The sequence below is a fragment of the Ammodytes marinus genome, assembly GCF_949987685.1.
Source record: "Ammodytes marinus genome assembly, chromosome: 8".
NCBI lineage: Eukaryota > Metazoa > Chordata > Actinopteri > Uranoscopiformes > Ammodytidae > Ammodytes > Ammodytes marinus.
In genome coordinates this window covers 29,751,161-29,895,339 of record NC_137212.1, presented here as the reverse complement: position 1 = coordinate 29,895,339, position 144,179 = coordinate 29,751,161, and the positions used below count along the sequence as shown (strand labels likewise).

Genomic DNA, 144,179 nt, shown 5'->3' with positions numbered 1-144,179 from the left:
TTTTTCTGAGAGCCGTGCGTCTCTCTCGGGTCTCTCTGCTTTAACTGATAGAGAAATACTCTGCTGCGAGTCATATTGACTTCATACCAGCAGCTTTCGCTGTAGTTTCACCATTTCCTGGTGTGTCCCTTTCAAAATAAGACTTCCAACAAGCGAAAAAAAAAAAAAAAAGGCAATGGGGCGCACGGATTACTGTCCAGACTCAATATTAGACTCAATATAAATCATATGAATCATAAATGACAGGAACGACAGAACTTAATTTTTAATGGGAATTATCTATGAAAACTCTATGTAGAAAGATAGGGCTTTTAGAAGCAGCGCTGCAGCAGCAGCTGCTGAGACGTTCCATGTGTGTACGAGAAAAGTCAGAGAGACGCAGCAGTAAGGTAAGGCGACGCGCTCCAGAGGTAGACGCAGGATGTGTGCAGAGGCCGTTATGCAGTTTCAGGGGAGGGGGATTTTATATTTAATATTTGCATACTAGCCTGCAGTTAACTTACAGAACTTATTTTCTCTACATGTAATTCTTAGTATTGATTGAATAATCATCGTAAATCAAAAGTTACTTATAAGGGGACATCTGCAACCAAAGGTTGAATATGTTTGTAAGCACATCTGTGGGCCCTGCTTCTGTAAACAACAACAGGGAAACAGTAACTTTTAAGGTTAGCTTTCTAACTTAAAACTGTGTTCAAGGAATCCCATTTTCCTTTGAGGAAAGGTGTATTTATTGTTTATTCAGTTATGACCAGTGTTGGGAACGTTACTTTAAAAAAAGTAATTAGTTATAGTTACTCACTACTTGTTCCAAAAAGTAACTAAGTTAGTAACTGAATTACTTTATAATAGAAGTAACTAGTAACCAGGGAAAGTAACTATTTGCGTTAGCCTACTGTAAAAAAATAAAAAAGCTGCTAGGCCTATATGTCAACAAATTTGGATTTTTCTGAGCAGTTTTCACATGTCAGTTGAAATGAGTAGAACAGACAGGTACGCCTACTTGTAGGCTACATAACCTTCAATATGTATTGCACATCAACAGACAGCAAGAGGTTTATCCTGCACTTCAAGTATTTTATTCTCAACAAAAGTAGTAGAGAAAACTGCTGAATGTACCGTGCTGATCTGCAATATCACTGGATTCACTTCAGGGGTGTCGGCTAAAACACCACTTAAGGCCAAAAACGTCAGACTATGAAGCATGAGACGATGAGAGGAGGAGTAAGGATTTATCCTATGTTTATTTCCTTCTTTAACATGCACAGCAGCATACAGATCCCAGGAAAATAACAATAGCAATATTCGGCTCGTGATGACACGCTAAACAGCTGTTGCAACCGGCGAATCGCGGCCGTTTAATAATGTGCATAAATTATTATTTATAGAGATTGGGAAACTCCATGCACTTACTCACAAGGGTGATGCAAACAAACTCAGGGAAAGCACGTTTCAACCGTGGATTGATAGGTGGTTACTGCGGTGATGTGCACGCTCACACAACAGATAGAGAAAGAAAAATAAACTTCACTAAACAGGCGCTCCGGCTGACTGACGTGACGGTGCTAACTGACAGTTATAATGTCATCCACACTGAATAAAACACAACTTAAAACACACCGGTCTCCTCTCTAGCAGTTTGTGTAGTATGGAGCCAGGGGTGCGTTCGGATTACACAGTTTATTCAATCAATTCATAGTAACGCACCGCATTTAACGTTCAGTAACGATAACGGCGTTGTAACGACGGAAAAAGTAATTAGTTAGATTACCCCATTACTGAAAAAAGAACGGCTTTACCTAACGCCGTTATTTTAAACACTGGTTATGACCACCCATTTCAATGCCAAACTAATATTAATTCCTACATTTTCCAATCCTTTCAGGCCCTGCTCATCTACCTGTTTGTAGAACTTCTTCAGAAATGTCAGGTTGTACAGCTGGAATCTCTGAAGGTAAGCACCAACACACTCTCCATCTTGTCCCTGACTTGTTATAGCAGGAAAACCTTTAACGCTATCGTTGGGCTCAAGTGTTCCAGTAAGCCATATTACAGTAAATATTACAACTGCACTTTTCTCAGGCTTCGACAGGCCAAAAAGTCTGCTGTTAAAAATGTCAAATTTCATTTGCATAAAAATTCCCATATACTGTAAGCCTGGAAATCCAGACCCATATCTAGAACGATAGAGGGTCTGGCCACGATCAATATTAACTCCCAACTCAAGGGGCGGCTCGTACTTGTGCATTTCAAATGCCACTGCATGCAATTGGATAGCACTACAACCAATCAGAGCAATGAACAAGGTGACGTATTAAGCCCCGTTCGTTTAGCGAACAGCGGGTTAACTGTTAAATTAAACTTTTGCCGTGGTCGGTTGGCAAAACAGAACATTCCTCTTACTTGCTAATGAAAGATTTGAGTGCCGTCTTCCAAATCGGTAAGTGTCGAGGTCGACGCTGTCTCAAACTCAAACAACATATCCACATCCATCTTTGTTGTTTACTATCACGGCTTCGACGGCGCATGCACAGCACTGTCGTCATCCGGTTATGTCCGCCCCAGAGCACCATACATATGGCTATGGCCCGCCCATATCAGAAAGGATGGTTTGATTGGTAGCTCAGGATTCCTTGACATATTTAATGAGCTTCAATGGAGAGTGTCCAGACCAACAGGTGCAGCAAATGTAATTAGCCAGCGCCTAGTGGCAGGTCTGGATTTCCAGGCTAATATACTATGCCATTTACAGCAGAAATGATTACATGTAAAATAATTTTGCTCATCATAGTAATGTTTCAGGATAAAAACAATGGTTCTTAGTATTACATGTTGAGAGTTCACACGGAGAGCTTTGAGCTTTGTAAAGATAATCTTAACCTGGCTTGATGTATGTTGATGTCAGACAGGTGTGGCAGAGTGCATAGTGATGGATGAGGTGGGTGCAGAGGAAGAGGAGGATGAGGACAGTGAAACCGCTGAAGCTGGTAAGGAGGCTTTCTAATGAGCATGACTTCAAAATAAACCCTGCGTTCCAAATCACATACTCTTTCTTTTTACTACACTAAACACTAAAGTACAGAAGAGTTTGAAGGCCACAGGAGAGAGAGAAAAAAATCAGATAAGGAAGTTTTTTTTTTCATTATGTCGAGAAATGTCAAGAATAAAGACGAATACTCCAAAATGGTAGTGGAGTTAGTGGGGCATTTATGTATTTTCAGCATACTACAATTGACATGCCTCTATTGGCACATCCTAAATCTTTTTCTGGCATACTAAATATTAGGGAAGTATGGGTATTGGAACGTAGGGAAAGGCTCCTTCTCACTAGGGTTGGGCAGTATCCATTTTTTTTAATACCTTTCCCAAATTATAACCCGGGTATACGGTAATACCTTTTGGTATAAGCTTCCTGTTGCTACATGTTATAAGATTACATTGAACTTATGAACATGACGTTACCGCCGCCAAATACTCATTTTTACTGACAGCACTTGAACACATCACAATCTACGTTCCAAACGAGGGAAAAGAACGCATGTCATTTACTTGTAAGGTATTTTAAGCTGCTTTCTCAAAAAATAAAGATACTTTACAGGTATACTATCTTCAAACACAGGTATTGCTGCTGCTGCTGGACACACACACACACACACACACACACACACACACACACACCTACACACACACACACACACACACACACACACACACACACACACACACACACTCTTAAGGAATTTATTATAAACATGCGATGGCAAGTTGCAGCTTATTTCCTTATGTGCCCCTGTCTGTATATTATCATATTTAAGTGAGTGGCCTCTGTTTTTTTTTTTCAAACCACTTAGATGTCTTGAAGATGCTGTGACACAAACTCCATTTACCAATGTTCTTGTTTCCAATCTTGCCTTTTCAATGGATGTTGATCTGAGCATAAGCCCTTATCGTCCATCTTATTCATTCAAGATGTCTGCAGAAAGTGTTGAATTGTGTCAATGGTCGTTTGTTTCTGGTTGCTTTTACACCTAAAGTATTTCTGATGAAAAAAACATTTTGGAAAAGCACATTATGCAGATTGGTGAAGACTAGACTGATGGTGTGTTGATGGAATTGCTGTAGAAAAATACAGCTAGGCTAAATATAACATTAGTGTAATTCATGACCCTAAGTGTTTTTTTAAATTCTACCCTTTTCTAGCAGCTGGCCTTTGTTAGTGACATACATTAGATTCAAATACAATTCCACTGTCTGACTTTAAAGGTCCTATGTGTTGTTATACACTTAAAGCGTCCCATCCTATCATTATCATCTTATTCACAGAAACATAGTATGCATATTATGTGTGAAGAGAGACTTTGAATGTATGGTTGGGACTGCTCTTCTGTCCTATGGCTTACATAGTTACCTGTGTGTATGTGTGTGTGTGTGTGTGTGTGTGTGTGTGCGTGCGTGCGTGCGTGTTTGTATTTGTGTGTGTGTGTGCATGCATCAGCATCTCTAGTGTTTTCCATTGATTTCCACAAGTAAACCCAACGACAAAGCCATCTGTTTACTTACTACATAAAAAACAATGTGTTTTCTTTAAAGTGATAATTGTCAGTTTTAATCTCTCATGCACACACCTGTATATGTGTATCATCTCCATTACAATCATGCTGTGGCCAAACACTCCCCAGGCTTATTTACACTTTGAGCCGCCCCCTGGGATATCAGACACTATGCAGAAAACCTTTCAACCATGGTTATTGGCTGATTAGTGGTGAGGCTTATTTCAGACTGGTTCTGTTATTTGTTATAAATTGCCAAGCTCTCTCTCCCATTACATTTCTGAATGGGTAGCCACACACGCACACATGCATATCCGCCTATTTTCACAGCTGTGTGCATAGAGGAAACCCATTGCGTCTATCCACTCAGTGGCAATCATAGCTTGACCTTGTTTACCGTGAAAGGCTGTCAGCTAATCACAGTCCTTCCCCCCATGCTGCCAGGAATGAAAACCAATGTATGTAGATGTCAATTGAGGATAAGAAAATGGTAAAAAATTGCTTGAGCATCTAGCTGTTCGCTGCCTATCTTCTGCGATTTTTAATCGATTCATAATTTGCAAAAATCGATAAAAAAAAAACAATACATAAATATTTTCTATCTACTTGATGGCCGACAGCATTTCAAAGCCAAATAACTTGCCTTAAAATCACATGCATTACAAGCTTCACATTAAAATAGACTTAATTAAAAATGGATAAGAAGTTCATTTGCTTTCATGCCATAATTTGGCACACCGCCTCTTAGCACACAGTGGACTGGAGTAGGTCCTGAAATCCTCCTTTGAACTGAATCCAGAAATCCATTGAATTGACAATCGATTTGAACCAAGAATTGATTTTGAATCGAATTCGTGACCCCATGAATCGGAATCAAATCGTGGGTTTCTAAAAGATCCACAGCCCTAGCCGGTATGGAGAGGGTCAGTCACAAAGGAGATAATTGATCCACCCTTTAGTCAATCAGGACACGGGAAAGCAAGGCAGAACAACTGTACTCTACTTCAGTCACTTAAAGGCCTACTTCACCGGTTTGAATATGAAGGTGAATTGAATTCTGAGATCCTATGTAGTATAAATGTGCAAAAAAAATTAAAATCGGTTCATCCTAGCCTGAGAAAAGGCAGAAAGAGTGTTTTTTTTAACCCTATATTTCTCCTTCTCGTGACATCACAGAAAGAGAAATATAGGGTTAAAAAAAACTTACTTGTAAATATTACTGTGATGTCACAGTAAAAGACATCACAGTAATATTTACAAAGTAAGTTTTTTTTTTTTAACCCTATATTTCTCTTTCTGTGATGTCACGAGAAGGCCTTCTCGTGACATCACAGATGTCACGAGAAGGCCTTTTCTCAGGCTAGGATGAACCGATTTCAATTTTTTTCGCACATTTATACTACATAGGATCTCAGAATTCAATACACCTTCATATTCAAACCGGTGAAGTAGGCCTTTAATAAGGATGCAAGTGACGGACCTTGTTGAATCCTATGATGGAGTCAATGGTTTATTCACACATAAATGAATAAAGAGACACTGAAGAGAAATTCACATCATCTCCAAACACACCCTGCGTTCCAAATCACATACTTTTTCTTTTTACTATACTACATACTTTAGTACAAAAGAGTTTTAGGGCCACATGAGAGAAGAAAAAAATCAGATAAGGAAGATTTTTTTTCATTATGTCGGGAAATGTCAAGAATTAAAATGAATACTGCAAAATTCTTTTGGTTAGTGGGGCTGGCATTTATGTATTTTCAGTAACTACTATTGATGTGCATGTATTGGGACATCCTAAATCTTTTTCTGGCATAATAAATAGTAGGGAAGTATGGGGATTGGAACGCAGGGACAATGTTGCAGGGCTTTGTCTGAGGATACCTGCTGCTTATTGGAACCTTTCTTTGATCCTATTTTTCCTGTGACAGCATAATTGGCATGTGTTTTTCTTTGGTTGTTTTTTACTTTACTTTTCCAGTTTGCTGAAGTGTAGCCAACAAGGAAATTAAGCAATTTATACTGACAGCTTCACCATGGCCTTAAACTGTGATTTAAGAAACTTTACAGTTATCATGGAAATACACATCACGATAGATTGCTGTATATATATATATATATATATTTTTTAGCACAGCGCTTCAGGTCATCTCTAATTCATAATGGTGTGTGTGTGTGTGTGTGTGTGTGTGTGTGTGTGTGTGTGTGTGTGTGTGTGTGCGTGTGTGTGTGTGTCTTTCAGATACAGGTTTACTACAGCCAGAGGCAGTAGCTTTGCACAGTCAAGCTGAGAGCCTTGAGCCCAACCTTCATCTGCTGGGCCTCCTCTTCCTCTCCCGACCCATGAGCCACGCCTTCAACTGCATCCTGCTCTTCCAGTTGTAAGTTACCATGGTGACGAGCCCATACAGTACATTGGCAGGGTCTTAACATGGCACAATTAACCGTTGTACAATACATGTCACTGGAGTGTAGGAGAGAGGTGTGGGTGGATGTGTTTTTTCCCCATCAATTCAGTTCAGTATGTTAAGGTGCTGTGAACTGTTATCACAAAGAAGCAGCTCCCATTTCAGATGTGCATTTAGCCATTTTTTTTAAAGTGTTAAATTGTCTCCCAAGTCCTTGACAATACATTTCAACCTTTTTCTTCTATCGCGTTCAGTTAATCTCAGTCAAGAATCAATCAATATTCAAAAAATTATTTCTGGTCCTTTTGAAGGTGAGTGTTTAGAACTGAAGAGGTCATTCAGGGAACAGATCAGTTCCAATACAGAGGGCCAGCTGTCCTTATAAAGTGTATAATGCTTGGATGAAGATGAGATTAATCCTGTTCCTTTAAAAAAAAAAACCTGTCTAAAGTATGGTTCATATCAAACCTGGGCCTATTATATATAATATACATATATATTATATATTATGTGTATTGGAACCTATTTGTTATTTATGATTAGATGTCTGCCACCAAGCAACAAGCTCTTAATGACTTGTTTTGTTAGAACTATGAGTTTCTCATTGTTATGAGACAAGTCATTCTCATGAGCTTATGGCTGAGATGATAATAATAATAAGAGATGCTTCTTTTAATTATACGATACTCAGTCCTAATTATGAATCAATAAAATGTTTATGATATATTCTCATTTCTTACATATATTTTCGTATTTTCACATATGTCTTAATGATAAAGAAATACAATCAAGACAAAATAGCTTTTTATATTTCTTAAAAGTGACATTTAAAGAAAAAGGTTTCCAGGACTTGTTTTAGCAGCTGTTACGGCCGCCCTTTGGCTCGTTCAGCGGCCAGCAACAATTAAAGAAACAACACCAAAACCGTGATCAAAGCTTAAACAATAATGTGTATTTATTAAAGCAATCCCAAAACACACATTTACTGGAGGGCTGTAAAACAAAAGAAAGAGTGGAGGAAGCCTGGAGCAGCCACAATTGGACTGCTTGGTCCAGAACTTCCTCCTCCTAAACTATACCCCGACCCCTCTAACTATAACAAAACTACAGATAATCTAACTAACATTAAAACATCATTCTTTTGAATAGAAAAGCGGGAGTTGAAACCTTTATTTCTTTTTTTACTATATATTTATGTCCAAAGTTTTTCCAGAACAGATTCTGGAGACAGCCTTTTTTCATTTTATGAATCAAAAAATACTATGTGCACATCTTAAAAATGCATTCAGGCTATTTTCTAAGAACAAAATGTATTATAAATCAGACAATTAACAACATATGAACAAATCCCTCTGTAATAATCTTCAGAATAGTGCTAAGAATGATTATGGTAAGTTTAGTTGATGTAGGTGCTCTGGAAGTTGATAATTTTGTTTCAGAGTATAGAAAACGATTGTCGAGATAATGGCCGTTAAAGATGATCGTATAGTACAAATATTCAGACAAAGTTTAGTCAAATAAACACCTAAATGTACATTTTGGACCTTTTGATTTAAACTAGTATATAAAAAAATCTCTAAATTGACCAGTGCATGATAAAACAATGTTTATTTGCCTACAATGTCTCACCTCTAAGAAACTCAACCCATATTCCTTGCTAACAGATAATCATCAATTAAAATGATCCCTGCGTTCCAAATCACATACTCTTTCTTTTTACTTCACGACATACTAAAGTACAGAAGAGTTTTAGGGCCACAGGAGAGAAAAAAAAATCAGATAAGGAAGTTTTTTGTCCATTATGTCGAAAAATGTGAAGAATAAAGACGAATACTCAAAAATGCTATTGGAGTTAGTGGAGCATTTATGTATTTTCAGCGTACTACAATTGACGTGCATGCATTGGGACATCCTAAAACCTTTTCTGGCATACTAAATAATAGGGAAGTATGGGGATTGGAACGCAGGGTATGGCTTCAGTTAGGCTTAGGACCAACCCTCGACATGTACTTTTCTGCCATATACAGCATAAGTATTGGTGGTTTGTTTGTATGTTATACTTGCAGTGTGCATTGTGTGTGTCCTTACGAGCACAGAGGAGGGACATCTTCCCTGGTGGAGGTCTTGTTATCAGTGTGCAAGCAGCTCTGTAACACCTGGCCAATCGATAGCTCCCTCATTGTGTTCAAAGAGGCTTAGTGGTCGATCAATGCGCGCACACACACACACACACACACACACACACACACACACACACACACACACACACACACTACACAAAGCATGACCTGCATCTTTTACCCTTGGCGCCCCCTTGGTCTTTATGCACTGCCCTACATGGTGGGGCTGTTGTACAACACACAGAATGACACACTCTATAGGCAGTTCCACAGAGACATGCACACACACGTTGTATCCACCTTTACAAAAACTTAAAGATATTGTTTTTCCTGACAAAACAATACTATAACTGAATCCATGTATTTGTGCTGAAATGCTTTAAAATATACCCAATATATGTTTGTATAGTTTAGAAAATTGGGCTTTGGAGGATGAAAGCATAAAACTATTATGCCTGATCCTGCATGACTGAGCCAGAGCTACATACACACCCACACATGGAGATGAGTGGCAAATTAAATGAGTTATAGCCGAACATAGCAAAAGATACACTCCTAGAGGAACAAAGGCAAAATGTAAAACATTATTTATTATTTCCTGTAATGTTCATGTACAATTTGTTTTACAAGGGGACATTGTGTTCTCATCAGAATCGGCAAGCTGCTCACACTATTTTTCTTTGTAATTTAATTCAGAAAATGAAAGTTCCACATATTCTAGATTTATTAGAAATAAAGTGATATATTTCAGGCTTACAACTTTTCAGGATTCCGGCTTACAGCTCATGAAAATCAAAAATCCAGCATCTCAAAATATTAGAATATTAAGTACTGTATGTTTAATAAGTATTTTCATTCATCTACTATATACTTGGTCTGGGTTCTTATTTTGCATGAATTATTGCATTAATGCAGCATTGCATGGAGATGATCAGTCTGTGACACTGCTGAGGTGTTATGAAGCCCAGGTTGCTTTGATGTGGCCTTCAGCTCATCTGTATTGTTGAGTCTGGTGTGTCTCATCTTCCTCTTGACAATACACCATAGATTCTCTATGGGGTTCAGGTCAGGAGATTTGTATGGCCATTCAAGCACAGTGATACCATGGTCAGCTTATCAGTTACTTGTGGTTTTGGCACTGTGGACAGGTGTCAGGTCTTACTGGAAAAGGAAATTGTCATCATCATAAAGCCTGTCAACAGACAGAAGCATGAAGTGCTCTAAAATCTCTTGGTAGACTGCTACCAGAGCCTTGTGTTATCAAGGCCAAAGTCATCTCAGCCCTCTACCAGAGTATTTTTGAGATTTAAACATTGGAAGGAGTGTTTGTAAAATAACACTTAAACACTTGGAGAAACTGCAAATGGATTTTGCACTCTCAACAGCCAAGTGTTGAGAGATTACACAGGCTTAAAGTCAGAAGGATCACAACAGATGTGAAACTACACAAACCTGTCATTCACTTAGTTTTGAAGCCTACAATAAAAACACTGTTCAAGCAGCATCTTGATCCTCTATTAACACACACCAATTTGTAAAACAGATGTCTGGCTTGATGTGAGTGTGATGCTCAAAGTACTGAATGTATGAACTGTACAACCAAAACATTTGCTTTGAGTAGAACCCCCCCCCCCCCTCTCCCCACCCCAAATAAAACAATTGGTATGAGCAAATATCAAATAAAAACGTTGCTGAAGATCAAGGCACTGCACTGCAAAATATATATACAGCTCCGGAAAAAATTAAGAGACCACTCCAAATATTCAGTGTCTCTCGTTTTACTCTTTAGAGGCATATGTTTGAGTAAAATGACAACTACTGACAACATTTTTACCAAATTCACAATAAAATATTTTCATTTAGAGAAGTTTCAATAAGTAATGTAGAGTACAGATTTAAGAAAAAATCAAGACTGGTCTCTTAATTTTTTCCGGGGCTGTATTTGTAGGTGCTCAAAGCCTCAATATGACAAGGCATCATTCTAATGATACATACACTATACAGGAGTGCTTACCATGATAGTGTGACAGTGGATGGTGACCAATCAAGGACTAATATATTTTTTCTTTCTCCTCTCTGCAGTATTTCTATTGGCATTAGTTACGTCTTAGCTGGCAGTGAGGCATACGCTGCTCTTCTCAATGTCAGGTAAGTTGACCATACGCACAAAATCAATAAAAAATAAAAGAAATAAGCTTGCGCTTGCCCAAAAATGAGACATATATTGCTGCAATTTAACCATAATTTTTACTTTGACTTATTATCTTGAATAAGTAGCTGTTAAGTTACACGGGTCGGACTTCATTCATATTGACGCGATATGACACATTCATCAGACCAGGCAAAGGTTCCAATCTGGCCTTTTTTCCCAGTGAACAATGACATTAACATTAATGAGACCTTAAAATGAGAAGCCCGCGTTCACCTGAATAGAAGAGATGCATTAGCCTAGGAGCATAGAGTATCCTGCTATTGTATCAACCATGAAACCTGCTCTAAAACTAATTGGAATTCCTATGGGTTTTTTTAGAGAGGCTTTCTCTACCTGTTAAAGGAATACTTCACCCATACGGAACCAGCCTTCTATCACTATAAAGTCGCTATTATAATATAATGAATGAGCTTTTTCTTCTCTCAGTCTTCCCTCAGCCTTCCCTTGGCCCAGCTATCCTGTTAATCCTAACCCTACATGTTACCATGTGTGATGTCACACAAGTAAAATGTAGGGTTAGACAGTGAGACCATAAAACACTCTTTCTGCCTTTTTTCAGGCTGGGATGAACCGATTTCTAAAATGTTTGCACATTTATACTACATATGATCTCAGAGTTCAGGACACCGTCATATTTCCACAGGTGAAGTCGGTCTTTAACATTGTATATTAATGTTCCTAAAACTCAGACTGTACTGGATACTGATTACAACATTAGAGCCAAGGTTTTCATATGGACATGGATCTAAGATTATTTCATCATGCATATACATTTTCTTTAAATATATCAATTAAAGGAAATAAGATTAAGAAATTGCTCTATCACTAAAACATGAAACTCTCGTTGGATACAGTACATTACTAACAGGAACGCTTTTTTAAAGTTACATACTGTATGAATACAGGCTATAACCTTTTCTTTTTCTTTTTTTTTAACCTGCCTTGAGTTTGTGTGTGTGTGTGTGTGTGTGTGGGAGTGGGAGAAGGTGGTTTCCAGATTTTTTTCTTGTTATCATTAGTCATTACTTTTAGTTTGAGTCAAGGGTTGAAGTGTTTTTTTTTTTTTAAATTAACATTAGAATGTCCACTTAATATACAAATGCAATGTGGTGAGGGGGCTTAGATTGTCCCCTGTGTAAAGCATGAGTCACTTTCACTCTTGAGTTTTGTTTTTCCTCCTACATATAAATCATTGAAATTCTTCGTAGGGTCAGTGGCTTGACGCTGCCCACTAGAGAGGGAGGCTCTAAAAGCCTTGCATGAACTTACAACACTCTGTTTAATTAGAACACACACACACACACACACACACACACACACACACACACACACACACACACACACACATATACACAGCAAACATTATCGAATGTTGAGGATTTCTGTATCTATCAAAACTTTTCTGTGTTGGTTGACTAACCCTGCTCTGAAATTGAAATCTCTCCACTAATGAATGCAACACCAATAATTAGCTGTAAGACTTCTTATCTGTCACTCATATCCTTTGACACTGGCTGCTACTTTCAAGAGGGTTAAATGGCCTAATGTAATTTGAATGGGTGTTTCTATGAACATTCACTTGTTATTCAGGTCTAGCTGTATTGTTCTCATAACTTTTGTTCTGAACCGCAAGAGAGCTGCCATGGAAAGGCAGACTTTTGAGCATTTCCACTGAAAGGAGAGTACACGTGGTGATGATGTTGCTTCCAGGGTGAGCTCGGATATTTGAGTCTGGGTGGCCCTTGTTGCCTGTTGTAGGTTGGAGCTTCCTGTTTTTGGGTTATGCTTCATTTATATAATTGTGTTCACAAAGCAGCTCTGTTACCAGGAATAAGGTGGAGGTATCAGTTTGATTTCTGCTGGTACAGTGGTCTTATGTAGAGGGGAGGAGGTTATTAACTTCTACCAAAACATATCATGCGTTAATCGTGTCTTTTTTTGCCACTGGTAAGCCGACATTGTGTTTGCTTCATTGCACACAGCACTCAAGAGCAGTCCTCAGAGACACTGAGGCTAAGGGGCACACTCACACTAGGCCATCTGTACCGTGCCTAGGGTTGCAAAAAGTTGGAAACTTTCCATGGGAATTAACGGGAATTTATGGGAATTAACGGGAATTTTGGGAATTAACGGGAATAAACGGGAATTTACTCAATTTAAAGCAAACCAAATGCACTAAATCCTTCTAACTATGTTATTTCAGTCCAGGCAAACGTTCTAGACTGTAAAAAGCAGTTTTTTCAACTAAGTTTTTATATATTTATGAACATTTAATTTCAAATCAGATTTTTTTTTAAGTTTATTGAGACACCCAACTTGATTTCATATATTGATTTTTACTAGACCAGGTTTACAGAGGCTTAAACAGTGATTATAAATATAGTTGGGGAAAATATATTTGAGCAAAATCTTGACTAAAATAACCAGATTTTATGCAAGTAACCTTGGCAAGTTGCACATAGCACACATCCTACTGCATGGGTACTGAGGCCATGCCCTCTACATGCTCTGTGCTTCCTCCATCACATGGGGGGCATTTGACTTTATTTATTGAATAGGTTGGGTCAGACAGATGAGTAATATTTAACTCAACATTCATCTTTTTGTTGTTCAGTGAAATTATTGATTGTTCATAAAATAATCAAAACATGATAAAGTTCTTACAAATAAATCTGTTCAAATGTAATGATTTTTAATTGTATTATTTTGCATGGATGTCTGCCTATGACCAAACATAGTGTTTAGATGTTTAGATTTATGTTTGCATATGAAAAAAAAATAATTTAAATTACCGACATTTAGTTAATTCCTATAATTTCCAATTTTGAATATTCCCAAAATTCCCGAGCGAAAGTTCCCGTGGAAAGTTTCCGGTAATTTACCGGAAACTTTCCACCCCTTTGCAACCCTAACCGTGCCCAAGTACGTTTGCTCCCTAAAGTCTAGTTGGTTTGACCAGTGTGAGTGGTCCGTTCAGTACTCAAGCACGGTACACTTCCTCAGCCATAGCACCGTTGGGAGAGGTGGTCACAGTACAGATGCTAAGGAGCCGACACAGGCACGCTCATAGATGGCGATCCTGACGTCAATTTATATGAGACTGTTCCCCGCGACCCAATACATCCATGCGTGCAACGGAAGTTTAAATCGCGCTTGTAAGTATGGGGCAACTGGCCCTTAGTGTGACTGCACCCTAAGGGGGGCTTTACGTTGGAAACGATAACGGCACAAACACAAAGGTATTTTTACATTTGCGGCCTATCATTGACATGATAACAACGTTTGCAGTCTTGAAAATGTAAAGCTTTGAAACCAGGTTCCAGAGTGGAATCTTTTCAAAACGCAACTCCAGCGTCACCATGTGAATAGCAATGATTTTCCCTGTGATAACTATGACATCACGGCTCCACTCCACACATGCGTAGGCCGGTTATATTTGTTGTTCAATAGCCACACGCCAGTCAGAAGTTTAGAAGACAACATGCACGGATGGTGTCTTCACTGCACCATCACTGTGATCAGCGGAGAGAGTGTGGTGCACAGCTCAAATATAACACTCGCCAAATGCGGGTAAATTTAGTCTTAGCGAGTAATAAGTTATTGAGACCACCGTGCATTTTGACTGGTGAAAGATGTGTGCTCTGAAGGCTTTTCTAGCAACTAATAAACTTGTGTCACCACCGGTAATGCCAGGGACACTGCTTTCTACATTAAAAAACACTATCTATAGATCAGCGTGTAGCAGTTAAGTTACTGTTAATGCAAACATTATGGCTTATGGCTGGGGCTTCACATTAAAAGCATTTCAATGGAAAAATGTCAGTTGACTTTTATTTTGAAGTAACAGGAAGGTAGCCGCTGACACAGCCCCTTCACAGCCCAGCAGTGCTCCAATCACTAGCAGCATGTCTTTTGTTTCATGAGGTCTATGTGGTGAAAAAAGAGGACAAAGGCTTGCCATTTGCAATACTTGTAACCCTGCGCTCACAACAAATATAAAATTGTTTACATGCACCAAAATTGCACCGGAAGAGCTATCTAGTGTCACTGCCATCTACTGGCTTGGCATGCGTACTACAGCCATTTCTGCCCGTTTTTCTGCGGAGCCGTGTGCATGAAGAACGTTTTCGAAACAATTGCGTCTGAACGAGGAAACTTTTGAAAACCTTTCCGTTTTTCTGTTACTGTGTAAACATGGCCTAAGGTTCAGTAACTAGCCTACTCCTAAAGCCCCTATCTCACTGGGCTGCGACTGTTTGCGACCAGTTGGAGACACAAAATTGCGACAAAATGTGCCAATTTGCGACAATTTTCACTTGCAGTCTCACTGAGTTGGTTCCTCACGACACGTTTGCGAATGTCTTTGCCGGAAGGTCGCATTTATGTCTCACGAACGTCTGGCGAGTGTCGCACGAACGGAATGTCAGTCTCCTTTTTGTCTCAAATCAGTCGCAATTTAGTTTCATATGTCGCCAAACCCTCGCAAAGTTGTCTCACACTTCTCGCACTTTCTGACTCGCGGAGACTAAATTGAGAAGGGTTTGCGACGCGTGCGACACTTTGAGACTGATATGTCGCACACTTTTTTTGAACATGTTCAAAATTCATGCGACAAGACTGCGCGGCTCTGCGACTCATGCGAGGAAATTGAGACCTCCGCGAACGTTTGGAGACAGTTTAGAGACTCGTTTGCGAATGCAGTCTCCAACTTGTCGCAAACAGTCGCAGCCCAGTGAGATAGGGGCTTAAGCTGTCGTCTAAATGCTTTCTAAATCATGTCTGGTTTTATATATGAGGTTAATACGGAAATCTAACGTCCTTGCTATACAAAGGACTTGTTCTTGTGGCAAATACTGTATTCAAGCTATCATGGCCTGTCTCCTCCTAACAATAGTATGTATAGGCTAATAGAATAAAAGCTATTTGAAGTGGTTAACCGTGTTGTAAAATAAAGTAAACTAAATAGTGTGTTATCACCCGGGTTGTTGTTGACTTAAACTCCTACAGCGCTCCTCCTCGAGTAGCTGAAGCAAGAATCAATGGCGCGCTGTTAGCCGTCTCTTCAACTGATTGTTGTCCTCCTCCTCCCACACCTCCCCTCTCTCTCCCCCCAAGCCTGTAATTACCCTTATCAGTTAAACAGGACTAATTTATTTTGTCACGGCCCAGTAAATACTTAACCCAAATAATATGATTCAAAGCACTCTGGGTTTTCGGTGTGAGCGCTCCAACCGGCACGCATGGATGCTTGATTATCGGTTGTGTGCTCGGGCACCAGGGGAGATGCTGCGGTGCGTAGTGGGAGTGTGAAGGCAGGGTTACTGGAGTGAGAAAGCTTTGGGCAGGCAGCCCTCTCTGGGGATAAAAACCCACTGCATTCCCCCCTCCTCCTCCAGGGGCTTACAATCAATAGGTTACTGCAGGTCTGCTCCAGAAAAACTCTCGCTCTCAGTCCAAATGCTCTCGGATGGCGGGTGTCTAAGGAAACTTAAGATTTACAGAGATTTACAGCTTCTAACCAGGGACCAGATTAATTTCTCTTCATATTTTTTTATCAGCGTTAGGTTAAAAAGTTTTTTTCCAGGCGGCTTTAACATATTAAATAAATAAAACTCTCATCCTAAACCATTTAAGTATCAGTGAAATCCCCACGTGTTTAATTAAAATGAAAACACAGTTCACATACTTGTTTCAACAGTTGGGGGGACTTGATTCCTATAATCATACTCTTGACAATTAATACGCTTGGCCCCCCTAATGAGCTAACCATTGACCATATCTCTAAATGTTTGTTTTATTTCACTGAACGTATATACAAATACCAATTTGTTACACTAATTAGGCTGGAATATCAGTTTTAAAAACCATATTGGGGAGTTGTTCCTTGAAAAATAAAAACTGATAGACCTAGATTATCTGAAATTTATCCAAATGTTGTTGACCAGTGTGACAGATGCCACGCCTCCTCTTGTAACTCCTCTTGTCACATGTTTTTTTATTGTCCCAGACTAGATTCTGGACTGACTTTTTTTATGATCATGACAAAGGTGCTAGGAGACCAAATTAAGACAGACCCCTTCATTGCGATATTTGGAACCCCGCCTTACAATCAGAAATACTAGCCCTTCACTTCCCTTCTGGCAAGACGGTGTATTTTACTCATGTGGAAAATCCCCTTAACCCCCATCAATTTCAATCTGGCTCAAGTTCTTTCTAAAACAAGATAAGAACAATAAAAGGCTGTTCAAAAATGTTTTCTAAAAAATGGGATTCTTTCATAAATGACTTTAATTCATTAGCTACCCTGTCGCTCACGTTCCCCCTCCCTGACAAGAGCCAGTGAGGCGGGCCAGTGGTGAGCCCGGAATCCCACCTCACTTATATTGCACTGCGGAGTTTACTCCACCCACGGCTGGCTGGCATTGGACACATTGGTCCGTGGTTCAGGACGGGGTGGGTGGGTTGTCATCATCGCCGCTGATCCCTTCTGCCTTTGACGTGAGCCGGTCCCCGACCAGGAGACATGTTCCGGGCTGAGGACAGTCTGCCCCTGTGACAGACCCACCAGGAGCACTGGCGCTCTGTGGACTAAGTGCTCTCTATGTGTCTCCTGTGGGGAGGGACGGGGCTCTCCTGCTCCCGTATTTTATTTTTTATTTTATTTTTCAATTCACAATCAGAGAGAGAGGGAGAGAGAAAAGGCCTATTCATGCTTGGTGGCATTTCCCCCATATTGAGGTTGTGACGTGGGGAAAGGGGCATTAAAGAAAGAATGAAGTATGGGGCGGATTTTTTCTCTGTTTAGTCCAACATTGCAATAATACTTTCTGAGGGCACCCCTTGACAGGCGGCAACACGGTTGAGAAAGGCTGTACTAGAGCATGCACGGTCGGGGCGCTTTCCATACGGACAGCCGCGCAGTGACAAATGTTGAGCTACACACGCTTCAATCATTTATTTATCTTTACCATTTAACTGATTAATAGGTTATAACTATTCTTCAGTTAACAGTTAAGCGGTGAACCATGGACATCCCTAGGTGACTGCATTATGTTTTCTCTCCACAGCCACATCTATGTGATCCCAGTCTTCACCTGGATTCTGACGTTTGCCATCTTACTGGCCCACACAGTCATCCAGCCTGTCACCTCAGTGTTGACCCTGCTCAAAGGAATCCTGCTCATCGTCACGGTAACTATTTTTATTCTTCTGTAGTTTCCTTATACGTATCATATTTCTTTCAAATGTGAATGACCTGAGGACTTTAGACATGTATCACTCATTGTTTCAGTGTTTAGTCTGAATGTTTAACTATAACCAGAAGGCTTTGTGTTTTTTTTTGTAGAAAGCTGACTCCATGCTATTGTGTTTGTCACCATTATACATTAACCGTTGCTTATAAGTTCATGTTAATTTTCCCCTTTATTTCCACCTGTTCTATAGCACTTTCATGTGCAGAGTTGACTGTTCTGTCGTGTCCATTTGTTCAAATGTGTCCAAATCCTTTACTCCACTAATGATAGAGAGTAGATGGAGTGTGGTGTTCAGGCAGGGGAGCTTCAGGCAGAGAGGGTGAAGGTAATTGGCTCAAGCTAGCAAGAGGTTGAAAAGCTGGAAAGGGGCTAACGGGGCCAGGTGAATGTGCAGTGTACTGGAGCTCAACCTATGTATTTAAGGCAAAGGAGATTAGAGATGGTTCCATCCTGTGGCAGAGACTGATGGACCGCCAACCCTTCATAATTAAAGAGGAACACATCAGGGATTCCTGCTGTAAGAGCGCCTGACTTTTTGAGTTAGCACTGTGCTAGTCTTATGCCTCATTTCCACTGAGTAGCAGTTTGGTCCGGCACGGCACGGTTTTGTAGGGATTGGTAACCCTAGATCTGGTTTGGGTTTCCACTGCTGACAGAGTGACAGAGGTTGCAGTGGAGAGAGAAAGATAGGCAGATAGATAAAGAGAGAGGTAGACAGAGCTTTATTTTATCATTTAGTTGTTTGACTTCTGAGTGATCATCTGACTTTAAGACTGACTCCCGACTCCCAGCTTTGACACAAAGATGAAAGTGACGGAGACTAAACCAAAGTGAAAGTCGTTGTTGTGTTGTCCTGCTTGTTGTTTTTTGTATGAGACCGAAGACGAATCTCCACACCGTGGACAATAAAGATTTAACTAACTAACTAACTAACTTAAGCTGGAGCAGTTCAATTTAAATGAATAAATATTGTAACCAAACACAATGAATGTGTTCTGTGATTTCCCCCGTATTGCTCGGGTCCGCCAAATTGGCAAATATCTTTGCCTCCACAACCAGGATAAATACTATGTACAATGAAAAAGTGCTATTCTATAGTTTGTTGTTGTTGTCAAGCACTGCTTGTGGTTGTTCTATATGGCTTAAACATGGTGTAAGTAAGTGATGTGTTATCTAAATGTTCCTCGGTTCTTAGCTGATCTTGTTGCTCTTGCCACTAGCCTCTGTGATGGGAGACATCATCATTAAATCTAATAGGTCAGTTCTTCACTGTCTCTAGAATGATGATACAGATTATTTTTTACCATATGGCATCATCTTACTTTTACAGTACACTAGAAGGTCAATTAGAAAACATATTTAGTAAGAAACAATAATTGTACTCTATGATTTATACTTGAGTGTTTCTAATAAGCTTTTCCCAGCTTTGTCTCTATTCACTCCCCACACAAGTGTATATATCCCCTGGCCATTTTCTGTCATGTCGCCACGACCGCTGTGTCATACTGTCAAAATAGATGGAAGTAGCAGTGTACACGGGTCCCCTCCTGTCCAAGCTGCAGTGCTTACTGAAGTGCTCCCACTGTGTGTGTGGTGCTGTGGGCTGTTCCAGGTCAGTGCCGGCCAACATTATGGAGTGTCAGCAGCTCAGCAGGAGGTGTTAGAGGAAGTCTTTAGGCCTAACAGTACATTTAGCACAAACACACTCCACAAGGTTACACTGTCTGCCTTGTACAGCTAACTGCTCCATCTGTTATGGTTGACAACCCTCTTTCTGACAACACCTATACATATTACATAAAAGTACAATCATTTTTCATTTTCAAGTACATCCTAATATAATTTCTAGGGCTGTCAAATGAACGCATTCATTTCTATGAATTAATCACAGGAAAAATTATGCGTTAAAAAAATGAACGCAGATTAATTGCGCTTCTATAGTGCCCTTTGACCCGGTGCGTCAAAAGGGGTGTGATGATAGTGCAGCTGCACCTGTAGCTTGCGGACACGGCCCGCACGGGATTAAAGAGTGAAGAAAGAAGCGGGGGAAAGGGCGAGGGCTCTATGGATGTGTTATGGGATGCTTCGTAAAAATAAGCATGAAGGTAAGAAGACATCTTATGTTATTCTCCACTGTGTCTGTGCATTATTGATGTAGTGAGTGCCTATTCAGCAATGTAGCCATGCCTGCATTTTTTCCTCTTTTGTGTGTGTGTGTGTGTGTGTGTGTGTGTGTGTGTGTGTGTGTGTTTGAGTGTCAATATTTTCGGTTATGAGTAGGACTAGGCCTACTGTAGGCTAAGCCCTGCAATCAAGCTGGTGTTTTTTCTGTTTGTTGGTGAATGAGACGGCCTAGGCTATGCGCACCTGTGGCAGTGCAGCGCTGTCTGTAGTGGGAGATAGACAGACGTCATTTAGCCTGCTTGTTTTTTTGTGGTTTAAGTGGAAAATTCGGCCTTAGTTCCTTATTTTATTTCATGTAGAAACCTGGATGAGGGGAGGAGACATGTTACGAGAGAGAGCGAGAGAGAGAGAAAGAGAGAGAGAGAGAGAGAGAGAAACAAACTGTTGGCTATACAGCTGTTTATATTATAAATAGGTATAAAAGCGTCATATAAGTAGGGGAGAACGGGGTAATTTGTTACACGGGTTGGTTGTCACAATCGCTATATCTCGGAACCAGAAGGTACTGTCTGTGAAATTTTGGTATGTAAATATCCAGAATTGGGATCAGAGGTCACCTAGACTGCTGAATTTGAGGTGAGAGTTTTTCATGTCAAATTGAAAATATTTAGCTCCTCAGTATTTTTCTTCTAGGCTTTTACACAATGGGTTTATAACAAAACACTTGTTACCCATACAAAGTGTGAAGGGTAAACTATTGTTTAGATTGTGGTTAGCAAGCTAATTAGTTGTCAGATGGTTGTTGGCCTTGATGCTAGCAAGAAATTCAAGTTGGGGTTGGTCGTCACATTTTTTGGGGGGTTGGTTGTCACATGTTATCTCAAGGCTGCAGCCAGAAAAGGAACCCAATAACGAAATAAATTGTCAAGCTGTATCCTCACTGACACCCCAGAGAAGGAAAGAATAGAGCAGGAAAAGGCAGCTTGCATGCAAAAGAAAAAAGGGCAACAAAATCAAAACAACCCAGTGCATCCCAAACTAGACCAGCAGGCAAGGCTACAGTAAGTTATGTAGGCCTATTTGTCAACTTGACAATGCAATTAAACTTTCAAATTTAGTTCTACTTTCTTGCCTTCTTTTTAAGATTATTCCCATTAAGATAACATTGTGACAAACAACCCCATAGTGTTTGACAACCGACCCCTTGATGGGGTTGGTTGTCACAATGTATAAGGGTGTCTTTGATGATTAATTTCTTCTTTATTACAATAAAATAGAAAAAGTGAGGGGGACATATTTCAAGCCAACACCTTAAGCTTCAATTTAATGTAGGAATGACTATTGAAAGATGTTTAGGTGATAAGCAATTCTCACTAGAGTAAAAAGTGTGCCTACTTACCCCGGTCTCCCCTCTGCGATTAATTTAGATTAATTAATCACAGAGCCTGTAATTAATTCGATAACATTTTTTTTTTCGCTAGACAGCCCTCATAAATTCACATTCCAATCTTGTGTGTACATTGAGAGAGTTGCAACGGTGCATTTTGAACTCTGTGTGTTGTTTTCTCTGGTGGTGCCCAAAACATCACGTTTATCAGAACACACATTTTAATAATATATAAATTAAATATATTTTTCGAACACACATTGTGCCGTAGATGATGTCATTCCTTTTACTTCAACTTTCTTACTAGCGCAAAGTAGGAAATCTCCGGCTCTTCTTCTTAAACAAATACTTTGGATAACTTTTCAAAATGGCAGCCCCCTCAGTGATAGGACGTGGTACTATTTGTTATTGCTTGGTGTCCCATTCTGACAATTCTACTAGTTCCTCTTACTCTCTCTCTCCATCTTCCTAAATCATTACTTCCTAACTCACAGGAAGATTTGTCTCAATCACCAGAAGAAATGCTGACACAGCCTTTCCATTGTTTGCCTACCAGGCTTGTCTTTGACTTTGCAATTTTTTAAAGCTGAAGACAGTTTGTCACAATTCTTCATTAGATAAAAATCTCCCCCAAGGACAGAGCTTTCATTTATCTTGTATGCCTTTCTAACTGTGTTCCTATGCATTTATTAAACCATGTTAGTTCAGCTTAATCACTGACATATAGTGGGAGACAACCTGACACTTGATTAGTCCCAGTGCAGTTAAGTCATATTCCACTGGCAGCAAGGGTTACAGTTAAAGAAGTTTGTAGGTAACATCAGAGCTGCCCACATAAATAATCACAACATTCAACAAAAGGAATTCTGTGCATTCTCACGTTAAAAGACACTCACCACGGTACAAATGTGCATGTGTGGAACAAAACAACTGGAGGACATCAGTACATACATCATACATCAAAGTATGTAGCCTGAAGTCCTTAGACCCTCGATTCCAATAAAGAAAAACTTTACCAAAAAACTTTAAAGGTTCAGTAAGCGGAATGGTCAGTTTAGCTCCTCCCTCGTCACCACATTAATGCATTGCGGCCTTCAAGCAGCGAGTTATCTAGCATCATCTCAGATCCAGAAGTGTGATAAAACATGATAAAAACCATCAAAACAGACAATGGGAAGGATTTTTACCTGCTCCGCCATTGTAGGTGCATACACATTCACCCATCTGTCGCTCTGCACGTGCACCGGCAGTGAGACGGGTGCCGGTTTGTTACGTTCTCTCTTCTGATTGGTTATCAGTAGTGGGATCCCAGAAAAGTTTATTTGACGATTACATACAGAGCGAGTGAGTGAGAGATCGGCTGCATGGATAAAGAGCGATTTTAACACTTATATTAACATAAATAAATAGCTTACTTCACCTTTAACAGTGTTAAAGTGAGAAAGAAATGTCACAAATAGCAGTAGAAGAGGGACCTCTCTTCTCCCAGGACTGACAGGCATGCAGTGAATAGAATAGAGCTCATGGCACAGAATACAAGTTATGCTTCAGGAGGCTATTACTATTGTGTGTGCTTAAAGAAAAAAAAAAAAAAAATCCTGAGTATAATTTGATAATTGGTCATTCAAACAAATGAACGCACAGAGTTAAAGGGTCTATGTTAGTCTATCACAGTAAAATATACAGTATATGTACCGTACAATACATACAGGGCCCTGTTCCAAAAGGCTCTATTGGAGGATGAATCAAATAGATGTTGGGTTGCGTTAGGAATACAGCTACCTATACACCAACATCAGATCAATGAGCAGGAGGCAGCCACTGGAACCTTTATGACTCTCCCTTGTCCTTGAAGAGCCCTGGAAGAAAATTGGACGGATTGATTTTAGATTGCATTGATAGCACACACCCAACGTCGTTAAAATATCTATAAATGTTTTTTATGTACAAACGCAAGCACACTCACTAACTCAGTCGGCTGACCTCAATTGAGTCTGTGTCACGGGGAGCGTCGGTTCAATTCTGTAGTCATTTCCCAGGCCAAGTATTAGAAGGACTCAGCCGGGCATAATTCTAAACCCGTCAAAACGTACGCAGCCGCTGTTGTTGTTGTTTTTTGGAAGTTGCATCTATGCCTGTAGGTGGAGATATTCACACAGAAAGTATATCACACTATTCCGCAATGCACACACACACACGCACGCACGCACGCACACAGACACACACACACACACACACACACACACACACACACACACACACACACAATATATATATATATGAGGGAAATGTGTCCTAGAGCTAAGTCCCAAACAGGGGGAAGGAGGCGTTTAGATTTAGAGGTTGACTTGTGGAGCGGGGCACTGAGAGCCATTCCCTGTTCTCTGTATCAATATGAGAGAGAGAGAGAGAGAGAGAGAGAGAGAGAGAGAGAGAGAGAGAGAGAGAGAGAGAGAGAGAGAGAGAGAGAGAGAGAGAGAGAGAGAGCTGGGCAGGCAAGGCCGACTGCACAGCCAGAATAAAAGACACTATCGTCAAGCACCAGCCATTTATGGCCCCACCAAATGTGATTTTTCTCTTTATGGCTGAAATATTAATGTTTCTATTTTGGTATATAGCAAGAAAGAAAAACAGCAGTTTCCAGGCCCTTGAGCCGGCCACGATAGATAGATAGAGGGGGCCGGTGAGACAGAGACTTTAATAAGTGATGTCACGGCAAATAAAAGTGTGGCTGAAGTATGACCTTCAGTCGGCAACTTCTGTAAAAACCTCAAAGTCAAAGGAACAGACGTAAAAGGTTTCTTAAGATTATTTGAATCCCATTTTATTGCGGCGTTTACTGGAGGAGCATCCAGTGATGATGCACTTTGTATGTATGACTTGCATCATTTGGGGATTGAAATGGTCCATTATGTAAAAGCTAACAGGGACCCATGTATCCCATCTCCTCTTGGCTTATTCTCAGTCAGACGTTCTCCAAGTCTTTTTGGAGGGAGGTTATAGCTGATGTCATTGCCAGCAGTTTCTCCCTCTCCTCTCCTATCTGAATGTTTGAGTTCAAACAGTAGAGCTGCATTTCCAGTTGTCAGGGCTCTGAGCTAGTGTAAGTATTAGCTCTGTCAACTGCCAGAACTACAATCATATGAAAAAGTTTGGGAACCCCTCTCAGCCGGCATTATAATTGACTCTGCTTTCACAAAAAAAATATAAAAGTGGTATGTCTTTAATTTACCAGGAACAGCTAAGTACTGGGATGTTTTCCAAACAAAGATTTTTTGAAAAGCAGTATTTGGTTGTATGAAATAAAATAAAATGTGAAAAACTGGCTGTGCAAAAATATGGGTACCCTTGTGGTTTTGTTGATTTTAATGCCTGTAACAGCATGTAAAACTGATGAATTTAAACACAAAGTTGGTTGGATTATGTTGTTAAGCCTTGAACCTCATAGAAATGTCTGTTTAATCATGAGAAAATGTATTTTAGGTGCCTAAATGCAAGTTGCACTTCTCTTTGACTCTCTGCTGAAGTGAGACAGAATGGGATCATCAAAACGGCTCCCAAAAGATCTTAAAAACAAAGATTATTCATTATCATGGTTTAGGGGAAGGCTACAAGAAGCTTTCCCAAAGGTTTCAATTGTCAATTTCTACTGTAAGGAACGTTGTCAGGGAATGGAAGGACACAGGCACAGTTGCAGTTAAACCCAGGTCTAGCAGACCAAGAAAAGTACAAGAGCGGCATATGCGGCGGATTGTGAGAATGGTTGCACACAACCCAAAGATCACCTCCAAAGACCTGCAAGAACATCTGGCTGCAGATTGTGTATCTGTACATGGTTCAACAAATCAGTGCAATTTGCACCAAAACATCTGTATGGCCAGGTGATGAGAAGGAAGCCCTTTCTGCGCCCACGCCACAGATACAGTTGCAAGGAGTATGCAAAAGCTCATTTAGACAAGCCAGATTCATATTGGAAGAAAATGCTTTGGACTGATGAGACAAAAATGAAGTTATTTGGTCTTTATAAAAAGCAGATGTTTTGGTGCAAATTGCGCTGAATTGTTGAACGATGTACAGATACACAATCTGCAGCCAGATGTTCTTGCAGGTCTTTGGAGGTGATCTGTGGGTTGTGTGCAACCATTCTCACAATCCTCCACCTATGCCGCTCCTGTTTTTTTCTTGGTCTTCCACGCCTGGGTTTAACTGCCACTGTGCCTGTGTCCTTCCATTTCCTGACAACGTTCCCTACAGTCGAAATTGACAATTGAAACCTTTGGGAAAGCTTCTTGTAGCCTTCCCCTAAACCATGACAATGAACAATCTTTGTTTTTCAGATCTTTTGGGAGCTGTTTTGATGATCCCATTCTGTCTCACTTCAGCAGAGAGTCAAAGAGAAGTGCAACTTGCATTTAGGCACATAAAATACATTTTCTCATGATTAAACAGACATTTCTATGAGGTTCAAGGCTTAACAACATAATCCAACCAACTTTGTGTTTAAATTCATCAGTTTTACATGCTGTTACAGGCATTAAAATCAACAAAACCACAAGGGTTCCTATATTTTTGCACAGCCAGTTTTTCACATTTTATTTTATTTCATACAACCAAATACTGCTTTTCAAAAAATCTTTGTTTGGAAAACATCCCAGTACTTAGCTGTTCCTGGTAAATTAAAGACATACCACTTTTATATTTTTTTTGTGAAAGCAGAGTCAATTATAATGCCGGCTGAGAGGGGTTCCCAAACTTTTTCATATGACTGTATGTACAAGCTCACAGTACACTCTAATGGGCACCAGCCAGTCATAGCCAGTTCAGTAAAATGGTAAACAGGCTTGACTTATATAGCGCATTTTAGCTGATTTTCTCAGCCCCAAAGCGCTTTACATTTCTTACCACATCCACCGATGGCAGTAGCTGCCATGCAAGGCCCCCTCTGAACCATCAGGAGCAATTTAGGTTCAGTGTCTTGCCCAGGGACACTTGGACATGTGGCGGGGCGGGTAGGCGGGGGATCGAACCTCCGATCCTGCACTCCAGAGGCAACCTCCCTACCCACTGCGCCACTGCAGCCCATTAGCCAATCACCAACCGATATCAGCGGCACAATGCTTTGGGCCTGTTTTGAAAGAAATTGCTCGACGTTTACCATGCTGAGTACCATGAAGGACCTAACAATTGTTCCTGACAGAATCTGATTTCCCAAAACAGCCATTCAGGCAGATGGAGCACCTGTTGGAGAGAAAATGCATTTCTGTTAAGAGAAGAGGTTCTCGCCCTCTTCACAGACACACAGGCATTTCACAGCCACTCCAACTCTTAAAAAAGAGAGAAAGCTTTTATTTTTGTTCATTGTTTATTACAATAGTCAAATAATCCAAGCACTTTAAAAGTCTCGAACACAACAGAAAATATTATAAGTGGAGCTGGGCAAAGAGAACTTTATAACATATCTGTTATTTTCAGTAAATACAGAACAGGAGATGTGTGTGAGGTGGCGTCAAGCCGGGCAAAGCAAAAGAAAAGTAGTGATTTATGAATCTGATTTATCTCTCTACTACTGCTGAGTATGATTACATTTTCCATGATAAAAGAAAGATGAATGTAAATTCACATGTGACTTTTTTTTTAAATACTCTACTTGCTAGAGTATAACAGGCTTAAAGGAAGTACCAGTATTCTTATTTTCTTTTTCCACATGCAAAGTCAGAAAATATGGAAATTGTCTTCGCAGCGTTTACCAGGATTTTCTGAAAGCATTCTCTAAAGGAAATCCATGCCCTTTGATTGCCTGCTTTCACAGGAGTATAATCCTGAAGAAAGCCGTCCATAATTTATTCCAATTTGGAAAAGACTGGCCTCAGGGAGATGTTCTTCCACTGCAAGAACACTTTCATAAAGCCAAAGTTAGATTGGTGCATCAAGCCCCTTTTAAGTCAAATTTATGAAAAGTGAATGTGAAACCTTGGCAGTAAACAACATATGAAGTTGACTGATGCCTTGGGCAGCATTTATATTAAAGTGTGTAGAGTGTGGGGGGATATGTAAGCATCCCCCGAGGCTAGCTTCCCTGATTGGGATTGATTCTGTTGATACAAAGGCCAATGTAAGCTACCTGATTAGTTTCAGAAAAGACACATCAGTAGTTATTTTTCTTTAAGGACAATACGAGTGGAACTCAGTCATATTGCCGCATCCTTTGCATTCAGTTGTGACAGTCATGGTCACATTTGGGAATTACATTTTTTTTGGGAGTTTGAGGTCATGGGCAAAATCTCTCAAGTCCGTTGTGTGTGTGTGTGTGTGTGTGTGTGTGTGAGTTTATTATAGTGTGGGCATCTATTTCAGTTATCTTATCTCTGTCAGATTGGATAAGCCTGTGTATGTCAGATAGTTACACAGTGCGTTTACATGGAGAATCATAATCGGGTAAATAAACGAATAAGATTCCAACAGGACATGTAAAATGCATGTAAACACCTTTATCCGATCTACTTCGCACAACAATCTGCACATTAGCGGACAAGCAAAGTCGGATAAACACCTAGATAACTCGTTCATAGTCTGCATTCTACCTGCATTTATACAGGATCGCATATTGGGGTTCGCGTTCAGCGCTTGCTCAAGAATTCTCGCCGGGGATTTCACCCGGAAGTGGAAGGAGACAACTTAATAAATAGTAGTGTAGTCTACATCGCCACCTAGTGTAGCGGAGTGAGTCAGTCATGCTCCGGTCATTTATTTGATTCTCTGAAAGGCCACGTATACTCAGACAAGTGATTTCAAACACTGGGGGTTTTATCCATGCAACACATTACATGTCATTTAGCAGACATTTTTATCCAAAGCAACTTACAACTGGAGCACACATTCATACACCGATAGCAGCAGCAGCTACCACGCAGGGTGCAAGCTAGGGCTGCAACTAACGATTATTTTGATAATCGATTAATCTGTCGATTATTTTCTCGATTAATCGATTATTAATCGATTAGTGTTTTGGTCCTTAAAATGTCAGAAAATGGTGAAAATTGTTGATAAATTTTCCAAAGCCCATGTTGACTTCCTCAAATGTATTTGTATGTCCAAAACACACAGATATTTCAGTTTACTGTCATAATAGGATTAAAGAAACCAGAAAATATTCACATTTGAGAAGCTGAAATCAGAGAATTTGGATTTTTTTTTATTAAAAAATTACTTGAAACGATTAATCGATTATCAAAATAGTTGGCGATTATTTTAATAATCGATTTGTCGATTAATCGTTGCAGCTCTAGTGCAAGCTATATCGGAAGCAATTTAGGGTTCAGTGTCTCTTTGCCCACGGACAACTGGGGGATCGAACCACTTACTTTGCAGTTGTGGGTCGACCACCCTACCCACGGAGCTACATCCCCCAACACGTTGAGAGGCAACTTAGTTTGGGCTTTAGGAACGTTTTCATCCCTTTCAGGACAATACTACTACTAGCTGCAGCCAACAAACTACACATGCTGAATAAACCATTGAAGGCATATGTCATTCTGCAGAATGTTTGTTAACAAATCACTTTTTGTCAAAATCAGTGAATATCTCCTCACTATCTGCTACCTGGAATGTGCACTATCGATTTGTCAAAAACCTTCTCCAGAATGCCCTAGTATGCCTTTAATCTCCTTTTTCCTATGTGTGACCTCTCACTCTCTTCTCATCTCTTCTCTGTCATTTCATACAAATCAATGTGTTGCTTCAGCAGCTCGCAACATAACCTGCAGCCAAATCAAATGACAATGAATTGATACGCCTTGATAAACAGTCATATTCGTTGTTAAATAAGATTGAATAAAGCTATAGCCATTATACACAAGAACACACACACACACACACACACATACACACACTTTTATAAATTAATTTCACTGCACAGAGCTGTGGGATTGTGTTGAAAGGTAGATCATTCACAGAGAATCAACCACAATTTCACGGCTTTCTGGGAATAATTAACGTGACATGTATCTTTGCTTTGTAATTGCTTAAGATTCCGGACCCCTCACTTTCCAATAAAGTTGTCATTGAACCTTTAACGTGTGCCGGCTCCCATGACAACAGTGGGGAGATTGCAGCCCCGGTGTAGAGTGGTCAAATCTTCATCATTTGTAAAGAGGATAATGCAGTCAGGTTTATGGCGTGTGTGTGTGTGTGTGTGTGTGTGTGTGTGTGTGTGTGTGTGTGTGTGTGTGTGTGTGTGTGTGTGTGTGTGTGTGTGTGTGTGTGTGTGTGTGTGTGTGTGTGTGTGTGTGTGTGTGTGTGTGTGTGTGTGTGTGTGTGTGTGTGCGTGCGCGTGTTGAGTGCCTTAAGTAAAATGTGGTCCAAGGCCTAATGAAAGCTGCCCATTGTGAGATGATGAGACCGTTTGTCAATGATTTTGTTTTAAAGAGGCCTCTGTGTCTGTGATGTTTCAGTCCATCTAGGAAGCATTATTAGCATGCAGGGCTTTTACTTAGAGAAGTCATTAGAACCAATCATCCTGTCGTTTACCCCCGCTCTCTCCTTCTTCTCTCCTTGCTTCCATCTCTCTTCTGTCTCTTGCCCTTTATTTACTCTTATTTACTCCCTGCTCTCTCCTTCCTCTTCTCCTTCTTCAACTTCACTTTTCACCTGCTTTCTTTTCACATCTCTCTCTTTGTCCATTAGTAAATAGACCACACTTAGGCCTTTCACACCAAAAAGAACCATGCGTCAGTTCCGGGCTGGTGCTGGGGCCAGTTCAAAACTGGTTACAGCCTTATCCCAGTTATGAACCGGTTGGTTTCACAACGACCAGAGCCAGCCATGGAGCCGGCAACAGAGCAACGTCATGACGTCACTGTAAACGTGTGTGTGCGTCGCCCGACGCCGCTGCTCTCGTGGCTAACGCTAAAGCTAGCGCTAGCTTTAAGCACAACAACAGCGGCGAATACATCTTATTTTTACACGTGTTGGCTCTCACTTTATCTGTGTGTGTGTGTGTGTGTGTGTGCGTGTGTATGTCTCCGTTTGTCGCGCTGCTCGGCTCAGTGGGCTCTGTGTTTATATGTCCATGCTGTGAAGGTGCTGCCTGCTTCAGCGTTTGTCCAGTGAAATGCTAATGTGAAGCCAGTGAAATGCTTTTAATGTGAAGCCGCAGCCTTAATGCTCTATTTGTAACTTAACTGCTGCGCGCTGATCTAAAGATAGTGTTTTTCAATATAGAAAGCCGTGTCTCTGGCATTACCGGTGGTGACACAAGTTTATTTTGCTAAAACAGGACCCATACAGCGTATTTTCGCCGGTCAATTTGATCGCTACGTTCGGTAATTATGTTATGTTTACGTCTCGTAGTAGCGGTGTTTTTAAATATGGCGGGCATGAGGTTTGAGTTGGTCTGGTTGGTCAGGATAATCCCTCCCCCGGCTGCTGGCGCAAGCAGTTCTTACCTCAAACCCTGCTCAATCCTGGGGTTTGAGTTGAACCGGTTTTTACAGCCCGGAGACGACTCTCTGGCGTTGTGAAACCAAAACACTGGCTCAAGCTCCGAACTAGCCCGGAACTAGCTCCGATTTTGCGGCGGTGTGAAAGGCCTAACTGAGTTTTTTTTTTGTCGCACTAAAAGGGTTACTCTTCGTTCATCTGGGCACTGTGTTTTGTCCAGAGATGCACGCACACACACACACACACACACACACACACACACACACACACACACACACACACACACACACACACACTGCACCCATTTATCTCCCTAAATTTGGCCCAGATTTCTTTGAAGACCTCACTGTGGTAGTTGGAGTGGTTCACCAACAAAAGCTTCCATTGTGCCTTTTTTATTTTTCCTCAATACAAATCTTCACTACACTTTTTCCTGCCAATTGACACTTTTTGTTTATAGGAGAAGGTAGAATGATACTGTTAACAACAGTCCCCAGGGGCCTCATTTAGAAATGCCAATGTTTTGCCACCGCACACTTTACCGCACATTTCTGCCTGTCTACGCAATGTTTTTGTGCACAGCAAGCTTTATAAATGAGGCCCCAGATCTTTCTTGTTTCTGACTAACAATGTGTCTACAGCAGCCAGCCACCATGCTCACTAATAAATCATTTGTGTTTGTTTTAGAACAGACAACTGAATGTTTCTGTGATATTCTATGATCATGTTTATATGTTACCTTACCTGTCTAGATGAATAGGGCTGGCCCGAATGCCATTTTTCAGGCTTCGAATATTCGTTGATTTTTCCGAGCGAATATTCGAATATTCGTTCCAGAAAAACACACCATCAAAAACAACATAAAAAAAAAATTATAAAAAAAAATTAAAAAAACGTTAATAATCCCTATAGCCCTGGAACCGATTTTGACAGTATCTGCATATTTTGTTGAAGATTTACGCGCTCGGAGGTGAAGTAATGCGCTATGACACTTAGTGATGTAATATCCTCCTAAATGAGCAATACTACTACTACTGCTACAATATTACTAACTTTTATATCCAAATATAAAATTATTTGATGACATTATATTGCAGTACTACCTTCTTCCAAAAAAATATTTTGAAAAAAGAAAAAAAAAAAAAAAACTAAGCTAATTTAAGCTCAGAATACTAATTTTCCGAACGAGTATTCGAATATTCGAATAATTCGGGCCAGCCCTATAGATGACAAATACCTGTAGATTGACTAGAATCTACTTTGATCTGGATCTTGACTCTTGCCTGTGTGTGTGTGTGGTGTGTGTGGTGTGTGTGTGTGTGTGTGTGTGTGTCAGGTGGCGGTGACCTTTGCAGTGGGGTCAGAGGTGGGCCTCCAGAGCAGCAGTGACTTCAGTCAGATGGGGAAGCCTTTCCTAATGGGCACAGTGGCTCTGGGTGAGTGTGTCATATTGCTCTCAGACCTTTTCTTTCTTCTGTGTCTTCATCTTTTCACCTCTGTTTGGCCCCTTTTTTAATTCCTCTTTTCCAGTCCATGCTCCCTCTTCTGCCCTGTCTTTTTTTCAAGCCAACAATGATGAATGATTAGTTTTTGTATATTCTTATGTTTATTTTACTTGACGTATTGCATTGCTTTCTCTTTTTTATGTTCAAGCTTTAAACATAAACACATTAACAATTAAAAAGTGTCAAAAAAATTAAGTTTGACACAAAAAAAAGATGGATCATCACTGTTACAAAACAAAACAAAAAGTAAGACAAGATTGATGAAGGCCCATTACACTACAGTGCACCAACCTCCTGTAAATCAAAGTTGCTAGCCAGAGTTGAATAACTAACTTGGGCAGTGTACTCTGGCTCAAATAAACATCACTGGTTCCTGGAAAAAGAGCAACAGATTTCTAAGTTCTATCCCAGCGGACATACAGGCAATATTAAAAAATAAAAAAACAAACAGATTGGGGATAATAACGCCATACCCAAGAATAAGAATAGATAGAGATAAGGTTGAAATTCTGTGACTTTTTCCCTGATAGGATTGTATCAAGCTCTGTCATTGCCTGAATTGTGCTTGGTTATCATTTTATTGTGGTACCGACTCTGGTTCTTTATTTCATAAATGCAGACTTAAAGCATGGAGGACAGAGAGCTGTACCATATGAATAACTATTTCCGAAAACACATTTTGGTTTGTCTGTATGAAAGGTAAAAGTTAATCTGTGAGATTGACATAGTCCTTTCTTCATTTGTCAACAGGAGGGATTGTGAACGTGATGCCTCTGCTCTTCTCTCAGATCTCACACAATAGAACACAGGTAGGTGTTAGTCCTGCACTGTGTACTGCACACCGCTGACTCAGTATCACTCAATGTGCTGTATGTGGAAATAGCCAATGAGACCCTATGTTATTCATCCTAATGAAGTCAAGTCAAGGTTATTGTATATCTGTAATATGTGCCAGACATACAGATAAATAACACGTGTCACTCCGATCCACGGTGCAATAAGTAAAAAAATAAAATAAAAATAAAGAAGTAATATTTACAATAAATACATTTTAGATTCTAGGGGAGCAGTGAAAGGCTGTCCTGAGTTTTGGGCCTAGTGGTATGACATGTTAAGTAGCACACACTCCTTAACAGCACATATGGTGAGCACTGCTGGCAGCTACTGCCCCGGATCTCAGTGTCCTGCCAGCAGACTGACCCTGTGAGCTGGTTGGGTCACACTCGGTAATGCTGAGGCCACACAGCTCCTTCCCTAGGCTCATGGGCTGGATTTTGCACACACAGACAAGGTTTAGTCAAATAAACACCTAAATGTACATTATGGACCCTTTGATTTATACGAGTATGAAAGAAGGCATGTTATGGAAGCAAAATAGACTAAAATTGACCAGTGCTTGAAAGAAACATGTTTTTACCTGCGGTGTCTAGCCTTATGTCACATTCTTCATGTGTGTCATGATATATTTGGTAAGTCTGTTTCCATTGCAATTTGGTCGCATTTTGATATTGACTCCATTGATCCACCAACGTTGTACCTCAGCCAGGTATAAATGCATTGTTCACTATATTTCTTTTTGATGAACTTTTAAATTGGAATTTCCATTGCATTCAAAATGTGCATTAAAAACAGATGAAATGAAAATGCAACAACTGCTACTAACAACAAACAATCTAATGTATCTGTATCCTCCTCCCGCCCCACTGTCACTGACCGCAAGCATGTGTTTCTGCTCCTGCCATTTGTCTTTGTCGAGAACAACATACACTGCTTCATATAAATGACCACCTACAGTATATCTGACCTGGCTAATCACTACAACATGTTTCATCCTCCCTGACAGGATGTGTGTAGTTTGAAGTCATTTTCTACAAAGTGTCTTGGAAGATAATTATTTTGCATTAAACATATAGAGTATAATAAACAAATATATTTTGCATAAATCATACAGAGACAAGGTCAGAACCGCACCGTGTAGTGGCTTAGAATGCAGTCACTTACATGCCCTACAGAGTTCTCTTCAGGTGTTTATGTATGTGCACAAATAACAGAGTTATACTGTATGTTTTTTAAGAATTACACTTTTTTTTCGTGATACACTTATGCTTTCTCTAAATTCAGCTGTAAATCAAATCAAATCAAATCAGTTTTATTTATATAGCCCAATATCACAAATAGACATTTGCCTCAGTGGGCTTAAGGGCACACTCACACTAGGGCCTCTGTTCCGTGCCCGAGCTCATTTGCATACTAAAGTCTAGAACGTTTGGCTAGTGTGACCACGCCATCCGTATTCCAGCACGGAACACTTACTTGGCCACGGCACACTTGGGAGAGGTGTGCCAGAGAGAACGGCACAGATGCTAATGAGATGACACGCGCACATGCACGGATACGCAACCTGAGCTGGATGACGTAGTCCATGCTCGACCCTTCTTCCCCACAATAATTGTAAACAATGGCGGCAAGAGGTTCACGAGTGGGTTCCGGTGCGATCGTGAAGTGGAGAGTTTACTAGAAATGTGGGCCGGCGACAGTATTCAGTCACAGCCATGGTCGCAGCTGGAGACCCACAAAAATTCAGAGGTGTTTGGGGCTATCCGTGACTACTGTTGTTCTCCATTGTTGTTCTACTAATTCCGGCAGCGAGTACGCTTGGTGATGACGTATGTATCGTATTACGACGTGATGACGTATGTATGAAGTAGCAATCGTGCCCGGGCCTTTGGGAGCAGTGTGACCAGTGGGGCCAGCGGGAGAGAGGGGAGGGGGTGGGGCAATCTCCCTGCAGCACGGAACAGGCAAACTTGCCTAGTGTGAGTGCGCCCTTACATTCCATACAGTACGACACCCTGCCCTTAGACCCTTAGCTCGGCTGAGAAAAAACTCCCAGTAAAAAAACCTTTATCGGGATTAAAAAAAATTGAGAAATCTCAGGGAGAGTTGACAGAGTAAGGGATCCCTCTCCCAGGACGGACATCCTGCATTAGATGTCATAAGTAGAGAAAAATCACGAAGGAATTCAATCATTGACTAGATGTTTACTGTAATGTGTGTAATGTAATTCCCCTTTTTACCAGGAGGTTGGTCACCATGTACTGTGTCTTTTCTTCATGTACAGATTCTGTGGTTTCGGAGAGCAGTGCTCTCTGGTCTGACAACCTGCACTGTGCTCAACATCCTCTGGTAAGAACATTATTCTCTTTAAAGGCAACACTATGCAACATTTAAATGAAAAAAATAATTATAGTCACACAAAAATAATCCCTCTCAAGTCAACGATCACTTCACCCCCACTAGAATAGGTGGTGGTGTGTTTATCTGCACAGTCCTCCTCTCTCTGGCTGTATTTTACATAGTAGCATTTGTTGGTATTGTTTGGTAAACAGAAGACTCAGGTCTAAGCTCCTCCCTGCTACTTCAGGGGTCACAGAGCAGAAGCCCTCCACTTCCTTGACTGGGGTTAGCTTTGGTTAGCTCAGTGGCTAACACACTGATATGTACTGTATGTCTAACTGGAAAGTGGTGTCCTCTCTCCCTCCTCCGGGTGTCGGTGCCTGCTCGCCCTGTAAATTATTTATTGGTCAAGTCCATTTGGATTTATGGAGCCCAATATCACAATTCACGATATTTACAACTTGTACAGCATAGGACTGTACCATGGTGGATACCCCCCCCCCCCCAGGAGAGTGTCTGGTGTGTTGTCTCAGCTCCACAGGACACTTACTGTATCTATTCCTGACAATAACTTCCACAACCTCTACACAGGTCAGGGGGTTATGAAGGCATGGAATCCAGGCCGAATGACTATGTTTTGGGCACAGTAATCATTAGGTCTAGGCTACTGTATGTATGAGTCGGATTGGACTTTGTTTCAATAGTATTTGACAATTGAATCTCTTCACTGAATACGGTTAGCAATCCTAAACAGAGGCTGTATGGACATTACAAGTAACTGTTCATTTTGTTTTTGCATGTGTTGGGATATATGTCGGTGTGTGTGCATGTTGTTCTTTGTCCGATTCATTTAGCTTAGGTAAGCTATCCTAATAATAATAAGCTATCCTGTGTGTGTGTGTGTGTGTGTGTGTGTGTGTGTGTGTGTGTGTGTGTGTGTGTGTGTGTGTGTGTGTGTGTGTGTGTGTGTGTGTGTGTGTGTGTGTGTGTGTGTGTGTGTGTGTGTGTGTGTGTGTGTGTGTGCGTCATTTAGCCTGCTTGTTTTTTTGTGTTTTTTTTCTTTCGGCGCTAGTAGTTCCTAAATATATTTAATGTAGAAGCATGGCTGAGGGGAGGAGACAGAAGTTACGAGAGACGGAGAGAGAGAGAGAGAGAGAGAGAGAGAGAGACGAATGGTAGCCTATAGGCCTACAGTTGTTTATAAACAGGCATATAAATGTGCGATTCATTTAGATTAATTAATCACAGAGCCTGTAATTAATTAGATACATTTTTTTTAATCGCTTGACAGCCCTAATATAAATATATACTTTATATCAGTGATTCTTGAGAACCGGGACAAAAGGCCGTCTTCCATATGTAACTGCTGTTATGTTTAAAACTAAAAATATTTAAAATTGTAGATGTTATTAGGGATTAAGAATATAATGGCTGGAGCACAATTATCCCCTTAAATTTAATTGTATCATTATTATGTCAAATGTATGACACTTGTTATCTTCTCACGACGTCCAAAACAGTGAGTCCACAGAGAAGGGTTCAATCATTCATATGCAATAAAACCTATTAAAAATTTACTTTAATGATTAAAAAGTGTTTTTTTCATCAAAGCAACACTACATAATCTCTCATATCAATAAAAACTGCTACAACACATTCATGTTTTATAAGGATTCTAAGTGGTGGGACCACTTTACTGTAAGTCAACATCATCAGACATCTCATTATGTAAAATGTAATAAAATCAGGCGAAATAAGGGGCAGCTGTCACTTTGAAGGACCTCTTGTCAAATTCTACCTCTGCAGAGTACATTAGAGTCAGACAGGCTCTGATAAGTTTTAGAATATTTTACATTCCGAATCTTGAAAGTCCTGTGTTACAACCATGATATGTCAACACTGACTTACAATTTCTGAAGAAGTTATTTGAATTTTTTTTATCATTTTATTTTCCTGAAGTAGTTCATACTAGCACCTAACATCAACAGAAACACCAAATGGCTACTAGATAAATTTCATTTGTTATGTTTAAGAAACGTTAAATATGTCAACACCGTCAGACAGGAAATCTGACGGTGGTGATAGGCCAATGACGGTAAAAAAAACTAAACCTGGGAGGTTGTGTCAAAGCTTAGCTCAGTAGCTTAGTATATGTTGGATACATACATGTAATTTAATTTGCCGAAACATAGGGTTTGTATATTTTCAACATTGCACCCTGTTTTGTCCCACTTCTCAAGAATCACTGATATAATAATAATGTCTTGGTTTTATATAGCGCCTTTCAAGCACAAGCAAGGGCTGAAAAAATAAGTAAATGAATTAACAAATATATATAAACTGGTCACACAACCGAACACACACTGTGCACTATTCCTCTAAATGCTGCAGGTACAGTATGTATGATGCTAATCCAACAAGTCCTGTGTTGGTTCATATATCTATTGACCCTTTCTGAAGACATGCTGTGCACCTTGTTTGAGGCCCATTTTAAAACTCTAGAAGAGGCTTGCATTGGGACACCCATGAGAGATTTTCACTGAGCTATATCCACTCAAACATTTGGCTGTTATGTGACCTTTGGTGTACTTTACTCATCAGCTTCTGGCAAAACAACATACAAGCAGCTCTGCAACAATAAGTCTCTCTCTCTCTCTCTCTTCTGGGATACTTCTACTGAGATTTATGAGCTCCTGGGCTGCATTTCTTTTTCTTTTGTGCCCAAACACACCAGATTCAGAGAGCAGTGTTCCGTGGCAAAGTAATGCCCCCGTAATGGCAGTTTTTTCACTCGAGAGCCCCATTTATCAATGCATGAAAACATTTCAAAGAGCGTTTTTTCAATGCTCTGTAAACAGGGCTTCACTTTCTCTCGCTACACATAAAGAGGCCCTTGGTTAAGATGTGCACTGCAAAACAAACAACAAAAACAACATATACCCTTTTACTTTCAGTTTAGTAAATGCACAATTAGATAAGCCTTCAACAAAGTGTCGTCTTTCACATGGTGACTACGTGTTAAGATTTTTTGCACATACAGGGTGGCCTTAAAGGTAGTTTACACTATAGCCACTGTGTCTGCTTTCATATAGTCACTCTAAAGAACAATCTTTTGACAACATTATTCTCTCAAGAGTTATGGTATATGCACAGGATTAATATGTGCCCCCGATGTAGACACAGTACCTACAATGAAGATTTCAGTGTCAGATTACACATAATGAAAGGACTGGTTGCAAAAAAAAGATGCAATCAGGCCGTATCATGCTTTAAAGGTGAAGTAAGCAATATATGTATGTTAATATACGCACTTTATTCATACAGTGATTACTTATATAGTGTGCGCGTTTCATACAGCCGATCTCTCACCTGCTCTGCATGTATTCGGCAAATAAACTTTTTTGGGATCCCACTACTGATGACCAATCAGAAGAGAGAACGCTACAAACCGGCACCCGTCTCACTGCCGGTGCACGTGCAGAGCGACAGATGGGTGAATGTGTATTCGCCTACAATGGCGGAGCAGGTAAAAATCCTTCCCAATGTCTGTTTTGATGGTTTTTATCATGTTTTATCACACTTACGGATCTGAGATGATGCTAGATAACTCGCTGCTTGAAGACCGCTGTGCATTAATGTGGTGACGTGGGGACGAGGGAGGGGACTGCTAACTGCAGTCACTGACAGGAAGTTAGCTAAACTGAACATTACGCTCCCCCCCCCCCCCGGGTTTGCAGCAGGGGGGGGAAGGGCGGAGAAGCTGACACTTGGGCAAGAGGAAGAGTGTCCCGAAAATCTACATAGTTTTTTGTGATGTGATTCGTGTCAGGTTGCTTTATAGCAGTTTTTAACAAGAAATGAACACCAGAAAAGTAGTATAATAGGATCTCTCATGAATAAATCGCTTACTTCACCTTTAATGAGGCTGACACTTGCAGACTGGTGTTGTGGTTGGCTAAAAGTGTGCATTAAGGGCTCAGAATGCTTCACAGGAAGTACTGTTTCTGATCATGGAATATTTTAAAATCATCTCCCCAAACCCTTTACACATTTACCAAAAGAAACCAGCAGACAGGCTGAGTGAGTACTTCTCACATGAATTGGTTTGTACTCAGTTAAAGACTATTAAAGATGTGAACTTCTTCCTTGTAACATGCTTCCCACAGCTTTTTCATTCTTTGCAAACACACTCGCAAAAACCATGAAACCTTTAAGGTGAGACTGCCCCAAAAGTGTTCACGGTTATCTTCCTTTTAATCAATTTTGGCACTTCGCTTGTTGAAATGACATGAGGAATAATGATTTTTTTTTCGTTTCCATTTCCCAGAATATGTTTTTTCGAAGAGTTTATTGCTCTAGAGCCTTTTTTAAAACTACTAAAAACAAAAGCATTCCATCTTTCATTGCTTTCTTCATGTCGTGTATCTTTCAAATAGCTTCCTTTTTTTTAGACTGGGAAATATTCTTCACATTTATTCTTATCTAATAGTTGAAAATGATGATGGAATTACTAATCTAAAAAAGTTTATGTACCGCATTTGAATGAACAATCATTTGTTCTTTTTCAAAAGGCGTTTGAAGGCCTGCACAGTTTGTCATTCTAAGTTGAGTGAAGTCCTCACCAGATGCTAATGCTCCCCTGTGCCCCTATAGCTCTCTCTCTCTCTCTCTCGCTCTTATCACAACACTTCTCTTTTGGGGGCCTGTGTTCCCCTCGCTTGACATCCTGGTAAGCAATTTCCCTCTGCCTCTATTTTTTAGGACCATAATTTTGATTGATAATTATCGTCCGGGACATAATTCTGTTGGAGCCACCCGGCAGAGTGAAAGCCCTAGTAGAATAAAATATAAAATGGTGTGTTGTCGGGTGCATTCGAGCGTGGCCACAACAAATGAATGGATAAATCTCTCTCGGAGCTGCACATTGTGCCACTGCCAATTCAAAGAGACCAACAGCACAGTGCCGCAGAGAGTGGAGAAAATCTACTCTCTCTCTCTCTCTCTCTCTCTCTCTCTCTGCAGACAAACTTTATGGCCCTTTGCTTTCAAACCTGTGATTCATCCTCTTTCCCAGTCTCCTGCTTTTGTTTTTAGAAAAGCCCTCAAAGACTAGCTGTATCAGAGAGGATTAGCAGGCCCATTTCCACCAAACTTAAACCCAGGGAAATCCCCTGGTAAAGGCCTGGTTGGGACTTATTATAGAACAATCGACGCAGTGCGGTCTGTGTGAGTCCACATGAAAGTGAAGGCTGGATCAGGATCAGGAGGTATGTTGTAGTTGTTCCGGAGTTTTTGATTGGATCACCCATAGCAGATCTTTGCCACTGTTTTCACCAAGATGTAAATGTGAAAACTTTACTTATTCTGAGCTTACAAACACATACCTAAAAGTTAAGACTAACCCTGCGTTCCAATCCCCATACTTCCCTACTATTTATTATGCCAGAAAAAGATATAGGATGTCCCAATACATGCACGTCAATTGTAGTATGCTGAAAATAACTAGATGCCCCATTAACTCCAATTGCAATTTGGAGCATTCATCTTTATTCTTGACATTTCTCGACATAATGAAAAATTATCTTCCTTATCTGTTTTTTTTTCTCTCTCCTGTGGCCCTAAAACTCTTCTGTACTTTAGTCTGTAGTGTAGTATAAAGAAAAAGTATGTGATTTGGAACGCAGGGTAAGTCTTTATTCTTGACCTTGGAAACAGTAGTTAACAGGCCAACAAAAAAAAATGTGGAAGGAAAACATCACATCATAGGTGTGTCCTAGACCAATGATTTTCATACTCGAAACTGATTGGTTGAATCATGCCTATAAGCTGGTGTGGACATACGTACATGTACAGTTGTTTAAAACACATACAAACATTGTAAATTGAAAAAATTAGCTCCCAGTGTTGACAACAAAATGATTTTCGGAAGCACTTCTGTTAGCAAGTCCACGGTGTTAGTGTACCTTTAACACACTGAGGAGATTGATTCAGAGCTACATTTTAAAACAGTATTATTAATAGGCTAATATTTAATCAAATCAAATCAAATCAGTTTTATTTGTATAGCCCAAAATCACAAATACATTTGTCTCAGTGGGCTTTACATTTCATATAATATGATATATGATATAATATGATACAATATGACACCCTGCCCTTACACCCTTAGCTCGGCTGAGAAAAAACTCCCAGTAAAAACCCTTTACCGGGAATAAAAAAAATTGAAGAAATCTCAGGGAGAGTCGACAGAGTAAGGGATCCCTCTCCCAGGACGGACATACTGCAATAGATGTCATAAGTAGAGAAAATCACGAAGGAATTTGATCATTGACCAGGTGATTACATGGTAATACTGAGTAAAGTGCGAATAGTGTGGATGCAGGAAGACTTCAGATGCTGCCAGAGGATCCACACCGTCTCGTCTCCACCAGGGAAAACTAAGGTTTCCATCGCCGGGATTACATCCCACGTCTCCAGGTGGCGTCCTTAACCACTGCAACATCTTTCGCGTTGATGGTCCATTCTCAGATGTTACCGGAGGGGGGACCAGATCCACACCGTCTCGTCACGACCAGGGAAAACTGGAAGAGGACAGACAGGCAACCAGTGAGCAAAGAAAAAATGCATTTAAAGATTGAACAAGCAAGCGAGTAGAAAGAGTACTATCCTGATGGACGGTGAATCAGGATAGTAAAACCACAATAAGCAATGTATCATGATGTATTTGGAGGAACCAGTCAAGTATATTATGTACTGTAATTCAGACATTGAGCTTGAATATAGCCGGAATAGAATAATGCTTCTTTCATGTCCAAATGTTCTAGCCTGGCACGGCCAGCCTACCTACTTCCGCTCAATTTTCATTTCCCTTTAGTAGTCAGTCTCGGTCCGCGGTATATTCGAATGGTTTTCTCCGGACAGATTGTTACCTGTCCAATCAGCGAACAGAGGGCGTGGCTGAGAACTATGACGTGACCAGTTTCAGTTGCGGAAGCCGGCACATAGGCCTACATCACGACCAAACGTTATGCGATTGGTTGGCAGATCCAGAGTGGCACTGGGCAGATCCAATAGTTTTAAACTTCAACAGACACCCGCCTTCAACTGAGTTAACGTTTGTCAATTGAGCGATTCCAGACCTTCTATACCAATGAAATGAAGTACGATGGTCTGGTAGGACTAGGCTACAAATTTTGGACTATTGACATTAGATTAGATTGGCTAATCCGGCTCTTTGGATTGAATGGTGGAATAGTGGACTATTCAGGGTCAGCCCTCGAAGGTAGGATGCTCTAGCCCAGTCTATTAAACACACTGCTATGTAGTCCTGGTTTGACAGTTACTCTGTGTGACCAGGGCTCACCAAAAAGCTGCGAGGAAACTAACAGCATAACACTGGAGAAAAGATATACAGTTCTCTCCCGCACATACTTCAGTCAAGTTACCCTCCCACAACTGTAGGACAATGTTGAGACGGAGTTTAAGAAATTGATTGATTGACTGTCTTTATTTCGAACATGCAAGCAATATATTTTTTTTAAATAACGATAGATGAATAAATAAAAAACAAATGCGAAAAAAAGAGAAAAAAATACACACTTTCTACATGCTCGAAAGGGGTTAGGAGGAATTTAGCTTAGATAGTTAGTATTATGTTATTAACATGTCAGTATATATGATATAAAGCTATAATGATGCATATATATGAATAATTATATTATATATATATATTATGGGGCTTAAGGTGGTTAAGCGGGTTGGCCAACGATCCAAGGGTTGGCGGTTCAATCCCCGCCCGGCCACCTGTGTCATGGTTGTTGTGTCCTTAGGCAAGACACTTCACCCCACCTTGCCTTGTGTGAATGTGTATGACTGCTGTATGTTTGAGGTGGTGGTCGGAGGGGCCGTTGGCGCTGAATGGCAGCCACGCTTCCGTCAGTCTGCCCCAGGGCAGCTGTGGCTACTATCCTAGTTTACAACCACCGGGATGACTGTGTGTGAACGAATTGAACCTGGAACCCTGTAAAGAGCTTTGAGTCACTGAGAAATAAAGCGCTATATAAATCCAATCAATTATTATTATTATTATGTGTATAAATATATATGTACAAATGATGCCACAACAAAGGACTAGTGGTCAAGCAGGACTGAGCCGTACCTCTGTCTCACTCTTAACACTTTTATAAATGATGACCTTCAGTTGAAAAGTCACTGCCTGCAAGCAGAATATCGTCCCACACATTTACCATGCATTTTAATTGTAAGTCTCTGTCTCCCTGAAATATAATCACAATATCTGTAAAAGAAAAATCCCAATTAGCTTTCTTCCCTATATTGGTTCAGACAGGAACACAAAAGAAGCAGACAAATAACTGTGTAGCACTGACTGATATAGCACGTGACAGCCAATAATTAACGCTGCCAAATTAATATTTCACATTTTAACACACATACAGTTTGCAGTTGATAGATGCCTAGATCATATTCTAGGCCCTTCAGAGAAGGAAATAAGTCTCACAGCCAGTTGAAAAAAAAACTCCTCCGATTTTTACCAGATACTAGTTTGCCTTGGGCTAAGTGGAAAATGAAACAATAACTTGACAGCATAAGAGTTTTTTTCTTTCACGCTGATTTTACCATACAAATTGAAACCTGCTAAGTTCAGCTCAGTTCACGTTTGTTGTAGACAGAGAAAGTGAGAATAAAGTCCATTAAATAACAAGAAGACATATGAAAAGCAACATGCAACAACAACATGCAAGCACAAGCAGAAGAGTATCCTTCATATACTCTACTTCATCAGTTCATCTACAAAGAAAGACTCATTCAAAATGAGGATGAAAAGATCTTGTGAAGATCACTTTCATTAGATGCTTGCTTGATAATGAGCAGATATTTTCCCTTCACTCTTTGAAGCAATGTACTGAAGTCTTCAGGGAATTATTTAAGCATTAAGTGTGTTTTCACAAAGTAAACTTCAAGCTGTGTAAAACATAGTTTAGTTGATATTGCAGTCTGTTTTTTGTTTTGTTATTTACCCTAATACATAATAATAATAATACGAAAATAGCATGACTTCAGGCACAGAGGTATTAACAGCAGCAAATAATATATATATATATAGAAATACATATATATAGAATAGATTATAAATATTGGCCAGACTAACATTTCTTATAGTGTCATTGTGGAGGGCTACCTGATTTACTCTTACAGACCTTTTAATGATGAACATACATTACTTTATTTCCATTCCCTATGAAGAAAAGAGGAGGGGCTCTACAAGGTGCCAGACTCCCTGAAGAAAACACAATAAGATGCTGTTAGCCTCATAGCATAATTGCCTAAATCATATTTACTCTACTCTACTTTTACTCTACATCTACTCTACTCTACATCTACTTTTCGTTAGCCCAATAGCATAATTGCCTAAGTCATATGTTAAGGGTTATAGAGTAGGGTAAATTAAATGTAGAGTAGAGTAGATGTAGAATAGAGTAAATATGATTTAGGCAATTATGCTATGAGGCTAAGGATGTGTTTTTATCAACACAATAAAAGAAGTGATAGTCACTGTGTCCGTCTGCCATTGCTGCCTTGTGTGTGATGATCTCTCTCAGGTCATTGTGTTACTGTAGACATCTAAAGGCAGCAGGACGCATCTGTTACAGTAATACAATCTCAGCCTCTGATCTGAGATGGGCTTATATTAATCACTTGAACTATATTCTCCCAGACCCTTTTTTTCTCTTCCCTGACGCACATCCATGACCCAAAATAGCAATAGCACATGAAAACACCCACACAGTTCATGCCCAAAGCAACCCCCCCTCCACCTGTATAACACTTGGTACATTCCACCTGTGAGCCGAGTATGGTTTGATATAAACAAAATAATGGCTGTGTTCGGAAAGCCATACTAACGTCCTACTCATACTCATTTTGGCGCCAATTTGAGTATGTGACGGTTGTGTATGCCAGTTTGGGTAGGCGAGAAATGCCCGGATGAGTACTAACTTCCGGGAAGATTTTGTGTATGGATCAATTGGATACTTTTCCTACTCAACTGGCCCACAATGCATTGCCTCTTTTCAAACGACAAGGAAGGTTTTTTTTTATTCTTTATTTACAATTCTGCATTTCCTGCACAACACAGGACTGCATGTAAAAATCTAGTTCAATCTCTAACCTATGGAGGCAGTAATACGCTAAACAGCGTCTAAGCGGCCAGAATCTTATAAGAAGAAGAAGAAATTCTTTATTGCTTGAGTATACTTCAGTGTGAATGTTTCAACAAACTTCGCATACACAATCAATTGTTAAGTAGACAGTATGTAGTATATACATGTTGAGTATGTAGGAGGGAGGACGTTAGTATGGCTTTTCAAACACAGCCAATGGTTGGCTGAAGCCTTGATTTGAGGAAATCAACTTAAGGCTAGACATTGCAGGTGAATGACAGACACATTTTTAAAGGTGAAGTGAGTGATATATTCGTGTTAATATATGTGTTAAATTGCTCTATATTCACACAGTGATCACTTATTTAGTGTGCACGCTTCATAACACCGGATATATATTATGGATATAATCATAACAATTTGTCAGTTTATTACTCACATTAAAACAAACAAAAATTCGTATTACAGTGTTTTGAAAAAGTTTTAATAAATATGCAAATGTGGAATTATCTAACGTAATAATCTAAAATAACTTTACATCTCTTCAAAAACTAAACATCTAGATGTTGGATAAAGCCTGAGTTCAAATCTTCATTTCATTTTACAACATATTAAGTCGAAAGGTCTGTTTTTACAGAACAGATTTTTTTCTAGATTAAAAAAGAAGTATTAAATCAGACAATGTAGTCCCTGGGACAAAAAAAACCCAGGGACTACAGGTAAAAATAGCAGTTTGCTAAAACCTGGTACAATGCATCTCTCCTTGCTCTAAACAAGGTTAATGTTTCTTTTGTACATTGTCCCTGTTCAAATAAAGTTACATTACATTACAATTAACAACATATGAACAAATTGTTCTGTAATAACCTTCAGAATAGTACTCAGAATGATTATGGTAAGTTAAGTTGATGTAAGTGCTTTAGAATTTTAGATTTTTGGTTCGGAGTATTGAAACAAAATAATGTTGAGGTAATGTTTGTTAAAGATGGTTGTATAGGAGAAATATACCGACGCAAACAGTCAAGGTTAAGTCAAACAAACACCTGAATTGACATTTTGAAACTTTTAGTTATACGTGTATGAAAGAAAACATGTTATGGAAGCAAAATACACAAACATTTCTTAACAGTGCTTGATAAACAATGTTTTTGTGTTGGAGTGTGTGCTTACACTGACCCACAAACAACATCCTACATTATTGTCAGCCAACCTTACAATTCATTTACAATAAGTGCACATTGTAAATCAACAGAACACTCCCCAGCTGCTTGCTGTGACTGTCTGCAGTGGTAACACTATCAAAGCTTAAAGAACATATGCCTGCTGCAAGGTTGAAGAAAGTAGTGAGACTAAAAACTGTAAAATGTATGTGCCATACAACCATCAATGAGCTGAAAAAATGCAAAAGAAAACCTCTTAGAAGACCAGAAGGCATAGATAGATGATGGTTCTTATTTTGCTATCACTAGGAAGCAAGCCTGTTTACATTACACATGCTAATGCATTCAAAGCGCTCATAGAATATTGATTAGCTGCAGTGGTGGCTAAGCAGAGAGAGAGAAAGAGTGTGTGTGTGTGTGTGTGTGCACGAGTGCGTGTGTGCGTGTCAAATTAAAGTTGGTGAAAGCATTGAAGGAATTTGATACAGATAGGTCTTTAGATGTGAGGTAATTACAGGGTGTAGGCTTTGCACAGGGCAGAGCAACTTTCCCCCTATAAGACTCAAGCTTGGAAGGACATTTCTTGTAAACAAGAAATGATGCTGCCTTCCAGTTGAAATGGGAGTTTCCCAGTTCTTAGTCAGACATTTCAATGGAACGCCACCTGAGGCTGGAATTTCCTACTTGAAAACACACCCTGCGTTCCGAATCGCATACTTTCTTCTATTTAGTATGGTAGAAAAAAGATTTAGGATGTCCCGATTCTTGTGGCCAGATTTAGGATAGTTAGAAGTACCCGGATGTCTTCTACATCTGGCCAACATTTTTAGTGTTGAAAACAGCATCCTATTTGGGCGATTCTGACCCATAATCCAGTGCGAACCTGAAGTGACGTCACATCAACGGAGCCTCCATATGAAAACGAATGGGGATGCGACGGATATAAAAGAAAGAGGCAAGATCAAGGCGCAAAAAATAAATAAGTCAAAGTATGTCCCAATAGTATGCCTACTGCATCCTAACTAGATATTTGTTATTGTCAGATGTAGTATGTAGAGTAGAAAAAAGAAAGAGGATGTGATTCGGAACGCAGGGTCAGAGAAACCTCACCAACGCCACGTTCAACATTCAACATGGCTGCACAGTACATTGACAGCAGTGAAGACTTCTGTGTTATTTGTGTCACATTTAAGCCTCCTGGACACATAGCACTGCTCATGTTCTATCTGGAGATACGTATGTTGCTATAGCTACCACATTTGTATCAATTAAATACACCCTGGAGCTTTTGTTATCGACTGGTATTGCTAATAATGGCTAACCCGAGGCGATGTGCTAAAGCCCAACCTTCGTGACATGCTTTCCTTTGTCATTTCCAACTGGTGCTACTTGAGCGCAAAATCAACTCAGACGTCACTCCCCAGTTCCCACCTTCAACCTAAATGTCAAAGGAACACAGCATTAGTTGGAGCTGGTATATTGACAGTGGTGTAACACGAGTGAAGGTACTATACAGTATGTGTGCCATGGGTTTTTTTTGTGGAAATTCTTTTTTTATTACGATTTTCCAGGTCCATACATTCCAGTCAATAATAATCATATCATACTTCTCACTAGGCCGTCTGTAGATATACATTTATAGCTTACAGAAAAGTATCCCAGGCTCAGTAAGCAGTAAAAACCCATTAAGACTTTATACATACTGTATTATACACTTAACAATTTTTTAGATATAGTAAAATAAGAACAAGAACTAAGTAAACAAACATGTTGGGGTAAACCTGACCATCTTTTTTTTTATTCTTGTGATTCTAATCTGTAACTTTGTTTTGGTGCATGTGTGTTTCAGGTGCTGGGCAGTACTGGAGATCGTGCCCCAGACGTTGTTACCACAGAGGCGGATAGAGAGCAGCTCCAACTCCAGCAGCCCTCTATTCTACTCCAACATCTCACTAGAAGAGTCAGTCTTTATTTTTCAATGTTCTCTCGTGTTTTGGTTAGTGCCTTTTCAATTGGGCCACAGAGCTGATACTATAGTTATTGCTATACCTAAGCGCTCATAGTTTGCCCCTAAGTAAACATATCTTCTACTTGAATCAATTCTTTCTACAGATATTGAATGAACGAAGGGTTTATCACTTCTATATTTTTTTTTGTCTGAATTTCAGTAGCCTGGCCTTCCTCTAGTTTAGAGCTCTGAGTCCAAAAGAAAAAATATGACCATTAGTCCAGAATATAGTTATGTTATGCAGAGGCTAGACGGGTCATGGCTAATACCTGATGTAGTCAACCAGAATGAAGGAGTCAATGCTCCAGAGGTCACTGTGTGGTTGATGATAAAACAAGCTCTCACATGATCTTGGGTCCTAAGCCAAACCATTGTTGTGCAGAACGCAGCTGTTTTCAGCAATGGGGAGGATTTTCCCTCAATAGACAAATCCTTATAACATTATTGATTCAATGACTCTCATTTGCATTTCCTCTCACGCACTAATGGATGAGCTGACGTAAGCAAAGTCTGAAGCCGACGCTCATGGCAAAACTGTTCAAATTCTAATTTAAGATTGAAGTTTTATTTGTTTTTTTACTTGACCTTGGAAACAGCAGTTGACAAGAAGATCTCCACTCAAGGTCTACTTAACTCTTTTTTTTTAATTGAGAGGCAGACTCATTGATAAGATGTATGTATAGACAGATGTACCTCAGAGCCACAATTAAAACAGTACAGCCTTAGCTTAACTATTAGTTAACTGTTTGTGAGTTAGCTGAGGTGAAATGACATATATACTGTCAAATCACATCCATTGACTTCAGCTCTGTCCCTTCAATCATTTGGGCAGGCATAAAGCTCTTTCTATGCCGTTACATTCTCCTCTCCCATTCTGAGATCATAAAACAGCAGCAGATTGACATTTGTGATACTAACTTTAGCTTTGCACTTATCCTAATGGAACAGTGTGCTGTTCCAGTGACGCCCCCGAATGTGACAGTGATGACACATCGGCGGAGAGAATTGTGTGAATGTGCACAATTAACGGCTCCTGTGCTGAATGTGTGTAATTATTTCAAAGCATCTTTTGAATGGTTAATCGGCCCCTGGCTCAGGCCTTCCCTTTCCATTATACCCTCTCTCCCTTTCGTTCCACTGATTTGCAGAACAACCATTTTTCATTGTGATTGCTTGGCATGAATTTTGATTTCTGTGTTACACCCCCCCCCCCGACCCCCCCTCCCACACACACACACACACATTACCGGCCCCAGCTCATTGTCGGTTCCCCTTAAAAAGCATCAGCCGAGCCAGCGTGACCCACATGGCTAAGCCTCAGTCCCAGGTATATGCCTCCCGCCCTGGAACAGCTTGTGTCTTCCACACACCAACATTGCCCTCTAGTGGATTTTGCTTTACCTCTTGAAATATTCTTCCTGCGTTCCAATTCCCATGCTTCCCTACTATTGAGTATGCCAGAAAAAGATTTAGGATGTCCCAATACATGCAGGTCAATTGGAGTCTGCTGAAAATACATAAATACCCCCACTAACGCCAATAGAATTTTTAAGTATTCGTCTTTATTCTTGACATTTCTCGACATCATGGGGAAAAAATCTTCCTTATCTGATTTTTTTCTCTCTCCTGTGGCCCTAAAACTCTTCTGTACTTTAGTATGTAGTGTAGTAAAAAGAAAGAGTATCTGATTTGGAACGCAGGGTGGGTTAGTAAATGCTTTTCTGAAGCCATTTTTGAAGACAGACAGCTGTGCTTGGTGAATGTTTGAGATATAATCCCTAACAGTGACAGTAGCACTACTCATTGTATATTTGCAGATCATTGTGAACGATAAGGCTCACACAAACCTGAATGAGGACATGTAGGTGGTCTATGCCAAAATGGTCACTCTGTACACAAGCATTTGTGACTTCAACGTTAAAATAAGCAGTAGTTGGAGAGTACTGAACGTTGAGTGGTATGAGCTGTGTAACAGCTGTGCTGTGGTGATTTGGGTCTCTTAACAGGAGCTTGACTGTGCATGCAGGCCGCCCTGCCAGAAGGACTTAGGAGTAGGTAATGTGAGGAATGTCCAGCGGCATATACTAGTTACTATAGTTAGATAGGATATGATCTTAATCTCATGCTATAATAAAAAGAGACATGATGACTGAGTAACACATCGTTAGCCTCATAGCATAATTGCCTAAATCATATTTACTCTACTCTACTCTACATCTACTTTTCGTTAGCCTAAGTCATATTTTAAGGGTTATAGAGTAGGGTTAAGTAGATGTAGAGTAGAGTAGATGTAGAGTAGAGTAGATGTAGAGTACAAGTAGTGTAGAGTAAATATGATTTAGGCAATTATTCTATGAGGCTAACGATTTGTGACTTCAACGTAAAATAAGCAGCAGTTGGAGAGTACTGAAAGTGGAGTGGTATGAGCTGTGTAACAGATGTGGTGATTTGGGCTGTGCATGCAGGCCGCCCTGCCAGAAGGACTTTAGAGTAGGTAATGTGAGGAATGTCCAGTAGTTACTATAGTTAGATAGGATCTGGACTTTCTCATGTTATAATGAAAAGAGACATGACTGAGTAACACATGCAACACGCTCAGTGAAAGCTGTTTGCTCATCAGTCACCAGCTGGATACTAATGTTATATTGACACAGTACTAGAGCAACAAGTCGCATTGAGGCAGCAATGGTGGGATTTCACTCAACAATAGGGAACAATAGTTGTCAATCTATCAGTAAAGCCTACATGTGTAGAGTAGAGTTTGTGTTTGTTTACGCTGAAGTTTACATGTACACAGGGTTACACAGTAGAGCCTTTTTTTCAAGCAATCCCGTTTAGTGAAATGCATTGCTGCCCTTGAGGTAACCTAAATGAATAGCATTAAGGCTATAGCCTATTTACAGCAGCAGGTGTGTTGTATTGGATTCATTTACACTATATTGACAGTTACCCCTGCAACCAATACCAGAGGCACTGGTCATCTCTGGATTGTTAATAACCTGAGTTTAAAAATGTCACTTTAGACATATTTGTAACAGTTTATTTTTTTTTTAGACAATCTATATTAGAATACATATAAGTTCCTGCACACAATTTTGACAGTAAAAAGTATTTATATATATCTATATTTTTTTGAAATATAGATATCGGCTGATTAATCAGTTATCAGATTTTGTGATTGGAATCGGCATCGGCCCCAGAAAACTGAATTAAAAGAACAATTTACAGAGTTATGAATAGTAGATCAATCAAGATTAGATCTGTATTATTATTTTTTATTTTGTACACGTCTTCTTTAACAGTTATATCATGAAAATGTCCAAAGGTTATAGATGCAAAGGCCGGCTAGGTTTAGTTAAAGGTGGCATACGGTCCATCCATTTAAAGCAAGGGTGTCAAACTCATTTGACTCATGTGGCCCTTTAACCACTCTGATCTCAAGTGGGCCGGACCAGTAAAATAATGGCCAAATAACGTACATATGTCAACTCCAAATCTTTAGCTTTGTTTTTCAGTAATATGCTTTATCACTCAGCCTACATATGTAGCCTACATTATCACGGATCACAAGGGATCTCTGTACCCCCCAGGAAATGTCTTAGTAAAGGCTTCGCCGCAGCAAAATTTTGGGGGGTATTTTGCTCAAAGATGCCAATACACACTAATAAAATAAACTACTGTTTATTTGAATACAAAAATACAACAGACACTGACCTTACAGTTGTGCAATTTTGTTTGCTATGTACAGGGACACATTTGCAGACAGTACAAAATACAATTAAATAAAAAAACTTCTACTGTTTTGATTTATTTTTAAATACAGAGGTTAGTGGTTGTTTTGGAATACGTTTTTCCCAATTTAAAACATAAAAATAAAGCAGCCTTGAAAATTAGGAAATAAATCTTGTAGGCCTACACTAGCATGCTCCTGCTCGTTTCGCACGTGCAGAGCTGCAGACACACCGCGCTTGCTAGTACATTAATTGTTCAGCACTAAAAATTTTAATATTTTTATTTTTATTTAATTTTTTTGCTTTTTACTTTGTCATTAAGCACTGGAGGAAACATTAATAGCGGTGAAGCAAGATTGCCATTTACCATTTCCCACGTTGCTAAAATGTGTGTTTTTTTTTTTTTTGGCTGCCCCCTAGCGGCTGGAGTGAGCATTTTGGTTATTTCTTTAAAAATTCATAACTCCTCACAGGAATGGGCTAGAGACTTACTTTTTTTTTAAAATGTGTGCTCTACAAGTCGGCGGGACGGATTAAATCATCTCCGGCCTGCGGGCCGTATGTTTGACACCACTGATTTAGAGAAATCATTGAAGGGAATCAGGAAAGTTTCTCTTGTGATGAGTACAGTTTCCATGTGAACAGTTGTATGTTTTCTGTGGCTCCTGAGTGATTTGACTGAGCATAACACTGTGACAGCTTAGTGAATTCTTTAACAGAGAAACTCTTACACGTGTTAGGTGTAGCTGACTGTAAAGATCTAGTGTTTCCTGTGGAGCTTATCTAATAGTAGGGGCTTATGGTCCATGCTGCCTTGCCTCTGTTAAAATCGGTCTCTCTCAACTCTACCAACTTTATTGAATTGTGATGCAAAATGAAGTACAGATTTAATCATACAAGTGCTTTTACATGTGGTTCGTTGAAGCATACATATATTTGTTGAAGCATATATTGCATATTACTTCATTCCTTACTGGAGGTTTACACTGACACAATGTTAATTACAAGAAGTAAAGATGGACTAAAATACATCAAAGTGATCGTAGTGTATTTTCAATGAGTCCAAATGATGAAATCATAAATAAAATCCTCCGGGTTTAAGCAGGTTATTCAAGGACGAGTGCCCTGTCGTTCCTCGGCTCAGAACTTAGTTCCTCAGTCATTGATGTGTGTTGCCTCTGATACATGGTCCTGGAAGGAAACAGACTTTTCTATCAGAGAGATAAAGGTTAAATAAGTGTCACTGTAGGTCAGTTATTGTGCAGGTCCAACAACCATGCCATTGACAATTTGTGGTTTTAAATGAAATGTCCAGCAGAATTGTGGTTCATTTTGGTGCAGAGACACAAGCACCCGCAGGAATCATTGGAATAACTTGTGTGGGGGCGCCCGTAGTCCTCTATGTAGTCCGTATGTCCTCTCCTCTTTGCTCCACTACATCTGACCATAAGAAGAATCTAGTTACCCTGCAGTAGGCATACACTTAGGACATACTTTTACTTATTTATGTCATCATAACATTGCGCCTTGATCTTGCCTCTTGCTTTTATATCTGTCGCATCCCTGTTTGTTTTCATGCGGAGGCTCCGTTGATATCCAGTGCACACTAGACTGTGGGACAGAATCGCTCCAAATAGGATGCTGTTTTCGACACTAACAATCTCTGCCGTATGTTGTAGACATCCGTTATCTAACCATACTAAATCTGGCCACAAGGATAGGGCATCCTAAATCCTATTTCTAGCATACTACTAAATAGTAGATAGTATGGTTATGGGAACGCATGGTCAGTTTGGTTTGTTGAGCTGCAAAGGGAAGTTGAAAGGAAAACCTCCGGCGCTTTACAGCAGCAGTAACAAATGGCCAAAATTAAGAGTTTGAAATGGAAACACTGATTCATAGGTTTACCCTGACCCGCCATATGTTTTACCACCATGTGTGCCTCACTGTGGTATTCTTGTTTCTCCCCAGGAGATGCCCAGCTGCATGCTGGGAGCTGGCCAGCTACCAGAGAACTAGAGAGAGCCACAGTCTATTTCAATAAGCCTTAATGAAGATGAATGAATGCAGAGGGCAGCCTTTTATGAATGATTACCGCTGCTCTAAGTGTAAAGGAGCAGACCGTAGAAATAGAAAAAATAAAACCAAACTTTAGCGTTGTGATGCCACTATTGACCACACAGTGTGTGCCAGTGCAAAAGTATAAATAATGTATATACAGTACATTCCCTCCTCTCATCTGTCTCCTCAATGACCCACAATGAAAAATGTATTTAAAAGAGAAAATAAAGTAAAGACATTGACATTAGTGGTCATACCCTGCTGTGATCGTGCCTCTTTATCGGTCTTGACCATCTTTGAAATGTGATTGGAGTGGTAAATGATTGGACATTGGAGTGATGATAACCATATACATGTAACATATCTCCTCCCTTTCCAATAAGTTTGTTATTTTTCTACAACCCATTAGTTGAAAGCTTAAAGGCCTACTTCACCGGTGGGAATATGAAGGTGTATTGAATTCTGAGATCCTATGTAGTATAAATGTGCAAAAAAAATTGAAATTGGTTCATCCTAGCCTGAGAAAAGGCAGATAGAGTGTTTTATGGTCTCACTGTCTAACCCTATATTTCTTACTGTGACCTCACAGTAAGAGAAATGTAGGGTCCTACATAGGATCTCAGAATTCAATACACCTTCATATTCCCACCGGTGAAGTAGGTCTTTAAACTGGCTGTAACTTTGTGACCACAGTGTGGTGCAGGCAGTGTTGGGAATAACGCCGTTTAAAATAACAGCCTCTTGAGTGTAACCTTCACACAAGCACAACCTTTCTTCTTTTTTATTTGTCTCCTCAGGTCGGAGAAAGCAGGAGAGATTGCGACCATTCCACTGACTAAGGTAAGAATCCACATTCATTTGTTTCTGTTTCTGTGTTTGTGATGTGTAGGCCTGAAGGCACATTCACATTGTTAAAGAACGTAGAATTGACAGAATGCGCTGTCAACTCATTCAGTCGCAAAATGACGCTACATGAATATCAGGAAACAGGATTTAGTCATTTAAAGCCCATGTCAGTACAGGTACAGGAAGACATTCAAATCACACACGATCTTTACTGATTAACAATATCCATGTTTCCATTTAGATATGAAGCCAATCATTTGAAAGTTCGCAAAAAAGAAGAAAAAAAAGAAACTGCTTTAGCTGCGTTTCCATCTGGCGGTTGGAGCAGATAAACTACATTGGGTTAAATAATAGACACTGCTCTCTCAAGCACCACACAGCACGCAGGAGGAGCAGCTTTAAAGATCTCCTATTATACTACTTAATGTCTCATTAATGACTCCTATAGAGCAACCTGACACCAATCACAGCACAAAAAACCATGTAGATTTTAGTCCTAGAGCTACATGCAGGGCCAGATAATGGTTTGTAGTGAAGATGACCTGCAGTAACATGTGGTCTGCCTTTGTTTGGATCAAACACATCCAATTGAATTACACAGGAAGCTAACAACTTCCTATGTTGCTAATAGGGACATGTAGCAATGAGCTGTAGCGTCTTGCTGGGCCTGGCTGACAGAGTGATTGGTAGTCAGAGATCACATAGTGTAGCTGCCCTGGCTTCGGCCCCCTTCTTAGGGAAATGTACTGTAGCTCACAACGACAAAACTGTACTGGGGCTGTGTTCGGAAAGCCAAACTAACGTCCTCCCTCCTACATACTCAACATCTATATACTACATACTGTCTACTTAAAGATCGATTGTGTATGCGAGGTGCGTTGAAACATTCACACTGAAGTTAGTCTCGCAAAGCCAGACCAAACTACAGCAAGTAGTAGGGTCTGGAAGCACTCTGTTTAGAGCCGTCTATTCGGGTGGGGAAACCGGGGGAAACTGGGCTAGCCTGTTCGTATTTGTTTAAACCAATCACAATCATCTAGGGCGGGGCTAACCCCGGGAAGCAGCAGCGGTGTCCTGCAAAATATTGCCGGGGGGGGGACTTATTTTGATGGAACGTCTTCACGTCCAGAGACTGTCAGAGAAATGGCTAAACCCGCAAACGCCACACAAAAACTATTAAAGACAGAAGGAATATACATAGTGTGTTGCTTTCTAACCAGCATGTCAAGACACCATACACTTTAGCCCCCGAGGAGCTCACGGGATAACTTAACCGGAGTTAACTAGCCACCCACGTAGTGTTATCTCTGGTAACATTATCATCGGCGGTTGAGAGGACGGCTACGGCGGTCGAGTAGAATTTTTAGCATTCGAGAACTTATGTCACCACCTCCTATCGCTGTAGTCAGAGCCGTAGTCCGTCTGTTTACAGGCAGAACAGGGTTTTGACGTTGTGAGCGCTACACCAACTGCAGCAAGTAGCCGTAAGAGTTGCTAGGTGATAGTGGAAGCCGTTGGAATCTTTCCCCGTCGCTAAAACACCGCTGCATAGTCCCTAATTCACCAAAGAAAGGGAACGGCGGATCTTAATCTAGCTGGTTATAAGGTCCGGTGCTCAATTCAAACCCCCACGCTTCATTTTCCAGAGTTTATGAGGGTATTTCTGCCCGGGGGTAGTTGTACAATGAAGTTGGACAGCTAGGCTAAGCTAGGATGCATCCCGGACCGCCGCCGCCAATATTATTATCCCGAAGTATCGCCACACTTTATTTCTGTCTACAGTAATGTGACTTCTCACACCCTGTGTGTGTGTGTGTGTGTGTGTGTGTGTGTGTGTGTGTGAAAGAGAGAGAGCGCTGCACATAAGCACACGGGTTGACTGAGCGAATTGTTTCCGAATTTGAGGGGGATCACAATAGGGGAAAGCCAGCAACCGGAATAGGAGGGGGCTACGTCAGGGCTGCGTAGCTTTTCGACGCAAGCGAATAGACGCTGGCGGAAGTGGTCATGCCAGACTACACTGAAGTATACTCAAGCAATAAAGAATTTCTTCTTCTTATAAGATTCCGGCCGTTTAGACGCTCTTTAGCGTATTACCGCCCTCCACAGGTTAGATATAGAACTAGATTTGTACATGCAGTCCTGTGTTGTGAAGGAAATGCAGAATTGTAATTAAACTATTAAAAAAAACATTTCTCGCATACCCAAACCGTCACATACTCAAATTGAAGTCATCTCTCAAAGTGGGGCTTGGGCCCACACACGGATGCTGGACAAATTCACCCTCTGACATAATGCTACAATTAGTGAAGCTTGAAGTTGATTGTATCTGTCATGAATTTAGACTTTATACAAACTGAGAGCCAAGAGCCTGCAGGTTCCTAATTAAAACCAAAGTGCTGATTACACTGATGAGCAACTTGATAGAGAGAGCCAATCAGTGGACAGCATGAGGCTTTTTGCTCTGAACAATAACCTGAACAGTAGAAGACAACTTAATCATGGAGGGGTGAGAGCAGGCACCACTAAAAGAGAAAAGAGGACATACAGTAGTGTGTGTCACACGTACTGTATATGTATCAGGAGGCATTTTAGCATGTCAGATCAAATGATGATAGCAGCGACCTTGCTATGTAGCGTGTTATTGTTTTCCTCTTTACGTGAGACACCACAGGTGAACAGGGTAGACATTTTAACAGGTATCATCATGAAACTTTGCCAGTCGATTACTTACATTAAAAATAATAATTTGTATTACATATTTTTCAGAAATGTGTGAATGAATATGTAAATATTCCAATGTCTAACTAATTGAAGAAAAATGTACAGATGTTGGATAAAGCCAGGGTTAACATCTGTATTTCATTTTTTAACATGTGTCCAAAGGTTTTACAGAACAGTTTTACGAAACAGCCCTTTTTCATCACCATCCCCTCCCCACCACCATCCATCCATCCCCTCCCCACCACCATCCATCCATCCCCTCCCCACCCCACCACCATCCATCCATCCATCCATCCATCCATCCCCTCCCCTCCCCTCCCCACCACCATCCATCCATCCCCTCCCCTTCCCTCCCCTCCCCACCATCCATCCATCCATCCATCCCCTCCCCACCACCATCCATCCATCCATCCATCCATCCATCCATCCATCCATCCATCCATCCCCTCCCCACCATGTAGATTATAAATGAGCGTTACAGGGCGTACTGCTGGGTGGCTCAGCTCATCCAGGTCTTCATAGCCATGAGTGTCACCGTCTCCTTCCTGGTGATGGGATCTGCCATGAAACACACCAGTAAGCTGAATCCTGCTCCAGCCTCAGTCAGTCATCTACACAACTGTGTTGCTGCTAGTGTTGCTTCAACTTAAGTATAAATAAATGAAATGGAAATTTCAGTAGTGTTGTTCGTGGGAATACTAGAGGTGTATTCATGTTTTCCCATAGTTAGAGAATTATATTTAAATAAATAGATAGATAGAATATTGATACCAATACCATGTCTTTGGAATAAATATGTGGCTATATACCTTAGCCTAGCATAAGGACTGCAGGCAGTGGGAAATGGCTAGATTGGCTATTTCTAGGGCTGACCCCAGTGACTGCCTTGCAGCAGCCAATATTGTTATAACTGTCAATAATATAATAATGTTTCCATTTTTAATTTAATAATACCCGATAATATAGTAACTTGCCAAACGTAATAACATTTCTGACCAATAACGTTTTGCTCATAATGTTAGTTATTGCAATATTGGCTAGTTGGTACATTATTGTCAGGGTTTTAAAATACAACGTAACATTTAATCACTGGAGCTGAATGTAATGTAATAATAAACTTATATCACTTAATGGGTTTTACGTATTGGCAATGAAGTATCACACTTCAATGACGCTTACCCTTACAATTGCAACCAGCCAATAATATACTATTACATTATGGGCAAAACAAGTGATTACATTATTGGTTCAGAAAAAGTTATTGGCAAGCTATTACATTGTGGGCTTTTATCACGTTAAAAACGGAAACATTATTACATTAACGGCCATTGATACGTTATTGGCTGCTATGTCTTCTACCTGGTTTACCCCTTAGTCTTCTCTGGGTGTCTTATCTCATGGTGACACACACACCCAGCCAAGAAATCTTCCTCTGAATCCCTGTAGAACCACAAAAGTATTTGTAGAGATCATACAAACAAGATAGAACATGTGAATCACTAGTGACCTTTAGAGGTGCTGGTAGGTGGGTTCTATCTATCTTTGGACCGAGCCAAGCTGGTGGCTGCATTCAGCCTGTATGTTCAAAGAAAGCCCCCTGCAGAGTGTTAGTCCTTTAGTAGCAGTGATGGGGCTGGCTGTCTCTCTATGTTGTTAGCCTTGTGAATGTGCACACGGCTCACCTGCTACAGTCAATGGTGTCAAACTATGTCACTGACCTATAGGTGATGGTTAAACACCATGCTATGCTGCAATGCAGCAGAAAGGGCAGTGAAGAAGAAAACCCTAAGCCCTAAAACCCTGATGTAGAATGCTCCAGCTGTGCAGTTTAATGAGAAAAGAACATTCTTTTCACACATGGATAAATTCTCGCTGATAATCCCAATGTGTGAGTAGTAGCACTGAATGCAGTCATTACTTTAAGCTAAGGCTAGGTGTAGCTTCTTATTGCATGGAAATATTTTTGAAGTGATTTTCTAACTCATCCACTTATCTGCATTTAAAACTAAATAATATCCCAAAATATGTACATATGCCTTTGAGCATTAGGTATTGATATACTGTGTATGCTGTATATTGACTGAGTGGTTGTGTTGTTTCAGTTGACGGCCTGGTGAGCTCCATGTGGGGCAGCAGACTGGAGTGGTTGTCTAAGGCCTGGGAGAGGAAGCTCCCAAACAAACAGCACATGTGCTCAGCCAAGAGGTGAGGCCTCCCAGTGGATGAGATGGGAGCTTTAGTTTGCTCGCATACTATTACTTTTCTCTATTCTACATACTACAACTGACCATAAAAAAAATCTAGTTAGGATGCAGAAGGCATACACTTGGGACATACTTTTACTTATTTATTTCATCGTAACATTGCGTCTTGATCTTGCCTCTTGCTTTTATATCCGTCGCATCCCCGTTTGTTTTCATACGGAGGCTCCGTCGATTTGACGTCACTTCCGGTGCGCACTGGATTGTGAGTCAGAATCGCCATAATAAGATGCTGTTTTTGCCTGATGTAATGCATTGTCTGATGGTGTTGACAAAAAGTTGGGACACAACTTAGAAACCTTATAAGACATGACTGTGTTGTAGAAAAACAGTTTTTTTATTGATTGAGAGATTATTAAGTTTTGCTTTTGATGAAACAACCTCTTTATCATTAAAGTACATTTTTAATCAGTTTTATTGCATGAAAGATTGAACCCTTCACGCACTGTTTTAGATGTTGTGAGAAGATAACAAGTGTCATATATTTGACATAATAATGATCAAATTAAATGTAAGGGGATAATTGTGCTGCAGACATTATATTATTAATCCCTAATAACATTTACAATTTTAAATATTTTTATTTTTAAAATTAAAGGTTCAGTAAGCAGAATGGTCAGTTTAGCTAACCGGTTTGTAGTGTTCTCTCTTCTGACAATGGATATCAGTTTCGGGATCCCCAAAAAGTTTATTTGCCGATTACATGCAGAGCAGGTGACTGAGAGATCGGCTTTATGAAACGTGCACACTATATAAGTGACCACTGTATGAATAAAGAGCGATTTAACACTTATATTAACATAAATAAATCGCTCACTTCACCTTTAACAGCAGTTACTATTGCAAGACGGTCTTTTGTACCGCTTCTCAAGAATCACTGACCTATTGTTACCCTCCCGTTGGAGTACCAAGCAGTCCCAAAAGGGTCCCAAAGGTTGTATTCACTGCATATTCCATCTGGATATAAGACGCTAAGCAACTGTAAATGTCCCTTTTTCAGCTTACTGCAAGACAATATGACAGCTACATGTATCCCCACCAGACTAATCAATATTTATCTTGTAACCCAAAATCATTTACTCCCCTGTGCTGGTTCATATGGAGTTGACAACAAATGATACATGTCCCTGCCTCCATGTTGTGCCTGGTAACACTGTGTTCTGGATGTTTTCCCAATACGTATGTCACTTGTAAGTGGGAAGTTCCAGCTCTTCAAACAGCAACAAAGAACCTCTGTGTCAAAAGGTAAACGTTTGAAGCAGAGTTTTCCGGTGTTAACTTTGACTTATTAAGTTGATGTCTCTCTCTCTCCCTCTCTCTCTCTCTCTCTCTCTCTCTCTCTCTCTCTCTCTCTCTCTCTCTCTCTCTCTCTCTCTCTCTCTCTCTCTCTCTCTCTCTCTCTCCTACAGTATTACAAAGGGAATCATGTCACTGCTGGCATTTGGTGTCATCTTCATCGTGTCAATTTGCGATCCCAGGGTGAATGACCCTCACACAAACATACACACACACACACACAGACAGACACACACACACACACACACATACACACACAGACAGACACACACACACACACACACACACACACACACACACTAGGGCTGCAACTAACGATTATTTTGATAATCGATTAATCTGTCGATTATTTTCTCGATTAATCGATTATTAATCGGTTAGTGTTTTGGTCCGTAAAATGTCAGGAAATGGTGAAAAATGTTGATAAATTTTCCAAAGCCCATGTTGACTTCCTCAAATGTATTGTTATGTCCAAAACACACAAAGATATTTCAGTTTACTGTCATAATAGGATTAAAGAAACCAGAAAATATTCACATTTGAGAAGCTGTTGCAGCTTTAACACACACACACACACACACACACAGACAGACAGTCCGACACTACTGAAGATTGATGAAGTACTGAGCAGTTGTCTCTCTCTGTCTCTAGGGTTTTGTTGTCATGTTGGACAAAGTGGTGTCGTTCTCCCTCAACACTGAGGTTGGCCTGTTTGTTTTCATCATGCTGAGGGAGTCCAGAGAAGACAGATTCCAGTGAGTAGCCCGGGTCAGGGTGGGACAGCTAGGAAGCTTTTGATGGAGTGGCCAGATACTCAGAAAGTTTCAATTAAATTGAGCTTTCGTGGGCCATGTCCACAGAGATATATTTATTATTTTATTTCCCGTACACAAGATAGTGTTTAAGAAAATATCTCTCCGTATGCACGACAGCAAGAACATTTATACTACAGTAAAATTGTTATCGAATATGTTTGGAGAATTTGATATACCCACAAGTGATGGAGAAATCATGGACACTCAAATAAACACTTTATTTATACTGTATATATATATATTTTTTTTTAAACCCTTGAAGCCTAATTTCTATTAAAATAGAGATTGCTTCCATATGCTGTTTTTTATTAAATAATTATGATCAATAATTATTTAATAATTATTATTTGCGCCAAGGCCTCGACATGTCGTTTTTCAGTTCAAGTTTTATTTTCTATTTTCTTCTCAATGCCACAGTTGACTGTCAGCTCCATGGCTCCACTATAGCCATGTAGCTGTAGATGCTACTGTGAATGACATGTTCATTGTCGACGGTCAGTCATTCCACAGGTTCTGTAACTAAATGCCGAGCCTCCATTCCCTAAGGCGTTCCACTCTGGTCTTAACATGTTTTATACTGTTTTAAATGTATTGATTTTAACAGAACTTGAATTTAAAATATTCCTTGTAAAATAAGTAACTTAAATGTACATGCCATGGTTTAGCTTTTTTTATAATAATGGACAAACCCACTCAGCTGTTCTTTAGTCCAGTTCAGTTCAGTTCAGTTCAGTTTATAGGTAAGTTAAATCGTTTTGGTTCTTAAGGCAAAGAGTCGTGACCTGCTATATACAAAAACATTTGGGCGATTAAAGACCTACTTCACCGGTTGGAATATGAAGGTGTATTGAACTCTGAGATCATATTTAGTATAAATGTGCAAAAAAAAATTAATTGGTTCATCCTAGCCTGAGAAAAGGCAGAAAGAGTGTTTTATGGTCTCACTGTCTAACCCTACATTTTTCTTACTGTGACATCACAGTAAGAAAAATGTAGGGTTAGGATTAACAGGACAGCTGGGCCAAGGGAAGACTGAGGGAAGACTCAGGGAAGAAAAACCTCATTCATTATATTATAATGGTGATTTTATAATGATAGAACGCCGGTTCCGTATTTCATTTCATTTTTCATTTAACTTTTATTTATCCTCGAGAGACCAATTGAGGGGTGACCCTCATTTTCAATGGTGTCGAGTTCAAACAAATTCTAAGGAAAAACAACAATGCATACACAATATTCAATGCAAATACATCAAATACACAACAACAGGTGAAGAGAAGAAAAAAACAAAAAACAAAAAAAAACAATTGAAACATTTACATAGTGGTGAAGAGTGGCAGCAATTAAAATGAAATTAAATGGGTGAAAGTACAATGGGTGAAGTATTCCTTTAAATAAGTGTTGAGTTGCCCGAAGGAGATGATGGAAATGTTCCTATCCATCTGTTATCAGTTTGATTTGGGATGAAAGCCTTTCTCCGTCTTGTCCTTTCAGAAACCTTGGCGTTCCTCTGCCAGTAGGCGACTGTGTGTTCAGCCTCAGCTGGCTGCTTCCCACCTACTTCCTGTTTGCAGTGACCTATGACGTCCTGGAGACGGTAACCGAGGTGGCTCACTACCTGCCTTCATACACACACACTGAAGCACACAACCACAGTGTGACCGGAGGCTTACCAGCAGCCAACCTGTCCACTCTGCTCTGAACCACCAGCACACACACACACACACACACACACACACACACACACACACACACACACACACACACACACACACACACACACACACACACACACACACACACACACACACACACACACAAACAAGACTAGTATGAGTTCCAATTGCCAAAAAATGTACACAAGCTTAGCAAGTGCTTTTATATTGCATTCAAACTGATCAAGCTATTTATATAATTGTTAACTTTAAACAATAAGCTGTGTTCATTTGTGATGCCCGTCTTTGGAGGCCATTTTATCTTTTCATAAGGCTATTCTACTGTGCTGCTTCCACCATGGTACCTACCTGCTCATTCAGACTATACCGTATACTGGATTGGATAAGAGATTTGGTTTCTTTTTGAAATCCCCAATGAACTTGTATCATTCTTGTGTGCCAGAGGATTTTCCGCACCTGACACCTTGGGCCCAGATGTACTGTATACACCAATTCAAACACGATGTCACACACACAAAAACAGATGTTGACTTTGTCTTTGTACACACCAAACTGTACAATGACCAGTCAGGTTAAAGGAAGACGAATGTTATGACATGTTTGGCCCCTGGTGCAGAATTACTCCACTGATTTCACTACCAATGCACTATGCAGAGTAAGGCTGTGCATTTATACTTAGGGTCAATCTCAAAAATGTAGATGTTGGAAAACTTTCTTTAAAAATGTATTTGCAACATGTTTAAAAAAAAAAGTATCATCAATCAGACAATTAATCAAATGTGAACAATCCTTCGGTAATGACCTTCAGAATAGTGCAGAGAATGATTATGGAACGTTTAGTTGTATTGGGACACATGGCCTTTTAAGATGGTTGTACAGGAGAAATAGACAGATGTAAACGGATGTTTAGTCAAATAAACATCTAAATGTACATTTTGATTTATATGTTATGTAAGCAAAATTCAAGAGAACATCTTGATTTTGCCTGCACTGTCTCACCTTAACCTTCACGACTCACTTCAAGTTAGAAAATGCACTATGAATGTTATTTCTCTCTCATCTGATCTAATATAGACCCTAGCTCTTGATAGTGGAGCCAGTGGGATGCTACTGTAAACACACATCCTGCGTCTACCTCTGGAGCGCGTCTACCTCTGTTACCGCTGCGTAGCGCTCGCTGTTTTCAGCCTCACATGCAGCGTCTCACTGCTGATGCAGTGCTGCTTCTAAAAACCCTGACTTTCTACACAGTTTCTTAGATAATGCCCATTAATATGAAGTTGAAGTTAATAATGCATATGATTAATATTGAGTTTCGACAGTAGTCCCAGTGCCCCGTTGCCTTTTTTTCCACATTTTCGCTTGTGGGAAGTTTTATTTTGAAAGAGACAAACCGGGAAATGGTGAAACTACAGTGAAAGCTGCTGGTATGAAGTCAATATGACTCAGCAGAGTATTTCTCTATCAGTTAAAGCAGAGAGAGCTGAGAGAGAAGCGCGCCTCCTGAGGTGAAGCGTTGTGCGTCTCCGATGGCCGTCAGCAGGGTGTCGGAGGTTGAATGTGTGGCCGCAGTAGTGTGCTAACACGGTCGCCGAAGAAAGAAAACTCAGACGCTGGATGTGTGTTCCAGGGGTAAGCTTTTATTTAGGGCCAAGACACAAATCCATGAGGCTGCCACTTCCCAATTGCAAACACGATGACTTGAGCCCCACTCCTTCACCCTGCACTGACTGACTGAAGCATGCCTGTGTAGTCTGCTCTTCACCACATCAAGCCCCAGCATGAGGCTCTGCCAACTCACTGGTTTAGCACTTTATTCAAAGCCATGTTTGTTTTTGTGTTTGGACTCAAATAAACCTGAATCCCTGATACAATCATTGACTATGACTTTAACTCCACACTCCACCTTATTTCCACATACACACACACTCTCTCTCACTCACTCACACACACACACACTCACAAAAACAACAACTCCAAACTTATCAAAATATATTTTATTCTGGACTTGACTGATCGGAGTTAAACGATAACAGACTGATGTGAAGCGAGTTGCAGAAACAAAGTATTTTTTTGCGAGGCCGTGTGGGAGATGCTGCTCTTGTTAGTGACAGCACAGATAACAAGCTGACTCCAGACAAGCTGCCTGGCACCGCCCCTAAGGATATGGAAGGTATCCTCATAACTGTTGGCTCAAGTGTGTCTAAATACAGAGAAGACAGTGGCATAATACACGCAGGACTCTCAATATGAACACATGAAAGCCCATAAGTAGGAATTCTCCAATGTATTCCAAGGGGGGAGACAGGAGTTACTACAGTGGATGTGTAGTTGTTTCTCAACAGGCAGACAAAATGTTTCATGGTTTCATCTCAACGTCCGAGTAAAGCTAAACTAAAGCTTGAATTTTAGAAACTATTGAAGGTCAAATGTATGATCATTCTAGAGGATTATGGGAGTGGCCTTCTCTCTCTCTGTGTTTCACTCTAAAGTTTACAAGACACAAACTGCGTCATTGGCTCCAGTGATAAGTATGGACTTGTCTCTGTCTCTTAAGAGTGAATGAGCACTGGGACATTTTCAGCTCATAGAACAAGATATTTATGCCAAATGTTATACGTTATGCCTCGTTTCCACCGAGTAGAGCGAGTCGGGTTGGAGCGGCTTAGAGTCGTTAGGCTTGATTTTATCCATACCCTATCAAACTTTTGGCAAATGGAAAGCCAACATAACCGGACCGAACCGCTCCCACCCGTTCTACTCAGTGGAAACAAGGCATTAAAGTGTGCTCGCCTGCTTCCTTGGTGACTAGTTAAACCTACTAGTGATCAGATTGGAGACCAAGCAGCCAATTAGAATTCAACCAGTTATCCATCTGGATGCAATGGAAGCAGACTGTTGACACACTCAAGGGATCAGGAACACAGAGAATATGTATTTCTCTCAAAATGTTCCGATTGCTCAAAAATGTCTTATTCAACACAACCAAAGAGATTAGATCTGCTAACAAAGCAGTTATCTTCACAAATGAGAACAATTGACTCCCAACTATTGCAAATGAAAAAAAGGGGGAACCAGCAAAATCCCAACAGTCTACGCTTGATTGAAAAAAAAAGTAAAAAATGTCTTCAATTTAAAGGCTGGCTGTTTTTATTTATTAGTCTTCTGTGTAAGCCAATAAGAGTTGGGGAGGAGAAAGTCATTTACTGGGACAAAACTTTCCCAAACAGATCCAAGTCCAAAAGGAAGAAAAGTAAAACATTTCTTTATTCAAACATAGACAAATTTAGTGGTGATTTGTCCCTGAGGAGAAAAAAATCTCTCTCTGGAAAAAGGTGCCTTCAAGAATGACGGCTCAGCTCAAGTCAGCCTTACATTAACATGGTCAACCTTTAAACTATTTGCAATAGCATCAAAGTAACAAAAAGGAAAAAATATCCTTCAATTCATAGAACATGTTAATTAACACTGCCGATAAGTCATCAATTCACTTGTTTTGTCTTCAAATCTACAAAGGAATTACAAAAATTTTACTTTTAAATGTGTCTTTTAAAAGAGTATAAAAACGTCACTCGTTCGTACGGAAAGCTCAGAATCAGATGTGGATGAATGAAGGTGAGAGAGTGAACCTTTTCCTATTTGACCTTTGACCTTCCATTCACTCAAGACTGTCAGGTTTGTTGGTGAAAGACTTTTAGCATTTGAGCAGCATGCCTTCAAACCCCATGTTGTCTGCTTGGTTTATGTCCTGTTCAAAACAGCAGAAATGCAGCGGAGCCATTGTTCCCACATTATGACAAAACACTCGGTAATAAAAAATAAAAAAAACAAGACAAAAATGAAAATGTGCAGATACTGCCTTTAATGTTCTCCTGCTCCTTGGACCGCAGGGCCTGGTGCCAAAAGTCTTCCAGTGGGGATTCAAACAGGGAGAAAGTGTAGATTTGATCCTGTCTCTGATGGATTCAGACATACTATCTGTGTGGACATTCTCTAGTGTCATGTGTTTCCTCTTCTATGTAAAGCAGCCCCCCCCCCCCCCCCCTCCCCCCCAACACCACAATGTAAGCCCTTCCTTTTCCAAGCCAGACTCAATGACAGTGGTTGTGTAGTTAAAAAAAACAGATTCAAATGTCACTTCTTTAAAAAGTCATGGGAGACAGAGCTGCTGTTTGAATGAAGCCTTCAGCAGAGCAGAGACAAGGGAACACAGGGGTTTTCCCCACAGTGGGTAGAGTTTGAAAAAAAAGTGGCCAAACTTTGGTGGAATGAAAACACAATATGTCGGAGGCAATGACATTTCCCATATGTATTCATTCGTTTATTCCTGCAACAAAAAAAGGCACAAGGCCTCCTCACTATAAGCTCAGGCAGGTTTAGTGGCTTGGTTAAAGTCAGCCAGCGTAATACAGCACAGCTGCGGAGTGTCCAAAATCACTCTACATAGCCCGCACTATGTACTCCTCATTTGATTTGAGTAACTGAGCTCTGTGTGTGAAAGGTATTCTCTGTATAGTGCTCCAAAAAATATACTCCGTTTAGAATTGAAATATAAAAAGACACTTTCTTTCTGATAATCCCTCAATGAGTCCCATTTGATAGGAAGGTAAATCCCAGAGCCTAGGCCTGACACCCATGAGCTACAACTCTTAATCATTACCCAGTCAAGCACTTTAGTGTCTGCTTGATACAACAGGGAAGGAGGGAGTGATTTCACACACACTTTAAACTGTCTGTTCACATCACCTGGCTCAGACTATTACAGTGTTATTATGATCGGCCCAATGGGAGAACAACGGCTAATGTCAGAATCCTGGTTTGAATTCAATAGTGGGAGATCTATCCGAGGGCATATCCCATGTCATCTAAACACTGTCTAACCGTTTGCAAAATGTTTAACAGTTGATTTAGGCTCATTTAAAAAAGAAAAGAAAAAAAGTGTTTGTATTGGAGTAACCAAATACGTGCAATTAAGTTACAATAAAATCAGGACAGAATGGACACAGTAGGACGATGTGAACTCTCTGGGTAGAATCAAACTTTTTTTTTCTCTGTGGCTGTGTCTTTGGCTCTGCCCTCTGTGGTTGCATTCACTCAGTATATTCCTTAAGAGTGTCTGCCTTTGACGACACTTTAGCTGCATTCCATTAGTAGTTGCACTTCCCCTCGTTCATTTCCCCTCAGCCCTTGGTATGACGTACCAGCATACGTTGCACGGAGGGAACTTGGAGCGCGGAGGGAGACTGGGCGGGGGAGGAGCGGGGGATTTAAATGGAACCCACTTGCCCTTGAAGTCGCAATGGACCGTCAGTCCATAGGTAGTTCTGAATGCAAATAATACAGAATTATAACATTCTGCTAAGGTAGCCTATATTGCAGAAAGCCATTTCCATAGCATAACAAACATTGAATTTCGACATGGTCAGATTATCAAGATATTGTTACTTACACATGTAAATTGTTTGCTCCAACGTATTTTCTTATTTCTGTTAGTTTCAACCAAAAACATTTGTTTTAAATAGTCCTATAATTGGCAGCCATCGGTGTTATAGCAGCAATGTGTAAACTGCAATACATTCACTGGATTGTTCCTATGGAAATAGGATAGGCTAATTGAGGCGTTTTGGAATATATTCATATATATATTTGTCCTGTGGGTGGCCGCGATGTCCCTAAAAGCATAGTCTACCGGAGGAAAACAAGAAGAAGAAGACGAACTGCAATGCACTGTGGGTGATATCCACCTCGGAGTGACCATGGATGTTCACTTGATCACTCAGCCCTCCAAGGGTCTATCTCACCAAGTTCACTTCAGTTTCCAGACAATTGGAACGACACTTATGATGGCGGCGGGGATTCCTCCGAGGGCAAGTGAATGAGGGCATGTTGAACGGGTAATGGAACGCAGGGTTTGAATGGGCCAGGTAGCTTTTCCACCCGCGCACTAGAGGGCGCTGTGTGCGTGGTGATTTGATGCATGTGGGCGACAATCATAGAAGAAGTCTATCAAGGAATGAGTTAACTTACCAAAGCCTTGATCAGCAATGTTAAAAGGAGGACACTGTATTTAAATGTGTGTGTTTTGTAAAGGCCATCATAACTGCTAGAGTCCTACTGGCGTGAGTACAGTATGTCATATGAGATGGGACCTGAATTCCTGTTGCATTACCAACAGCTAAGAGCAGCTGACAGCTTCGAAATCAAACTATTGTTTAGAATCAGACAGGGAAAATGATTGTGGGTCAAAACCATCTAGATCAATTCGTGCACAGAGGAGCTGTTTTTAAAGCATCAAGATGGACGTCCATGGTGTGTGTGTGTGTGTGTGTGTGTGTGTGTGTGTGTGTGTGTGTGTGTGTGTGTGTGTGTGTGTGGGTGAACCAAAGCATGAATTACTGCATTTTGAGTGTTGAGCATATGAACCAGTCACGTCTGCAGACACCACTTAACAGGAAGAGAAAAAAGCCTTAAGAAAAATGGTGACAGCGTTTTTTGTTTTTTTTTGAGTCCGTGTGTAAATGCACATCTCCAAAAGAATCAGACTCTCTGAGCAGCCCAGTCCATGCCCCCTCTCCCCATAGAAAATAAAAAATATAAAAACATTGAAACAAGAAGATCGGAAAAAACATTTAAAAAAAAATTAAATAAAAAAAATAAGTGCCATCCTATTTCTGCTGGAGAAGTTGATATGTCTGCACAATGAGATCCAACTAGTAACAAAGATCAACACTTTTTTCATTGTTTTTCATTTTAGATGACGATGAGCATGGGGGGGGGTTTTAAGATCAAAAAAAAAAAAAGCAAAAGTAGCTTCCAAATGTTGGTACATATAATGATGGATCTGGAACTTTTTTTTTTGTCTTTTTTTGTCTTTCAAGTTTTTTTGTCTTTTATCCCACTGCTTCCCGTCTGCATCTCTGTTTAGAGTCTTGCACAGATAGAGAGGGGCACGTTTGGTCCGTCCGTCCGTCCGCCCCGTTCATCCATCTCTCTGTTCATCTTATCCATCCATCACTCCGTCCCTGTGTCTGGACCTGCTGTGTCAGCTGCTTTCCTGTTTCCTGCTTCCTGTCTGTGTGGGCGGGGCCAGGGCAGTCCACAGGGGCCAGGCAGGGAGACAGTCATTTGGCTATGTACACATTCATGGTCGGTCCATGGCAAACAACAAACAGCGGCGCTATTTCCGAAGGTCTAGTACACACACCTGAGAGAGAGAGAGAGAGAGAGAGAGAGAGAGAGAGAGAGAGAGAGAGAACAGAGTTTGGATAAAAAGGATAAAAAGCATAAACATGAGTGGCGTCAACTCTGTCTCTGCCACATGTGCCAGACGTACAGAGGAGTTTCAAAACCACAGTGCAATTAACAGTAAAAGGACGAAAAGGGGATAGAAGCAATGTATACAATAAACACATTCTAAATTTGAACCAAGCGGTAAAGTAAACTAAAGAAATTGAAAAATCTACAATATAAAAAGGGCATGTAGGAAAGTAAAGAAATTGCATATTGTTAGCCTCATAGCATAATTGCCTAAATCATATTTACTCTACTCTACTCTACATCTACTTTACCCTACTCTATAACCCTTAAAATATGACTTAGGCAATTATACTATTAGGCTAACCAAAAGTAGATGTAGAGTAGACGTAGAATAGAGTAGATTAGAGTGGATGTAGAGTAGAGTAATATGATTTAGGCAAGTATGCTATGAGGCTAACAACATGTAGAATATAAGTCCAATCTAGTGTTGAGGAGACTTACAGATCCGTCTGATGCGCTGGCTCCCACTTTGTCTCCCGCTGCGTTCCAGCAAACCTCAAAGATTCCCCCCGTGCCTCTGTAGCTGTGGACTAATGCGCCCGTCTGAAGCACAAGGACACACAAGACACACAGCTGGAGTATGTAGTGGCTTTACAGCAAAATAACATGTCATAGAAAGGGATTCTCTTTGTTATATTTTGATGAATACCACAGGTGAGTTAAGAGTAGAGCTTGTCACAACACAATTAAAACAGGTGCAGTAGTGGATTGTCCCGGCCACTAGGGGGTAGCAGTCTGTTAACTTTCATGATATTTCTATAGGCTCTGGTTACGCCCGTCTCTATAGCTGCTACATGTGATCTGCAAAACATTTATCAAGTTAAGAAGATCACTAAAGTCACTAACTTTATCTTGTCTAGCCTGTCAGACCAAAACCAAACAACACTTGCGCTATATAAATGAAATATATTATTATTATCATTATTATTACATTAGCTGATTGATGCTAATACTGCCGCCTTCAGACCCCGGTGGAAACACACAGCCATGAGGCCCAGGAACTAAAGGAACTTTGAGTTCCTGGAACTCAAAGTTCCTGATAGGTTTGGTGGGAACGTGGCTTAAGTGATATGACAGCAAGTTTACTGTAGTCCTGTACTACTATACGTTCTGATTGACTTACTGTTGCCTTCAATACACAGTTTAAACCAATAATCAAAAAGCTGCGTTCGAAAAAGCCATACTAACCTCAACATGTATATAGTACATACTGTCTTCTTAACGATCGATTGTGTATGCGAGGTTCGTCGGACCGTTTGCACTAAGGTAAAGCAATAAAGATTTTTTTTTTATTCTGTGTCGTTTGAAAAGACGCAATGCATTGTGGGGCGGTTGAGTAGGAAAAGTAATCTATCGATCCATACACAAAATCTTCCCGGAAGTTAAGTACTCATCCGTGCATTTCCCGCCTACTACAAACTCGCATACACAACCACAAATTACTCCAATTGACAAAATTGTCAAAATGAGGATGGAGTAGGACGTTAGTATGGCTTTTGGAACACAGCCCAAGTGTTTGGGTGCACACAGACACACACACGCACACTGGCTCCTCCTACCTGCGTATTCCAGATGTGAACACATTTATCAAAGGAGCCGCTGGCCAGGTGCCTGCCATCAGGGCTGAAGGCCACGCTGTAGACGGGCTCCTGGTGCTTGGTCAGGGTGTGGATACAGATGCCTCTCTCTACGTCCCACAGACGCACTGTGGAGTCAAAGGATGCACTGTGGGGGGGACACAGGGGGACAAGGACACTTACACAGGGCCACACACACACTCAACACACTCTCCTACAAAACAAGACAGCTCTTTCAAAGAGGAGCTTTATTGTGAGGAAATTTGCAAATATTAAGTTTCAAGCTACTGGGACACTTTTGCTTTTCTCTGCTGGACATCAACTGAAAGCGTGACGGCAGAGACTGTAAGACATAATTAAAGACACAATGTGTTAAAGTATCTCAGCTCAGGAATAAGATACAACATGGAAGGGCTTTAGCTTGCTGGGTAGCGATGATAACATTTAGTTGTAATGTCCATCAGCCATTCACAATTTTTTTTTTTTTTAACTTAGTCACTTTAAAGGTGGCAATTCAAAAAGTGATTTTGAAAAGAAGCAATTTTTCTAAAACTAGGACATATTGGATTACTCTGCCTCCCACTGAAGACATATCAAGTGACATAGACCTTGGGAAAAAATGGCTGCTGAAAAGGGACCTCACCATGTAAGAACTGCATTGTTCTTCTCTTGTTAAGAGCGAGTCACTTTATCCAAAATGGGTAAAGAGCCTGATGTCGCTCACAGCCAGCAAAATCAAATATTTTCGCTAGCAAACTAGGCAGTTAGCTTCTTGTTAAAAAAATCAAATGACATGAGCCATAAACTGCTGAACTATATTCACCTGGTATGAGCTATGTACTGTAGAAATGTTGTAGGAATAGCATGCGGCTAACTATTTGTTTCTCTGTGAGGTAAGCAGCTTAGCATTCCTCTCATTCCAGTTCTCTCACCTGGCTAGCATGAGGTTAGCGCTGGGGTTGTTGGTTCCAGGGCCGGTGGGACTCCATTTGATGGTGTAGATCTCTTTACTGTGGGCCTGCAGGTCATGGACACACGAGTCCTGCTTCATACTCCAAATCTGAAGGAAAGAAGCAAAGCCCCATCAGATGAATTAGTTGTATTTTAGATTAGCACAGTAGCTTATTGTCAAACATGTACGCCGATAGACATGACAGATGACGTGATGTCATCGGGAAAGAGTTGCTAGGCAACACCAGCATAAATAGACAGTTGTGCTACTGACTGTTTGTGTTCCGAAAATACAACAACAAAAATTAAGAAATTAATATGTGTGTGTGTGTGTGTGTGTGTGTGTGTGTGTGTGTGTGTGTGTGTGTGTGTGTGTGTGTGTGTGTGCGCGCGCGCCAATATGTGTGTGTGTTTTATAGTGAGATCCTTGCGGATGGCTTAGCTCTCAGCTCACCTTCAGTGTCATGTCGTCTGAGCAGGAGGCCAGCAGGTTGCCTGTGGGGTCCCACTTGATTGCATTCACTTCATTCTGGAGACAGAGGAAAGGGGTGAGGAGGAAGGTATGGGACAGTTTCATTTGAATCTTAAAAAGGTTACACATGGGGCGCCCATAGCTCAGTTAGTAGGGCGTCCCCCCCCCGGGCCAAGGCCCTGCAGCGGACCCGGGTTAGAATCCTGCCCGGGTCAGTTCTCTGCATGTTGTCTCCTTTTTGCCCCATTTCAACACTGTCTCCCCAATCTGTCTAATTAAAAAAGAAAAAATGCCCAAAAGAAAAAAATATATATTTAAAAAAATAAAAGGTTACACATGACTAAGTAATGAAGCCACAGAACTACACACGCAACCAAAGCACTTACTGTGTGTCCCTGGAATGTTTTAATGGGTCTGTCCTGGCCCAGTTTACAGACGTGGATGCACATGTCTGTACTGCAGGAGGCAAAGGTATTGTTGCTCTGCCAGTCCACGTCTAGTGCTGGAGCTAAGGGACAGACAGAGAGATGTTAGCAACACAGCTAATGCTTAACACAATATCCATTCACATAACAAAGAGAGGCTTTGTACCTGAGTGGAAGGGGAACTGTTGCTTGGCTTCTCCTGTGTGGGCATCCCATATGATTGTTGTCTGGCAGGACACATGTACACATATACAGTTAGAGCTCATCATTACTTTATCTGTTCAATATAACAACAAGTCATGTATTGTTCAATCAATCAATCAATCAATTTTTATTTATATCGTGCTTTTCATACAAAAATCAAGAGAAGAAAATGAAAAGATAGACATACACAGAGACATACACACTCATACACACACTCACACTTATGGCGCTTTTCCACCACACATGTAACTCAACTCGACTCAGTTTAACTTGGTTTGGTAGCAGCACGGGTCGTTTTCCACCGCAAATAGATATACCTCCTGAACGTGGGCGGGGTTGTCAAAGGGGCTGAAAGCCTACTCCGGAGTCAAGTAGCAAAGCAGAAATTACGAGCAGTTGTTGCACTATTAACTGAACCAACCGCACAAACACGGATGAAAAATGTTTAAGAAATACCCCCCTTGTATCTGTTTGCTAAAAGCAGTAGAAGAATATTGTGACGGGCCATTAAAAGGGATGGTTGTTGTCCCGATGTGTGACTCTGCCACACAGTCAGCTGTAGGGATGCGTCTGGCCAATCAGTGGCCGGCCGTCTGCCGACGTCATCTTTTAGCATCGGCTCAGCTCGCTTGGAACCTAGAGCGAGGCGATACCAAAAAAAGCAGCCGCTGCAGGGACCAGGTACCATGTTTTTGCGGTGGAAACGCCAAAAATGCGAGTTGAGTCGAGTCGAGCTGATACCATGCAGTGGAAAAGCGCCAATACACACGCAGACACAGAAACTCACATTCACACATACACTAGCTGTCACTAAAGAGACATGGCTGGGCACTGAGACCTGTGGCATGGAAGAAGCTACCTTTTGGGGGGGGGGGGCAACCACACTGGGAGCGATCCCGGTCCAAGGCCGCAGAGAGCGCCGCCACAGGGACCAGCCCAACCCGGGCAGACAAGAGGCCCCACACCACGGTGCGGAGCCCTCTAGCTACCCGGGCCGAAACCGCCCACAGGACAGCACCCCCAACGGCCAGAACAGAGACAACTCCCAGTCTGGTAGGCCCATGAGGAAACACTGCAGATTAAAAACTGACTAAAACAGTGGAATAGAGCAAAAAGCATAGAGGCTAAGAACATACATGGACTAAAACATAAAAGCATAGAGGCTTAAAACACTAGGGACTCAAACAGTAAAAAATAATAAAGATACAAGTGCTCTGAAAAGCACAGCATAAAAGGAATAATAAGACTTTAAAAATCAATCAATCAATCAATCAATCAATTAAAAAGGTGTGTCTTGAGCCTATTTTTAAAAACCTCAACAGTTGAGGTTGACCTCATAGTTAGTCTGAGTGTGCTTTACCTTGTCTACTCCTGCACTCAGGATGAAATTGCCTTTCTTATTCCACTTGAGGGCAAAGATGGGCCCTTTGTGTTGGCCCAGTGTACTGGCCAGGTTCCCTGTGGAGCAAAACACATAGAAAAAGAACACAGCATGTAAGTGTCAAACCAGGAAACAACAACAACAACAACTAGCCAGTGACGGTGTAAATATCACAGCACAGATAAACAGCTCCAACAGCAGTATGTAAACCTGCCTCTAGGTGGCAGCATTGGCCAAGGATTAACTAAACCATGCAACAGGCTATAATACAAAATAAGCAGAAAAAAAATATCAAGTAATACACACGCACAATCGGTATTAAAGATTACAAAGCAAAACGTGCACATTCTCTATTCTTATAGTATGAACATATATGTTAAGCAACACACTTTTACATTAACAACTTTAAATTCTATAAATTGACATTATTTTCCTAAGAGCAAACAATACATAATAATGTCTTATGAATTAAAGTCATCTCACCATCCTTTGTCCATATTCTGGCGAAGCCGTCATAGGAGCCTGTCGCTAACAGAGTGCCCTCGCTCTGTCCCACAGAAACACAAAGGGCCATGTTAGAACGTTTGTAAGGGGGTGTGTGTGTTAGAGCTGCAACGATTAATCGGCAAATCGATTATTAAAATAATCGACAACTATTTTGATACTCGCTTAATCGTTTCGAGTAATTTTTTAATAAAAAATGACCAAATTCTCTGATTTCAGCTTCTCAAATGTGAATATTTTCTGGTTTCTTTAATCCTATTATGAAGTAAACTGAAATATCTGTGCGTTTTGGACATAACAATACATTTGAGGACGTCAACATGGGCTTTGGAAAATTGATTAAAAAAAAATCAACATTTTCTGACATTTTACGGACCAAAACACTAAACGATTAATTATCGACCAATCGGCAGATTAATCGATTATCAAAATAATCATTAGTTGCAGCCCTAGTGTGTGTGTGTGCGCGTGCATGTGCGTTTGCGTGAGTGTGAGTGTGTGTGTATGAGCGCGTCATACATACAAGTATGGTAAGGTCAATTTGAGTCCTGGCTAAGTGAACATGTGTTGTATTGCTCATAACAGAGGCCTGTGTGTTTTCCATGTGCGTGGATGCTTTCCAGGGAATGTCTGTGCCCCTGCCCTTGGCTGAGGTTTACAATCCACCGGCTCAACTAAAGGAACATTCTCTTCTCTGATTCTCCTCCACTGTCTGTGTGATGGGGCGTTTGGTCTGTGTGATGGGGCGTTTGCCTCTCTGGTGTGTGATGGGGCGTTTGCCTCTCTGGCGTATACAGGAATGATATGCTGCACAATGGAAATGATCATTCAAAATGATAGTCCATCTGAGAAGAAGCATGATGACGTATGGAACTCATATTTGACATTTGAAAATATTTCTACCATCCCCCCTCTCTGTGACCTGGCCCTGTATTTACAATAGGTCCAACCCATGCAGGGTGACGCATATGAAATTGATTGTGTGTGTATATGCGTGTGTATATGCGTGTGTTTCTGTGAGTGTGTGTGTGTGTGTGTGTGTGTGTGTGTGTGTGTGTGTGTGTGTGTTAGCATGCTTACATTCCAGTCTAGCGAGGTGACGTCCTTGTTGCTGGGGACGTCCTGTCCTCCCTCCCGTATACAGTGTCTGAGCACCAGCTGTGTGGAGCTGCTCGTACTGTTCTCACTCAGGTTCCAGATACGGGCCGTCGAATCACCTGACCTGAGAGACACACACACACACATTCCTCATTGTAGTAGGCCATCCAGCTGGGTCACACAGTAGTCATTATATTGTGGCTGGACATAGGTTGACACCATTAAAAGAATATTAAAACAAAATAGTTTCTGACGGTCGATATAGCAGAACACACTGTGGCTAATATAACGTCACAACATAATAATAATAATAATAATAATAATAATAATAATAATAATAATAATAATAATAATAATAATAATAATAATAATAATAATAATAATAATAATAATAATAATAATAATAATAATAATCCAACCCGTGTCTCCAGTTAAATCAAAACTTTAGGTCATTCCTTTTTCCTTTGCTCAAAATTACAATGAGCTGGAAATCATTCATTGAGACAAGGCGACTAATCTAAATGACTACTGAATCCCACATGTTCTGATCCAGATACAGCCCAAATCAATCAATTTCATTCATTTCGTCTTTATTTCCAACAAATAAAAAAATAAATAAGAAAAGCAAGTATGACGCATCATACAAATACACATCACACAAAACAACAATAATTATAAAGTGTCATAAACAATATTTATAAAAATAAATGTAGTGTGTGTGTCCGAATAGGAGTGAGAGAAAGCCGAAGCTTTATGACATTGAGGCATGTGACATGTCAGACATCAAGGTGCAGTAGCATTTAACTAGCGTGACTTGTTCCCTGTGTGAGAGGGTTAGGGTTAGGGTTAGGGTTAGGGTTAGCCGGGGCCAAGCAGCTGACTCACCCCGATGCCAGCAGATCACTGACTGGGTTCCAGGCACAGATGAACACCTCCGACTCGTGGCCCCTCAACACCATGGCTTTGTTCTGAGGGATCTCCACATCTCCATCCACCTCCATCAGGTCTGCATGGTTATCTAGGCAGAGACACACATTAATAAAGATACTGGTGTCCACACAACACAACATCTACATTGTGTTCTCAAGTGAACCTTTGCTCAAACTACCACTTCCAAAGTCTAAAATAAAATATCGTCCTTAATTTAAAATGCTTCTTAAAAGGTGCTGTGTGTGATAATGTGTGTTAAGCGTCCTCTGATTGTAATGTTCCCTTGCTAACCCCTCCCTTTGGGAGAATTGACAGAAGCTACGGTGGCCTTCAAGGACAAGAAGCTATAGTTACTAAAGATGGCATCATCCACCACTGCCTCAAGTCTTTCAACTATATTAAGTGATGAAGTGAAGATGTATTTAGTTATTTATTCTATAGTACTTCTTCTTGGTCTTCCAACAGGTGCATTTCCCACTTGAATATAAAAACGCGTAAGGCCGTAAAGTTTGTCCGTTCAGTGCTACTGTAGAGACATGGTGTAGAAACATGGCGGCCTCAACGCCCCCGTTCCTATGTAGATATAAAAGGCTAATAAAAAAAGTATTATTATTACAACCAAAAAATCTCAAAAAACGTCAATCAATTCTACACACTGCACCAGTAAATAGTGAAAAGTAGCTCTTTTCTTTGCAGGTAAGCTAACCATCACGTTTGCACTAAGACTTGACTCACTAGCTAAGGCATGTGCTCCGTTCTCCTCCCCGTTGGCAGTGTTCTCTCCGTTCTTTGCGTTGGCGGTGGTGATGCTGCCCCCGGTGGCTGAAGACGGGGCTGAGCCTGCAGCCTGCTGCTGGGCCATCTTGTCCCTGTACGCCTGCTGTCTGGTCTGGACCACGTCAGGCATCACCGCGTCTATCAGCGACAGAGACTCTATGGGCCGGCCGTCAAACAACGTGCCATCCTACACACAGGGACAAAATGGTAAATGGACTTGACTTATATAGCGCTTTTTTAGCCGATTTTCTCAGCCCCAAAGCACTTTACATTTCTTACCACATTCACCCATTCATACACACACTCATACACCGATGGCAGTAGTAGGGGAGGGGAGGGTTGGGATTAGGGTTGGACACGTTGACCAATAAATCAATATCACCATTAAATGAACATTTTACCTCCATTTACAATTAATGAATGATCATTTAGTGTTTTTCCCCTCATCATTGCCATTAGAAAAGTAGAAAAAGTAAATAAAATCACTGCTGATTAAGAGTAAAAAAAGAGGGGCTTGGACATGGCCCAGATCAAAATAATCTACAAATTGAAGTCAATCCCTGCATTCCAAATCACATACTTTTTCTTTTTACGACACTACATACTAAAGTACAGAAGAGTTTTAGGGCCACAGGAGAGAAAAAAAATCAGATAAGGTAGATTTGTTTCATTATGTCAAGAAATGTCAAGAATAAAGAGAAATACTCTAAAATGCTATTGGAGTTAGTGGGGCATTTAGGTATTTTCAGCATGCTACAATTGACGTGCATGTATTGGGACATCCTAAATCTTTTTCTGGCATACTAAATAGTAGGGAAGTATGGGGATTGGAACACAGGGAATGACAGGGTCTGAATGTGGGTTTGGATGAATTGCCCAACAGTCTAGTGTGCACTGTGTGGTGTGTGTACTGTGTGGTGTGTGTCCCACCTCATTGATGCTGACTTCAGCCTCCACGTACTGCAGGCCCTTCTGGATGATGGAGATGAGGGCAGCAGGGGGAACCAGAGCTCCATTGATGTTAGACTGACTGATGTGACTCTCTATACCAAAGGTGAACGCTGAGTGGGAGAACCCTGGACAGACAGAGAGGGCAGGGGAGGAGAGAAGACGAGTGAAGGAGTGGAAGGCAACCACACAATGTAATGTTGCAGAAAAAGATTGACTTCATTAATATTTACATACATTGTGTTTTCACCCCTTTGTCTTTATTTTTGAGCTCATAATTAGAAATCCCACATTAAAAAAAACATTTGCAGTATCATTTGAACAAGTTCTTCTGTCTGAAAAGCAACACCATTCTCCAGCTGAGGCCAGATCCCCTCCCACTGAGCAGGTCAGCATGTTGCCAGGCATAAAGCCTTTTAGCCCTGCTCTCAGGCTAAAGGGCTCAAATAAATGCAGTTTATTTACCATCTATGATAGATGCCTTGGCCCTCACTCTATCCCACTGTATGCTGCATTCTGTACCAACACTGCTGTTTACTCTCCTTCCCTTTGCCACACTCTGTCTTTCATACAACAGGCTGACTCACACCGACAGTTGCAGCCCAAAGTTGACTTAATAAACTGACATGTAGCTTACAGGTGCCTAATGGATATTAGGGATGCATCAGATCAGGAAGACGGTGCAATATGCCAGAAGATTGTTGAATATTTCAATGAGCAACGCAACCCCCCCCCCCTTTAAACTGTTAAGTTGTTTTGAAAACAGCATGCTGGTGTAACCCATAGAATATAGGGCAACTAAACCCCTTGTTTGTTATTTGAAGATGTAGTTCCGTGTGTTCTCCAGTAGAGAGCGCTTGACACTGTGTAATTGCAGTAGCAGAAAATGGTATGAGGGCACCCCACATTCAGCTCAGAATTATTCCCATGGTGTTTTTGTTTTCTAAAGTCACCAGAATGCATGAAACAATGTCTTTGAAGCACAAAATGTATGGGGGGAAACCCCCGGACCCTCCTGCTTAGGTTTTGGAATACTAGCAGGGTTTTTCCTGGCTCAGAATGGGCCTTTGGGGGGTCAGTACGCGACCGACTTTTATGTGCAACAATAAAGGAAAAAAGTTTGTGTATTTTAAGAAGGGTATGGGGAGGGGAGTTTATGTCTCGCTGAAGAGCATTTCAGTCAGCCTGTCAATCACTGCGTTACCATGGAGCTCACTGACAACAAACAACCTGTAGATATTAACTGATTAATAATGTAATTGTGTATCATTTATTTTAATACTAATGTTCTAGTTAAGCATTGAGCATGCTGACAGTGTGGTCTAATTAGATGGCCTATAGTGCAGACATGATGAGTAGAAGGTGTTGCTTGGTTACCTGACTCCTGTAGGTATCTGTAGACCAGGAAGTTGACCTCATCACTGCTAATGCTCATCTTTACTCCTGTTACACCATGAGGTCAGCACGCACACACCGAGCCTGCAACACACACACAGAAAACAGTCAACACTAGGGGTGGGAAAAATAATCGATTTTCCGATTAATCGCGATTCTCTCTCGAACGATTCCGAATCGATTCATAAAAGTTAATATCGATTTATTAAAAAAAAAAAATGTTTTACTAGTATTTAATATTAGTATTTCCTACGCCACTGCGCATGCACACCACACAAGTGTGAGTTGTTAAAAGTGGCGACAAAAGGGCAGAGAGCACATGCACATGTGTTGAAATGACATAGAAAATAATAGAATAGAAATCCTATAGAAACATGATTCACAAGAGTAGAAAGAAAATTAAACTGAATCGGTTTAGTTTTTACATACTTCCATATTGTGTTGAAATGCAAGCTGCATTGATTATTGCACTGGTCATAGAAAGTCATATTTGTAACAAGAAAAGCTTTTTCTCTAATATATTAGAGAAGGTAATTCATCTGTTGATTGTATTTAATGATCATCACAAAAGTAGGAAGTGAGTAGCAAACTCTGAGTAGCAAACTCAGATGTGTATATAAATATATTTTTGAAAATCACACATAGGTACGTAAAAAAAAATTGCATCGAGATGCATTGAGAATCGATTTTGAATCGAATCGTTGACCTCGGAATCGAATCGAAAGGTGCCAAGAGATTCCCACCCCTAGTCAACACCACCGCTCAATGCACATGACAAATGGGACCGCAGTGCCATAAAGACAGCACCGATATGTTTGTACATCTGAGAATCAGACAGTATTTAGCCTAAGTTGAATACTTTCAAAATATGTTTAGCCAAACCCCACATATACGTATACCACATTCTAATCTACTTTAAGGGTTACTGCATAGATGGGTGGTCCACCTCAAAGATGTGCAGTTCTAAAGTGCACAGCGACATGTCACAGATCTAGCTCATCTGTTTGCTTTGCCTCTTTCTTCGGCTCAAGAAAAGGTGACAGAAACTGTTCCTGTAACTGTGCGTGCATTTTTGATATAGAAATGGGCAAAGTTTGCACATCCAGGTTAGCTTAGCTCAAACACTTCTGTGTGCTTGTTGGGACTTGTTTATTTAGTATGTTGCGCTATATATTTCTACACATTATGTCATTCTAGAACTGTGACAGAGACTTCCTGTTTTCTTTCCAGAATGTATTTGATTCTCAAATTAAATCAGGTGTAAAAATATATAGCGCAACATAGGGCTGGGCGATATGACGGTGTCATACCGTGGACGATATGAAAGTGTCTACCGGGAGAGATTCGGCCATACCGTTTATATCGCGGAGAAAAACTGTTCATGTGGCGGGAGGCAGCTGTCCCTCCGAGTCCCTACAGTTACACTGCAGTTACACCCCCCGCCACACGGGGGCTCTGCAGCAGAGTTCTGGGCTGCAATACAGCTTCTCTACCCTCAACAGAAGAAGCCTCATCTGTTGCTCTAGCTGTATAGCTCCGGTGCGCCGTCACTACAGTTAACAAACCAACTCCGTGTCACGGTGGCAGAGCAGCTGGTATTAATGGTCAAAAATGTCATCGGGCAAAGGAAACTTGCTGCTGTGTGCGGCGCTTCAGTGTGCTGTTGCCATGACGCAGAGTTGGCTTGTTTTAAGCCACAAACTACATGGGTTAGCTCTCGTGAGCTAGCTGGCTAACAATGACATCTTTAGCATCTACTCAGGGCTTAACCCCCGTGCTGTTATTGGTGGAGACAGCCAGCAAGGCTGGTTTTATGTAACTTTAAAACATGTCAAACTTGAAAATATTATTTGTGTTGAAGCTGGAGTGAAGCTGGAGTGAAAGTATTACCAGACATTTGCTCACTAGTTAATTTTGACAGCTTTTTTAAATGAAGATGAGCAAATACTGCAGGAAAATTCAAGTCTTTCATTATTTTGATATAGGCTACTATCAATTGGAAAATGTAGTGTATTTGGTTGATGCTGTCATTTTTATTTTGCACTGACTGACTAAAGCCAGACTGGTGTGGTATTTTGCACCAGTTTCTCTTTTGTATGGAAATTTAAGTTCCAAGCAAAATATGAAAATAATCTAATGTGATTAAAGTTCAGTACGGTTATAATCCATTGAATTTAAAGGAAAAATACTATACCGTGATATATATCCATATCGTGATATAAAATTACCTATATCGTGATACAAGATTTGGTCCATAATGCCCAGCCCTAGCGCAACATAACGTGGTAAATAAACAAGTCCCAACTTGCACACAGGAGGGTTTAGTGATGTTGTAAAGTATCTTATGACCTGCTCCCCTTGACTACCAGTGTTTGAGTTAAGATGACCTGGATGGACAACCTTTTCCCATTTCTATATCAGATATGCAAGCACAGTTACAGGAACAGTTTCTGTCACCTTTTCTTGAGCCGAAGAGTGAGGCAAATAGCTCAAAATTTAAAATGTTGAACTAACCCTTTAATGTAACCCTATTTAAATATACAATTTCAACATGATGTCAAAGAGCAGGGGTGGCCAACCAGTCAGAGACAAAGAGCCACATTTTTTACTGTGTTACTGCAAAGAGCCACATCGTACACACGGGTACACACAGTGGTGATTCCAGGAAATTTTGACTGGGGGTGGCCAAGGTGGGCCACAGAGTTAGAGTGGGGTGGCCATCGCACCCCTGAATGAATAGCATGTGATATGCTGTACAACCAATTCAAATATGATTTATAATCCCAAATGCCCACATCATGTTAGTATCCATTGTAATGTTTGTCAGAAAACTAAACCCCTGAAGGGGGGTCTGGGGGCATCCCCCCCCAGAAGATTTGTTTGTGTTTTAACATGTAATCTAAGCATTCTGGTGCATTCTAGCGAAGATAATAAAGGAAAAAGTAAATATTTATTTCAGCTCAGATGAATAGTAAAATTAGCAAGACAACATAACTTGCTAGCAGCCAGATGCCTAACAACTGGACAGAGGAACGGATGACCACTAGCTTTTGACCAAATATCTTGCTAAAAAAATAAACCTTTATTTATGAAAGTCTGCCCTTGCTAAGAACATGTTACACTCGCTAACTACAAACTTTAATTTTTTTATTCAGATTTCAAAAATCTGCTGGGACACGTGCCTATACACATGCATGGGTGGCACGCATGTCACAAGCACACGTATGCTGTTTTCAAGACCTTTGCTGACCAGAGACCAGTTCTAGTGGCCACAGTCCTACCATTAATTTAGTAATTGAAAATTGCAAACTGATCTCATATCAGTGGATTGGAGTGTTTGTGTGATGAACTTGGCAACTACCTATCAAAAAAAGTTAAGAAAGAAAAAAAAAATACAGATCATCTCTGAACTAGGATACATATCAGGAAAAAAATTAAATTAAAAAAATTAAATTAAAATTAAAAATAACATTTGAACTGGGGGGGGGGCACTGGGGTGGCCAGTAAGATTTCAGGGGGGGGGGGGGGCGTTTTTATTTTCGCGGGGAGCTTGCACATGCATGCACAAGCATTATTTATTAAAAAAAAAAAAAAAAAAAAAACAGGGGGCCCCACACTAGGACTTGAAACGGGCCCCCAGATCGTTAAGGCCGCCCCTGTGATAATGACAGGACTGGACTAAAGACGACAGGGCAGTCATTTTCAACAATGAACACTGTGTGCACTGCCTCACACACAAACTCTCAGTTCAACCAAGTCCACAAACAAAAATATAACAATTTAAAATAGCGTTTTTCTCTTACTATGCATGTTGCTTTGTGGGACTTACTTTTAGCATGGAGAGAGCTGAAGTGGCGCTGAAGATTTGAAGCCTTGAAATGCGCAAATGACACCTGGCATATAAGGCAGAATGGCTTGGCATAACGTTCAACAAAAAATATGAACTCTCCCACTCTGTTTCGGAGCGAACTTGACACAAATAGTTTACTCACGGAAAACCTCCCTCCAAGCTGTGCGGGCAGTTTTATGTTGCGTCCGCACCAAACGTTTGCGAACGTTATGTTGTGTCCTCAATTAAACATTTGCGAACAGGCATACACATAGGGCCTACACATTAATAAAATAAAAAATGAAATAATAGACAACATGTAAAACGAACGTAAGAGCCGCATGAAACGTTTGCGAACATGCACACACATAGGCCCACACAAAAAAAAGTATTAAAAAAAAACATTATAATCATATAATTTGATATGAACTGAAGAGCCGCACGAAGCTGGGCAAAGAGCCGCATGCGGCTCGCGAGCCGCGGGTTGGCCACCCCTGTCATAGAGCATTTAAGAGGAGTTCTTATGTATCATCCATATTGAAATCAACAGGACTGTATAACACCAAGCTGTGCTGTGCATCAAAGCTTATGTCAGGGGATCATTACACATTACCTTTGTCCGTGGTTTCAACTTAAACGGTTAGGAACCAAAACTGAAAAGGCTCACAAAGAGAAAAGATAATAAATAAAAGGCCAGCTCAAAGCCCAGTTCCCCTGAGAATAATCAGCCATGTAATGCCTCGAGCTCTCCGGGGAGGAAACTACTTTCAGAGCAGCTAATGGCATTGAATGGATCAACCCTATCCTCGGTATAGTGAGCACAAGATGTTGTCTGCAGCCACATAACATATTAATATAGGGATGTGCTTAAAAAATAAAATAAAATGTGTGATGTATCGTATCGGCAGCTCTAAAAATCAATATTTTGAAAAAAGTTTTTCAAATGTTTTTTTTGTATTGGGTTGTGAACTAAAATGTCCACTCCTGTAGTTGTAGCAGTACGGTTATCTACCCTGAATTGCTGGATTTTTTTATCTAAAATAAAAAGGGTTGAATTAAATTGTTTTGACTCAATTTGTCCACTGAAATATCAGTATATTGTGTTGTGATGTATGTAGACCACCCAGATTGTACACAGCAACTTGTTTTTCAGCTCTGTTTCTGTTTTTACATTTTCTAGTGAACTATGTGGAATATTGCAAAATGTCACAATACGCATCGCAATGTATCATAACCCATGTATCGTGATGCGTATCGTATTGTGAAGTCATTGCCAATAGACAGCCCACATTTAGTATGATGACATGTTGCCTTAAAACTAAAGGTGGGAGAGGCAGCAGTAGTCAGGACCAGACGTTGTTTAACATGGTCACCAAACTGAACATTACATCGGTAATGAGAAGATGAGGTGAATGTTTAATGTTAACCTGAGGAGATACTGCTCACTGTGACAGCACACAGGATGCAATTACACAACACATACACACCATTGTGGAAACGTAGTGTGGCCACAACCACAACAACAACAATAGCAGCATTAGCAGCATACTCCACTCTGTCAGTATGCACCATCACATGAGAATAAGGCCGTCATGGCTGCTCTGTCTATGACCCAGGAGACGGGGAACCAGACAGCACTAAAAGAGATACACCCTGCGTTCCAAATCACACACTTTTTATTTTTACTACACTATATACTAAAGTACGGAAGGGACAGAAAAAAAATCAGATGAGGAAGATTTTTTTTTCATTATGTCGAGAAATGTCAAGAATAAAGACAAATACTCCAAAATGCTATTGGAGTTAGTGGGGTATTTATGAATTTTCAGCATTCTACAATTGACCTGCATGTATTGGTTGGGTCATCCTAAATATTCTTCTGGCGTACTAAATAGTAGGGAAGTATGGGAATTGGAACGTAGGGATAGACATGAGTGATTGCTATGGCCCCATGACACACTGAGATACTGTTCTACTCTAGAGAACAGTATCTCAATGTTTCGTGAGGCCCTAGCAACATTAGGCCTTCTATGAAATCATAAGCAGCAGCTGGGCTGCTTTCACTTTCCATCAGCTGCCTAGTAACTTTGAAACATGCCACAGCCCTGCACTGGGTGGTTAGTGTGTGTTCCATTTCAAGAGTCACTTAATTTAGGCGCACGCGCACACACACACACACACACACACACACACACACACACACACACACACACACACACACACACACACACACACACACCTGCGGACTGTAATCAAGTTGTATTCAGGAATGCAAAACCTATGAATTCGCTTAGCTAGCTTTATCCAACCTCTAGATGTTTTTTTTAAGAGATGCCAATTATTTATTCAAACATTCTGAAAAAATGTAATACAAAAATTAATTATTTTAATGTCCGTAATCAACTAGCAAAGTTAGCATGATGATATCTATAGGTTTAAAATGTGACCGTATTCACATACAGTGTTTGGCCTTAAAGGGAGAAGGAAGTCAGAGTCAAATCAACTGCTGTTGTGTTTGCTTGAGATGAAAAGCTGCAGTCTGTTGTGTCATAAATCAGCCTGTCTCTTCTCTGATCCTATGTGACAGCAGCCTTGCTCGGGGAGCACAGCAGGCTTGTAAACACACAGCTGTAGTTCCCTCCACCACCAGCCCACTGCAGTGGCGCTGTGGAGCCGCCATAGAAGCCTGCAGCCTCTGTGTTTACAGTAGTGTGTGGGGGATGGGAGAGGAGCAGGGAATCTCTGGCTCTGCATTTCTCCCTCTGCTTCCCTCCCTCCCTCCCTCCCTCTCTCCCTCCCTTCTTCCTACTCTCTCCCTCCTCTTGTGAATGCTGCCAGTGACGAACTGGCCTGTACAGTCAAACCTTAAATCGTCTCACAGCTCAACCAGGGAGTATGGAAAGAATCGATCAATCAACACAACAACAGATATATCTCGAAATGATGCAGTGTATAACCTGTTTGCTAACATGCTATTGAGAAAGGAAGAGGGACTTCATACTAATGATAGTGAGGCAGGCTCCATCCCTCACATTATGTAATCAATATCACTAAGCAGATCCTATTTGTCTGAGGTTAGCGGCTGGCATACCTCATTCATTCAAGTAAAACACAGGCTAATCAAACAACCCATCACTCCAACAAGTGTGTGATAATACATAACACCGCAATATCAATATGTGACAATGGGCTACTTGCTGTCACAACTTATTTCCCTATACATCAATCAAGTGTAACTCTCAGCCTCTTTGTTATCGAGAACAACACAAGCGGTAACGAGATCTAAATGTGAACATTGAAGACCAGCTGGATGGCACATTTACTGTATTAAGTGGTAGTGGATAGTGGGGCGCTTGATTTGACTGCCTTTATATGCATTCCATTATGTCTTTAAAAACTGTGCCCAAACAATGAGGCAAATGCCTGAACAATGTATCTGTTTGAGGTGTGTGCTTAAAGTATGTCACCGCCTAAAAAGGTACAGACTTAGGCAATTATGCTATTAGGCTAACGTAGATGTAGAGTAGAGTAGATGTAGAATAGAGTAGATGTAGAGTAAAAGTAGAGTAGAGTAAATGTGATTTAGGCAATTATGCTATGAGACTAACGATATATAACTTGAAGCAACTTCAATATATTTCACAGCATTTTCTTTCTGAGCCTTTTCAGTGGAACAATTCAGTCTGCAATGCACTGATGTGCGGTGACACTGTACGACACACCCTGCCATGTATACTACAAACAGATTACAGCCTGCTCTTTTAAAAGACTACTACTAATTAGGGATGGGCACAAGTAGTGAATACCAACATGGAGAGATCATGTTGATTCCTGGAGGACTTCTCGAGTAGGCCTACTCGTGTATACTTCTATTTTAAGAACGAATCAAGTCTGCCAGATAGCAATGCACGGCAATAGGCCTATAATCCATCCTACAAGTGATGCAATATATTGCCCAACGCAAAAAAAACAATAGTAAGTCACTATTGCAAATAGGGCTGGGCGGTATGATGGTCTTTAAATGGCAGGTAACTCACAAACTCACTGCCCCCCCACACACACACACACACACACACACACACACACACACACACACACACACACACACACACACACACACACACACACACACACACACACACACACACACACACACACACACACACACACACACACACACACACACACACACACACACAACTGTGTCTCAATGCATCATGAGTCCTTTTGTCACTCCCAGTCTGTGGTAATAATATCTATCATGTAGGTGTTGTGTTCTGTGAAGAGTTTTTTCTGCGTCGATACATAAAGCAGAGCCTTGCTGTGATTGGCTGCTGCTCTGAGGTGACAGTGCAGGTGGAAATGGGGCTCGTTCCTATTTAAAGGCTCAGATTTGACAGCTCTATTTTCAGGAAGAAATACAGGCAGCAGGGGGGATGTGATGCTCCAGTGCTGATCTTTTTCATAGTCTCTCACTTTAAAATGCAATCCAATTGTCTTGTCCCCGGTAAGGGTCACACATGAACAATAGATTCTCACTAGAAAACCAGGCGCCCTACGCTGTGAACAAAAGCCAGAGATGGTTTAGAGTCAGACGGCAGAAACCTGTGCCTATGGCTACAATCCAGACAAAGACATGCAAATGAGCAAGACATGGAACTGTACATCAAAAATAGAACGATAATAAAAACACTGTTAAGTCATTGAAGAGAGTAGCTGTGTGGCTGTTGATGTAAATTGACAAGGGGAAGCCCACATATTTTACAGATCAAAGGCAAGATAGGGTTTGAATTGGGAAATACCAAATATCCAAAAAGAAATCAAGCAAGTAGGCTAATTATAACCATTCATGAATTATAGGCTACCGCATCACAGTAGACATATTGTCCACAATAATCGCACAACACCCCCTTCCCCACCTCCACTCCTCTTGGTGTAGTGGTTCGAGCGCCGACCAATAGAGACTCAGGGCGCACTCACACCAGGCAAAGGTGACCTACTAGTCTGTGCCCAAGCATGGTTGCCGTGTCAGCTCATTAATAGCATCTGTACTGTGGCCTGAGTACACCACTCCCAAGTGTGCTGTGGCCGAGGAAGTGCACCGTGCTTTAGTATGGATGGCCTACTCACACTGGCCAAACGTACTAGACTTAGGGGGTAAACGTACTTGGGCACGGTACAGATGACCTAGTGTGAGTGCACCCTCAGTCATAGGAAGCAGCAGACCAAGGGTTTGAATCTGGCCCTGGCTCTGCATGTCATCTGGCTCTGCCCCATTTAATATCTGTCTCTCCTGTCTAGAAAAAGCATAAAATGCCAAAAAATTATCTTTAAAAAAATAGAAAGAAAAAATTACTGTTTGAAAGTGGTACTAACAACAATACATCCTCATGGAAATGCCCATAACTTTGCCCAGTGTATCATTGTGTACCACTAGTGTGGCAGAAGACTACAATTATAGAAGCAGTTTAACTATTTAATGATCTGGTTCTTAGCTAGCGCTAGCCTGTAAACCCCCTTCTGAGGTTTTAAATTCCCCTGTGCAGTTGTGTAAGATCAAGTGACAACACAAATTGACTGTGATCTGCATGTGGCTCTCCCCTCCCCCTCAAGGAGTTACTGCTCTCTCCCTGAGTGACAGATTGCACTGGCAAGCCTAGCTCTGCCTCACATGGCCTATGTGAGGTCAGCAAGGCCAGCTATCTGTCACTGACAGATGGTAGCATGTAGCCTTGCCAGCTAGCTTCACTTGACGGGCAGTTAAACCTGCTCTGGACCACTGGTGTCCGTCTGAATGCAAGCAGGTCAGTGAGGGCCACTCAATCCGTGCTTGTTATCTCATCGCCAGATGCCCGGCTTGCTTGGATTAGAAGATATCACCCAAGTCACGGTCCACAATCTCTGTAGAAGGTCAAGTCTGATGCACCTTCTAGAACTAAGTCATGGATACCGCTTACTTTGCTATGCTCATTGTGGGATGGGATATTACACTGACTACACACCAGTGCAAGTGGACCCACAATTTTACCACCAAACACCAATATGTTACAAGGGTACATCAGTTAAGGCTTAAGGGTAAGATGCATTTATGGTCAAACACTCAAATCATTCAGATCCAAAAACTTCTGACATTCTACATTACAGATAAGTTCAAATCTATGATTTCATCACCATCTGAAGTAAACCTTCTACGATGACCTTTTTAAATGTTTTGAAAAAACAGTCACATTTTTTCCTCTGATAATAAATGACCTGTAACAGCATGTTGTATAAAATAATTTAAAATATCAAAAACGCTTTTATAATGTGCCACTAGATCAACAGTAAAGTAGTTCCTCGTAGCCACATAACTCTTTACTCTGAAACATGCCATCAATCTCCAAAGCAGCTCTATGTTGAGCAAGAGCATTCTCAAGTCACGCTCTCTCACACTCATTTTAACATATTACATGTTTGGGTTATTTTTGATTGACCTCTAAGTGCAACATATCACATCCAACTAATGAATTGAGCCCACACAGACTTTCTACAGGCTTTACACTTTGATGTCATCCTGGATTACAGCCTTGTGTAGTGTTTGTGTTTGGACTGCTTCCATTATAGTAAGCTGTTAATCCATGTGCTGTTACCAAAGAACCAGGCAAGCATCTATTTCCAGGAGGAGACCAAGGAAGCGCCAGGAACAAACAGGATGATTGACAGCCTGGGGGTATTAGGCCACAAGCAAAGGTGTTGAGTGAGGCTGCAGTCTGGGGGCCCAATTAAAATGTGGTAAATAGCATTACCCTTTGACCTGCCAGCGCACCACATTGGTTGTATGCAGTTGAAATTAAACATGGTTTGATTGAAAAGCTCTGCTCCAAAAACCCACCCATTGTTTAATGTATGAGTCATGTACTGTAAGCCGAATTCAACTGGATAACCGGTTGATAAATACTTTTTTGGCCAACGCCAGCCCCCCGCCTTGGCTACCGACCGCCCATTTCACTTTGTTGTGCATACACATGTTAAGTGTATGGTCCATTATTATTATAAGAGTTACAGTGAGTTATGGCATCATGAAGAATGAACAAAACAAAGGAGCAGTGCTGATGGGAAACAAACCCGTTAAATGATTCTGACCTGACAGTAACAAAGCTAGTTGCTAAAATGGGTGACAGCTAGTGGTGTGTGACGATACCCTCATCTCATGATATACGATACTGGGTCCACGCTAACGATGCAATACAATATTTAGACACTATTTAACCCTCTCTACCCACATTTGCTACACACTGTGGGCTCACTTTTTAGTTGATCTGCAGGCCATGCATATCTAAGGAACAATCACAACCATGGTTAAAAGCAGGAGTAGCTTCAATTCAATCAAATATTTATTCACAACCAAACAAAACAGCACAGCAATATGGACAATGTGTTCAGTGTTTCCCACAGGTAGAGAATGTACTTGCGGTGGTCAGGTGGTGAGAGTGACGGCACAGCGTGTGATGCAATACAATAATACAGCCTTGACGCTGACCATGACTCCAGAGGCTCCTGCTTGACCAGCGCTTACATTATCACGGACTTGACACACGCCAATGAATACCGGGGTAAGCTGACGTCTCTCCTCTCCATTGATCACAGACATACCACCACAGAATAGCCACCAACACAGAAAACAACTGACACACGTGTAGACCTCCGTTTGGCAATATCATTGCTGATTGGAGAGGAGCGCAGAGGCTTAAAATGTTGTGAAAAGCCCATTGACTGTAAAAAAAAAAATCTGGACGTAGCCTCTGTGACGTGATATTGCAAGACAATTTTTAACCTGTACGAGAAATCGAGGTGTTTTACTATCGCGAAATTTGGTGACACACTCTTAGTGCCAGCAGTGCATCTCGCTTCAACCAGAGAACAAAGTCCTTGGGTATCCAAGCTGAAACAAAGCATCACCATGGAGACTGATAGCCTCTATGGCTCCTGTCTCTTATTGTACACTGCTGTGTTGAGTTCACAGGAAGTCGGCCAGATCCTTTAACGGTGCAAAACAGGAAGTAAGCCGTTCTTCCAAAGGAAATCAACCAAAGCCTTCAAACATTTGACAATCACAGAAGGTTACAAGAGCAAAAAACCACTTCCAACATTCATGTTCTCCAAAGAGGGAAGGGATATAGGAAGCATCCAGGTCTATGGGAAATGTGTATGTTAACAATGGCTCTTGTGTTATACACTGCCAATCAGGTTAGTGCAGTTTCAAATGTGTGCTGTTGATTCAGACTCTGGTTTGTTCTCCCTCTTGGTACAGTTTACTGGAACCGACCCAAGACACCATGCCCCCCCCCTCCTCCTACACACACCTGTTTCACGGTTGCTTCCATTCTCTATTATCCAATCAAGGCACATTTGCAAGAAACTTCTCAGAGAAAGAAAAAAATAAATAAAAAAAAGAAACCAAACCTTATTCACTCTGATTTGGACCAGAGCAAAAATAACTCTTTAAAAAAAGCTTGTTATCAACGTCTTCTTTTTCTGTTTTAATCTTGGTAGAACATGAATACTGAATTCAACTATATTGTTTAAGTTTTTAGGATCCTATGAGCCAACCCTGTGCATTCTATTAGACATACTTTAGTTAAGTCAGAACAAGCAACAAGAACCAATGACAGGTTATGCAAAATCTTAATTAAAATTCAAGTTTGGAAAGTTATGGATATGTTACACACGTTATGTCAAGGCTCCATGAGCTCTGATGTGAATTAGAAAAAGACTTTACAGCCTGTGCATCACTCACCACAGTACTAGGTCTGTATGCAGCAGCAGTATGTTCAGCCAGGGCCTTGTACCATGGGCGCCCAACCTGCAACAACAAGAGGAAGGACACATTGTCAGAGGATTTTTAGTCACATTGGGGTGACTGTGGCTCAGGTGGTAGAGCGGGTCGGCCAATGATCGAAGGGTTGGAGGTTCGATTCCCGTCATGCCAGTTGTGTCATGGTTGTTGTGTCCTTGGGCAAGACACTTCACCTGTCTTGCCTAGTGTGAATGTGTATGACTGCTGTATACTTGTGGTGGTCCGAGGGACCGTAGGCGCTGAATGGCAGCAACGCTTCCGCCACCGGTATAATTGTGTGTGAATGAATCGGAACCTGGAACCCTGTAAAGCGCTTTGAGTGCCTAGAAAAGCGCTATATAAATCCAATCCGTTATCATTATTATTTATTATTATTAGAGAACCAAAGGGGTTTGCTTGTGCCTCAGAAATCAGTGCTACTTTTGCATCATACGCACTAGGGGTGGGAATCTCTTGGCACCTCACGATTCCATTCAAAATCGATTATCAATGCATCTCGATGCATTTTTTATGTATCATACTTGTGTGATTTTCAAAAATATATTTACACATCTGAGTTTGCTACTCAGTTAGCTACTCACTTCCTACTTTTGAGATGATCATTAAAGACAATCAACAGATGAATTACCTTCTCTAATATTGTATTAGAGAAAAAGCTTTTCTTGTAACAAATATGACTTTCTATGACCAGTGCAATAATCAATGCAGCTTTCAACACAATATGGAAGTATGTTAAAACTAAACAGATTCAGTTTAATTTTCTTTCTAATCTTGTAAATCATGTTTCTATAGGATTTCTATTCTGTTATTTTCTATGTCATTTCAATACATTGTGCAAAAAGTATGGCTTGGAATTCAGCTCTCAAACAAAAACGTTAACAGACACAAAGCCGGTGCAGGTCATATGGGTTTGCTGCTCTCAGCCCTTATGTTGCCACTTTTAACTACTCGCGTCTTAAATAGTAAAAAAAAAATAATAATAATTAAATCGATTAACTTTTCTGAATCGTTCGAGAGAGAATCGCGATGCATCGGAGAATCGATTATTTTTCCCACCCCTAATACGTACATCATTTTGTGTTTGTACAAGACCTACAAACAAATCATTCAACACATTAACAATTTCTCTTAGAACTAGAACAATATATAAAATATAAAAACGGAACTTGAAAATGTATTTATAGAAGTAAACCCAGTAGACCTTGAGTAAAATTAATTTATTCAGGATATTACTGTTGGCTGAACGAACCATGCTTATTGGCAACATCATTTTAGCTGTGGTGAACTGTGTATGGCGGTCGTCCACTGAACTAAAGGGTGGGTGGTTGGACCTCGCCTCCCCGCAACATGTCAAAGTGTTCTTGAATACAATGAATGTATTACAATGAACCCAAATTTGCTCCGGATAGTTAGCCTGCTATCAGTGTACGAATGTGTGTGTGATTGGTAAAGTGGGAATGGGAACAGGTCTCCCTTGAAAAAGAGTCTCCGGTGTCAATGGGATAAACCTGTAATAGGGGTGGGGAAAAATTATCGATTGTTCAATGCATCGCGATTCTCTCTCTTTATTCATCCCGCAACAGGGATATTTACATTTATCGAATCAAAGGTGCCAAGAGTTCCCACCCCCAATAAATAAAAACTTTGTCTGTACACACACACACACAGTTGACGTAAAACACACACGCGAACACACGTTGGCCGTCATTTTCGCCTGATTAATATAGCTTAGCAATGTCTGATTTCATTTCAGCTTCAAGGGGACCAACAGTGAGCATCACCAATCGGTGCATTTTTTGCCACCATTTTTTGCGACAGTGCAAGTGCTCTTTTACAACTACGACTTTTACGACCGGAAAATTTGCCGACATTTTTTTCATTATTATTAATAGAGCTTTGAGAGAGAGAGAGACAGAGAGAGAGGCAATGGACAGACCGCGAGTGATCAGTGAGACAATCAACAGCGTGGATCACGTGACCTACTCATCTCAGTGTCCCGCTGTCGTCACGTCTTTAACATGTTGCCAACTGGCGACTTTTTCCACTATATTTGCCGACTTTCCGCCATAGCGATAAGACTGTTAAAGACCAGAGACACATCTTGCGACTTTTTTTTTAAACCGCGATCACCAGAGTCGAGTAGTAACGGCTGATGTCTACTCCTCCTTACTGCTGACAGCACTCACTCACACAGCCAGTCTGATAGCAGACCCCCGCCACCTGCAGCAGCCAGACAGCACAGTGTCCGCTGGCAGGTGATGTTTGTAAACACTTGAATAGTTGTATAGGTCCACATTCAATAGGCCACTGCATATCTGTAAAAAAGCTAACCATAGTTGTATGGCAACAAAAAAAGAGTTTGTAAAGTGAGTTTGTAAATATGTTAATGGTCCAGTTAATTAGCATTTTCTATTCATTTAGCCTCTTTCAGAATTGCATATTATGCAAATTAGTTGATAATGTCATCTAGCTACTATTAGTTACTTTTGGGCCAATAACTATTTTCCTTACAGGAGTCAGCAGATATAGAGCAAAAAAAATCCCTTTTCCTAAAAGAATGTCCTGCGGTGCAGGTCTATTTTAGCTGTGCCCCCACATTGTCTGCTTGCCCCCCTTAAAAAGTTTGAGTTAGGGGCGCCAGTGCCTCCTAGTAAAATGGTTAGTCTGGAGCCCTGCATTAGTTCACTGAATGATGTATGGGGAAGTAACATGCCATGTAGGGCCAACAAAAACACAACAGCGAAATACACTGGTTAAATAATAATTGTTTATGTTTAATGTTTTCTTCGAGTCTAGTCCTCACTTTGAATGAAAGACACGCTATTGACCTGCACCACAACCCTCTCCCCTCCCATAACAGACACTAATGTCAGACAAAATAAAAGTCCCTGCTCCCCTGAATATATGGGAGACAATGGACCATAGGGCCTTTCACTCACCAATAATGCCACACCATAAGCATGGCTCATATCACTCAGGACATGTTAACACCACGTATCCTAAAGGTGCGAACACACCAAACGCGTTGGGTGCGGTGGCCATCGCGCCCAACGCATCTGATCTGGCGCTTGATCATTTTGTGTCAAAAAATGGTTCAACGCGCCCAACACTACGCAGCTAGTCCCCACCCCGAAATATTTATTCCCCTAATCAACCATGGCTGCGATCAGACCCGACCCGACACAACAGCGATCATGTCCACACAAAAACAACAACAACACGGCCAACAATTGTGCCAAAAGACAAATAAACAGCAACTGAACGGAACAAATAGCCTTAAAACAGCATTGCCGATTCATGCCACTCGGAAATGAACACAAACAGCAAGGCAGCACCATACCAAACACATTTACAGCAGCATTGTGCACAGGGCAGTAGAAAATAAAGGCAAGTAGCCTACATTACCCTACCTGGCTGTGACGGGACCGTGGCTGGCGTAGATATAGGCATAAACACCGGTGCTTCGCGGCTGTACTCGTTGTGAAAGTTCCCCGGACTTAGCCGTTATGTTTGGGTTCATTATATGGAGGTGGTGGCCGCACACAACTGGGTGAGTTAACTAACGCTATCCGACCGGTGCTAACTTGGTTTATCGGCTAAAGCACAGCCGCACATATTCACTGAATTAACCAGGAAGCCCATTCTCCTGGCTCACTTTCCCCACGTCTTCTAACCCAACCCCGAGCGGCTTCATATCACCAGCCAGCCGCAAATACATTTCCTCCTCGGTGTTTCTCAGCCTCTGTGTTGTCCTCCCACCGTGCCGATGTCCGTGACGTCGGGTCAAGCTCACCGCTGATTGGCCAACGCGGCTATACGTCACGCGATGGAGCGTTAAAAGTTCAATTTTTTTAACTTGCGCGTTGGTGCGATGACGCTTTGGTAACGCGGCTACCACGCCCAAAGCACCGCTTTACCGCCGCTAACGCATCATTGCGCCTAAACCAATGGTTCCCTATGCAAAAATAGGATTTTTCAACGCCGCCACCGCACCCAACGCGTTTGGTGTGTTCGCACCTTAAGTTGAGATCACTCTTTAAAATACTGGGCTGTCCCAAAGCCAAACTTTCAACCAAAGCATAGATCCTGTATTCCAGATAAACACATTGAGTTGTGTGAAGCAGCGCTGAGCCCTTGCTATCCCTGATAATAATGCAATACAATAACACCTCAGAGCACTGCAAGGATCCCATGACATTTAGCTTGCAGTTAACTACACCACAGCCTTTTTTTGACATCTCATGAGAGGGGAGAAAGCCTGCCAAGTGCAATATACTAAATCAAAGTCACACTGAGCTTGTTAGATTGGCCGGGGGCATTTTGGGTCTTAGCTCTTAAAAGGTATTACATTGGAAAAATCAAATTGCAACAACGCTGAACTATGTAAAGATGGTGTGCTTATGATCTGGAACAATTCATTAGTTGATTGGTATATGATTAGCATCCGCTGTGTGAAAATTACACTTGGTTGGATTTAGGGTTGCCGCGGTGTGGACATTTTCATACAGAGTAATACACGTGCGACAACACTGGTGTTACCGGTAACACCACCAGACAGGCTCTTAGAAAAAAATCTTAAACGTTAAGATTGCGCAATTTATTTTTGAACAAAACAAATGCTTAGTGTTTCTAGATCATTTGTTATGCAGTTTGTTCAATGTGAGCCACCGAAGCCACCGTACTGTGTTGCCTCATCGAATCAGAATGTCCGGTGGCCTACTTCACTTTTACCTGTCTGTATCGGAGCGCAGTTTATTGAATGCTTGGATTAAATGCAGTCGTTTAAACTCGGTGTGATGACTTTGACTCATACCAACCTGAACTAGGGCTGGGCGATATGGACCAAATCTTATATCACGATATAGGTAATTTTATATCACGATATGGATATATATCACGATATAGTATTTTCCCTTAAAATTCAATGGATTACAATAACTGTACTGCACTTTAAATCACATTAGATTATTTTCATCTTTTGCTTGGAACTTAAATTTCCATACAAAATACCACACCAGTCTGGCTTTAGTCAGTCAGCGCAAAATAAAAATGACAGCATCAACCAAAGAGCCTACATTTTCCAATTGATAGTAGCCTATATCAAAATAATGAAAGACTTGAATTTTCCTGCAGTATTTGCTCATCTTCATTTAAAAAACTGTCAAAATTAACCAATGAGCAAATGTCTGGTAATACTTTCACTCCAGCTTCAACACAATTAATATTTTCAAGTTTGACATGTTTTAAAGTTACATAAAACTGTCTCCAACAATAACAGCACGGGGGTGAAGCCCCGAGTAGGCTAAAGATGTCATTATTAGCCAGCTAGCTCACGAGAGCTAACCCATGTAGTTTGCGGCTTAAAACAAGCCAACTCTGCGTCACGGCAACAGCACGCTGAAGCAGCAAGCAAGTTTCCTTTGCCCGATGACATTTTTGACCGTTAAAACCAGCTGCTCTGCCACCGTGACACAGAGTTGGTTTGTTAACTGTAAAGTGACGGCGCACCGGAGCTATGGAGCTAGACAGCTAGAGCAACAGATGAGGCTTCTTCTGTTGCGGGTAGAGAAGCTGTATTGCAGCCCAGAACTATGCTGCAGAGCCCCCGTGTGGCGCGGCGGTGTAACTGCAGGGTAACTATAGGGACTCGGAGGGACAGCTGCCTCCCGCTCCATCTATGCTCCCGCCACATGAACTTTTTTTCTCTGCGATATAAACGGTATGGCCAAATCTCTCCCGGTAGACACTTTCATATCGTCCACGATATGATATTGTCATATTGCCCAGCCCTAACCTGAACCCATATGAACTTTCTACAGTGTTGTCAATAACTGTTGTCGTGCACTTTGAGGTGTGTCGGTGTCGCGATGTCATTTTACCAGGGTTTCAGCTCCGAATGTTTCGAGTGAAGCTACCACGGATATATTTGCGGTGTAATTTCCACTGGAGACGTAACGGGTTTGGAGTGGAGTCCGGTGTAATTATGCTTTCTTAAAGAGGTGAGTTTTGAGTTGACTTTTGAATGAGTTTATTTAGTCTGAGATGCTGATGTTTGGAGGGAGGGAGTTCCAGAGGGTTGGGTGCAGTTACATAAAATGCTTAATGTGAGTTTGAAAATGCGTAACATATTTGTAACACTTTTTTTTTAGATAATGCATATTTCAATAAATAAAAAGTTCCTGTACACCTATTGACAGTAACAAGTATTTATTTATATTTAAAGGAAATTTTTTAGAAAAAAAATAATCGGCCGATTTAATCGTTATCGTAATTATTCTCAGAAAATAATCGGCATCGGCACCCAAAAATCCATATCGCTCGGGCCCTAGTCGTCTGGCTTCCAGGGTTTTGCCAGCTGCTATCAGCGCGTACGTCGGCTACCAGCGTAACTCCCCCCTTCCTGTTGCTGGCTTTCCCGTATTGAGCTCCCCCTCAAACTCGGAAACAATTCGCTCACAGCCAACCTGTGTGTGTCTGACTGTGACTGTTTGCGGTTGGGATTAAGCCATTTCTATGACAGCCTCTGAACGAGCAGACGTTCCAGCAAAACAATTCCCCCCCGGCACTATTTTGCACGGACACCGCTGCTGCTTCCCGGGCTCAGCCCCGCCCTAGACGATTGTGATTTAAAGAAATAAAAACAGGCCAGCCCAGTTTCCCCCGTATAGCCGAATCAAAATGGGCTGGATCCAGACCATACTACTTGTTATAGTTTTGGTCTGGCTTTGCGAGACTAATTGAGGAGTGACCCTATTTTACAATGATGTTGTGTTATTACAAATACACAATTTACCATAAAAATACACAACAAGCTGACAAAGACAAAAACTATTAAAACATTCAGATCAAATGAATGGAGCAGAACATGTAACAATAACCAGTCAATTGGAAACAAAATGTAGGTTAAACAAAAAGTCATAAAGGCTACCGTTTATGACTTTTGGTTTAGCCTACATTTTGTCACAGCACAGCTGATTCTAATCAACTGGTTATGAACACATAAAGCTGCTTGATAACAGGCTGAGCAGCAGCTGTATGAGCCGGAAACAGCTGTCTAAAGCATACAGGTGCTCCAGGAGAGGATTGAGAAACACTGCTCTAGTATACAGAAGGTCTAGTACACAGTTGGCCTAGTAGTTGGTCTAGTATAATACAGTAGGCCTAGTATATAGTAGGGGTGTAACGGTACACTAAAGTCACGGTTCGGTACGTACCTCGGTTTTGAAGTCACGGTACGGTACAGTACGGTACGGTTCATAGTTAAGGGAGAATGAACAGCTTTAGCTGTCAGTAACTAGCTGACAGTATGTAACATACAAATAAAATGCATAACAAATATAAAAATACTGCTGCAATTCTCCAATAAATAAAATACTTATTAAATACTAGTGAAGGTGCAGCAACTAAAATTGCAATGAAAAAATATACAGTAGGCTATTAATGGGCCTTTTTGACTTTAAAAAAAGAAAATATTGATGCAGCTCTCTTAACCCATTGATGACTATTGCAATCTAGGATGCATGTCCTTAATGCCTGAGGGTTTTCTGAAAAAATAGTACGAATTGTCAAGTCTACCAAAACCTTAATATCTAAGCCTGCGTAGCACATAGAAACATGAAATAAAATACATTTAAAAGTTAAGGTTCCCAGGTTTTATTTAAACATGCTCCCTTAGCGCTTACAGACCAACACATTTTTCTAAAAATCGTCAAAATTAGATGGGGGAGAAAATAAATAAATAATATAAAATATTTAAAAATAATGTGCTAAATGAGGTTATAATCCTGCTTCCTTTTAGCATGGATAGTAGTGACTGAGTGTACAGTGGAGGGATAAAGATAGACAGATATAGGAAGGAGAAGATCGCTTTATTTTATCATTTAGTTCAGTTATCACTGGCACCATAAATCCGACTTCCCAGTAGGCTACAACTGGAACGCAGACTGACTCCTGCTGTCGGGAGCCGATCAGCTGGTCCAAACGGCTGTATACCACGGAGATGAAAACGAAACTGAAACTTAACTATCGCCTGGCTGGGCTGAATTTGAGTTGGAGCAGCAAAATATAGCCTAAATTCATAAATATTGTTAATAAATAGATGCAATGTGTTGTGTGATTTTCGTCAGTAGCCTATAGTAGACCTAGATGCTGCGCTCCGAACGCCACAAACTGTTCTGTAATACACTATCGCCCCGTATTTTTTTTATTATTATTTATTTATTTGTTTTTAATTTTTTTGATTGGCGTGATTTTCGGCAAACCACACAACTTTTGGGTGGTCAAGTGGTCTTAAAACATCAACAAAACCCACCTCACCAGTGACGGTGCACTCTATGTTGTGCACGCCATGAAAATTAGATAAAGTAACAATACTGCGTTACACAGCATCAGGCATGAGATACAATGTGGCATCATTTTTTCTTCACAGTAACGGTGATAGTAACACCTGGATGTTGCCTTCTAAAATGCGCATGCATATTCGACGTGTTGCCGCATAGGCGATCGCAGTGAAACAATGCCCCTTCTGCCGACATTGTTCCAAACGTCTATCACTGTTTTCATAATTCACCTGGAATCTTAAATTATCTCTCAAACGGGATTTGAATAACAGGGGGACGCCTCCAAGCTCCGGTTTCCTGTTGACTTTCGTCATGCAGTTCGCTCTCTGTTCGATAGCACTGTATAACATCTTTATTTGCACTACTGATAGACTGTAAACGAGGGGGGAACGCTGCTACAACTGCTAGTAGGGATGCAAACGGAACACTAGAGCGAAGATCTGTTTATCTCTTGCTCTGACCGCAGCTGGGAGGGACTGCTGCGTGAAAACTCGGCCGCCTGTCAGTGCTCTGGGACGGGGGGAGTGGCCGCGGAGTCACCCGCTGCTCGTTTAGAAGTTAAGAGCGATACATGCTTTAGCGACAGCCAGGGTCTCCAAAAGTCACCAATAATACCAGAAGAAGCGGCTAGATTGGTCGCTTTTTTTGAAAAAAGAGTCGCCAGAGGGGTCTGAAAAGTCGCTAAATATAGCGACAAAGTTGCTAAGTTAGCAACACTGCCTGACCCTCATGCTCACCATGGAGATAAGAGACTCTCATTCGCTGGCTGCTACTGCGCACGTGCGAGCCGAGCCGGCGGCTAAATGGTCCGGGGGGAACTCCGACGACAAGTTTTAAGTTCCACACAGCAAAACAAGCCTGTGCATTCGCCATATAACGCTATGTACGCCACGAACGGACCGCGGCCCACCTCTGTAACACCAAATACGTGCCTGTACCGTCACGGTACGGTACAAATACATGTACCGTTACACCCCTAGTATATAGTATCCTGTATTCAGCTGCAACACTGGCTCAGAACTTTGTTTACAGCTGGAATCAAACATACACAACAGCACAACACAGGAAGAGTGTAGCGTGAGCACGCGACCACGCAATGTGGAAACTATATTGGGCCGGATGTTAGACATGCATAGTATGGCCTGCAAACTGTGGATAACTCACTGGGATGTAAAAAAAACTTCGGTACACACAAAAGCGATAATTTCACCGCTGCAGGATGGGGTTGAAGTTGGATGGATGTTTTCATAGTTTGCCATGGTGTGTGTGTGGCTACAGGTAGGCTACAGTAGAAGGGAACTCACAGCAGCTACATGCCAAGAGTGGTGATGTTTTTTTTGCATGCCTCTTTTTGCGTTTATTTCTTTAGCCTATATGTATTAACAAATAGCTGCGCCACCCGTAGACAGCCTCTTAGTTAACTTTCACTTTACGCTCGTGAGCTGACACACAGCCATGCCGAGAGCTTCAGACATGAGAGCGTTTCTGTTGGTGATTAAAAACTAAACTGTAAAATATAGCTCTCTCTCTCAGTCCGTCTCCTTCTCCCTCTTCACTGCACACACCCTCTTATAACGTCGGATTAATAAGAAAGATTGCCAATCGCCTCTCCAATTTTTTTAAATCATTGGTTCGATTGTTGTTGTTTTTTTTTTTTTTCAAAATTAGCGATATTGGCAATAGAAAATATACAGTAAATAAACCAAGTTTTGAACAAATTTCACATAGTTAGGGTTCATAAGCTAGTTATCTGCCAATGGCCAATCAAACCCTAACCCTACTAGCAACAGTCATTATAGCAAAGAGAGTTAGTGGCTAGAAATAAAACGCAAGCTCTTGTTTACCTCTCTGTGAAATCAAAGACCCATTGTTAAACCATTGCTGCAAATTTTGAGGGGTCAATCTACCATCATTATTACTGTTAACTACCTATGATATGTATGCTACGGTATATTGGAAAGCTTCAATATTATCAATTGGGAGAGACTCACTAAGGGGAAAAGCAGCATTATCAGTCAAGTCCACTGCACAGACACGAGCACTGGCATCAACCTATAGACAAAGCTCATGTTGGAACACATAGAACAGGCATCTGCAAATGGCGGACCGCGGTCAGGGTCCGGACTGGGTGACAGTCGTATCCGGACCCATGACCGATTAAAAATAATGTGATTTATTTTTTAATAAAAAAATAAAATATTTTTTTCCCTGAATTGACTAAAACTTGTTAAATAGTCTTAACCAGTATGAAAAATTAATCAGGATAAAATCAAGATTGTGATCCTGGCATGAAATAAAGGTGATATGATATTTTTGCCATAGCACAGATCAGTAGCCTGTTTTATTTTACATGCATAATGGGCATTAAGTGTCTGTTTTGTGTAAGTGCCTTTCTTGTCCATGTTAAAACTAAGCTATTTGTAAATGTGGTTCAAATGATCAGGAGTTGTGCGGTGTTGATCATATTTGATAGATAAGGGTTCGCTATTGGATTCAGACATTATGAGCTTCGGACCTTTGCTGCAAGAACATTTTGGTTACTGGACCCGTTTCAATTTTAGTTGAAGAGCCCTGACCTAGAAGGTTACAAATGTCCATCCCTACAACAAATGTAGCAGACTTGGCTGATGATAATGTTTTTAGTATGGGGCTGACTAGTCATGCTGGCTTTGGCTGCATCTTAGCTTGTACCTCTGTATAATCTGCTCCACCACCAAATAAAAAGGTGGAAACAGTGATTCTGTAGAACGCTTGAAGTCAAAATCACTTTTTTTTCAAAATCCGTGAATATCTCCTCACATTCCTCTATCTTTTATCTGCGCACTGAGAAAAAAACAGGTGTTAATACACAGGCTATAAGGCTGTGATAACTGGTATGTAAACAAATGGTATGCAAACAAAGGGGGCCAATAGCTAGCAACATGCCCGTTTACATTACTAGAGTTTGCATAAAAATGCACTCCCATGGGGCGCCTTTAGCTCAGTTGGTAAGGCGTCCCCCTCCCGGGCCGGGCCCAGCAGCAGACCTGGGTTCGATTCCCACCCGCGGTCGTTCTCTGCATGCCACTCCCCTCTCTGCCCCATTTCACCTCTGTCTCTCTGCACTGTCAATAAAGCATAAAAATGCCAAAAAAAAATATCTTAAAAAAAAGACCAGATTTCAGTAGCACTACACATCCACAACGTCACTCTGTTTGACAAAAACAGTGCAGCAAAGGGCCATGCAGCCAGCCCACTCAGCAGTCCACAGGCAGTGCAGCAGTTCAGGCTACAGCCTCAGAGCTCAGCTGGCTCTCTGTGGTGGTGGGTCAACACTGTCCTGGACAGGGCTGTACGCTTATTTTTTTAGGTGATAGCACTGGTGCTAGCAAGCAAAAAAAATCAGTAGCACAAAAATAAATTCAGTAGCACACAAAGTATGATCGAAAACTTTCATAACCTTAACCATAACCTCTAATTACCTTTGAGCCTGTCATCTTGGTCTCATTTGAGATTCTCAATCAATATTATATTCTAGGGTGTGCAGTAATAATTGTAGAACAATGAATAGGGGTGCACTGATTGCAATTTAGACAAAATAATCCAACCTGCCAATTACAATTTTTTGCTCCGTAATTTTTATTTCTCCCCATAAAATTATAAAAATAATATCTATATCTTTTTTGTAGCCTATATACATTTAATTATTATATTAATAATAATTTAAAAAAAAATAGAAAATGTCTATCTGTTAATTAAAACCAAAACAGTTAAAACATTAAACATAGCCTATTAAATAAATAAGTATACATATTGGTACAATTTAGAATAAATTAAATAGGTTGTTGTGAATGTGTTGGGAGTATTTGTTTAAATAGACTACTGTTGACTGCTCTCTGCAGCTGAATGAGTTGCCTTTGTAGCTAGAGCACTGCAGGGCTGTCAAGTGCTAACTTCCTGTTCTTACCGGCTTCAAAATAAAAGTCAACTCAAGTTTGGCTAGTAACATGCTTTTAATGTGAAGGCGCACAGGAAATGTTCTGTTTGCACACGCGCTAACTTAACTGTGTTAATGTTAGGACTCATGAGCTGTCTCCTTCCGGTTATTACCGTTGGGGAAGTTGATTAGACGCTAGAACCGCCGCACAAGCACAGATCCAGAGCACACATCTTTCACCAGCCAAAGTAGCGGGTGGACTCAATAACTCACTTGCCTAAGACTATATTTACCCGCACTTGGAGAGTGTTAATGTAGAGCCCTCTATTAGGCCTTTCACACCAAAAAGAACCATGAGCCAGTTCCAGGCTGGTGCTGGGGCCAGTTCAAAACTGGTTACAGCCTTATCCCAGTTATGAACCGGTTGGTTTCACAACGACCAGAGCCAGCCATGGAGCCGGCAAGAGAGCAACGTCATGACGTCACTGTAAACGTGTGTGTACGTCGCCCGACGCCGCTGCTCTTGTGGCTAACGCTAAAGCTACCGCTAGCTTTAAGCACAACAACAGCGGCGAATACGTCTTATTTTTACACGTGTTGGCTCTCACTTTGCAAACAGGACCCATACAGCGTATTTTCGCCGGTCAATTTTATCGCTACGTTCGGAATTATGTTATGTTTACGTCTCGTAGTAGCGGTGTTTTTAAATATGGCGGGCATGAGGTTTGAGTTGGTCTGGTTGGTCAGGATAATCCCTCCCCCGGCCCCTGGCGCAGGCAGTTCTTACCTCAAGCCCAGCTCAATCCTGGGGTTAGAGTTGAACCGGTTTTTACAGGCCGGAGCCGGTTCTCTGGCGTTGAGAAACCAAAACACTGGCTCTAGCTCCGAACTAGCCCGGAACCGGCTCCGATTTTGCTATGGTGTGAAAGGCCTATAAGCAGTGTTGTGCAGCGCACCTCTGTGTTTCAAAGAAACAGCATCTGCAATAATTCGATTACGATTAGTAATCGCAATAAAACTCCCGTTGATTACGTCGATATGCGTTTGACATAAATGCTTGATATGAAAATGAAGAAAAAAAAAACATTACTGATATTGATTCACCTAACAGCCAATCACTAAGCAGAAATAAACTCAACAGCCAGTCAGATTGCAGTTTTTGCATTTCCTGTCTAATAACACGCACATTTCCTTGTGCGACGTGCATGTTTGAGCTTCCAGCGGTAAGGAAAGTGGAGAGCCGTGTGTGATCACCTCGGCAAGAGTGAAGTGAGTCTTCGGCGCAGCACTCTGTTGTGTAGTGCTTTTCCTCTTCATTAAATTAATCAGTGGGCTACACTGTGTCTAGCTGCTACGATGACATGGTCACGTAGCTGCCGCAGCCAGTGCTGTTCGCTCACTGTCTCTGTCGACTCGCCCCGAGCCGTCTCTGTGCATTTACCGGCGTGATAATACACTCACAACACGGGGGGAATATATATTGGAGCGGCCACACAGAAAGTGTGAAAATGCGCTGTTTTAACCGCCGGTGGCTGCTCCAAAACAGCAGTCTACACTGACGGACCTCTATAAATATAGAATAAATATAGGAGCGGCCACACCGAAAGTGTGAAAATGCGCGACAAGTTTTAACCGCCGTCCCAGTTTTAACCGCTGCGGCTGCTCCAAAACAGCAGTCTATCGTATCTCTTTTGCGGTAGTTGCACCTTATGAAAAATAATCAAAAAGAAGCAAAGCTACAGTAGAACATACAGGTAGCTGTTCAGTTCAGCCTCATTAGCCTGCTGGTCTGTAAGACCATGTAGCTACAGCATGAGCATCTCCCCTACCTACAGCTGTTGTTGTATGTGTGAGTAGTAGCTGTGATGTGCTCTGACATTCATCAAGCATCTGAGCCACAGCTCTATACACATTTAAGAGTGTTGCCTCCCTGTTTGAGGAGTTTGATGTAGTCACACAGATCTTTTAGTTTTAAACACATTATGTTTTGTAGCATAATATCTGGTTTTACAATGTTTACATTTTGCACGTTCGACTCACATTTCTCCTTTTTAAAATAGCTGACATGTAATACCAGTAATTCTCATATTCATATTTTATATCTTAAATTTCAGTACTTAAATGTGTCAGGGCCTTTGTTGATCCACTTGTTTACTTTTTATGAATGGTTGTGCCTCTCTACAAGATTTAAGATGTTTGCTGTAGCCCTGCCAAAGGAGTTTAATGTGAATTTTTTTATTTACAATATTTCCAATAGGTTACAAGGCAAGCTATCTTATATTGTTTAGTTAGGTGCATTTAAAACATGTTTGTGAAGTTAAATGTTTATATTTAAATGTGATTCAATGTTCTCTTATCACAATATGTATAGTTTACCTCATGAACACTCTGGTTTCTTCAGGCTTCAGCAGTATCACACTATATATTGTGGTCAATATCGATATCGATCAATATCGAAATAATAATCGTGATAATATTTTTTGCCACATCGCCCAGCCCTAGAGCATACCCAAACACAGTTCACTAAGAAATCTAACTCTTGTGGTTGCAATCAGTAACACAATTCATAACAAAGTATTCTACATTTAAGTTGGCCAGAAAAGGATACTTTTCGAGCAAACACTCCTCAATCTGAGATTGGACAAGGACTCTTGCTGGGAGAACATACCCCTCCATTATAACACACACATTAACATTAAATATTAATCAACTGAACAACAATCCAAGTAAAGCAGAGGAGGAGGTTGGAATGGTAGAAGGAGCTGCAGTAGCATACAGGACTGCATGAGAGTCTCAGAGTAACAGTACAAAGTGCCAGGTTAGAATGGCAGTGCTTCCCACACATACGCTCTACTTGGGCGGCCCGCCCAGGTCGATTCAGACCCGCCAAGATAGATAAAACCTGTGTAACATTATTTAGAATAAAAAATGAAAATCAAATGTGGGCCTATGAGTCAGTGTGAGTGCTATTATGGTGTGTTTTTGTTTCAGTTGGTGTTAAAGTGCCTCTGTGTAAGTGTACAGTCGGATTTAAGTCATTTAGCCATATATCAGGGTTCGACATAACGTATAACCCGATGGCCCGGGGCCAGTAAAATCATATGCAGGGCAAGTTGATTGGCCAGTCACTGGCCCGGGCAGGCCAGTGACTGGCCAATCCCAGTTTGTGTATTTTTTGTTGACATCATGATTCGCAAATGGCGACCACGGCATGTTTTGCCAAGTTTGCAGACAGTTCCCTGCGAAAGCGGATCGGGGGGGGGGTGTGTGTTTTTTAAAGGGAATGAGAACTACAGAAAGCAGACCATAGAAGCGCACGATAAAAGCAGGAGCCACATAAACTGTCTAATCGCTAAGCGGGTTGCTGACAACCCTTCTTCCGGCCCGCTAAATATGTGGGCGAGACGAGCGACGAGTGAAAACAACGGCAGGTTAGAGAAGCTCATAAACACGGCTTACCAGATAGTCAAAACGGAGCTGCCGTTCACTCTGTACGAGCACACGATCGCGCTCATGAAGAAGAACGGGATGGACGTGGCGTCCCATTACAACACTGATGTGGCGTGTCGAAATACATACAAATACTGTTGAGATCCAAAACGCTTTGTTGGCAGTGTGTGGGTTTGTGTGTGTGAGAGAGAGAGAGAGAGAGAGAGAGAGAGAGAGAGAGAGAGAGAGAGAGAGAGAGAGAGAGAGAGAGAGAGAGAGAGAGAGAGAGAGAGAGAGAGAGAGAGAGAGAGAGAGAGAGAGAGAGAGAGAGAGAGAGAGAGAGAGAGAGAGAGATAGATAGATAGAGGGAGAGGGAAAGAGATTTGTGTTATTTCTATTGAACCAACTGCAAGTAGTATTAGTAATAGCGAGGGTAGTGCCAGTAGGCTACTAGTACCAGCAGAATAGAGCAATTAAATAATGCTTGTTATGGTATTGTATTTATTGTCAGTTATTATTCATTTTCTGTACTGCGTTGGTTAGATTGATTTCTGATCTGTCAGGTCAATGTAGCTGTGTGTGTGTGTGTGTGTGTGTGTGTGTGTGTGTGTGTGTGTGTGTGTGTGTGTGTGTGTGTGTGTGTGTGTGAGAGAGAGTCAGTGAGGGAGAGAGATATAAAGAGGGAGAGTGTGTGTTTATGAGTACAAGCCTCTGCAGTGTTAGGCAAAGCAATCCTAATAAGCAATATTTTTTACTGCCAGGGCCAGTGAAAAAATACAAGGGGCCAGTAAAACTTTGATCCACTGGCCCGCCGGGCCAGTAGGAAAAAAAAGTTATGTTGAACCCTGATATATGCCACCGCAATGTGTACTAGGGCTGGGCGATATGGACCAAATCTTATATCACGATATAGGTAATTTTATATCACGATATGGATATACATCACAATATAGTATTTTTCCTTTAAATTAAATGGATTACAATAACCGTACTGAACTTTAATCACATTAGATTATTTTCATCTTTTGCTTGGAACTTAAATTTCCATACAAAAGAGAAACTGGTGCAAAATACCACATCAGTCTGGCTTTAGTCAGTCAGTGCAAAATAAAAATGACAGCATCAACCAAATAGCCTACATTTTCCAATTGATAGTCTATATCAAAATAATTAAATACTTGAATTTTCCTGCAGTATTTGCTCATCTTCATTTAAAAAAGCTGTCAAAATTAACTAGTGAGCAAATGTCTGGTAATACTTTAACTCCAGCTTCAACACAAATAATATTTTCAAGTTTGACATGTTTTAAAGTTACATAAAACCAGCCTTGCTGGCTGTCTCCAACAATAACAGCACGGGGGTGAAGCCCCGAGTATGCTAAAGATGTCATTATTAGCCAGCTAGCTCACGAGAGCTAACCCATGTAGTTTGCGGCTTAAAACAAGCCAACTCTGCGTCACGGCAACAGCACGCTGAAGCGCCGCACACAGCAGCAAGTTTCCTTTTCCCGATGACATTTTTGACCATTAATACCAGCTGCTCTGCCACCGTGACACGGAGTTGGTTTGTTAACTGTATGGCGCACCGGAGCTAAAAAGCTAGAGCAACAGATGAGGCTTCTTCTGTTGAGGGTAGAGAACCTGTATTGCAGCCCAGAACTCTGCTGCAGAGCCCCCGTGTGGCGCGGCGGTGTAACTGCAGTGTAACTGTAGGGACTCGGAGGTACAGCTGCCTCCTGCTCTATCTAAGCTCCCGCCACATGAACTTTTTTTCTCCGCGGTATAAACGGTACGGCCAAATCTCTCCCGGTAGACACTTTCATATCGTCCACGATATGATATCGTCATATTGCCCAGCCCTAATCGCTAGTCTTAGGGGGTTGGCTCAAGCGAAATGACGTAAACACTGTCACACTCTCGCATGCACCAAGCACGACACCGGAGGAGCGGCATTAGTCGCGACCTGTGTCCGCCTGGTGAGGCACTTATTTCGGATACTTTTTCATAGAAGTCTCGTGGAGAACCAGGCTGACAGCCGCGCAACCTGAACACTCTACCGTCAAATACAGGGTTAGGAGTTAAAGTTATTGGGGTATGAGATCAGCAAATAAAGATGGTCAAATAACTAAAGGAAGTCCCCCGCTCGGAATATTGAATTAACTTGTTTTTAATTAAATAATCACAATCGTGTTTGCGGTTATGAAATTAATCTCAAAAGGAATCTAGTTGTAGTCTTGCAATATGAGACCCGTCTTTTCAAAATCACACTCTTAGGCCTTTCACACCGCCGCAAAATCGGCGCTAGTTCTGGGCTTGTTCGGAGTTAGAGCCAGTGTTTTGGTTTCACACCGCCAGAGAGCCTGCTCCGGGCCGTAAAAACCGGGGGAACTCATACCCCAGGATTGAGCAGGGTTTGATAAGAACTGCTTGTGCGAACGGTTGGGGGAGGGATTATCCTGACCAACCAGAGCAACTCAAACCTCATGCCCGCCATATTTAAAAACACCGCTACTACGAGACGTAAACATAACATAATTACCGAACGTAGCGATCAAATTGACCGGCGAGAATACGCTGTATGGGTCCTGTTTGCTTAAGAAAGCAAAGCGAGAACCAACAAGTGTAAAAATAAGACATATTCGCCGCTGTTGTTGTGCTTAAAGCTAGCGGTAGCTTTAGCGTTAGCCACAAGAGCAGCGGCGTCGGGTGACGTACACACACGTTTACAGTGACGTCATGACGTTGCTCTCTTGCCGGCTCCATGGCTGTCTCCGGTCGATGTGAAACCAACCGGTTCATAACTGGGATAAGGCTGTAACCAGTTTTGAACTGACCCCAACACCAGCCTGGAACTGACTCTTGGTTCATTTTGGTGTGAAAGGCCTGTCTGTGGCCCAATCTAGATCCACCCCCTACACCCTATCCCTATCCACTATCCCTCCGTTTGCGCGTTCGCGAGGAGGGCCCGCCATATTGAGTGTCGTCCCAAACCACAGAGCCTCGAGTGTGAGTGGGTTATAAAGCCCTCGATCACCGAGTCTGCATCGATAGTGGCTTAGCCCTACGTTTGACACAGATGTCCGCCAATCAATTAAGTCCGGAATGGAGGAGCTAATTTACAAATGAGAGTTCCATGGAGTTTGTTTTCCGAATTATAAATGAAACGTTCTCTTACCTCAAACAGACATTTGATTGTTTATTTTTATGCATAGCCCTAAATGACGGAACCAGAGGGTAGCCTACAATTTTGGAATTTACATGTTGTTTTACACTTGTTGATTTGATTATGCCACTTGTCTACCGTTAGTGTATTTTCAAGGCGTGGATAAAAGATAAAACGAAGCAGATGAAGAAAATGCCCACAAGTTAATAAGGGACAGTGATTATTATTTCCTTAAATTGTTAGTAAGATTTGTGTTACTGTTAAAGCCAATGAGGGGTAGTAATAGCGGCGGTGACGTCAGTCAGCTGGAGCGCATGACTTTTCTTATTTATGACCACCCTTGCAGTGCATTATAATTTATGCACGCTAATTAACTGCCGCGATTCGCGGGTCGAAATGGCAGATTAACGTAGCCTATCATGACAAGTGGAATACATGCTTTAGCAGACTATTGTTCTTTTCCCTGGTTGTGTATGCTGCTGTGCATGTAAACTAAAAGGATAATTAAACAGCGGATCACCCACCCGTTTTCTCCACTACAGACTGAGCTGGTAAAATTAAGAATATGCAGTTACAAAATGTTTAAGAAAAAATAAATTATGCAGCCAAAAAAATCATGGGAGTGAGTTTGTTTTTATTCAATACTACATTTACTCTCACATGCGTAGCTTATGAATGTAAAGAGTGTTTCAGGTCAAATATAAAAGTGGTGGAATTTTATTTTAGGGTGAGAAATAAAGACTTAACAGTTAACTAGTGTCTCCAGGTTTCTTCCTGTTTCCGTCTGACAGAGGCGAGGGCTTGCCAAAGCCGCGCCGTTGTTATACCATCCCCTTAATGATCGAGTGGCACTCCACAGCCGCGAGGGTGACTCCACAGCGAGTCACACTCGCTCACGGAGTGGGAGTGCATAGGGAGTCATTTGGGAAAGGGCCTGTGACTGAAAACTAATGACTAGTTGTCTTCAGGTGTGAGTTGATTGTCTTTAGATGTAAGAGGGTTTCAGTCTTCAGTCTTTTCAAAGTCTTTTAAAAGTCCTCTAGTGTAAGCCCAGCATAAGTTGATTTAACGTCATAGTCTTAGACGAGCGTTTAACTTATGCTGCATATTTTGCACTGCATTGTTTTTTATCAATAGTTTGAAAAAATGGTCCCACACCGGACTCTTATGTGAAGCTGACACTTCATGGAGAAGTGACACTCCTGCAGCGCGCTCACGAGCAGACGTGAACTCGCATGCACGGTGAAATCTCCCATTAAAAAAACGGCATAACCCACTGATTTTCGGATTTCTATTCTATTTTTAAAGTCAACTTGAGCGCAAGTGGAAAACCGGTCATTCGGTCGACACATTCACATCCCTAATGCATATAGAGAAAGTAATAAAAACAGCCTACCACACCACAAAGAATGATCAGACCTTCATCTCTTATTTTTTTTTATGTTTGAACATGACTTCTGCAGGTGAACTATTCATTAAACTGCCCAAATTCAAGAATAAAAACAATCATCAAACTACTGGACTTTAAAATACTGGCCCACTCTTTCAACATACTTTCAGTTGTAGGCTTCAAATTCAATATGTTTGCCTGGTTTTATATTATGTGTATGAGCAATATCAACATTTCATATAATTAACTAAAAGAAAAATAACCAAATCTAAAGGGAATATCTATACTGTTACAGTATAGATATTCCCTTTAGATCTGGTTATTTTTCTTTATTTTTCTAATACAGGTATTATAATTATTGACACTAAATTATGAAGAAAAAAAAATTGTGTGCAGGGCCAGTGAAAATATACAAGGGGCCAGTAAAACTCGGACCCACTGGCCCGGCGGGCCAGTAGGAAAAAAAAGGCTATGTTGAACCCTGCCCAGAGGTTGGGATGGGAACTGCATTGTACAAATGATCAGCCTGGCTCTCTGCAGCAGAGGGGAAGAGAGGCTGCAGGCCTGTCAACTTCAAAGGCTTGTGGGTAAAGAGGGGGAGGGCCACTGAGCACAGACACATTCTTCACAATGTTGAACTTGGCCCCTGGGGTTGCCACACACACACACCATGTGACTGCTGTCAACTCTGTGTGTGTGTGTGTGTGTGTGTGTGTGTGTGTGTGTGTGTGTGTGTGTGTGTGTGTGTGTGTGTGTGTGTGTGTGTGTGTGTGTGTGTGTGTGTGTGTGTGTGTGTGTGTGTGTGTGTGTGTGTGTGTGTGTGTGTGTGTGTGTGTGTGTGTTTATCGACAGGCCCAGTAGTCTACATATCCTGGGTCAGCCATAACGCTAGAACAACAACTAGTGCAGAGCAGGCGGGATACACAGTTGGCCCGAAGGCCGAATGTGGCTTTTGCAGTTTTCATTTAGGGCGCAATCACACTAGGCAAGTTTGCCTGTTCATTGTTGCAGGTGCGTGTGCGCGTGTTATCTCATTAGCATATGTGCCGTTCTCTCTGGCACACCTCTCCCAAGTGTGCCGTGGCCAAGGGGGTGTTCCGTGCTGGAATACGGATGGTGTGGTCACACTAGCCAAACGTTCTATGCAAATGAGCTCGGGCACGGAACAGCGCCCTAGTGTGAGTGCACCCTTATTCTGCTAATTCTTTCACCATTGCATAAATTAAACTCGAAAAAGTTCAACTAAAACATAAATTAAATTGTTCCGTCAAACCACAGAGCACAAGGCTTTTTTTGTTTCTAAGGCGATTTAACATCAGTCTTGGACGAGCGTTTTAAAGCCCTACGTCACCGGTTGGAATATGAAGGTGTATTGAACTCGGAGATCCTATTTAGTATAAATGTGCAAAAAAAAAATAATCGGATCATATTAGCCTGAGAAAAGCCAGAAAGAGTGTTTTATGGTCTCACTGTCTAACCCTACATTTTCCTTACTGTGACATCACAGTAAGGGTAAGAATTAACAGGACAGCTGGGCCAAGGGAAGACTAAGGGAAGACTGAGGGAAGAAAAACCTCATTCATCATATTATAATAGTTATTTTATAATGATAGAACGCTGGTTCCGTATGGGTGAAGTAGGGCTGGGCAATATGACAATATCATATCGTGGACGATATGAAAGTGTCTACCGGGAGAGATTTGGCCATACCGTTTATACCGGAGAAAAAAAGTTCATGTGGCGGGAGCTTAGATAGAGCGGGAGGCAGCTGTCCCTCCGAGTCCCTACAGTTACACTGCAGTTACACCGCCGCACCACACGGGGGCTCTGCAGCAGAGTTCTGGGCTGCAATACAGCTTCTCTACCCTCATCAGAAGAAGCCTCATCTGTTGCTCTAGCTGTATAGCTCCGGTGCGCCATACAGTTAACAAACCAACTCCGTGTCACGGTGGCAGAGCAGCTGGTATTAATGGTCAAAAATGTCATCGGGAAAAGGAAACTTGCTGCTGTGTGCGGCGCTTCAGCGTGCTGTTGCCGTGACGCAGAGTTGGCTTGTTTTAAGCCGCAAACTACATGGGTTAGCTCTCGTGAGCTAGCTGGCTAATAATGACATCTTTAGCCTACTCGGGGCTTCACCCCCGTGCTGTTATTGTTGGAGACAGCCAGCAAGGCTGGTTTTATGTAACTTTAAAACATGTCAAACTTGAAAATATTATTTGTGTTGAAGCTGGAGTGAAAGTATTACCAGACATTTGCTCACTAGTTAATTTTGACAGCTTTTTTAAATGAAGATGAGCAAATACTGCAGGAAAATTCAAGTCTTTCATTATTTTGATATAGGCTACTATCAATTGGAAAATGTAGTGTATTTGGTTGATGCTGTCATTTTTATTTTGCACTGACCGACTAAAGCCAGACTGATGTGGTATTCTGCACCAGTTTCTCTTTTGTATGGAAATTTAAATTCCAAGCAAAAGATGAAAATAATCTAATGTGATTAAAGTTCAGTATGGTTATTGTAATCCATTTAATTTAAAGGAAAAATACTATATCGTGATATATATCCACATCGTGATATAAAATTACCTATATCGTGATATAAGATTTGGTATCGCCCAGCCCTAGGGTGAAGTATTCCTTTAACTTTATGCTGAATACAACATTGCACTGCACTGTTTTTCATCCAGTTTGAAAATAAAATGCTCCCATACCAGAGTGACGTTTTCATGCACGCACCTTACAGAACTGCTCCTGCAGCGCTCACGACCAGACGTGAACTCTAATACACGGTTCCGTCTCTCTTTACTGTCATTGCCTTGTTTACAAGCACGTAGATCTTTTTTTTTTTAAATCTTTTCTTAGGTTAATTTAGTTTGTCAATATTCGCAAACAAATTCCTGGTCATTACACTTATTATTTAGGCAGAAACTGAAAATTATTTATTTTGCCATTTTCGACCGAACATTTTCACTGGCCAAACCTTTCGGTGCATCCCTAACACTAACTAAGTATTCATTGTGGAGATAAGTCTCATTCATATAAGGTATTGTAGCAAATATAGATATTATATCATGTGTAAAGGTTCCACTGCTTCCATATTTGTGTCAGTCTCTATCCATCTCATGTCTGGCCATCACCTAACTAGGGAAGACATTTTCACTCACTGCACTTCTTTGTCCATTTTGTCTTTCCCTTTTCCGCTCACACCACTGCTGAACACGGTTACATAACTGTACTACTCCAGCACTCACTCTCTCTCTCTCTCTGTGATTGAATAAGGCCAACTAGTAATCAATGTGTTCTGTGTAGATAACATGACTCAGCTGCCTGCTCTGTAAATAACTATATTCCTATTGCCTGCGCTCAACATTTGTTGTGGCAAAAGCAACATTGAGGACATATAAATGGTAAATGGACTTGATTTTCTCAGCCCCAAAGTGCTTAACAATTCTTACCACAGTCACCCATTCATACACACACTCATACACACACTCATACACCGATGGCAGTAGCTGCCATGCAAGGCGCTCTCTGAACCATCGGGAGCAATTTGCGGTTCAGTGTCTTGCCCAGGGACACTTCGACATGTGGCGAGTAGGCGGGGGATCGAACCTCCGACCCTGCACTCGAGAGGACGATCTCCCTACCCACTGCACCACTGCCGCCCCATATAACCAATGCTAACAGTGTCGCATCATAACAAATTGAAATGTTCACTTCTAGCCTTCTGTTCAGGCCGACTGACCGAGTGACTATAGAGACAGCCCAGGTCAACATTCTGCTGCCAGGTACACAAGGGGCAATACCTAGAAACATGGCCTGCAGTACAGTCAGGGGAAGTGGGCCAATGTGAGGATGGTCAACAAGTATTGCTCAAAGATGCCAATGCACAGTACAGAAATAAACAACTGCTTATTTGAATACAAAAAAACTACAGACACTGACTTTACAGTTGTGCAATTTTGTTTGCTATGTGAAGGTACAAATTTTGTGCAAACATGCAGACAGTACGCAAAGTTCTACTGGTGCAATACTATGCAGACACACTAAATATAAATAATGGACCATACACTTATACTGCGGTACAATCGTGCGCGCAAAGCTGCATACACAGAGCAGCTGATAGAGAAACGCTTGGAGACACATGTGCACATTTATTTACTGCAGATTGCGGCCTTTCACGCAGTTATGACCATGCAAAAGCACACGTCGCACACATATTTTCAACAGTAAAATATATATATATATTTAAGGGTTCAAAAAAGTTAATTTATTCAATATATATATATTCAAACAGAAAGGTGTTAGGCTTTACAAAAGGCAAGATGGGAAAATATAGTTTGAGTGACATTCAGAACTATCAAAGAAACACCACGTCAAGCAGACATGCAGAAAATTAGCTTTGAAAAAAATAGCCAATGAGACTTTATAGGACCGATAAGAATGCCTTTAAATAGATGGTAGTTTCCCTATTGCTGTGTGCGGAGGTCCAGATGTGTGTTGATCTGCCATAAGATTGTGCTCAGTATGTTTTAGGTGTCTCAGGCAATGTGACGTATGATAAATGTTATTTACTAAAAATTCAATTAGCCACTCAACGCTTGAGCACTGGAGCTGCGGCGGAGGCCAGACACACCATGCATATTATCAACCAATGAATTGCTCCCAGCCGTTTTATTAAACAACCTACGTTACAGCTGCAGGTGTGACCCAGATTATAACCTTTTTAACACAGCCACAGCTGAAATGAGTTGAGCCAAAGGATTGCTTGAAAAAAACAGAAGTCATGAAGACTAAAACAGAAAAAACGGAATTTGTGAAAAAATAAAATGGACTTTGGAAAAAAATAAAACAGATTTCATAGGGCCCTAATTACATGTGCAGTCAGCGCTTGAAATCCAACAATCCTGGTAGTCGATAACATCCGTACCAGACACACAATGAAAACAAATGCAGACTGTGATCATGACCGTTAGCTAAAAGGAGACAATAAGAATATCCAGCCCATCCAGATGTGTTATGTCGTTGCCCTAACATTCATTCGTGCTGTGCCCAAGAATGATTGACGCCTAAGGTTTAGTTGGTTGGAAAAGTGTGAGTGCGCTCTGTACAGCAGAGTACACTTCCTTGGTCCTGGCCAGGTTGGAGCAGGTGTGACCTGGGCACAGATGAGTATGTACTAAGCTTTCCCACCAGCATAGCAGGTGATGCCGACTTTTCCCCCTTCATGGACGTTTGAAGGGTTGAATACAACGCACTGACTTAAACCCAAACCCCCACGCATTTTCAAAACAACAAGACGCATTGTGTGTTTGTATTACTACGTGATGAGTTATAAAAGGAAGAAGCAATGGTGCCTAGGCCCGGATATTTTGAAGCACCGTGAGTGCAGGCCATTGAGGGAGGAGGGAGGGGGTGAGGGGGATCCTGCTTTAACTGGGCTAAAGCCCTACGATTTCCACGATAACGCAAACCCGGACTTGGGCAGTAAAAATGGAATCTACTGTTAACACGGACTCCCCCCGAATTTGACATAATGAGTTGAGCATTTTATCCAGGGGAAACTGCACCGGGGACATTTAGTTTGACAATTCACTCCCACAGTAATGTTGAAGCGGCCGGCTCAAACGACCAAGTGGTAAAAATAAGCTTCATCAACTGGACCCTAAGCTGCCCTGCCTTCACTAACGACGCTGACCTGAGTTTTCAAATATCTCCATACCCTGGAGGCCATTTTATTTAAAGCTCTGTTTTTTTTATGATTTTAAGTCAGTTTTTCACCGTTTTCCTGTGGACGGGCGGCCAAATATCTCACAAGTAGGGCCCGACCGATATATCGGCCGGCCGATTTAATCGTTTTTAATTTTTCTCTGAAAATAATCGGTATCGGCACTCAAAAATCCATATCGGTCGGGCCCTACTCACAAGTATCACCAATATTCAAATGTCTGGATTAAAAACAGGCAAATCGGATTGGACTGAGATCATTCCGAGTCGGAGATAGCCCTCTTGTATTGTTGTGATATCAGCTCCAAATATAGATGTTCTGAAGAAGAGACAATCACATTTTAAAAAGGGTTGTGTTGACTTTAACCTCTGCTCCTGTTTAGATGTTGCAGTAAGGCTAGTTGCTTAGAATTGCCAGGTGCCATTCCAGGTGTAGCGGCAGAGTGAAAGCTGGAAGCATCATGGCTGGCTGACACAGATGACAACATTAGAGTGGGCCCTTCCAAAACACCACATCCATATATCTTATTATCGTAGTGTCAAGTCCTGAGGGGTATACTACAAAGCAAACTCAACAGAGCCCGGCTCTCTTTTTTTGATCTGGTTCAACATAACACAAACCCTCGCTCAGAGCTAACCGGTATCACGAAGGCAGTTATCAACCTCTTATTTTGAACGAGGGTTTCAGCTTCAGGCTCTGTGCGCGTCCCCATGAGATGGGGCCTTTGGCCGTCATTTGACTCTGCTTCCGCACAGACTGGACTGATCTTGTGCCGCTAACTTTACACTAACGGACTGATTGCGAGCAGCTGACTTCGCTGACTTCACTCAAGAGGAAGAGTTTGTCAGTCTGAATTATCACAGAACAGCAGAAAACAAAGAGCAGAAAAAAACTCTTACTGCAAATAAGGAGAGAGTGGAATGTTGTCAGAAAATTGGGCTACTGAATTGATTAATTTATTTTACAGATCGTTCTCGCAGTGCGTAACGTGACATTATAAAGCAATTAAAGGTTGAACTCGGATTTAAACAGTACACCATTTAGCCTAGTTAATCCTACACTTAAAGGCCTACTTCACCGGTTTGAATATGAAGGTGTATTGAATTCTGAGATCCTATGTAGTATAAATGTGCAAAAAAAAAAAAAAAAAAAAACCTTACTTTGTAATATTACTGTGATTTCTCCTACTGTGACATCACAGTAATATTTACAAAGTAATTATTTTTTTAACCCTATATTTATCTTACTGTGATGTCACAGTAAGATTAATATAGGGTTAAAAAAAACACTCTTTCTGCCTTTTCTCAGGCTAGGATGAGCCGATTTTTTTTTTTTTTTGCACATTTATACTACATAGGATCTCAGAATTCAATACACCTTCATATTCCCACCGGTGAAGTAGGCCTTTAAGAATCTGATTTAAGTCTGACACTGTCCCCTAATGAATAGCATAGCCTATGTGGAAAATAACGTTAGTTTTGGGCCACATCAAAATTAATACAATTTTGCTTTTGATTTAGGCTAATAGCCCTTTATTTGCATCTTATAAATAACATTAAAATAAATAGCCTAGATACAAAACCTGTAGGCTAGTCTGTATTTTCCGGACAAATATGAATCTACTGTGAGAAGCTTAACCTGCGAGTCTGCAGCGATGTCCGAACTGTGACAGCTGTCACTTGTCACGTCCCAACTGTAATCGCTACTGATGAAAAGAAAGAAGCCTACAGTGAAATAATGTTGCAAACTGTGATTTTATAGAACGCTTCATTAAGAGCCAGTGTGTGTAGATCGCCAGGTAAAATCATTTGAGGTGAGAGCATAGAGTGGCGCTGCATACGCTATTTTACATTTTCAATAACTATGCATGTGGCAAAAAGCCGCAGCGCGATGTTACAGTTCACTCTGCTGTAAGCCTTATGTCACGGCTTCGTTTCGTTCATTATCTTACTGATCAATAAGTTTACTGATTTAACTAGTTTAGGCCTACTCAGTGAGAAGTATCGCTCAGACAATATAGACAGGTCCGCACCTCCGCGGGATTTCAAAAGGTGTAGTTTCCTTAAAGCGGCAACGAGTAACTTTTAAATATCTTTTAAACAGCCTCATGTTTCCTCTCATAATCATAAATTACCTTTAACAGCAAACGAGACCATCAGTGCAAAGAAAGACGTTTTTATATAGTTTTTATTACTGCATTTGATCTGGTCGTACACCCAGTCCGATTTTCGGTTCACGCGTGCATGCTCTATGGTCACATATCCGTATTGGTCAAAGATTTCAGTGAGGCGCAGGAACGCGATTTGAGAAGCCTATCCCTCCAGGTGAGGGAAGGGGAGCGGGAGCCTTGTTTGAGACAGTTGTTTGTCGTCATAATGACCGATAACGGGGCTGAACCATAAAAGGAAAAAAAAGAAAATGCAATGAAGAAAAGCTAAAAGGGAGAGTGATAGTCGGGCGGGAGGGCGTTGCCAAGCAACGTATACACAATTTCACGCAGCGAAACTAGACTGCAGTGTTTACTCCTAAATGAATGAGCGGTAGCCTACTAAAACAAAGTTTACTTTGCCTCACCAGCATCATCAGATGACCATTATTCATCGGAAATAGTCATTATTTACAACATAAACACATTACCTCATCGTGATCCATACTAACTGCCATCTCTCGTTCATTCGCTTTGTGTGAGGACACGGGGACTCGTTCAGCTCCGTGAGAGGTGACATCAACTCATTGCAATCAGGTGTGTTTAGCACTGACTGGCATTAGTTGATGCTGTGTCACCCATAGACTCACGGAGCCGAAAAGAGTCCGGTGCCCTCACACTTTCAACACACGGACACGCACCATATTGCTTCCTGATTATTTGAATCTTGCACGCCTGCACGAGCTACAAAACAGCTTCACGACAGCTGGCGTCGTAATAATACTACCGCTTTTGTTCAAAGGTGTCGCCAACGTGCCGACTTACTCGTAGTAGCTTTAAAGGGCAGCGCTCTAAGAGCCGAATTTAAACTCAAACTCTGGAACAAAAACTGGTCTGGGCAGGTTAGCCGTGCAGCCTCTGTTACCACGGTGATCTAGCCAGGAAGAAAGAGAGCCACCTTTCGTGATACTGAAAACTCTGGCTTTAGACTCAACAGACCTCGCTCAGCCCTTAATCTCGCTTCGTAGTATACCCCTCTGGCCAATACCAAGACCTTATTGTTTGTGTTTTGTATTGTTTCACATCAAATACATGGTAAATGGACTTGACTTATCAGCCCCAAAGCACTTTACATTTCTTACCACATTCACCCATTCATACACCGATGGCAGTAGCTGCCATGCAAGGCGCCCTCTGAACCATCGAGAGCAATTTGGGGTTCAGTGTCTTAATAATAATAATGGATAGGATTTATATAGCGCTTTATTCCCTAAGGACTCAAAGCGCTTTACAGGGTTCCATTCATTCACACACAGTCATACCGGTGGTGGTAAACTACGATAGTAGCCACAGCTGCCCTGGGGCAGACTGACGGAAGCGTGGCTGCCATTCCGTGCCAACGGCCCCTCCGACCACCACCTCAAACATACAGCAGTCATACACATTCACACCAGGCAAGGTGGGTGAAGTGTCTTGCACAGGGACACAACAACCATGACACAGGTGGCCGGGCGGGGATCGAACCGCCAACCCTTGGATCATTGGCCAAGCCGCTCTACCAACTGAGTCACGGTCGCCTTGCCCAGGGACACTTCGACATGTGGCGGGTAGGCGGGGGATCGAACCTCCGACCCTGCCCCGCAGTCCGTTGATTGTTGTTATGAGCAGCATGGGTATTATTGAAGCTTCACTATACAAACAACCAATGAAGAAGATCACAACACGCATCCTCTTATTTTTCCTCTGAGGTCTGATGGCCATGTTTTATGGAGTGAGAGAACACACTCAACAGGGTTTTCCAATATAACAAATTAGATCCCCATATATTAGTTACATAACCTATTTTGAATAGCACCTGCAAATTAGATAACAAAAATACAGGCAAAAACCATGTAGATTTGTATTTCAATTACGCCTAAAAAAAAAAACACCTTAACCCAATTAGCATGTGAAACCTGACTGTGGGCTCAACCACAGTCACAGCCTTTTCCCTTATCTGGGACTGGTACATTGTGTCATTGAGTTGAGCCTCACAAGGTTGGCAAGTGGCCCTCATGGTTGGATGGGTGGGTGTGTGTGTTCACCCCTCCCCCACAACACCCATGGCTTTGGAGAAACCAGCTGCACTACACTAGGAAGCTTTGAATAAGATTGACACAAAGGCAACAAAATAGTATACATTATTAATAATATACCATGCACTGAGGCGCAGTTATTAAGCTTATGTGTGATAGCAGACAATAAAGGTTAACTGAAACTGTATCTTAAACTGTGGCAACTAGTAATAACTAAGGGCCTGGTGAATACAGATATTGGACAAAATCACAACACAGTTCAAACTACAGTTCCTGTTTTGATTTTGAACTACTGTTATTATTATTTTTAAACAAGTGTAACTTAATTTAAAACGTAATAGCATAAAACAGGTAGGCACATAACGTGTGTTCACATAAAAAGTTTTTTTTTAATAATAAATACAACATTTAACCCGTAAATGAAAACAAATACAAATAATCTAAATTAACTTTAATAAAAAATAAATAGGCTAGTTGAGTAAAAAGTTAGAAAGTAAAACACATCTGTATTGTTGAATTTTAAAAAGCATACCATATGCCCTACATTATATGTGCATGGTTCGGTTAAAAGTCACTCACAAGTGGTTATAATTCAAAGCTAGCAGGAGTTGCAGGAAGGAAGGAAGGGCGCGCACACAAACACAAACCAACCGCGAGAACACATGCACCGTGCGCGAGCCTACTCACGCGCTGACGCTGCCCATCCCCCACCCCCAGAGAAAATACCAAAATAAACCTTCACAACAGCGCAATAACCCGCCCAGACTTTGTATTTGCATTCATATATGATCACTTTACAAGGGGGTGCCATTTATAATGACAATAATAAAGAGAAACACTTACCAAAAGCTCCAAATCACACAAGGGGGGTGCCTTCTCCTCTGTGCTCCTAATATGGAATCTCCTCCTCCACAGCCACCGTTGTTTTCTAGCTCTTATTAAACCCCGAAAAAAGCGTTATAACGGCCTTCAGACCTGGTCAGCCGGTGCTTGGAATCCCCAATGACCGATGTGTTATGGATACACAGGCATATATAATGTAAAATCCCCTTAAAATTGAGCTAGATGGACAGTTGGGTCTAGATTGTAGGCTTGCTCGCTAGTAGAGAAAAGAGCCAAACGGTTCAGTAGCAGCCAACGGCTTCAGACTGAAACACAGAGCCGCTGACCTGCCAGGCGAAAATGAGGTAGGCCTGAGCTCCCCGCTGCAGGAAGCACACTCCACTCACATAAACATCAAAATGGGTGTCGCAGTATGGAAAATAATGGTATAGTATAGGTTGACTGTAACAATAAAAACAACGAAAAAGAAAACAACTTATAATTTTCAAATACATTTTAGACCAATATGTTTTTTTCAAAGCTCAATATTATGATGAAGACATAAGCAGTAGCCTAAAGCTTATGCAATGAAACAAACACTTATCAATTGTGTATTTGTAAGTCTTACAACACAATTATGAAATATTATCAAGGTTTTATATTTGACCTATTTCTTTTTGACCTATTTTTTTTTTGAGTACCAGCAACATGTTTATTGTAGCCTAGGCCCATGGGGTCTAAGTTCTTCACTCTGAGCTTCATCAAATTGGTGAATATGCCATTAATAATTAATATTAGTTTTAGCGATGTTAGTCTGGCTAAAATCGATAAGGTCCAGGTTTATGCTCTGCTCAGAACAGGAGACAACAGAAAGTGTGCTCGTGTGTTTGATACGGTTTGATAGTATATCTATACCATGGTCGGCACCATTTTGAAAGGACACGATGCAGCTTCCTGGGCTTAGCGCCGCCTAAGACGATTGTGATTTGTTTAAAGAAATTAAAACAGGCCCCCTATAGGCTACTCAACGATATGGCTTGGTTCCAGACCATAATACCAGCTGTAGTTTGGGCTGTGCCAGACTGAAGCGATGCTAACATTTTAAAATCTTTAACATATATGCTCAACATAATGCCTCGTTTTCACCGAGTGTTGTGGCTCGGTGCGGTGCAGCTCAGCCCGCTTTCATTAGCATTTCTACTGTCAAGAGTTGGGTCCCAAAATAAGGACACTCCTATTCGGCACCATTCCGTTGGAGGTACCAAGCTGTCTGAAAGGGTGGCAAAGGAGCTACAAACTGCAGTCCGTTGATTGGTCAATATAATCATTATCTCGTAGCATTGATTTTTCATTTTCCTAATTAAAATACTTTTTCGTAGTTGTTTTTGGAAGGACACACTGCTGACGTTGTAGTTAATCACTGAATGAAGACAAATGTGTGATGTAGAACGAGCTCTGTGAAGCACCTCGGGGCCAAGCAGACCGCTAGACCACAACACACAATCTATATGCAGGGCTCAACCTCAGTGCTCTTGTCCTTCTGCAGCAAACACACCACCTCCACTAATACTACCAATGAGTTTTTACTTTGATGAAGTATCTTATAAAAAAAATGTTTTTAAGACTATCACTTAGGACTGGTTTGAATGGATTTGCATGCACATAAAAATGCAATAGGTGATATAGGTTTCCATGCAACTATATGCTTGTAACACGCCAGCCACATTATTATTACCTTAATTAAGGGAAAGTAGAAGTGATCTAATTGTAGAGGTATTTTCCTATGTTGTTTTATGGATACCTCAGTAAGGGTTAATCTGTTAAAACTTGCTTCATTTTGTAAGAGCTTTTTTAGGGCTTTTTTTACTTTATTAGACAGCTTTGGAGAGACAGGGTTGAAATGGGGCAAAGAGGGGAATCAAACCATGGTCTGCTGCGAGGCCTGAGCCTCTAGGGGGGACACTCTAACCACTCCACCACGAGCACCCCAGTTTGGGATATAAGCTGCATTCCATTAGTAGTTGCACTTCCCCTTGTTCACTTCCCCTCAGCCCTTGGTATGACGTACCAGCATACGTCGCACGGAGGGAACTTGGAGCGCGGAGGGAGAGTGGGCGGGGGAGGAGCGGGGGATTTAAATGGAACCCACTTGCCCTTGTAGTCGCAATGGACTTTCAGTTACATAGGTAGTTCTGAATGCAATTAATTCAGAATTATAATATTCTGCTAGTGCTAAGGTAGCCTATATTGCAGAAAGCCATTTCCATAGCATAACAAACATTACATTTTGACATGGTAACTCAGATTATCAAGATATTGTTACTTCGCCTACACATGTAAATTGTTTGCTCCGACGTATTTTCTTATTTCTGTTAGTTTCAACCAAAAACATTTGTTTTAAATAGTCCTATAATTGGCAGCCATCGGTGTTATAGCAGCAATGTGTAAACTGCAATACATTCACTGGATTGTTCCTATGGAAATAGGATAGCGTAATTGAGGCGTTTTGGAATATATTTATATATATATTTGTCCTGTGGGTGGCTGCGACCAAATAAATTTCACAGCTAATGTAGCCGTTAGCAAACTCAGGATCTCGTAATTACGAGAAAAGATCTCGTAATTACGAGATAAGGATCTCATAATTACGAGATACTGAGTGTGCTAACGGCTACATTAGCATTTGGTTAAATTATATGCAGTTTGTTCATTATGAGCCACCGGAGCCACCGTACTGTGTTGCCTCATCCAATCAGAATGCCCGGTGGGCTAGTTCACTTTTACCTCCTGTTTGTTACTGTATCGGAGCGCAGTTTTATTGAATGCTTTGATTAAATGCAGTCGTTTAAACTCGGTGTGATCCTTGACTCATACAAACACATAAGAACGGGGCATGACAATGAAAGGAGGGCATAACAATGAGTATAGCCATGTCAACTTTGCGCAGACATGCAGTCACTGACTGTTCAGGAGAAAAGCCCAGTCGGACCTCAGCAGCTGATCACGGGCGTAAAGCCGAAAGTCTGTCCCTCGGTATAGGCTACCCGATGCGATCGCTGATTAATGAATGAACAGTCAAAACATATTTAAAATAATTGTATTGATTATGGGGCCCATTGTAGTCCGGAAACCAAGGCAATTGCCTAAGTTTGCCTATGGCTAGGTTCACCTCGTCTGCACACAAACACACACACAGCCATCGTTATTGATGAATGGGTGGTCCTTAAGGATCTCATAATTACGAGATATTTTCTCGTAATTACGAGATCCTGAGTGTGCTAACGGCTACATTAGCTGTGAAACTTTTTTTTATTTGGTGAATGCTCAGCGCCACCGTAGCGATGTCCCTAAAAGCATACAGTCTACCGGAAAATAAAAGGAGAAGAAGAAGAAGACGAACTGCAATGCACTGTGGGTGATTTCCACCTCGGAGTGACCATGGATGTTCACTTGATCACTCAGCCCTCCGAGGGTCTATCTCACCAAGTTCACTTCAGTTTCCAGACAATTGGAACGACACTTATGATGGCGGTGAGGGCAAGTGAATGAGGGCATGTTGAACGGGTAATGGAACGCAGCGATACACTTTCTCACTTTCCTGCCAAATGCCACTGCAATACCAAGCCCCAACCACAGCGATTTCTACCAGCATCCAATGAGGAAGTGACAAACATTGCAGTAGATAGTGTTCGGTGGCCACTACGAGGTGCTACCAAAAGTGAGCAATTTTTGTATGACTCACTTGTTAAACAAGTTTTCACAGTCTTATTAAACCTAGCCTATTTACGGACTGGTCCAAAAAAAACATTCTAGTCCGTATGTTTAGGTCATATCTCCATGAATTTTTTGCTAGCAGGCTAGTTTTTATTATTTTGGAGGTCAAAATTAGGGGCGCGATCTCTTGAGTGACAGCTATCTGCCCGTTGTCCCTCACTTCGCCTCTGAGGTATACATAAGCTAGATGGGCGTATCTCCCTCCCCCCGACGGCACATCGTTGCCCTTTTTCGGCAAGAGGAGTGAGGCGGAGTAAAAGTCTCATAACAGGAGAATGGGATGCAGTCTGAATAACTGAGGTCAGCCCAGATGCTACATCCATTTTATATAGGCTACCATCTATGTGTAAAACCCAATTGCCAACTATGAAGCTATACTGTATACATTCAAAAATGCAAAGGAATGATATCACAAGGAGTATTTAAGTAGCATATAATGTAAACACTCAAGAAACCAACCTTAAATCTATATAAAGCCCACTTCTTTAATGAATGGGTATTTTAATACAGCTGATATGTTGACAGGTGATAGAGAAAGCCGATCAGAATAATAAAATGATTTATTCCATGCCGTTAAAGCTATACCTGGACCTTTTCCCATTTTTTATTACCTCTGCCTTATCTTAATTTGATCCTTTTGTACTTATTGAACCGTGGGTCGCAGTGAGACGTGTTTTCGATCCTTCTGTATGTCTGGCACATATTGCAGAAATTGACAATAAAGTTGACTTTATACATTTATTTTTGATCAGATGTTCACACCAGGTGAGAGCTTATCTTACTTCTCACCACTGACATTGTGTCACGTCTATAGTTCTTGCATCATGTGCTCTTTGTTTCAATGAGGATAAATGTACATAGGCCTATACGTATGTCTTCCAGATAACCCAGTTTGTGTAAATGTGTGACCATAAGATTATTCGTTGGTGCGTGTTTTGCGGTGAAGAATGAACGGAATGCAATACGACTGGTTTCGATGGAGTGATACTGTGCTATTTTAATCTTTTTGGCGCAGGACTGTCACAACCGACACTCGGACACGGGACTGTTGTTTAAGCCATTTATAGCCTGTATGTCTGCCTCTTTCTTTCACTATAGTGAGTGGACCAGTTGTTCAGTTAACAGCCCTGTGACACTGGGATTTGGAAAAAAAGGTTTCTGATGAATAGCTCCTCTGCGGTGTGAAGCATGTCTTATTATTATGCACACCAGGGAAAGTGGTGAGATCTGCCATAAAAAGAAAACGAGGAGAGAACTTGATATGCTTTTTAACACAAAAACACACTCACAAATAGAGGGACAGGAGGAGATACAGGTTTATATTGAGATAAAGGAATTCCTGCTTTAATAGTTGAGCATAGTAGTTACCTTGTCAGTGAGGGCAAAAACAAAAACATAATGCCTCATTCATTTTTATCAAGCCGAGGTAAAATGTTTAATTCATAGTGATATTTAAAAAAGCCTGGAAATCCAGACCCATATCTAGAACGATAGAGGGTCTGGCCACGATCAATAGACCTTCCCAATTTAAGGGGCGGCACCTACACGTGCATTTCAATTACCACTGCACGAGATTGGATAGCACTACAACCAATCAGAGCAATGAACAAGGTGACGTTTTAAGCCCTGTTCGTTTAGCGAACAGCGGGTTAACTGTTAAATGAAACTTTTGGCGTGGTCGGTCGGCAAAACAGAACATTCCTCTTACTTGCTAATGAAAGATTTGAGTGCCGTCTTCCAAATCGTAAAGTGTCGAGGTGGAAGCCGTCTCAAACTCAAACAACATATCCACATCCATCTTTGTTTACTATCGTCATGTAATGCTTCACTCCACCTCTGGCATATTTAGTGCCTTGGCAATGACAAGGACTAGACAAAGCATGGCTCCACAATATGTCTTCATAAGGCCTTACAGTAATGGCTGGGTTCTCTACCTATGGAGCTATAATTTACCCACAATGGTGGGGACTGGATAGCATTGGCTGTTGTTAAGTGATTAAATTATTTAGCATGGCAGAAATGGAGACAGAGAACAGATATTACATGAGTGTGTGTGTGTGTGTGTGTGTGTGTGTGTGTGTGTGTGTGTGTGTGTGTGTGTGTGTGTGTGTGTGTGTGTGTGTGTGTGTGTGTGTGTGTGTGTGTGTGTGTGTGTGTGTGTGTGTGTGTGTGTGTGTGTGTTCGGGGCTTTAATGTTGTGATGCAAGGGGGCGAATAAGGGGGAGCTGAATGTTTTGTGTGTGTGTGTGTGTGTGTGTGTGTGTGTTTGTGTGTGATATGGTGTGTTCTGGCTGATAATTCAAAGATAAACCGGTGGGTTTCATTTAGTCATTGATCCCAGCTCACCTTGTTGAACATTAACGTTTACAACTGGAAAATCCAACTCAAACCGTTAGAGACTCTGCTGAGAGAAAGAGAGATGAAGAGACGGGGGAGGGGGTGGGGGGACACCAATAATAAATCCCAGAGTGCGCAAACAAACCTGAAATGGAAACATAGTGTGTGAGTGTAGTTCAAATCTGACAATCTAATTTATCTGACTACAGCCCTTTAACACATTCTAAAGAAGGCTTTACAATACGGGTCTCTGTCGATGAATGTTCATAATGTCTGTTCAACTCCACCAATACATTTTATTTCAGATTCAGGAAACGTTATCGTCCGTTATGACAGAAAATCGTCTTAGACCTGTCTCAACATGCAAAACTCTCTGACCATACACATTAACGTGTTCCAAAAAAGAGAAAAGAAACAACTAATAATAAATCATTTATACAGGATAGAAATTACAATGTATTTGTTCAAATGAAGGCAAGAGTTTGAACCAATCCTACCGACCGTCGCCAGAAAATGGAGTCGGCCGATTCAGGCAGCTTCAGTCTTCCCGACACGGTCAAAAAAGTGCGAAGAACACACCGAGCCGACTACCAACTTGCCGTACGTACTGCGCTTGCGCGGGATGACATTAAGTATGCTGTTATCATAACATAGGCTGTCATAACGGAGAGAATGCATGCTGCAGACACACACACACACCTGTGGCCGCTTCTCGCCCAAACTACCCCGACTAATTCTGAAAACATGTGAAAACGTCATGCACGGACAATCTAATGCTGTGTGCTGATTGTGTTTAGTTTACATAACAATCAGAACATTCTCCCATTCTGTCGATAGCTTCCTAAATCATGTTTGACAAAAGTGAAACTAATATCTGCTCCGCTGCCGTGGCAGAGCAGAGACGGGCGAGCCCTCCACCAATCAGATTGCTCCGGCTGAAAGACTGCCCGACGCCGATTGAACATGTTGAATCGGCTGAAAAAAAGCCAGACGACATTTAAGACGGCCGACGTCACCGAACACAAGGGATGTTAAACGATTCATTATTTGCGTGTCGACGTGTCGGAGGCATGAATCGACAAATCGATCGATTTACTATGCCATTAGAAAAAAGAAAAAAAAAGCCAATGTGTATTTTTTTGCGGCAGCAGCATGTAGTTGTGGTGCTGATAAACTGCGCTTTCCTTTAAACAACAACAACGCTGTGTGTTCAGACTTCATCTGCATCAAAGCCTTTTTGATAATAAAATGAGAGGCTTTAATTTTAAAAACGCTGTCCATGCGTCGGAGGTGAACTCGGCTGAAAACAGAAACAGTCCCTTCAGTCACAAGTCAGCTTGCCAAAATGGCTCTGTGTACTTGAGACATACAAACAGATCTCCCGTAGACAACGTTAACGGTTCCGTTCCCGTAGACAACGTTAACCAAACAGATTTGTGTCCCCGCCCCCTCCAGACTCTCCGACCATGTCCGACGCCCGATTATCGGGCCCGGTGTGTCTTGGCCTTTACATACCAGTTTACAGAGGCTTTGAAGGCCTATTAACAACAGATTTCTTTCACTCTCCAGAATCGCTGACTCCACCTTTTAACTAAGATTTAAACTGTAATAAGGATTGGAATATTTAAGTTGGCTCCACCTTTAATTGTCATGTGGAGTACATGGTATATGTTCTAAATAAGATAAGCGTACCTCACCACTGTTCTATTCAATTCTAAACGTGAAATCAGGACTTATTTCTTGCATGGTATGCTGTCCCACTATAAAAAATGTTTTACCGCTCATTAAGAAATGTACACCCTAGAAATGTCCTCCACATAGTAAGCTGTGTGGTCTAGGAAAAGTCCCTTTTCCGAGAGTTGTATCAAAGCTCACTTTATTACCGTTGATCCTCCATGTTTCATCTCTTGTCTTTATTGCCCATTATGTCTATCTCTCTGCCTTGCCGCTCAGATGGAATCATCCATCTTTACACAAGAGGAGAGAGAGAGAGGAGTGGGGGAGGGGTAGAGAGAGAGAGAGAGAGCTTATCGTAAAACTGTAAGAGGTGTGTGCAGCAACTGGGACAGATTATGTCTGCGGAAACAAGGACTGCAGGATCCCACCCATCCCCCCCACTTCCCCACACACACACACACACACACACACACACACACACACACACACACACACACACACACACACACACACACACACACACACACACGACAGAGCTCATTTGCGCTTGGCTGGTCACTCTCCCTGCAATAGATAGATTCCACCCCTCCCCCTATCCTCTGCTCAGTCATTCAGACCTGGGAGAGTCAATAACAAGCTGACATCATCATTGGTTTTGTAGGATACAGTGCTGCCTTTATTCTAGCAGCCACATATTAGAGAGAGAGACAGATAGAGAGAGGGGTGGGGGGATGGGAGCAGCATCTTCAGTGACACTGATGAGGGGCCGAGCGGAAGAATGCAGGTCAGGGAGCAGAGGTAGAGATAGGTAGAGCAGACACAGAGAGAGAGAGAGAGAGAGAGAGAGAGAGAGAGAGAGAGAGAGAGATGGCAGGGTGGGGGAGGGGGAAACAGTGTGGTTGGCCTCTCTAGTCAATGACACTGTCCAAGATGCATATCACACACACATTCACGTTAAGAGGGGACGCCCCTTGTACACACACACACACACACACACACACACACACACACACACACACACACACACACACACACACACACACACACACACACACACACACACAATCTTAACATACTGTACATATCACCTGTGCATCATCGCTGCTGTACACACAGGTGTGCTTTCACGTATACAAGAAATCAAGCCCATAAACACACATGCAAGTAGGCGTGACGGTTAGAAGCAATCTCGTTTGTGTATGTATACGGAGCTGGATTCAGGATTCGGTTAGGTGGCTCATCAAAGGATTTTAATGTATTTGAACAAATTACGGGTCATTTTAAAATCATTTCGAACATAATATTTTGGAAAAGTGTCAGCAATACTAAAGAGTAATGTTTTTATGAGGGGATTCCAATTGTGTTTGTAATGTATCATGCACACATACGGACATCCTACCTATTTGTGAGCAAACTTCTGTTAAAGGTGCTGTAAGCGGAATGGTTATTTTAGCTAACTTCCTAAGTTACTGCAGTTAGCAGTCCCCTCGTTCGTCCCTACGTCACCACATAATGCACTGTGGTCTTCAAGCAGCGAGTTATCTAGCATCATCTCAGATCCACAAGTGTGATAAAACATGATAAAAACCATCAAAACAGACATTGAGAAGGATTTTTACCTCCTCCGCCGTTGCAGGCGCATACACATTCACCCATCTGTTGCTCTGCAAGTGCACCGGCAGTGAGACCATGAGTGAGACGGGTGTCGGTTTGTTGCGTTCTCTTTTGTGATTGGATAACATTTTCGGGATCCTCCAATAAGTTTATTTGCCGATTACATGCAGAGCAGCTGACTGAGAGATCAGCTTTATGAAACGTGCACATTGTGTAAGTGATCACTGTATGAATAAAGAGCGATTTAACACTTATATTAACATAAATAAACCGCTTACTTCACCTTTAAGTTCAGTAAACTTCCCTGAAATCAGGTTTGGGAGCGAAGCTACCAACATAATGAATAATAACGGTAATTAATAATAATGATTGACATGTAAACAGTCAATCAGAAGATAAGAAGAAGCTAACAGAAGAGCAGCAACAAAGGAAGAAGGAAGCTGTGCATGCGTACAGCACTTACCAAATGTAAATAGCAGTTATCCATATCTCCGCTTGACATGGTACGTGTTTGCCGCTGGCTAACTGTAAGCAATCATAAACTAGTTAGGTGCTTGCTAAACATAGACCACAGGCTAATTGTTAGCCGCTTGTGAAGTAATAGGTCAACCAGAAAAAGGTCCAATGCTCACAAGCTGAAAGTGGCTGGAAGGGGGCACCTCGCCACCTATCGTAAAGTTGCACATACTTGGGTCAATAAATGGATTTCCCTTCCCGTGCTTGATACTGGGACAAGCCTGTAGTCCAATTAAATGGGATATTCTAAGTTAAACCTTTCAGACCACAGTTAAATGTGTAAACGTGACAATAATGTAGCAGCACTATTGAAGAAGAAGACTTCCAACTGGAGAAATAAATTCAATACAGATTCAGGGTTTTAAAATATTCAAAGAAATGTTTCCAACAAACCTAAGGCTACTAGAGCCGGGATACAATTAGCCTAGCGTAGCATGAAGAATGGAGAGAGCTTATTAATTTGCAAGATCCAACAAAGAATATATTGTATATAATAAATGGGGCAGCTTCAGTTGGGTCGGGAGGTGTGTTTCCCAATATGTTATCCTTTTAAAGGCACACATACACACAATCGGGTGTATGTGTCTGCATGTCTGCCATAACTCCCTGCCCTTCCCCCAGTACACAAGACATACACACAGGCCCTAGCCCATTTGAACACACACCAAGCCTACACAACATTCCAATCAATTCTCCACACTCGGGTTCAGCATTCCAGCCTGGTGTTGCTTTCGTCCCACTGCATACAGGAAGCTGTGTGGGTGTGTGTGCGTGTGTGTGTGTGCGTGTGTGTTTGGATGTTACTATAGCAGGGGGCCCCAGTGAAAGGATTTGTATGTCAGATCAGCTGCCCTAAGCTTCCCCCGTGGCTGCAACACTGCAACACTCACTCCCCCAAACTGCACTCTAGAGTCTGTTGGCTACAGCTTTACTAAGGGGCTGTTCACACGATAACCTGCAAAAGTATTTTTACTGTTATGCTTTGTGGCCGTTCATTTACACTACACCAGTGTGTTGGGGGCTGAACATGTAAAACTATTCAAACCATATTTGAATGCAGCGTAAAGTCACCATGTAAACAGCAAAGTCGTTTCCTGTGTTAATGTAACGCTGACATCGAGGCTCCACTCCACACATGTGTAGGCCTTACATTAGCTGTCAAATAGCCATACGCTGACACAGTTAGAAGACAACATAGCAGATTACAGAGCTGTGTTTGTGTTGTTATCTCTGATAACTTTATTATCACTTCTCCAACAAAGTGTAGATTTGCTGCACGGTGTCACAACGGTCTCTCCACTGCACCATTATGCCTCGTTTGCTCGTTAGAGCGGTAAAGGCCAGGACACACCAGTCCGACTACCCGAAAATGGAGACAGCCGATTCAGGGAGCTCCAGTCTTCCCGTCGCGGCCGAAAAAGTGCAAAGAACACACCAAACCGACTGCTGACTTTCCGTACGCTCTGCGCTTGCGCGGGACGTAATGTCTCCATAACAGCAGGCGGCGCTAATCTGTATTGTGGCCCGTAAAAATACGGAAGCCGGAAATGATGGGACGGCTCTCTAGACCATAAACTTAGATAGAAATACGTATTTATATTTATGGACCATAAATAGCACCATTTTTAGCAGAGAGTGTCGAGCATGGTGTCGAGCAGTCAACAAGGGTTGATGCATGTGAGTACTCGCTGAACGAAACAAACAAACACATTAAAACGATGGCTAACTGTTGTTAGCTGTTTGTGCTACCCGCCTCACTTCCGGGCTTCACTGATTCGCTAGCCCTCCACAAATCAAATTGCTCCAACTGAAAGACTGCCCGCCGCCTTCAAAAGAAGCCCGACGACATCTACGACGACCGATTTCACGGCACACACCAAACAGATTTGTGTCTTCTTAAAGTGAGATGCGACAAAATTCACATTTCAAAACATTCGCTTTTACGTTGCGTTTATTCTCGTTGTGCCAGGTGTGCAAAGGCCTTTAGGATAATAATAGCGGCGGCGATCCGGTCGCAGCCTAGCTTAGCCTAGCCTAGCCTAGCTTTCCCACTTCCTTGTACAACTTCCCCCGGGCAGAAATAGACTCATACACTCTGCAAAATGAAACGTGGGGGTTTGGATTGAGCAGCGGACTTTATGACCAGCTAGATTATACGCTGTTCCTTTTATTTGGTGATTTTTACTGGACATCAGGCTGCCGTGGTTAATGTTAAACACACGTCCTTCAACTGCTAACATGATCGCATGTTTAGAACGTAGGCTATGGAACGTCAAACGCCCCCCTGTTCCGCAACAACAAGCTGGCCGCATTTATACAGAGAGGCGGAACTGATTGTGTCGGCAATCTTACTACCCCCCGAGGTAGTAAAATTCCCGGAACAAACTGTTGCGCCTCTCGGCCCCCGTTCCGCAACGGTCGCATTTATACAGCAGGGCGAAGGGCCGAAATTCCGACATATTCCCGGCTTTCACTGGCTGGCTGTGTAAAAGGGGCTTATGTTTGTAAGGATTCAAAGTCTGAAATTTTGAATAAAAGAAAAAGGACAGACGCATTTGCGAGAAACAAATTAGTTTTATTTAAATGTTTTGGACAAGTTTGGATTAACATTACACCAGATACCCTGCCCCATTCTGTGTAGTATACCTGCACGGGAGGAATTCATCAAATACTACTTTAGATTAAGCAACAAGGACATACAGTACTTGGGATCTGAGCTCAGAACCACCATGGTTCTAAACATCCATACTTTGAAATGAATTGGGCCTTTTCAAGAGCAAAAACAGCAACATGTATGCATTTATTAGCAGTGTATTTCTGAGTTTTTACTTGGGAAATTATGACTTTCTATTCTTAGAAAATATTCTTTTTTTCTGATTGATAGTTTCACTGTTAGCTCAGGTGAAACAGGGGAGTCCTGTAGAGTAAAGAGGTATGCATGCCATGGTTTTAAAGAGTTACAAACATTCCAGACACACTTCAAGTTCCACCAGACCATAACTGCAAACCCACATACTGGTATAAGTACATTAAAAGTAAACATAGTCCCCAACACAGAGAAACATAGATAGAGGAAAGAAAAAACATGAGATTGTCAAGAACGTGTGTGTGTGTGTGTGTGTGTGCGTGTGTGTGTGTGTGTGTGTGTGTGCGTGCAGGCTGCGCAGTGGACAGAATTAAGGTAATTTCACGGCCTAGTGAAGCTGACTTGTAGCTGTTTGCTTTCCTTGCTGTGGCAGTACAGCCAGGAAGATATACACGTGTTAGTCCCCGCCCACTAGTCCACAGAGTGAAGCAGATATGAAAGTCCAAATACTGAGATTTTGTGAGCTGCTCATAGAAGATGATCATGTAAAATATTGTAGGATTGAATGAAATGTTGTCCTGTGTGATTCAGCTGTATAACAAATGTAAGGATTCAGGTTCCTTCAATATTTATTCTTTTCAGACACTAAACTATGAATATGATTAATGAGAGTAGTACTAGCATTATGTCTGCTGATAGTGAAAACTTTTATAGAATTTGATCTGCAGACACATTTAAAGCACCTTGGCTAAAGTGCTTTTTGCAGTCCTACAGTTATGTGACAGACAGAGTAATCAATTCAAGGAGGACATAGACTGATATTTTAACTGGAAGTCAGTATCTTATAAAGCTAAACTAATATCCTAATATGACGGCAATCTCAGATTTGAAAAAATGGCCACCTTCAAACACTAATTTCTCAATATCTCACCTCCTAGATTACCTAGAATCAAGATGTCACCAGCAAAATACATTTTCGGGGGCAAGGAATCCAATGCTTTTAATTAAAAAACTGAAGGAGGAGTCCTTTTGGGGTATATTATCCCGGGGGAATCCAAAGTCAGATGCAAGGTTCCTAAAGGCCTGAAGGGCTGCAGCCTTTGCTGTGAAAGAGGCAAAGCAGTGGGTGTGGGAGAAGACATGGAGAGGTAGCCTGGAAATCCATAAATAAATCTGCTGCGCCTGTTGGTCTGGACAATCTCCATTGAAGCACATTTAATGTGTCAGAAAATTCTGAGCTACATTTCAATTGGTTCTATCTGATATGGGCGGGCCAGAGCCCTATGTATGGTGCTCTGGGGCGGACACAACCGGATGACGACAGTGCTGTGCATGCGCTGTTGAAGTCGTGATAGTAAACAACAGAGATGGCGGTGGGTATGTTGTCCGAGTTTGAGATGGCTTTGGACGGCACTCAAATCTTTCATTAGCAAGAAAGAGGAATGTTCTGTTTTGCCAACCGACCACGACAAAAGTTCAATTAAACAGTTACTCCCGCTGTTCGCTAAACGAACGGGGCTTAATACGTCACCTTGTTCATTGCTCTGATTGGTTGTAGTGCGATCCAATTGCATGCAGTGGCATTTGAAATGCACGAGTAGGAGCCGCCCCTTGAGTTGGGAAGGTCTATTGATGATCATGCCTAGACCCTATATCGTTCTAGATATGGGTCTGGATTTCCAGGCTAATGAAGAGGGACTTAAATTGTTCAGCAGCAAATGCTCCCAAAAAAAACTTTAATCTGCACTATAGTAGGGGGAAATGGATGAACCATCCCAGCTGTGTACAGTTGGATGGCAGGCTGTTGTCCTTGAATGAGGAGATAATCTAACGGTGGAAGGAGAAGTTTAAGGAACTCCTGAATCTGAAGCCCCAGGGATTGATGAGAGCCGAACAGAAATGCTGAAAGCTCTGCGTGTGAAGGGGCTGTTTAGGATGGCATGTCTCTTTAACATTTTGTGGAAGTCTGGGACAGTGCCGAAGGAGTGGCAGACCGGGGTGGTGGTTCCCCTGCTCAAAAAGGGGGACCAGAGAGTGTGTGCTAACTACAGGCGTATCACACTTCTTCTCAGACTCCCTGGTGAAGTCTACTCCAAGGTGCTGGAAAGGAAAGTTAGCCGATAGTCAAACCTCAGACTGAGGAAGAATAATGCGGATCCCATCCTGGCCGTGGAACAACGGACCAAGAAACCAAAAGAACCAGCTTTTCACTGGAGGGGGCCTGGGAATGTACACATTAAACTACTGTGTGATCGGACCTTACTAATATCTGAATGAAAACTAATGGTGTAACCTTGATGAGACAATAATTGTCTGTGACAATATCTAAAGACACATACACCTACGTGAGCAACACATCATCTTCATCACACACACATACACACACACACACACACACACACACACACACACACACACACACACACACACACACACACACACACACACACACACACACACACACACACACACACACACACACACACATGCCCACACATACATTTACAGAGTGCCAAGTAACGGTTACCTCCGCCAGGCCAGTGATAGTCCAGATGGTGACCTACATAGAAACAAAAATACCTAGCTGTGTGCGTGCGTGTGTGTGTGTGTGTGTGTGTGTGTGTGTGTGTGTGTTTTTCCTGGAGGACAGAGGGAAAAAAGGAGCAATTACACAACATTTTAGGAGTGAATGTTAACTGATTATTTCCAAAACTGTGTATCCCCCTTGGGTCAACTTTTGCTTGAGTAGCTAATTTAGCATTAATTCATAACAGTGTTAAAAGGGTAAGCATTATAATGGCGCACAGCAACACATAGTTGGCCCTTCGATGTTGTTACCCAAAGCTAAAGCCACAGTTTCTGTCACATTATGAAAGGAGATTTTATTTTTCCTTATTCTTTTCATAATAAGGTCATTTTATAGAAGCTGTTTTATATCATGAATGTGTGACCATGTGACAAACCCAAAACATCCCTTCGGTGTGCAATAAGTTGTTTGCAGGAGGCTAAACAATAGGTATGTGTCCGCAGAATTAATATGAGACCAGTTCTGTTTTTCTTTTTGTTGTATTTTCTTATAATTTGCCCCCAACCACAGTTTCATGTGAGCTTTACAAAACCAGAACACACATTTTTCACTTCTGTCACTCACGGTGCTGCGGTAGGCTAAAAATAAATGCTGGGAAAGGATATCTGCCTCCAATAGACATCATCTGAAGGAGGGGATTCTCATGGGCACACCACTCTTTAGGCTGTAACTGGCTTTAGGTTTTGATTTTCAAACAAACAAACAAAACCTCTGGAAATGCCTCTTACTGCCTTTTGCCACCAAAATTCACATGTCGACCCGCAAGAAATATATATTATATATTTATATACTAACTTCAAATGAATTCTAATGTCACTCTCAGTTGCTGCTGGATGTTAGCGTACATGTTCACAATTTCAGCCTTATAATGTGATAATATGTCAATGTTGTTTTTACAGCTTGTTTTTTCCACAAAATGTCCAAAAATCTATTAAAGCAGATTGTCAGGATGCAGCGATAAGACTTGGATTTTTAAGACACAATGTGATGCTCAACACAACATTATAGCCCTATCTCACTGGGCTGCGACAGTGTGCAACAAGTTGGAGACACAAAATTGCGAGATGATATGCAAATTAGCGACAATTTTCACTTGCAGTCTCACTGAGTTGGTTCCTCACGACACGTTTGCAAATGTCCTGGCCAAAACTTGCCGGGAGCTCGCATTTATGTCTTGCGAAGGTCTGCCGAGCGTCGCACGAACGGAATGTCAGTCTCATGTCTCAAATCAGTCGCAATTTAGTTTCATATGTTGTCTCACACTTCTCGCACTTTCTGACTTGCGGAGACTAAACTGAGAAGGGTTTGCGAAGTGTGTGACACACCTGCGACACTCTGAGACTATTTTGAGAGTAGATTTGTCGCACACATTTTTTGAACATGTTCAGAATTCAAGCGACAGGACTGCGCGGCTCTGCGACTCATGCGATGAAATGAGTCCCCCCGCGAACGTTTCAAGACAGTTTAGAGACTCCCTCGCGAATGCAGTCTCCAACTTGTCGCAAACAGTCGCAGCCCAGTGAGATACGGCCTTATGTCAACAGAGCTGCACTTTGTCCAAAGCAGAAAGAGGTCTACCTTTACTGTTTGAAGTCATGCAATATTGTTTACAGATCAGGGCTACTATAGTTCACCCAGGCCTAACTATGTCATACACGTGGCAAGGCATCGCAGACTGTTTAGGGAGAAAGGGACTGAGGAGGGGTGGTGGCTCATGAGTTGAATCACAGGTTTTAGCTACAGTGTGGTGCCTTGACCTTCACTCATTTCAAGTAGTTTTCACTTCTAAATTGAAGGTAGGAGTCTATAGAACAATTTTGGTTCGGGTGTCAAGAAACCACACTCATTTTCTTCTCTTTTTTTGTGCCCATCTTCCAAAATGGCCACAATCTAAATCATGAATTTTTAAAGGTTGTATTCATGTTAAAAAATAGCACCAGGAAGATATTGAATATATTAAAAAATAAAATCTAGATAAAAAAAGGGAAAAAATGGTTAAATCACCCCTTTTGCAAACATGTACAGACAGAAGTGTCTTTAAATGCATGCAGGCCCCCGGAGAAAAAATGCTTTGGTTGGAAATCATGCAGGCCAGGAATGTTTGGCACCAGGCGAACTGCCATAAAAGCCTTTCAAGGAAAAAAGTGGCGGTGCTATCCAAGCCCTCACATTCTTCAGTCCCAGATGGTTGTGCTTATAGCCAGCACCTCTCCAACAACTGGATCTGAACAGGATGGAATGTGAAGAGAGAACCCACGCTCTATACTGGCTCATCTGGGGG

General features: G+C 41.4%; 1 protein-coding gene across 1 annotated transcript; it reads right to left on the bottom strand.

Moving 5' to 3' along the window:
* Positions 1-69,010: 69,010 nt before the first annotated feature.
* Positions 69,011-126,854, bottom strand: tbl1xr1a (TBL1X/Y related 1a). Its single transcript, XM_080033088.1, has 16 exons — positions 126,609-126,854; positions 95,521-95,586; positions 82,898-82,999; positions 81,503-81,648; positions 80,531-80,759; positions 79,751-79,883; positions 78,848-78,989; positions 77,747-77,810; positions 77,243-77,340; positions 75,845-75,905; positions 75,640-75,761; positions 75,236-75,310; positions 74,763-74,890; positions 73,813-73,978; positions 72,695-72,796; positions 69,011-72,140 (listed from the first exon to the last, which is right to left on the bottom strand). The coding sequence occupies exons 3-16, from the start codon at positions 82,953-82,955 to the stop codon at positions 72,114-72,116; spliced, it is 1,551 nt and encodes a 516-aa protein (XP_079889214.1). The 5' UTR covers positions 82,956-82,999; positions 95,521-95,586; positions 126,609-126,854; the 3' UTR covers positions 69,011-72,113.
* Positions 126,855-144,179: the final 17,325 nt, after the last annotated feature.

Excerpts from the sequence above, each read along its gene's own strand:
- tbl1xr1a (XM_080033088.1), bottom strand. The coding sequence starts at position 82,955 with ATGAGCATTAGCAGTGATGAGGTCAACTTCCTGGTCTACAGATACCTA. Across the intron at positions 75,906-77,242 it reads TGAGTGCAGGAGTAGACAAG|ACAACAATCATATGGGATGC; the intron begins GTAAAGCACACT and ends GTGTCCTGCCAG. Across the intron at positions 75,311-75,639 it reads AAACATTCCAGGGACACACA|AATGAAGTGAATGCAATCAA; the intron begins GTAAGTGCTTTG and ends CTCTGTCTCCAG.